The sequence below is a fragment of the Rhopalosiphum padi genome, chromosome 1 (genome assembly GCF_020882245.1).
Source record: "Rhopalosiphum padi isolate XX-2018 chromosome 1, ASM2088224v1, whole genome shotgun sequence".
In the NCBI taxonomy this organism is placed as follows: domain Eukaryota; kingdom Metazoa; phylum Arthropoda; class Insecta; order Hemiptera; family Aphididae; genus Rhopalosiphum; species Rhopalosiphum padi.
This window is the reverse complement of record NC_083597.1, coordinates 824,743-968,921: the sequence shown is the minus strand read 5'-3', so window position 1 is coordinate 968,921 and position 144,179 is coordinate 824,743. Positions and strand designations below refer to the sequence as shown.

The 144,179-nt window shown below is 29.7% G+C and overlaps 2 protein-coding genes across 2 annotated transcripts; both read right to left on the bottom strand.

Moving 5' to 3' along the window:
- Positions 1 to 2,231: 2,231 nt before the first annotated feature.
- LOC132918610 (uncharacterized) lies at positions 2,232 to 3,929 on the bottom strand. The gene is made up of 6 exons (XM_060979958.1): positions 3,791 to 3,929; positions 3,103 to 3,565; positions 2,976 to 3,032; positions 2,770 to 2,910; positions 2,370 to 2,521; positions 2,232 to 2,296 (listed from the first exon to the last, which is right to left on the bottom strand). The coding sequence occupies exons 1-6, from the start codon at positions 3,927 to 3,929 to the stop codon at positions 2,232 to 2,234; spliced, it is 1,017 nt and encodes a 338-aa protein (XP_060835941.1).
- Positions 3,930 to 29,024: 25,095 nt separating this feature from the next.
- Positions 29,025 to 127,855, bottom strand: LOC132929421 (mucin-2). The gene is given in 6 exon segments (XM_060994797.1): positions 29,025 to 32,109; positions 32,759 to 34,177; positions 34,179 to 34,483; positions 34,564 to 34,776; positions 43,548 to 43,822; positions 127,569 to 127,855. Coding segments are annotated over 5 exon segments (3,315 nt in total). The 5' UTR covers positions 43,606 to 43,822; positions 127,569 to 127,855; the 3' UTR covers positions 29,025 to 30,789.
- Between the last annotated feature and the right edge of the window lie 16,324 nt (positions 127,856 to 144,179).

Sequence of the window (144,179 nt, the reverse complement as noted above, 5' to 3'; positions counted from 1 at the left end):
ATAATTGTTAAGAGTTTAGATACAATTAATATACTACACATAAATACATTCGTTTAGTTTGCACTTTTGATGCACTCTTTGATTAAATTATGTAAAATTGGTTAGATTAAAAAGTATATTTATATTAATGCTAAATAAATCTGTTCTTTGACGTATTAAACTGATTCATTAATAAAAAAAAAAAAACTTTATTAAAATAAATTTATTTAGCTTAAAATGTTTAATAACACTGATAGTAGATAATTGTATTCACTATTTATGTATGATAGCATTGAATCACTGTGGCTCGATGTGAATTCGAACTGTGCATTCATATACTCAACTGCGTTAAGCAACTCGTCTGTGACTTAACTGGCTCAGTGTCTATATGCCTCTTCAATGAATACCCGCCAGTCGTCATCGAATAGCTGCAAGATGAATGTATGGTAAACGTCAAGAAAAATGTATACAAAAGCAACCCATCTTGCCTACCAATCGTGTTAAACCCATCGGCCGTGACCGCTGTGTCGGTTAATAGGCATCAGTTCACGGCTTATCAGAGAATACTGAAGCACAGTTTCAGTGTTATTAGTCTGAATAGTTTTTCAAACACGACTCGTTATCAGTTTTGTCCGATAATGCTGTTCAAGCCATTCCTTTGTACCCCCCACCCCACAAGATAGCTTACAAGTATGTTTGGCAGGCCTATAAATAAAAAAAAAACGAATAATGTATTAAATGATAATAAATATTTATATTATTTCATAAATAATTATTTTGGATTTTAAGTGGAGCGTTAAATTTATTTATTTTATAATGGTGTGTGTGTGTATGTGTACACGATAAGTAGGTAATCGATAAAATACTTTGATTTTAAACTTGGAGGATGGTTTTAGATAGAAAATTGGTTCTAATTTATACTTAAAATAGGCTAAATTCTTAATACTTTTTTTATAATCGGGAAAAACCAATAAATTCTTACGCAAATCAAATTTGAAAAACAAAATATGTTTTGTTGTCTTGGTGTAATTCAACAAAAAATATACGTACATACTTAAAAATTTCACTAAATATTAAATGTGTAGGTATTATTTTTTTCTATTTATGATTAAATATTTAAAATATTTCGAATCTTTTTAAAATATTTATAGGCATTAAGAAATTGTCTATTTTTTTTTTTTCTATTTAAAACGAAAAATTATTCACTGGGTAAAATTAATACTTGAAAATTGAATACAAAGCTCCTCATTAGTTTTTCTTAACTAAAAACTATTGAATATCTGTAGTTACAGTATTTTTTTTTTAAAGTGTTAAAATTAATAATTTTGACAAAATTCATAAAAATCTCAAAAATTAGTAAAGTATTGTTAGATATTCATAAAAATGTTCTTATATATATATTATATATATATATATATATATATATATATATATATATATATATATACATTTTTAGAATTTAATATAAGATTCCTAATACGTATTTCATATTAAAACTATAAAATCTAAAAAAATTATAAAGATACTTATTTACATTTTAAGTTAAAATTTAGACGATATTATACTTGTTTGAATAATAAATAACAATTTTAATTATTTTGTTATAATTTAAAAAAACATATTATTATTTGAGGGAACTTTGAACTTTTATGTATATTATAATATATTATTATGAATTTTACGATAAGCAATACAATTTTTCATTTATTTTAAGATATTATAAATGTATACTATTTATCTATTTTTACTGGTCAGTGGTATTAACGAAACATTTTATTACTAATGTACTAATGTTATGTTATATTGAGGCGATGTTGCTGTGATAAAGTCCTCGACGAGCAATCGACTAACACGATAATAGCCTCTAGTGAAGCACTATACATTCTAATATACGAAGAATTCTGCTCCTAAATATATGGCTCCCAGCGATGGCGAATGGAAATGTTTTGTTCATAGTAGCCTATTATTCTAATGCCTAGTAAGACATTTCAATAATAATAGTCATACATTATAATATACGCCTTCAGTAAATGTTTTTTAAAAGTCAATAAAACTTAATTTTGCAATAAAATACATATTACATAATATTATTTTATTCATTTTTTCAAATAGAAAATACCTCTCAATAACAATAGCGGACAAACTGTTTGTTGTTGGGTTTACTTTCTATAATAACGATGTTTAACAATCAGATATAAAATATCAAAGACATTAATTAGTTTGGGTCTATCTACTATTATAATATTATAGAACTATCTTACTCGGTTTTTGCAATCCTCTTCTTCAACTTTTGCACATTCTGCATCCATACATTTAGCTGCAAGAATAAATCATATTTTTAAGACAAATGTTTTTAACTTAATATAAAATAATAAGTTTAGAATTCATACCATTTTCTTCAGCACAGTCCATTTTTCTAACAATTCCTTCTAGTAGTACAGGATTTACTAACAAACGGAAATTATGTGGATACAGTTTATCGAACGACCTAATCATTTCCTCGTCTATGTCCAATTGTGTTCTTTCATGTTCGTGAATAAACCTGCAGAAATAAAAAATCAAATTTATAACATTACACACGATGTACAACTATACGTCAGTCTCATTGCTAGACTAATAAAACGGTATTTCTAATTTACGTATTTTTTATTCCATAACACACAGTACACATTATAATATATGAATTAATCCTATTCAATTTTCGTTTAATTTATGCTTAAAAATTAAGATAAAATATTATTCAGGAACACACTACGTCACTGCGATCAATGAATGGTAAATTATATTTACCAATCGATACACAAATCGGAACCAGGTATAGTGTCGCCTGTTAATAAACTGTTTTCGTTCCACTTGAAGTTCGTCGTTATATTGAACATTTCTTGATATGTGTCAAGTATTTTGCAAAAGTCTCTTTTTTCTTCGAGTTTACTATGGGTCAATATATTTTATAAATATTTATGTAATTGCTTTTTTTATGTTTGCCGTTTACTTACCTCCCTACAATGCTCAACGATGACAGTTTTTTAATTAGCGACGAGCTTGTCTTTCTTCTGTGAATTAAAAAATAGCAAATAATTATTATTGATTATTAATATCAATATTTATGGTTATATTATATACTTAGAAGTAATTTTGGGAGGTGCCACATGAATTCCAGCTAAAGACCTTTCCCAGTCCAATGGTATTGCTTGGACAGCATTATCGGGCGGAATTGATAATGATTTGTGTTTGAAAAACCACTCATATAGTGGTTCGTCGGACTGAGCGTAATAACATTGAAGTCCTGCGTTTGGTATTTCCTGATAGGCCGCAAACTGACGCTTATCGTCCGACACGGCGGTTACGATTGGCGGGTTTAAGACGGTCGGCCGACAAGACGGATCGCCGTTGTAGAAAATGTTCCTGGCGTTTGCGATCCATTCGCCTTCCAGCGGTTCGATGACGGCTGGTGGGTATTCGTTGAAAGGGCAAACCGGAACTGGATGATTAAGTCCCATGACAAGTAACTTGACGTAGTCGTATTTAACCGTGGCGTTTGAATGTTTCCTCAGCGCTTTCAGCCAACTCGAATATTTTGACTTAGCTGTCATTGAAACGAGTGCCAAAGTATTAAAAAAATAAGGATCATAATATTACATGTCTAGTATAAAAAATAATAATAGTAATAACTTTTAAAAATTATCATTTGTATTAAGCAATTACGTTTTATTAGACTAATAAAATAAATATATTATTTTAAAACTCTTACACTTTAACAAAGTTAAACTATTTTGGTTGAAAATAATTATTTATTCTTCGTTTTACTTACCATCCATGTCATCTTTCCTAAGTATTACTAACTTAACTATTCGAGCATAAAATTCAAACATGTCAGCTAAATTGGGGGTTGCCTTTGATGTCGAACTGACGTTTTTTATGGAATTACTTTTTTTAATGATTTTTGACATTTTTATGAGTTGATTGTATGTATGATCAAATTATTATGTTATAAATTTTTATAAATTTCAGAATAAAATAAAATTTGATAACGGTTTGTAAATAATTTAAATCATTAACAACACCTGTTACCTTGGTGATTCATCATAGGCAATTAAATATTATTTTAAAAATGGATTATTTACCGCAATGTTTTTTTTTAGCTTACATTTTAGTTATGTTAAAAAACTTAGCATAATTTTTAATTATGAATAAATTTGATTGAATGTCGGAGATACATAGTTGGTTGAATAGTAAATAAATTATGTTTGTTTTTCATCTGGTTATGTACACTCTGTCATTCAGGAAAATTGAAATGTCGCTAAAAATAAATATCAAACCTCACCGAACTTGCTGCGTTCATTTAGCATAAATCTTTTTCAAATTTATATTATATAGAATTATTTAAATCATTTTAAATGTATACGTGAAACGCATGAAATTAAAAATAAACAAACATCCAATGACAGTCCAATTTTACTGTTTTAAATGTTTACTTTTGTATTTTGGCGGGTATATCAAACCAAATAAATGTAAATGAACCTCTTCTCGTATTTGAATGGTTACGTGACGTTAAATATATAGACATAATATTTTATTTTATAGCCATATATTCATATAATTTTCAAATTCAAAACTATTCGTTGTCTAAAACATAAAGAAATCTTTTTAATTTATTTTTAATAATCCATACGCCATGATTCATGAATCTAAGTCGTAAGTAAAAAGTTTGTTTTTTCTGTTCACTGAACTATAAATGTCTCTTTCATGTCCAAAATCAAATTTTTAATTAAAATCCATAAGTATAATTATTTTATCCAAGGCTCCTAAGTGTTCGTAAACATCATTCCAATTCAAATAAAACAAAATGAAACGTTTTATTCCGTAATATATTTTATTATTTTGTACGTCGTAATTTTTTAAAATATGTACCCTTAAAAGTTTATATATATATATATATATATTAAATACTTATCGTACTCAAATAAAGTAAGAAAAAAAATTTCAATGTTTTAAAAAATGTTTAATTGTTGGGATTAATGAATACTTAAAAATGCAGTTAGTGCATAAATGTATTTTTAATATAATCTAAAAACATTAAATAATATGCAATATGGATTATTGTATATTATGTAACCAGCAATACGTGTATGTGTACTATATACATTACATTTTTGAAATAATGTTGAATTAACTTAATAATTGCGGTATTACTTAGCACTTCTATTTTATTTATATCTTATGAAAATACTTCAATCTATTTACTAAATCATAAAAATATGGATAATGAATACAAAATATTAAAGATTTAAGAAATATTAATATTTTTAGATTTAAAATGTGAAAGCAATATAAAATAATATTCCAATAAAAATGTAACTTACCTAATTCATATAGTTAATAACTAGCATTGTAATAATTTAATTGTAAAAGTGTGATTTATGGAATGTATACCTACACAAAACAAACAAATTTAATTATAATAAATTATCAATTAATATGTATGTAACCAAAAAATAATAATTTACACGACAAAAAATATTATTTTATATATTTGTACACGTCATGAGTCATAGACTCATGGATAATATTATCGTTTCTCACATTCGTATATATTTATATAGGATGCAAATTACAATCATTAAATGTAAAAAAAATAAAAATAAAAAGGATCATTTAAACATAATATCAATCACAGTAAAAACGAATTAATTAGTATAATACTTTATAAATTCATAAAATTATTCTTAGAAAACTATTTATGGATATAATAAATTTAATTAAATATCATACAATTAGTACTCTTTGTAAACGTATATAATATTATTATATTAATTATAAAAAAAAGTTAAATAAATCAAAATAATTATTAAATTGTAAGTATAAATTAATATTTGAAATATAAATAAAACCGTACCGTATTTATCATACCACTCAAAAGTCTGGGGATCAAGTTAGCTAGTGATTAGTTTTTTTTAGAAATATTTAATGTGGTCTATGCTTAGAATGATATTATAGTTATGAATAATAATGATAAAGATACGACAAATAACATGCAACACACGAGACACGAAGAAAACAATTCATAAAGATTGCTGTTTCAAAACTTGACCTACGATTTCAGATCGAGTTCAGTTAATTATTATTGCCTGGCAGTAAATTGCGGTTGGGCTAAGTACCTATGCGGCCAGATGATAAAGTATGTATACGGATTCGAAAGGCGAGAAATAATTGGATTACAACTGCAAGACGATTATACAATCTAAATCAACCGATAGAAATATGAGTCTCCTCGCATGTAATGTCGTCTTGTCGTCAAGATTTGAGTGAAAATTAAATAGTTATAATTTCAATAATAAGACGATCGACTTTAGACTATATGATTTAAACGATAATAATTTATTTGAATAATAACGCGTATTGTTATAATTTGCTTTGTTTTTTTTTTTTTTTGAATTAATATTATAAACGAGAAAGTTTTCCCCCTTTAGGTTATTTAATCAAATTGTATGCGAAATACCATAGAACGAATCGTATTGTCGGTTTCAATTTTATCCCTAACTCGGATTATGTCATGAATTATTTATAATACAACTCTTAAACAAAAACTAAATCATACCTATTAAAAATACAATTGGAATTTGTGCAGTTTCATAAAATATATAGGTAACTTAACTGAAAACTTTGTAATAATTTTAAGCAAAAGAATTTAAAAATATACATTTCCCTTCAATTATGTAAAAAATGAGAAATGAGTAGGAATAAGAATTTAAAATTTACATTCTGAGAAAATCTATAAAATAAAAATTGATTTTATTATCCGAATCAAAAGGTTTTTGAAATACCTAATATATTAATATATTATTTTGTGTAATGAATCTATAAAATATTTTTTTTATAAATAATAAATATACATTAATTGTGTAAATTATACAATTTAATATAAGAAATTTACTAAGCAATTACAAATACTCTTAAACAGCTATATCATATTAAAATTCAATTATATAAACGAAATTTTTTAGTATGATTGTAAACATTTTTTTTTAAATTTAATGTAACTTTGTCTAAATTGATAGAATAACTAATTCTTAAAATAAATTTTTATCAAAGTCGAATAAACCTTAACTGCACATGAAATGAGTTTTTAACTAAAAATAAATATTTGGCCCAACATTTGGCCTTATAAAAATAACTTTAAGCGGCTGTAAAAAAATATACAAAGTACATGTGAGTTAGAACAGTAGTACTTTAATACTTATATATAGGTATATACATTTAAAGTAAAACTAAACTTTTGTTACAAAATCTACTTTCGTTTAAAAAAAAACACTCAGATTTAGTTGTGAATGGTTTAAAAAAACTATTTTCTTTAGCGAAATTGTAGAACGATTGTAATATTTAATTAAATTGAAAATCGAACTTTTTAACAGAATCGTTGAACTTTGCCTTAGTCAGTATTTGAATAAAAATTACTCGATTGAATTACCAAAAATAATGAAAACAAACAAAATCAATACGATTACTGGCATTTCAATTGTAAAAACGCATCAGTGCATTTAAAAATGTATCAAACTTCACTTTAAGTGTTTGCTTTATTATTGTCATCGATATTATTAGAACCTACAATACTTATGATATTTTTCAATACCTATTTAAATACAATCACATCGACAGATGCTGAATTCGAATAAAAGAGGTATTAGTATTGTAAATCCAGAAATTCGAATACTTCAATGTTCTTGTTGGCATAAAGAAATTATTCTAATAAAATATTTAAATATTATACATAATGATATAGAATATGTGTGAAAATTAACTATAATTACGTATGTTTTTTTATAGTTTTGTATTATAAAAATGTAAGTGTATTAAAATATGTAGCTTATATTTTAATATTTTTAAGGCTTACACGTGTTTAACAATTTATTCCATTGGCGTACACGAAATCATGAACTGCTACACGCATAACATTGCATTTACTCTAATACTTCATATATATTATTAATATTGGTTCAATTATAGAATCTTTGAACAATATTTGATAATGTTTATCTTACAGACTAAATTATATAATCAAATCAAAAATAAGATTGTTATTTATTAAATTGTTAAAGCATTTATAAAAAAAAGCAGTATGGTAAATAGATTAAATATCTGATTAATGTGTTGTTTTAATTGGTACTTTTACTGTGACGTATGCCTCGTGATAACTGTACATTTAATAAAATATAAATACGTTTTTATTTGTATGAAGTATGTATTTATGTTTTCATAAAATAAATTTACCTTGTTTTATAACAAGTTTTAGTTGTTATTACTTTGAGACCCGAATAGATAATCATTTAAGAAATTCGTCTGTGCGTGATTATGACACACATACATACATGTGATACTGCAAAAATCATTTTTAAGTTCAAGCACGAACAAACGATGATATCGTCTTTCCTTATATCAACGAATATCTAGCGTCGTCTTTTGTAAGTGTCCGACAACAGACTGTTTTTCGCGTGACAAGCGACTCTTATTGCATCACTTAAAAATCATAGCATGGAAAATCTCAACAAATTCGAATTTGCGTTTTATATATCAAAGTGGATTCGTATTTTAAGACGTGGAGGTGTTAGGGTAGTGGCATAAATGTCGGGGCGGAGACAAGGAACTTGTCCCCTATTTTACTATTTTAGTAAGGTAAAATTTATAATTTTTCCCCTCCAAATATGACAATAGTAGACATCTTTAAATCTTCTAAAATAGAAATAATACAATTAATTTAACATATATTTTATATGATAAAAATATTTGTTTTCTCGAACTATTGCTTTCAGTTACCTAAACCTGAGTACCTTTATTCACGCGTCTCTTACTGTATAATATTTAGATATATTGGTTACCACATTATTTCTGCTACAATACAATAATCTAATAATATATTTCACGAATAATATGATTGCATAATATCATCATTATCATATTATTATTTTAAAACAAGTATTATAATATAACACCTTTTTTATGAACTCTTATTTATCTAGATAATATTATTTAATGATTACTAAATATTAATATTAATTTTTTTTTTTTATACTTACAATTTGCTTCTAAGTCATGAAATACGTTTTAAGAGATGTATAAAAATTAAAAACATACAATTAGGTTATGGTTTCAATTTTGGTAAATAAATTATAACGCCCTCACCTTATATTTTTATCCAATTACGCCCACATGTGTGACTGTGTTATTAGTATTAAGTTAGAATGACATATTCAACGTGAAAAATCAAATTACCGTATTGGCCCGTCTGAGATAATTGTTTACCAAAGCCAATCTCGCTGTGATAATATATCCTATAAATAACAAATATTACAGTAGCAAAATCCATTTAATAAACCTTTAGCAAAAATTCATAATTGGTAAAAATTGTTTAAAAATAAAATATGAAACTACTGTTCAGAAACATTTAATGCTAACTTTTTTTAAAGTTAGCAACGATATAGTTTTTTCTACCTCTGAAAAAGTTCATAAAACTAAGGTTAGCCTTGATGATTTGTCCAAAACGACAATAAATTTTAATAACGTCTACTCTAGAGTAACAGAACTGTAATTATAATCATGTCGAAGAACATTTTTCGCTCGACTTCCGACTGGTAGCTAATGGTAGGATGGGGTAAAATTCGAGAAAAAAAATTTTTCCATCACCCCGGGAAGCGGAGAAATAAAAGGAAAACCAAAAGAAACGGGCATTTTACAGTACGTTAAACGCGGCGTTTGCAGTTCGAGCGTGTGCGCACCAAATTTTTTTTCTCTCGGCCTTTGCGCTAGTTGCCAGGTCGTCTTCTCTGTGGTTTTTTTTCCATATCGCCCCCTCTTCCACACACATCCAAAATGGCTCGTACTCACCGTCCCATTGTCATCTCGTACAATTCACTCCCATAAACGACTTCGGCCGACCGGAAAACTATCGTGTTCGTGGGCACGCACACATACAACACACGCATATAACACCGACACGCGAAACCGGCCTGTGACATATGTGATCGGCGGTGTCGTGCAACCGTGCATGAGGTATATTTTTCCCTTATTTTTTTTCTGTTGCATGTGGTAATAATATATCACACAGTCATACGACTTAAACATATAATATACATAGTGATCCAACAAGCATTCTTAACCATTTTCTTCCAACAATATTGTAGTTATAAAATATTTTATAATACGAATATTATATTTTTTTATGATTGTATTTTAAATAGATTCTACTTAAGGAGTTTTATATTGAACCAACATACTTAAGCATTTAAATAAAATTATCCGCATTTTTAACATAACGTATTAAGTGAATATTTTTTTGAAAATGTAAACGCATCAAAATCAAAATTTCAAAGAGGTTTTCGAATTAACTAACTTTACTTGATGAACATGATAAGGTCTTGGTTGACAAGGTTGGTTGACTTTGCTTGATAAATTTCATGGTTTAAGAATATTTTGTGGCCATCGTGGCGGTTTGAAAATATTAATAATTAATATTGAATATCAAAATTTATAATTTTTGAAAATGATCCATTTATAAAAAATGCTAAATTTGATGTTGTGTATATTTTAAATTTTTGTTAAAACGTAATTAAGGAGTAAGGACTATGATTCTTTGTATAAACATTTTGAAATCTAAGAAACTAAGCTGTTAAACTAAGTTTGTATCACCATTTAACATTCATTAAATAATACAAAAAATGTTAAGAATTGTAAAACATTGCCTTAAAGTATATTTAAAATTCAAAAAATTAGAATTAAAATAAATTAATAGAAGAAATGGGTGTGAGTGATACTTGATATATCACCCTGTTATATAATATTAATCCACACACACACACCTATATATATATATTTAGTCTCGTGAACGACCGTACACGTTCTTCTATAATGGCCAAACGTTCTTTACATTATTATATAATAATATAATACGAGTATACGCGTGGTTTTATCGGCACGGTAAAAAAAGCAAATAAAATAATGAAAAAACTAAAATCCCTCGCGCCAAAAGCAATATTCTGGTAACACGTTTTCCGAAAAACATATTTTATTTTTTATTTTTGTGATATTTGTTTTGTTTTTTTTCCAAATCATAAACGCCGTCCATTGGTTTTTACGCGATCATCTAGCGTGCTTTTATTTTACGTCGCGAGGGCGTTCCCGAAGTATCTGAACTTGTGCGTGTGTATTATTATTATTATTATTACTATTATTATTATATGACGTAAAAGAAAAATACTGTTCCGCTCAACTGTACGACATTATTGTGTAGGGTGAATGTTTTCGAAACGCACCCGGGGACACGTCTCGGGAAACTTTTGTTTCGTTCTTTTTTTTTCAAGATTAACGTGTCCATTGCGTCATTCTAAAAATATATTTTTTTAGGATATTTTGATCATACCAATACATCTTGATTACAACCTACACTACACTCGGACTTATTAATAAAGTACCTATAACAATGTTTCTTCATTTGAAATTTTAATTTTTTATTATATTTTCATGAAGAAGTGTAACTACGTATTTTTTAAAGAACAAATTAGAAGAATTGAAATAATATAAAATTGTCCTCATTCGTAAATATTTTGTATTTAATTGCAATGCTGTATTATGCTAATAAATACAAATTATGGAAACTGGATGTATAGTTAGTATTATTATGAAATGTTATTATAAGAAAAATTAATATTGTGATGACAATTATTGTATAAAATATTTTTTTCTAGAGATATAATATTAAAATAACCGCATACAAACAGAAACAATTTAGTTTTATAAATGAATTAAGATCTTTGAACTTATAAATACATATTTTGGTAAGACTATTACAATAATACAATTTTGATCAATATCTAGATAAGTAACAACTTAACATAAACATTATAGTTTACATTAGACGGGTAAAAATAACTGTCAGAGTCATAATGTATCAAGTGTTATAATAGTGGTGATAATATTATATTATCAACTATTATATGTGTAAGCTAAACATAAATTCAAGCATATCATTAAATTCTAAAAATAATTACGATACAATACAAGGAGAATCTTTAATAAAACTACATCATTTAAAAATGTATTAACGATTTTGAAAATATCTTACATAATTTCCTGTCAAAATAAAACAATAATTAATTTTTACGACTAATGATATATTAACAGAAATACATACAGAAAAAACCGACTGGGATAAATTAAGAAAAAAATGTAATTCAATCAAGTTTCAAAGCAACACCTAATTATTATTACATTTTTCGATACAGTGTTCTTAAAATATATCTAAATATTTTATACACAGAAAATAATAATAATAATAATCATTTTTGTGATCGAGCAACTTGCAAAACGATAAAAATTCGACCGAGAAGAAATTCAAATCGTCAATATCGTCGGAAATTTTTTATTTTGGAATAATGTAATCATTTCCTGTGGAATTAAACCTATTTATAAATTCTGGAGATAGAAAACGGCTACCCAGTTCCCGGAGAAAAGTTTAATCACGAGTGACTGAAAATTACATGATAATACCACGGTGGCGGTTGCTTCTCTGGCTCTATGTATTCTTTATTCGCCGGGTTTATGTTGTAAAGCCCTGCCACGAATTACCGTGCGTGTCCGGTCGTGGTCGGCGATAATGCCGCTACGTGCGTTCGGCAAATCGCACGTACACCGCGTAAAATCATAAATGGTTGGGACTCACGAAAAACGGGCTGGTAGGTGAAACACGAAAATTACAAAAACAAATAAAAAAAACAGGGGCGAAAAAAATACACAGGTTATGAAACCCAGGACTGTGGGTCCGTAGTTTCCGGATTTGTTTAGTGCAAATGGACCGTCGAGAGAGCAACCAGCCTGCAGGACCGTCTAAGCCTTTGGGGCTGAAAGTAATGAATTCCCCAGATGATATGACCTCGTGTGTCTCGTGTGTGTGTATTATATATATAAACACCACGGTATAATGGAACTCTTCGTCCGTCTATCCTCGTATCTGCTCCGCTGATCCCTCATTCACGTTTCCGTTTGTTTTTTTGAGGTCAGCAGGACGGCGGAAAGGATAAAACGTCACTCGGCTCGTTTCTGGGTTTCTCAACTTTTATGACAGCGAAAACGTGACAGGCCGTCGGGAAAACCAGATCTGCTTCTTATATTCAACTATTTCCTTCTACCGTCATCATATTCATTTTTTCCTATACTTTTAACTTTTGTTCCATAGTTAAACACTTATGTAAATTAACCGAAACTCGTCGTCAAAAAATGTTTGGTGTCAGTTATTATTATGAGGATGAATAATAATAATTCAAAACCGAAATCTGCAACCAATTATCTCTAGAACCAATTTTTTTATAATTTTATAGCAATCATTTAGTGCGTACTTAAGTTATAACGTATTATGTTTAAAGAGATTAAAAGTCATATACGAATATGATATAATAATATAAGTATATGCTTTGTTATGCTTGGTCCTCGTTTTGAATTTTGAGTAAATTGATAGATTAATTAGTTTTAAAATTATGAATATTTTTTTTTTATGCAAACAATCTTTATTAATTTTATAATTAATATATATACGGACGATATAGGTAATAATAATATGTAATATATGTAATAACCATATAATATCTAAATGCATTGACCCATATCAAACATCTAGTCTTATAATGTGTTTAAGAAAACGAATTTTAGTAATTTTACCCTGTGATTAAAATTTGAATTAATCATCTCTTTAATTAGTTGCTTATGTCGTCTAAATGCGTTAATTGAAAACGTAAGGCGTTCTCGAGCATATATAAGCGTAGTAAGCTTTAATTTTACGACTGACATAACTGGCGCCCTACATTCAACGTAGTTAGTGTATTACTGAGGAGGACAGTGACAGCAAAAGAAAAGTTGTCTCTGGAATATGTATACGTAAAAACATCATATATTATATTTATTTAAGTATTATAATTTACTAGATCGACGTACACAAAATACAAGAAACAGCCTCGATATAAGTAAACATATTTTTTTTTTTTATTAATGGAAAATAGAAGTGTAGGTATTTAAATAGTGCTGATATTCAGATATATTAAAATATTATTAAATATAGTCGATTACCCTCAACTATTATAATCAATTATTATTTTAAAGAATCTTTATACATGATATAATATTATATAGATCATGATTTATAAAGGTGCTTATATAAATATTTAAGATAGTTATTTGTACAACACGTTAATTGAAAAAAAAAAATTGATAATCAAAAATATAGTTTTTATATTTTGTATTTTTAGTGCTAATATATTTATCACAAATATGCTATGCTATGTGCATTCAGCTAAACTAAATATATAATAATATTACTGTGGCCACAATCTCTTGAATAACACCTGCAGGATAGTCATTGTAACGGAGTTATTCAATAATTCTAATGGCGCTAATCCACTCGATTCGTTCATTCGTCATCCCGTACACTGGAATAATTATGGCATCAAGTTAAATTAACAATTCTGTCTCGCGTAAGGCGTCACCGTGAGATAAGCGACAATTAATTATACCATTTATTTGCAGGGGAAACCATGTAATTATGTATTCATTCAAAAACGAGGGGTCCTAACAAGACTGCCAAGGAGATGCGGCGGGGGAAGGGGTAGAGACATTTTATCGGAGCTTAAAAGTTCAACTCGGCCGCCACGCCCATGACCTGTTTGATTTATTAAGGGAAATTGCCGTATCGCCTTTACCTTTGTCATTATTATTATTGTTGCTATTATTATTGTGCGTGTGAATATCAGAATACAAACTTTGCGTACACCTATGGTTTACTGCTGAACAAACGTTTGAATTTACGACATGCTGGAACAACGTTTAGTGGGTAATTGCTGAATTTAGTAGCTTTAGGTAACTATATATTTAATTAAAGTAAATTTGGTTGAATTCCGATAATAAGTACAAAACATGTTGAGTCACTAATTGCACTCAAAGGCTACTAAAATATTATAGATATTAAATTTTTTTATTTAGTAGAATAAACGATGTATATAAATGCAGCAAGATCTTAATGTAACACGATGTTTAGAAAAATCGAGTTTGTACTATAAATTCTTAGTCAAAAAATTCAAAAATACTTCTTTAATAGTAAGGAGAATTTTGTGACATCTTATTATATAAACTATATGATATTTCAATTTATTATTTGCTTAATGTACGAGTATACTATTTAAATTATTAATTTTATTTTGTTGTTGTACTAATTATGTGTGTTATCTAGTACTCACCTAACACTACAGTGAAAAGTGAAAAATATATTATATACTTTGTTTTTGGCCGATAATATTAGTAAAGTACTTATTTTCTGTAAATAGTCAAATAAGCAAACTCAGTTTAATAGATTGAAAATGTATTATTTACATACAAATATAAATGTTTAAAATAAAATCAAAAGTCAATACGAGAGAAATACTTAAAAAAATTTTTTTTAATAAATATATTAATACGTGTTTACATTCGACACTACGGTCGAAATATAATGGGTAGTTAAAATGACCGTGAAATTAATAGAAACTGGGCTAAATATTCATGAATTATTTGAACTATTCAACGAAGAAATTAAATTATAAAAAAAGTAATAACGAACTACTATGAAAATGGGTAGAGTCGTATGACCCAAACAAAAGAAAGTGGAATAATATGTCATATCATATTGACACTCTAATTTGAACGAAAACGTATACCGAACATAATATTGTACATCATACATACATATATATAGTATATATCACAAAATGATTGAACGAAAATAAATTAAAATATACGTACCCTTATGTTATACTTGATAAACAACAAAATATGGTTCTCGATGAAATATTAGCAATAATATTTGGATAAAAATTAATATATACATAATATCAAATAAATGTACACATTCAAACATAGTTGATTGAAGTGTTATCGTAGCTTTGAATATAATATGATTCAAACAGTGGGAAAACAATTCTTGAAATTGTTCATTGGAATTAAAAAAGTTCCAATAGTATTATAATATTATACTATATTTATAATTAAAAGAAAATTGATTTTACATCATCTATTTAATTTTTTAAATCACAAATAATCTCTTTGTTTTTTTTTTCGTAATCATCAATGTAACTGTAAAAAAATAATAACATATTATATTTTTGTTTTGAATTTAATCCAATGAAAATAATCAAACGTTTTACTTGATTTAAAAATTTAAAAATTGTACAATCCGATATTCAACCAAATATATTATATATATTATTGTCTTATTTTTTTGAAGGTTAAGATTTGAAAGGCTTATCTAGATGCTAAGACAATCTCGTCTTTTAACCTATTTACCTACTATCTCTATAAAATGCAAAATCTTCCAATTCGGTTAATATGCTTGCGTAATAAAATTTTTTAAAAAAAATGGAGTTAATTAAAATTAGAGAAACGTTGATTAAGTATAATTTTAAAGAACATATAATGATGAGATTATCATAAACGGTTATATTTCCATTCAAATTGTACAATATTATTATTGAATAGCATAGGTTCGTTCAAGATAATATCAGAGTTATCGGAATGAAAGACGAATACTTTTTTAATAATGCTATAGTTTACTAAAAATACTACTAAAATGTTTTAGTATTACTGTATTATAATAAACAACAAAAATTGACCTTCAATCAAATAGTAAGCGTTGTTAAGAAAAATAATTGAAATTGCGTGGTAACGCTTATTATTCATTATTATGTTATTATAAATACGGCTTAAAAGCTTTAACCCGTAGACAACGTGTGCGTATACGTACCATCAGAAACGGTCGATTCCTATATTAAGGGTTAAGTAGTGGTGACACATGTGTGTGAAATTAGGATAATATTAGATTACCTTAACCATAGTACCCGGCTAATGGTTTCACTATAGTTCGAAAAGTATTGTAAACAGACAAAATTGTAGAATAACAAAATACAATAAAGCTTACCCTCAGGATCAATTTCAAAATCAATATGCCAATACCAATGAAATGTTTGATTTTAAAATTACGGGTATATTAAAAATATTAAAAATATTATAATAATTATTATAAGCGTATAGGAAATCCACTGGTTTGAATATTAACTGGAAGTGGATTCAAAAAGTTAACTTTGTACACCACTGATTTTGTTTTTAAGTTAAGGATCAAAATATTAATATTAATTTTTTGCTGAATCGTATCAAGAATTCTATTTGATGATATTATGCTAATTATTTAGGCACAAGTTGAGAATAAAGACGTGTGCATTTGTTTAAAAATTAATATTTTAAACCAAAAACATCCAAGTTTGAACCATACACTACTAAATATAGCTTTTACAAGGGATTTACATTGAGTAAATGTATTCTGTTTTTCCTAAAAATAATAAGGAGAAAAGCCTTTATAGATAGCGTAGAGCCCACCAGGGAAGTGTCCGCGTTCCCGACAGACTGGTACCCTCTTGAATAAATAATAATTTCGTCTTGTAAACAAGTTGATAATAAACATAATATATTGAGTAATAAAATTCTGATTGTAATAGAAAGTGTCGTGAATTCATTAGGTTATATTATTATTTAAAAACATGCAATACTTAAACTAAAATATATTTTTAAATATTTTTTTATGCATTTTTACTTTTTAAACTTATATCCTATTTAATAATATTTTAAATTATTGGAACTTATAATATTTATTTTTTAAGACATTTAAATTTACACATTAATCATTGTGGTCATCGATATTAATATTACAATAATTCAAAACGGTTAACATAATTATTTATAATAGTTTGTAATTAAATTTAAATTTAAATTTAAAGTTTATTTTAATATTAAATCTAATTCGATTTTGAACTTATAGTTAAAATGTATAATTATTTAATTATTTATTTACAAAAAATGTAATCAGTCGAAGCCTAATATATACAAGAACAATAAAAGACCGTGTTGATTTACAAAGTATAATTACATATGTTGTAGGTACTTCTTATAGTATGTAATACAATACAAACTGATAATATATACAGAATTAAAGTTACATAAATACAATAATAACCAAATAATATTTACATTATTTTTAAGGTATACATTAAAAAACAACAAAACAATATTTTAACAAAAGAACAAATTTACATTATACCTGTTTACATGGCTCATTAATCTAGTAATGGAAGAATTTTGAGCATAATTTGTACGATGGAATGGCGCATAGAATGTATTAGATTTCCTAGTACGAGAAGTAGGTACTAGAAAATAAAATTTAGTAAGTGGCTCTGAACAATTTATGATACCATTTAATAATTTAAAAGTAAAACAAATATCGAGTCTAATTATCTTTATATGTAAAGTTTCTAAATCGGTTAATGATAGTAATGACGAATAAGATATTTGTCGCTGGCGTCGGACACCGCATTTAAACGCAAAAAACCTTAAGAAACGGTTCTAAATCGATTCAATAGCTTTGGTTGGACCACACATGTAAGGAGACCAAACGACATAATTAAAATCGAATACCGAACGAACGAATGAGCAATACAGTGACTTTAGAGCTATTGGAATATTGGATTATTAAATTCAAAACAAATTCTACTTAAGAAATCTAACATTGAAGATTGATGATTTGTTTATGTATATTATACATAATTATCCTGCATGATAAGGAAGAGTCAAAGAAAATACCAAGGTCCTTAATAATATGAGAAACTCTTGCCAATTCAATGTCAATTAAGTAATACTTATAAATTTGAGTTGCGCGCTTTATTAGTTTGTCATAACTTTACATTTATTAACATTTAAATACAGTTTAATTAGAACGCGCCAATTATTAATTAGATTAAGGTCATTTTGGAGCAAACCATCGTTAGGAGATTTAATTATTAGGAATATTATTAAATCATCAGCAAAAATTAGTAAGCAGGAATTTGTAATTTTTATATCATTTACATATATATTGAATAAAAAGGGAGCTAAGTGACAACCCTGCAGAATCCCTCAGCTGGCATCGTACCTATAATGGCGACTCAAAATTGAGTACTTCAATAAATTGTTTCCTAACAGAAATAAAAGAGACTAACCGAGAATAAAAAGGATTACGAAAACCTAAATTAGCTAAATTATGTAATTTGGCCACGAGAATGTTGTGGTCTATTTTATCTAATGCCTTAAAGAAATCAGTGTAAATTACATATACCTGGCAATTCGTATTCAAGACGTCTAATACGTAATTTTTGAATACTAATAAATTTGTAGTAGTAGATAATAATGCCGGAAATAAAGCCATTTTGTTCATCAAAAATTATATTTTTAAACGAAGTAGATAATATTTTAGTAAGAATTTTCTCAAATATTTTTGGGATGATTGATATAATGGATATAGGACGGTAGTTTTTTATTAGACAGTTATCGCCACCTTTAAAGATTGGAGTAGCATAACTCAATTTCCAATAAGTTAGAAAAATACCTGGTTTAAGTGACAAATTAAATGTATATAATAGTGGAACTGGTAGAACACATTTTTATTCTTTAAAAAATATTTTAGAAATATTTTGAGGACCAGGAATGGTATTATTACTAAGGTGGTCTAGTCCAGACAAAATATCTGTTAAAGATAAAGTTCATGAACTAAAGTTAACAAAGCACAAATCGTTAGTAATAATTGCTAATTGCAGTATACGACGCAGTGATACATGGATTAAAGACACTAGAAAAGTATTGAGAAAAACAGTTTGAAATTTCATCACTACCTGTAAATTTAACATTATTATAAAACAATATGATGGGTGGAGTGGATGTATTTGACTGATTAACTTGTTAACAAACTTCGAGCAATATTTTGGGTTATTAGAGACGGAATTTTGTGCTTTTGGAATATAGACCTATTTTATTTTTTATCTTACATCGAGCACGTAAATTATAAAATGTATTATAGTAATCTTATCATTCTTATGTATTGGGGAGCCGCTTAAAAAATATTTTATGAGCTATCTTTTTTTGAAAATATTAATAACTAAATACCTTAATATCTTAAAGTATATTTGAAACTTAAATTTAAATAAGTTTATTATTAAATAAAAAAAAATTGAGGAGATTATGTTTGATTAGTAACTTAGTGTATATTTATAACACATCTATAAATAGTGCATCGGATACTAGTGGTGATGTGCCCTTTCTGAATAATTTATTTATTATTGTAATATTATAGTGCAGCATTAATATATAGTAGTGTGGCTCATCGTTGCCATATGTGCAGTAAGTTTTTTTATTTCATTTTATTTTTTTGGACTTTGTGGTCTACTGTTTTTACCATAAAATCTAACTTCGATCATGCTATTCTATTTGCTAATATTAGTTATATCTTTCTTGAATATCGTATTCCATAGCTAGTTAACATGCTGTATAATATCCATATTTTCCGCGTTCTTCTTCTTACAGATCTCTTGATTATCTCTGTATAATAATACTTAATATTTAACTAATATTACTATCCTTCTTATTGTCACAACTCACTGACACATTATATTTGTGGGTAAGCACGATCGTGCGTGTCGGCGTCGGTTATGGGAGTTATGGGGTTTTTAATTGGCGCCGGCTGGAAACTTTCGACCACGAGTTTTTCGTCGCCGGAAACTTTTGTCGGGCTGTACATATTTTATTCCGATCGATCGCGACGACGGAGGTGGTAGTAGTGCATAATAAATTGCTATGCTAGGTAACGTGTACACTGACCGACATAATATATTATATTATATATTATACTGCATGGCTGTTGCCATTTTATCAACTCTGATTCAATCCAAACGTTACGGTATGGTTAAATTAAATTTCAAACCTTTACCGCTCAACTCTAACACGTAACAGGCATATAGCTAAGTAAAAGGTATAATTTGATAGGATTAGACAACCAAACAGAAATACATGATACAGGTGTTGTCCGTATTGGCATTATCCTAAATAATATCCCAGGTTACTCTAAATTGGATTACTATTCATGTGCTTTATATTACATTAATATATTATGTACTGAATTTAATATAATAATATATTTTTTTAATATAATTTAAATTAGTCGTCCGTTCCTTCATCAAAAATACGATCAAATAAAATTTGATATTTTTTTATTATCGTATAGATAAACTGTTGTGAATAGTTTGAATTTGCATAAAAACATTTATTGGAAAAAAAATATTTTTAATTTTTCTATAGTTATTTTATAGTTGAACTTTGAGGTATGAACAATGATGTTTGACGGACACTTATATAGAACTTCTCTGTATTAGTTAAATAACGATTGGTAAAATATAGTGAACAATTTCTTTTCCAACGACATAGAATACTCAAATGAGTTCAAATGCATTTTGAGCAGCGATTCACGATTCCACATATTATGCCTTTTCATTCATACGATTCTGAACAAAATGGATTTATGATATTGTTCAGAAATGTTATTTTCAAAATAATTTTAGATATTGCAGTGATTTATATCAGTTATTACCTATATAATGACATATTATTAAGCAGTCAAAGGAGCTTAAATTACTTCGGACTGACTCATAAGTTATCTGTTTGACCACTAATACTAACATATAAATTGAAATTATATTTATTTTATTTTATAAATTTAGTTTAAGAGAACCGTAAATGAACTCAAATGATAAATTTGACAAATAGTTGTAACTATTTTAGTTGTACCTTCTCTTATAGGTATCTAATGAAGTAAAGAATGAATTCAAACTAACATTTGATGATTACACTTCAAACTTAACAGGTTCGTCTCCCTCGTTTGATTGGATATTAATAATCGCATCAATACGTACATATAATACTATGTAATAAAAATATATTGCATATATTTGATCAAGCTATAAGGTATTATTATTATAAGTTCGGGGTAAGATAATTGAAAATATCAAGTTGATCTTGCTTACTTTCCAATAAAACTACATAGATTATAGTACATTTAATTAAAAAATACTGATATATATTTGTATATTATGTAATTCATAATATCATTTTTGCGCTAATAATTTATAATTAATGATTTCGAGATAATAATATGATTTATATTAATATCAACTGACTAGCAACTAAAGTTCAGTTACGTGTAATTATTTTTAACTCAATTTATTTTCATTTTATAATTTTATACTTTATAAATGATTTACTGTGTAATGCAATGTAGTATCACTTTAATAAAGAACTTTTATTTTTACACAATATATAGCATATACAGCGAATAAGTATAATATAATATAACTATTGACGTATATTCTATTTGAAATTAAATGTAAATCAATATTAAAAACTATTTTTAATTTCACTTAAGGAATCGTAGAAATCTGCATAAACATATAATAATCAACGCTGCTGAATATGATTTTTGTCTTTGATATTTTTTCGTATTTAAAAAAAATGAATATCATGTTTGTTCAACACACACTTAAAGTATGACCTTAAACAATTTACAATGAGATATATTCTATTTTATTTAATTATATAAATATCACATATAGATATAGGTATAGTTCTTTTGTTACGTTTTTTCTAGAGCCATCAAATAATTATCATTCGTTTGCTTCTAAAGTGGATGAACATTAAAATTAACTATTGAAATTAATCGTTCATAAAATATAAAGTAGTATACTTGCTAATAATTTGCAGTTTAGTTGATGAACTAAAGAGCAGCGGTGGCCTAAGGGCACCGTGACTTATAAAAATTATTTATAATTTATTTTAATTTTTTATTTTTTAATTTTAGTTGATTCCAAATTTCATCTTATAAAAAAAAATATTTATGTATCCGATTCGTACCCAATAATAACCATGTAAATTCAGATAATGATATACGCACAACTTCTTGAAATTGGCGATAACCAGTATAAGTAATATCAATAGATACAACCATATGACTAAAGTGATATTTACAGATTGTACCTTTACTATCTAATCATGTCAATCATATGTATTAAATTTGATAGTTATATAGAACTAGTTGAGCTTTTATTTTTAGTCACTTTTACTTTCTTTGTACTTATACAGTTATACACTAACACTTGTACTCGCAATATGTTTAAAACAAAAAAATGTTAGTTATTAAAATGTACCAACTCAAACAAAATAAAAGTATCTTGTCGTTTACTTAATTTTAAAATAATGTTGTCATCTTTAAGATCAGCAAACGCAGTTATTACATACAATTTGTAAAGTTATATGTACACAATACGTGCTCGATTATTTGTTGAGATAGTTTTAACGAGGAAAAATTTTCACGCCTGAAAAAATTAAAATTTAAAAATTTAATTTTTGTATTGTATCACTGTGTCGTAAAGCACTCAGTTAAGTACGGCAACTCTTATTGTCTACCCACCTCACATAAAACCGTTTTATCAGTCAAAGAACATGAAACAAACAAATTTGATGTAGACGCTTCAAAAAATATAATAAAGATGTATCTGCTGTACGTATGTGTAAAATGTGTAAATATAAAAAATATTGTAATATACTCGTCATTTCAGTGCTTAGCTTATTAAAAAAAAAACTCTATTGTATTAATCGTGTTTCTTTTTTTATTCATATTTCTCTTTTCTACTGTAAAATACATACGAAACTTAAGTTAAGTTCAGGATAACTCTCAATATATTTCCACCCTAACATACATCATATATATATATATATTAATATATTATGTTTACCACACACACACACAAGTTCACATGAACGTAATGCCAATTTTTTCAAACCCTAAGTGATTTGTAGTTTAGAATTCGATGCTATACGACATACGTGGTGCATCGTCTATATTACATGCCTCCGTGGCTGAGAAAACCACATACACAGGTACAGAGTTCAACAAGTTTAAAATTGAACTCGGAAGAAAAATCAAAGTGATTTAGAATTCAATTAAACGTTTTCGCCGTGATAAAAAAAATAAATGCTTAATTCGATCAATACTACTACGTTGTAGCGGACTTCACCGCTGTACCTATATATCATATTAATACGTACAGGTACGTATATGTATGTTAGCAACTACACCTAAATAGTTTAATCCTTTTGAAACCTTGAAACATAGAATGCTGTAATAAAAATAAGAAAATATTCAAATAGAATACTATACTATAATATACAGGGTGATTGACCGAGTATACTACCATTTTTTAATTTAATAATACATTTATTCAAATTTTTCTTATGGATAATTTTAAATAAATTTAAACACCGTATTCTCTAATTTTAATTTTTTTTTGTGTTACTTATGAAGTGTCTATTTTTTACTGAAAATTATTTAATAAATAAGTTTATTGAAAATGTGTATGCACCTAATTCAAAATTCAAACACATATTTTTCTAGTTATAAAAATGGGTATACTAAGAATAAAAGGCTAATAAAAGTGTAGTTGTGCATTTGAAGCTTTCTTACAAATTCTAAATGTTGATATATTTATACAATTGAATGTTATAATATAAAATGAACATCTCATAGTTTTATGATTTAAATTCGTTACAAAAAATGATTTTATCTTTTATATTTATGTCTTTATATTACTCACGTATCGTATTTAAATAATGTATTTCATGACCTAAGGATTAGACTAAGTATCTTATTGAAACAATATAGGCTCATAAGCTATTGTGCACATAATACGTGAGGTAGGCTATTGGCTATTCTACAACGAATTTTATTTACAAGTATAATGCACGTTTTAAAGAGTAACTGCTAATAAGTATTATGTTTTGATACGTACAATAATAATAATATAAATGTTATATGATTAAAGTATGTTGTATACTATAATATTATATTATGTTGTTAAAAATTTAATAAATTATAATTTATGGTTAATATCTTCGTTATTACAATATAAAATTTAATAGTTGTGTGACTGGTGATATTTAAATTTAATAGAAATTGTAAATTGTTGTTATTTTAATTGAGATATTAAGTGCGTTCGATGTTGAGAGTACCTAAGTAGAAATGGTTAAACAAAATTTAACCCGAAAGCAGAAAAACATTTAGGTACTTTAAATTTGAATATAATATTGTCTATGCGTACCTGCTCTTTTGACAATATTTTATATATATGTGAGTGTATAAAGTCTATAAATATAAAATATTCTTTACCATACTTACAGAGAAATATTTCACAAAAACGTGAAAAATTGAATTATTCTTAGTAAACACAAATATTGATATTGTGTGTCCTGGTTAATAAATATAACATTAAAATAATATTTAAATCATATTTTCGACTATCTATTTAAGCGAAACTTAATTATCTTCCCCCGAGGAAAAGGCTTGTCGACAACTCAACGAGCATGTAATGATGGTAAAATTATAAATTTTAATTAAATTAACTTAATATTATAATACTTTGTTATTGATGATATACAGTTAAAACAGAGATTTTAATTTTGTACTTTGATAAAATAATTTTTGTTTTGTTTATAATAGATTTAATTACTATTATGGTGTGCAAAAAAGTTTATGTGTATTAAACTACAAACAGTCATAGTCTCAATTTTAATCAATTTCATCAAAAATAGTTAAACGTTATTCATAAAATCAAAATTTTCTTAATTATATTACAAATTTAAAGTAATATTTTTTTATACTTAAGAACATGGACTTGATATTTTTACTGAAACATAACTTAAATTTTGTTTATAAATTTGTCTTTAAATTTAAATTACTGCAAGTATAAGTTATTTATCAACGTCTCTATCAAATATGATAATTTATTTATTTTTCCATCATCTATATTGGTCAATCATAGTAAGTGTATATAAATATTAAAATGTATTATTGTATAATACTGATATATTCTAATTCAATTGGTGTACCTATTGCTCTATAAATTATTATACTAATTGTTTATATATGAAAACATGTAAATGTTAATTCAATTCTTATTCAATATGCGGTGGCATTTTATAATGTATTACAAGTATTCTGTGTTATATTTTATTATACTATACATCTAAACATTTTTATACATTTACTGTTTACATAAAACATTTTAAATACTAAAATAAAAATAAATCAATTATGATAAAAGCTCGTTAAAATAGTTTTATAGAAATAAAACAAATTTACCTAAGATATTAAAATATTTCACAATTTTATGCATAGCAATTTAAAAATTACTTGAAATATAAATATTGAAGTATTAAAATACAAAGTATATTATATTTATTTTTTTATAAATATTCCAATAAAATTTTAGATCTGAGTATCCCAGATGTACCGATATTGACTATACACTACGCCGGGTTACAAGTTATAATAGAAAAACAATTTGTTGAAAAATGCATGTCTTGTAAATCGATATTTTAATTTTCTTCTTTTAATCTAAAATATTGCAATTTAAAATGTTATGGTAATTTAAAATATACCTATGTCATTCACCCTAATGAACTTACAATATAATTTTTCATGAATCGCTTACCTTGCATCATATAAGTATAATATTATATAAAATTTATTATTTTAAAATATAATATAATAAAATAATGAAATTTTAAATGTCTTGTTTTATATATTATTTTATTCAAAACATTTTTCCAATTAAATCGATAAAATTGTCACATAAAAAAAGTAAACATATTATTATAGTGAAATAATTAATTAAAATATAAAATACAAGTACAACATTTTAATGCATTAATACACTAATTTAAAGAAGAAAAACAAACTGTTTGTATTATGTTTCATTTTATTTTAGATTTCCATTTTTACTTCCAAAAAAATAAATATAATTGTACGTTGAAAAAATAAATTTAAAGTTGATTTAATAAGAACTCTAAATTGATTTATTACTAAATACTGAATTTTAGATTTTAGAACGATTACAAATAAAGATAAACTAAATACTTAACCTAACCTAAGAAAAGTTTCATGAACAAAATATTTCTATAAAAATTAAATAGAAGTTTTTTCTTATGTTTGAAGATAAACATACAAGGATACTGAAATATTATCTATAAATATTTTAAATTGTATTTACATGAAATAAAAAAAGAAACAAGTCGTCCAATATAAAATAATATATTTCATTTAATTTTTCTAAATGTACATTTTTAGTTCCACAGCAATTTAATAAAATATAACACGCACGTTGCAGCAGTATGTAGTCATTAAATTATGTACACACCACCCTCCCTTCTATATTATTCAAAAAACGTAGAACATGAATTTAACGAATCATTTTTTTTAGGTCATAACGAATATTATATAATCATTTACGAGTTGATTTTAACATTCAACAAAAATATTAGGACGTTTATTAACTGAACAAGAAAAGTGTTTTAAACAGTTTTAGTCATTTTCTTTTTTTTTACAATGAGTAGATATGATATGATTTATTTAAGACTTATTCATTGTTTTTTTTCTAATATTATACAGTTATATCTGTTATACATTTTTATGTATTATAAATAATGTATTTTGATTTAAGCTTTTTTAATTGATAACATAATTTATCACAATTAATAATTGGAAATAAGTTATAGGTTATTTTTATTACACTAATCATACTTTTAAATTATTTTGATAGCATTAGCTTTAGATAATACAATGAATAAAGAAAGAAACATAGAGTGAACATATATTAATATCACAGATAATTCTGAAAGTATGAAATAAGGACTTTTACATACTATTTATTCATTTAAGTTTTTATTACAACTATTGTTGTAAATAATTATTTTTATATTCAAAGATAATATTTTATTTTAAATATAAAATTAAATTTTTAATCTAAATTCAATCATTTTTAAACTGTTCCGCAGCTAAAAAAATGTTGAATAGTTTAATTCAGGTTTGAAAAATAAACTTTTTTTATAACATTATTTTCTAATAATTTAAATATACAACGAAATACATAAAAAATAAATGAATTAGTTTTTAAATCATATTTGTTGTCGAAAGAAACTTTACTGAAACGAATAGATTTCCTTAACTTTTGGTGTAATTCTATGTATTAAAAATGATAATAATTTTCTTAAATAACACACTTATTTTATAAGGTCACGTAAAATATTATGTTTAACTTATTGAGTATATAAGAGACGAACCTCACAGACTACACATCGTAGGAAGGTATTCATAATTATACGCGCCCAGACTTATTGTATATTATTGTAATTCACTAGTCACTATAATATAGTATTACGTCTCAAAGGTATATATCAGTTTGCGGCCAGCTGTATACATGATACGCCACGTGAGACGTCCGCCCAGTAGTTTCGTGGTGGCTTGATATATGAGTTGTGCGGGCGCCAATATATTTTATTTATACACCAACACACATACGCGAATCAACAAAGTTCAAGGTTTTCCGGAAATCGGCATCGGTGGAAGACGTAAGAAAATTATAGTGATTACTCGCCGCGAAATGATTCGATTAGCGCGTAACGATGACTCCACAGGGCGGCCACAGGAAATCAACTCACCCGTTTCTTTATAACAATATTACATTGGCCCTGCACCTAACCACGGGCGATCACGAACAGAGTTTAAGATATTCATCGCACCGGTTGTGCGTCGGGTGCGTAGATCTCGATACAACAACCGACCGTTTTATGATATATTCCTGATCGACGTCGATCGTAATGGGTAGGCATGTATATTACATTATGTTATTATCCTATTGCAATGATATAATAGCTACCGGTATTGCGCGAGTAACCGAGATCAAGGTCGCGGTGGTTTCACCGACGATCACGACGTGCCCGAGGAATAAGTACGCGTTCGTGTGTTGACTCCGTTCAAGGATTTATTTTGCTGAGAAGAAATCAAAATCGAAAGCGAATCGAACTGGGTTATTCGTGCTATCTGGGTTAGTGAATATAAATCATATTGCAAACTATACGTAAGAAACGATTACGTTAAAATTAGATATAAAATGTTCTAAACGAATAATTGTTTGATATTTATATCGTGTTTTTCGTTGATTTGTCCGATAAAATTATTTCAGGTACACACTTCGTAGTAAGCAACAAAGTAAAATAATATAATTTTCATAATAACACTTCAATTAAACTGTACAAATATTTTATTACTAAATAATATTTAACTCTTACAAAAAAAAAAAAAAAATAGTTACATAGTATAAAAATAAACATATTAATACAATATATATATATATTATAAAACATAATTACACTTAAATATTATTTATGATTTAAACAGAATTCACTAAGCGCTATAATAATAATAGTCTAATGCTACTCAAAATTGTTTTTTGACCTCTTCGTATTTGGCACCATCCTCTATTTTGGGAATTATTTCCTATTGGGAAAAAGCAATTAATCATGACCGGCATCCAGATTTGTTATTTAACACCGAAAAAACGGCGAGGGCCAGGAGCAAAGTGAATGAAGCAGAGGAGAAAAGATACACCGTAAACTTTTGGCTGACTTTCAAAGTTTGATTCCGGTCGGATGATAAATGAACAAGTGAGCGTATAGATAATGCACGAAAGACAGTGTGTTACAATAGAAAATCGTTTATGACGTGCTGTAATAAAAATAGTTGTAGTTGTTTATTTTTATATATAAATAAGTAGTAATGTGTAATAATATGTAGGAAATTATATGAAATGCGCGAAAAATAACTAGAATGAACATCGAAATGACTTGGACCGTGATAATTTAATAAGTAAACGACGGTATAAGAAATTCGGGAGATGGTCGTCAACGTACAAAAAGTCAAGAGTCTTCCTCAAGTCTTTATCACTTTAGTGTCCGTCGCGCAAATGGTATGGAAATGAACAACCCGACGATAAGTAAAAGAGGTAAAAGATAAAAGAAAAAAAACAATTGTAACAAAACGACAGACGAAACTAAACACCTCATAAACATACTACAGTATGATGTGTATTAAGAGTCGGTCGCGTTTCCCTACAGTTACAATAATCATACAATTTATAAGAGCTAAAAGTATATAATAATATTATTTACAACGCAATACGCATAATAATAATAATAATAATAATAATACAAATAATAATAATAAAAAATAATAATAATAATAATAATGAGTGTCCCTGATTGCGGCCCAAAGTAACTTTTTTCCTTTTTCAAATCTTAATTGCGAGCCCATAGATTTTAGTTATGAAATTCTGTTTTCAGTAATTATTAATTAAAACTAAATAAACTTCGTGATTATGGTTTAAGGTATTATAAATTATGATAATATAAAATATAAAACACAGCGCATTCACATGAATTAACAATATTCGGTGCAAAATTCTAACAAAAGGAATTCAATTCATTATTTTATATTTCACTGAGTATATCTCAATTAAAAAAAAATGTGAAATATGTCTAACCTTCATATAATAATATTTTTTTTATAAAAAATTCAGTTGTAAATTTTCGAAAATTATATTATTATGAGTGTAAAGTATGATTATTTCTTAAGGCTTACTGACATTTATAATTGTATATTTATGTAATGATGTGTAAAAATACTTAATAACGTTATATTTGTATTATGCCTGATGTATTAGTTATACACTAATGCATTATTTTATGAACCAATGTGTGTTTGGAATATTAGGATGCAATTGGGATATTGATATTTTCGGGCCGCAATCGAGTATCTCCGATAATAATAATTATTTGCTCTCACCGGACGATTTCACGAGAATTGAGCGATTGTTGGAAATGAAAAAAATAATAATAATGTAGTTATATACAAGTAACGACGATGGGTCATCCGGATTTCCGGTCGCTGTTTTCCGGATAATAATATACAATGGCACGCGGACGACGGCGGCGAGCACCGGTGTAGGTGGTCTAACCCAGGAACGGGTAGCCGCCGTACGGTATGAAGTTGGGGAACTGTGCGACGGTCGGCTGAACTGCCACAGACTGCGTGACGTACGACGTGACCTGGGTAGGCACCACCGAGCTGGAATATATGGTGGTGTACGCGGTCTTGGCGCCGAACGTGAGCTTCAGCACCTTGCTGTCGGTTTGCGTGACCATTGATTGGGTGACGACGGGTGTAGACGTGACCGCAAACGATGGCTGAGGCGGGAACAGCGTCGGTTGCACCGGGAACAGAGACTGCTGCTGCTGGGGTTGTTGCTGTGGGAATAGGGGTGTTTGTGGGAACTGGAACAGTGGTGTGGGTTGGAGCTGCGGGGGTTGTTGTGGGAATGGTAGTGACTGCGGTTGAGGTATAGCCAACGTGGTTGTGACCAGCTCATAATCGGTTCTAGTAACTGTGCCTACGGGTCGTGACAGAGTGGTGTAGTACGTTGCACCACCGTTAACCACGGGTAAGGCATGCGTTTCGAAAACGGTCTCGTACCGCAAAACCGGTCGGGAGGTGGTGATGACTGGCGCTGGTATGGGCGCGTTCGGGTTCAACAGCCTGTACAGGGCCAATTGCTGGAGTTGTTCGGGGCTCATAGTGGGCGCTTGTAGTTGCTGTTGGTACTGATGTGACGGGTGTTCGACCGACGACGAGTTGCCCGACGCCGAAGCCATCCGGTGTGCCTTCTTTGACCGTGGTCCATTCGCCTTGTCCATCTGCGACAGGTCGAATGCCGAACCCACGTTGGACAGGTCTAAACTGTCCAAGAATGCCTTAGCTGCACTTGGATGTGACGAATCGTCGTCGTGGTTTCCGCTGTCGCCATACTCGAGTTCTAGATGTAGTTCTGATCCGGCCTCGTCAAGTCGTGTATTGAATTCGTTAAGCGTTTTGCTGGGCACGAACTGATACACTTCCATCGGTGGCAGAGTCTTGACTGCGGTAACCAACCTGGTCACTTTGTATGACTGGACCAGCGTCACACTGCTGGTATCCGTACCCCGAACGACTGGCAGAATATGCGTCTTGAGCATCAGTTCGGTGGTGCTAAAGCTTTCAGTCATAGTTTCTAGTGGTGGTGTGGCTTGGTCCGGGGATAAGGAGATCGGGGGCAGCGTAGCAAGGCTCGAATCGATTGGCTGCTCGCGGCCGTAGAGGTTTGGCGCCTGGCTGGCCAATATGTTCTCAGACAGTGGTTCTACTCTGGCTGGTACCGGACTGTCAGTCTGTTCTACCAAGCTCTTTTGGATCGTCGACGTTACCGTTATGAACCTGGTGTTTTTTACAGAACCCACCTGCGAGACACGAAAACATCGTAAAAATTATTAAAACGACTCTACCTGTTGATATAATTTATAAGAGAAATGTGTTATGGGAAATAATGTTCCTTTTGATTTGATAACCTAAATCACATATTAGTAGTACAATATAACTTATCAACTTTTACAGATATTATAGCATTAAATTCAATTTAATTTTACTTACATATTATTATAAAAATACTAAAGACATTTTCAAATTTTTTTTGAATTAAAACCAATTTTCAAACTCAAACTTAAAACAATAAATAAAAAATTGTATAAATTTAAAAAAAAATGTTTTGTGTATTTTAAGTATTCGGACCATTTATATACAATAATTTATTATTGTTTTGTGAAATAAATATATTTGTAAGTTATTAATATCTGGGCCCTTTCAAGTACCTAGATTGTATATTTTATAACGTAATTTTGGTGCGAATTCTATGGAATTATTATTAATAATTATATTATCATAGAAATTTGACCAATAACCGTTGGCTATATATTTTTTAAGTAAGGCTATTTTTTATACCACGATGTTTTAAATTATTTCTAGATATTCATATTTACGTTAGTAATTATAAGTACATCTATAATCTATATGTTAAGAAAATATAAAAATAGAATTATTGAAATATTTTACTTGGAATGAGTACGGCGATTTGATTGTGGCAATTTCGTAATATATGTCTTTGAATTCAGCTGGAGTAGAGATTTCCACTCGGATGGTCTCAGCATTTGCAGTCGGGCTCACGTCTTGAACTAAAACGTCGTTATCATCATCGTGTTGTAAAGCTGGTAATAAACCTGAACCGGCCAACGCTTGATCTCCGTTGTCAATTTGTACATCAGGAAAATGTGGTGTTAATGGTGTTGTAGCATTTTCCTGTCCATGACGGTTTTCATCAATACGGCGAATGGTAACACGAGGTTTGGGCGAAGTTTTATATTCCCAGCGTCCAGTTGGGCGTATGAGTTTTGATTTGAATGTCAATGGAGCTGTCGGAATGGGTTGTGGGCTAGATTGGGGAGATTGTTCTTGTTGTTGGAAATGTTTTTTGAAAGCTCGGCGGTTAGCTGGTGTGACTACCGCTGCACTATTGTTATTTTCGTAACGCTTAGCACTAGGCTGGAACCTTCTTTGATTACCGGATGCTTCAGTCGATTCTACTTCTGGCTCAGAGGTGGTTGGTCTGTTAAACCGGTTTTGTTTAAAGCTGGGAACTCTTTGTGTTGTAGTAGTAATTTTTGAAGTGAATTTAGATCCTTTCCTGTAACTTGGAGTAGTAGGTTCATTTTGAGCTGATGTAAATTCATTTTGTTCCTCATCAGTAGTCGAATAATCTTCAAATTCTTTTGATTTACTTTTTGGTGTAGGTGTGTATTTGTTTTTATTGAAACCTCCACCAATAGCTGGCCTCCTAGATTGTCGAACTAAGTTTGAACCTGGTTGTGAACCTACTAATGACTCTAGAGATTCGTCATCTAATCCAGAGCTGGCTGGAGTAGGTTCAACGTTTGGTGATCTAGTAGAAGGCTTTGGTGCAGCTGTTTTCAAGATTCGGGCACCAGATGCAGATGGTGATATTTTTACAGCTACTTTTTTCGGTGCCTTGTTGGTTACAGGTTCTTCTTCTGCATTAAAGTTTGCTACTGAGTTAAACGCACGGAGTTTTCCATCGGGACCACGACTTTTTTGAACAAGAACGTGTCTAGATACGCTAGGTTTTAAATCAATTACTTTAAATGTTTCGTCCACAACTTCTGAAGGTTGACGGGAAAGGAAATCATATTCTGGAGTTGGTTGTAAATGATTTACAGCTACCTCTTCAACCGGTTCACCAGAAATCACTTCAACTTTACTGTAAATTGCCTTTTCCACTACTTTAGATGGCTCTGGTGTACTTCCCTCGATTACTTCTACTTTAGTTACAATATTTTCTATGACTTTAGAACCCGCTAAAACTACAACCTTTGAGCTTACCGCTGGTTCTTTATTTGCGATACCAGCTGGTTTTGGTTTTTGAGGTGATGGTGTAGTTGATTTTGCAATCGTTTTTTTTTGTTGTTACTGGAACTCCTGTTGATTTTTTTTCTTGTTCAGATTTTTTTACTGTGTTTTTTGTTGTTGGTGGTTCTTTTGTAGTTGTGGTAATTGGTTCGGCAGTAGTTGTTTCCTTTGTGGTCATTATAGGTTCATTCGAAGTCACAACTATTTCTTCATTTTTTGAATCGATTGGTAAATTTACTGGTTTACTAGGAATAATTCCAATAGATTCTGTTTCCAGCTGTTCTTTTGTAATAGGCTTTTCTTCAATAGTAGTAGTGGTTGTAGCTTCTGTGGTTGATGGTGTTTCAACTGTAGTATCTAATAAACATAATTTATTTAATTTATACATAATAATATTTTATAAACGTTCTTTTTTTATATTGTGGGTTAGTACTTACCTGATGAAATAGATGCACTTTGTGGCATAAAAACCATTACAGTGTTACCAATCGTTGTAGTAAAGTCCAAAAATCCATATACCGTTTGTGTGATTTGAGAATCTGATGAAACTACCTGCGAAGCGATAAGTTCAGGTTTTTCATAAACTAAATCTGGATTGACATATACGGGGCCTGGTGGTGAATCAGCTTTGACTAATCCAAACGCTGAAACTAAAACATAAGATATTATAAATATCGATCGATTTAAATTACTGTAAAAATATTTAATGAAAATGGTTTTGTAAAAATATTCATACTCAAATGCTCAATAATAAGTCTAATAATTATTTTATCTATAAATAATATGGCTATTTTGTTTTCAGCAAACTAGAAAATTCAAACTCATAAATTTATACAATTTAAGTTGGAAATAAATATAATATTTATATGTATAAACGTACTTATAGATTTAATCGTTTATTATTTCAGAGAAATATTATAGTTTCAAATGGGACTATCCATTACAAAAAGGGGGACGGTTTGAATAGGGGACGATGTGAGAAATTGATAGTAGCTGAGGCCGGAGAGGTCGTAAAATTATTACTGATGACAGATAAACGCTTGGCGGATAAACAAAATACCGTTTATTTGTGGATTCCAATAACATAGGACACTATGCACTATTGCGTTAGAACAATAGATGGTCATTAACTCTATATATACATAATATTATACATATATATATATATACTTTGTGTTGATGTGCATATATATACGCATATGTCAGCGTATGGTACACGGCCATTGAAATTTATTATTGCTACACGTTGACAGGGGTGATAATAATATAATGTAATCATGAAATTTACGGTTTGTTTGCCGAACGGAAGAATCTGTTCTTTCCATACGCACCAACATGCTTCTCCACTAAATAGATGTAGTTATCACTATACTTGGGACGTTGATATATATATATATATATATTGATTATAAAAATTACATATTAAATACCGAACATATTATCGACAGATGGTTTGTTTCGCTTTGTCAGAAAAAAATACATGTAGGATAAAAATCAATCCTAAGGAAAACTAAAAAAATATGGTAATATTTTTTTTTTCAGGCCGTTATTACTATATGTAAAATTAAATCATCAATTTTAAAATATACTTACATAATCGTTATTTGAGTATTTTGACGTAAAATTAAATAAGAGTATTAGCATATAGTAATTAATAAAATCATACAATCAACTTAAGCATGGTTTCTTGCACCAGTTGATAATTAAAATAGAAGATAAACTTAAATAAGTGAAAAATATCTGCTTATCGTTTCTAAAATAAGTGGAATAAATTGATTTTCATATTTAATCATTTAATTCCCAGTACAATACTATAATTGTTTTTTTTTATTTATTAACATAATATTATACACGGATTTTATATTAATGAAAATGAAAATGAAAGTTAATGAACCTATGTATATAGTTTCTAAGACATTATATACAAATTGTAATAAATTATAAAAGATACCTAGGTACACTTATTAGCAACAAAATTTAATATTATATTGTAATTTAACACATTTAGTATCTATACAAATTTAAAGTTAGAGAAGATCAGCACCTAGGGACTGGATAATAAAATGTACACTTATTTCAGATCAATAAAACAAAAAAGGTTTGTCTATTTAAAAATAAAACCTATAATGGAAACAACTATTTTTTTTTTTATCATTTTTTGTTGAGTTATTTTAAATGGGTAATATACATAAATGCCTTAGGAATATTTAATTTTAATTTTTCCTAATATTTTAAATTAATAAGCAACTAAAAACATTTCCCTCTAAATTTATTAACATTTTCAGTTAATTATCAGCCATCAGAATGTTTTAAATTGTATTGACATGAAGTTTGCAGTTAGAAAAATAAAATTCCACTAACTTATCAGCTGTCATAGATATTGATAATGATATGTTGTTTTTTGTAAATTCGTTTCGAGATCACTAGACCGTACAGACTTCCAAATGGACCTCAGAAGTGCACTTTGAGATCAAGATCTCGCTCGTGGTTCATGGTCCCGTGAGATAACATGCTCCGAACTGTGTCAATGCTCAATAACATGCATTTTGTATGCTCGGGCGGATTAGGCAGTTCGTGAATTTAACCACACGTCAACACTAGATTCGATTAATGTTGAATATACATCAATGATAATATAGATAACAACGACATAATTTGTATTTCTAGCCCATGTGATTCTTATTTTATACGTGATAATTATTTTAAAATTGAAATTGTGCGTATAAGAGAGCAATGATTTAAACATATTTTACGGCGTATTACGTATTTAGTAACAATTTAGTCAATAATATTATATTTTCTTACCCTCAAGTACACTAGTACAGCTGGACATATTATTATGATGAGCGACTATATAGGACATGAGATACTATTATCGTAAATAAACAATTACGATAAATTATGGTGCTTACAACCCCCCTATTAAAAGTTTTTCTATTCGACGTATGATGTATAGAACATATTTGAACATATAATATACATCCGGTGGGTATAGAAAATAAGATAAGTTAACGTTGAAATGTATATTTCAGGATAATATAGAAAACCAGAAACTATTTTCAGCCGTGAAGCTTTGTGTGCAGATAAACAAATTGTTCAAATTAAAAAGTTTGTTTTGACCTTTTCGAACGTCGAATAACATGATACTATTATGTGAAATTCGTTATGTGAAAAAACCAGAAAACCCTTTCCTTGAATTAATATATCTAGACCAATAATGTATTTAATAATTAACAATTAGTTTATAAAATAAAAATGATTGAATATTTACTAATATCATTTTTGATTTTAAAAAATAAATTTGATATGTAAAACGAGATCGTTAAAAGTTTTGTCAGATTTAGTTCAGGTTTTCTAATATAATTTAATCTGTTCAACGGCTGCTGATTGAATATTTATAATTGTTTTTAACGTGCATGTTAAAATTGAAAAAAGTTTAATAACACCAAATACTGAGAACGATAAATGGAGGAAGACTGCTGTTAACAGTACCACAACTTGTCCACGTGTTACAAAACGTGTTTCTGCACAACAGCATGTGAACAATCTAATTGTTATGCAGGAAAAAAAATTTAACAATTGATGACAACATTTTGTTCGTTTCAAAACTTTTTGAACTCACTGTAATAAACTTTCCGTAGAAAATGTGCCCACAAGTTTTCCAATAGTCCAACAGAATCAATGTAAATGACGAGCACAACATTATAATTTTATAATTTTTATCTATTATTTATTCTGTTTTTATAACCTGACAGAAATAAAGGTTACTGATTACAAAGTATTTCACGGTTAACGTTAACCGAAACCAAGAGGCGATACAATCGTAACCAAGTACTATATAATTTAATTTGTTATTTAATTAGTTCAACAAATTCAAAGTAAGAAAGTTTGGAGCTATAACTGACAATGGACAGAAGGATATATGTCAAGTTGTCTTGAAAGACATTGAATCTTCTAAACTATCAACTCGAGTTAATTTGTTTTTTAATAACTCACAGCTGTGTTTCCAGACGGCGAAAATGATTATGAAAATTATTTCAATAACTAATATTACAATACCATTAAAGTTGTCTTAACAGATGGTACAAAATTACATCGAGCTAAAATAAATATCAACAAGAAATAACATAATTTTTATTGGAAAACAAATAAATAAAATACTTATTATGAATAGGAATATATTTTACCAAAAAACTGACAACTTTTTGAGATTTTATTTTTCTCTAAACCAATTTTAATTTTGATTAATAATTTCTCTTAATAATTAAGCATTATATTACATTTTATCGAAAAATAGGTATTAAAAATAAAATGTAATATTATTGCGTTACTGTGTTCAAGAAAACAATAGTAAAGAAAATTCAAAAATGTACCTAAATTATACATCTTTGAAAGAAAAAAGAATTTAATTTTCGTCCTGCATAAGAAATATATGCATGCTTTCAGATTAATGGAAAAAGTTCTCAAACCACTTTGATATCAGAATAGTTTGCACTTAAAAAAATAAAAATAAACCTGCTGTACCTAGGACACAAAGGACTGAATAAATATGAAATAACGATTTTTGTTTCTGAGTACATAAAATTAATTTAGCATCAGGTGGGCGTTGCAATTAACTTTACTGAAAACATGTAAAACACATTAAAAGTTCATCAACTTTGGTAGTATAAAATGAACTTCTAATAATTTAATCAGTAGGAGTATAATATTAGGTAGATTATAATATGCCAAAAATACATCAATAAAATATAAAGTATACTTTATATCACATTATGTCAACCACAACACTATTTTGTAACAATAGTTATTTCAACCGAATGATGGTTTGATCCATATAAACTACTGCGATTGTAAAAGAAAAGGAAAAATATCGCGGTGAAATAAAACTCCCGCGTAGCTGCGTATAGTGGTTGGTCGAACGAGGTGGCTGGACGTGAAGAAATAAATACATAATATATTTTATTTTCATAATATCGTGATAGACTGTAATTGTTTTGACATCTAAGTGTATTTAGGGTATATATGATGGAACATTAAATAGAAATGTAGACTTATTATAGAAACAGTGTAAATGACTATAATAATATTGATAATCATAAGACATTGGTACCTACGCTTTTCGCGACCGTGAACCGGAATTGTTTTCCCTGACCTGAATTATATTATTATAATTTTTTAACACCGAACAGAATAATATTACAACCATGCACACATTATGTGAGCTAGGATACGCTGTTCAAGGGTGTGTATCACAGATGCATTATTTGCCAAATGCGCGTGAGAAACCTAAATGTCATCTCTCCGAGTAGTTCACATCTCACGCCTGTAATAATTTCGTTATATTTTTTAAATCTCATAATCGTGGTTTTTAGTGGTATTTATCGTTTAAATGAAATTCGTATTGAACCAGGCGTACAATGGCCAAGGCGGACCCGTTGATGAGATTTACGAGTGCGTCGCGGATTTGAGAGAAAAAAAAGATCGCACGAACCCGACCTCCGACCTAGATCCGCCAATGACATCGGTGTATAATTAGACCAGAGAGACTCGACTACGACGACTACTACGACTACTACGACGACGACGACGACGATGAAGACGATGATGAAGAGGATGATGATGATAATGATTATCGTGTGTGCGAGAACGTATTCTCACGCACAGATGACGATATACCATTGTTGTGACTAACCCATTATACAAAACGTTAAACGATCGAAATCTGTGGTAACGACGAAATGTAATACGCCGATCATAACGACGACGATGATGATGATAATAATAATAATAACACTAAAATATAAGTATAATGGGTAGGTGGTAATGTTAGTACGAAAATCGATCGTTCTGGTGGGCTTATTGACCGGTGCGTAAGTCGTTATTGTTGTGCACGTCAAACGGTCTGTAACCAACTGAATCTTGATTATTTTCTATCTACTTTTCAGTGCCATATAAACCGCGACCGAAATTGCTATGGTCGAACTGTGAGTCATTAGATTATTCGTTATGAATTCAAAATTACTACTGATGATTATTCAAAGTTTGTCGAACCAAGGAACCCCCATTATATGCATACAATTTTCACGGATTGAACCGCAATCTGTGTTTATATTGTACAGAAGTGCAGTAAAATATGTCAATGAACTAAACATATTCTCGTCCTTTATTATTATTTAAAACACTGTCCCACGAGACCTAAATCCCAAACAGTATATTACGCTTCATTTATAAAGTACGAAAAACCGGTCTGCTATAATGTTCTGATAAAATATTGTAAGATGTATCTCATCTAAGCTGAACAAAATCAAAACGTTAATTATTAAAAAAAAAACTTTAAAATTATTTTTAATCTGTTTAAATAGAACAGTTTAACGATCATAAAAATATATAGTTATTATAATTATTATAACGTTGTGTGTACGAATATAATATATTATATAGGTAGGTATACTTATATATATATATATATTTTACATACTCTCGATTAAAATAATTCTTTTTATCACAATAATCATTTTCATTACTTATTTATTTATGTGATCTGAGCCTGATTACTTTTACATTTATCGTTTCATATTTAGACAACGTAATTTAATTAACACTTACCAAAGCACTTATTTTACAAAATATAATGTACGAATACTAAGAGCTACAATAATTTAAACAAACAATTTTAATTACTAGTTTATAAATTTTCATAAATCTTATTTAAGAGTAATTTACACTTCAGTTATTAGATCTGCAAGAACATAAAAAAAACAACAGTAAATCAAATATTCGTATTACAAATTTAAAAATACATAATTATTTCCTATTGTAAACCATGCCTAACTGATGTAAAACAAAACTTATTTTTGATTCAGTGGTGTATACAAAGCTGTACTACTACATTGATGTATAATGCTGTTTTCGGTTCTTGTAAAAAAAGCTTGAATGTCACATGACATATAATTTAAGAATGAATATTTTCATGATACTACGTAAAAGAGGTAGTTTTTATTTTTTTTTAGAATCTTAGAATACAATTCTGAAAAACTATATCTTTAGTCAAACCAGCAGGAAATTTTTTAGTTAACATTTCACTAGGTATCATCATAATATTACACTTTAAAGGTAATAGTGACAGTATTTAGAGAGTTTATTATTTTTTAATAAGAGGTTATCTAAACATTTACAATCTTAAATCGGCATCATTCTGAATTGCAACGTTCTGACAATGGGTCGTACCTACACCCAACGACGGCATTCCTTCATATGGGCCTAGTCTAAGAGTTAGCTGTCATCATAGTTATCGTCATTATTCTATCTCGTTTATTGTATTTTGTGTAGGTACATTATTGTGCAACAGCATAATATATATATATATATATAAATAAAAACCTTAAGTGCACTCACCAAGCTATATTGAACAAGAGACGCGAGGACGTCTTATCGACGAAGTAATCAATCTTACTAACTATTAGTATTTATTAAGCGTAACATTTTAATGAAATCGTCACACATAATGATGTGTGAGTGAACGTTTCAGCGTAATTTCTATCGCAAATGATGTCGTCGTGTTGATCAACAACAAAGACAGGCGCGGATTCAAATTCAAAGAAGACATTCGTGTCAGATATTGGGTTTTGTACATTATACTTATACAATAATCAGACACACTGTCGTCAACATAAACTGTTGATAGTTTCATTAAGATCTATAAATCCTACTATAGAAATCACTTAAAAGTTTAACATGTAATGTAACGGTGTGTGGTTTTCATATCAATCACTATGTCATTAGGTATAGTAATACGTATTTTATAACTTATAAGACATGCCCGTTAAACCCACTTATATAACGCATCAAACGTTGAATTATAACTGAAAAATGTCTAGTTTCAAACTACTATAGTAGTGTGAGATGTTATACTAAACTATAGGTAAGAAAAATATGCTAATTATATTACTATACATTTAAAAATGACACACTATAATGTTGTGTTAATATTCATTTAGAAACTATTGTAAAATCTTAATTCTGTTGATTCAGCATTTATGATGTACAACGATTAGTAAAAGAGATTAATCAATCTTATAGAGAGAAAAATGATACATTAATTATTGGGCGTGTAAATAAATGAAACTGAGTGATTAGTCATCGACATTATCAAATTAAAATATTTTAATATGAAAAGTATCAGGTTATATAATATACGCGAACAAATACCTAATACTTAAGTAATAATAAATAAATAAAATTATGTTTATATAAATCTGTGCTTATAAAATAAATAGCAGTCAAATAATAAATAATTTAATAATATTTGTAAATATAAAAATGTAAGTGTGCTTAGCTTATTAACAAAATTAATTATTTTTTACAATTTAATGTCAGTGTATATGATTTTGGTTCAAAACATATAATATAAATATTAAATTATTTAATAGCCATTTCATTATAATTAATAGCTCTACAATTTTTTTATAATGATTAAGATGTAAATAATCAAATAATAAGTATTATCTCTCTGTAGAATGTTTTAAATAAAACACTGATACATACATTTTAACAACAGTGTTTGATGTAAAACATTAACTTTACAATTATAATTTTTCTAAATGTACCTACACGTTTAAAAATTTTAAATTTAATATCAACATTTATGAGTTTTCTTTTTAAAGAACACCCCATTATATAAAATTAATAATAATAATAATAATAATAATGCATTTTAATATTAAAAATTATATAGGTATCATCATGAATACAGAATAATAAATGGTTATTAATTTTCACAGCTTCTTGTAAATAATTTGTGTATACAGTTATTTTTAGTAGTATATCTTTGCTTTATGCAATGAAAATCATGATAACTATTATTAAATTATTTTACTGTTGTTCACGCAATCAAAGAGAAAAATACCAATTAAAATATTTTTTATTATTTTTAATTTTTATAAACGTCACATTATAATATATTATGTAACTTTAAGGTATTTCTATTTTATAATATGCAAATACACACAAAAAAAAATATTTTTATCTTGTTTCCATCACCATTGATACTTCGTGGGTAATATTCTCCGAAGGACTATTATTACAATCAAGTACCCTCAACCTGATTTTAACTACCATTACTATAGTCGAGTTTTTGAAAGCCTGAATTGCCCTATAATTCCTATAAAATACTTATCTTCCTATTTTTACATAGTTATAAGCTATAAAACTGTCACATAGTTAAAAATGGAACTAAAATATAAATTAATTTCCAATAATTAATTTGTATGCATTATATTATAGTAAAATATCACAAAGACTAGTTGATAAACTAAATATTGTGTCACAATAATATAACCTCAAACATTCGTATTAAACCATATGAAACAATTATTTTGAAATTGGGTTGGAGAAGCTTTGAATATATTAAATGTTCACTCACTTTTCACTAGTAGTAATACAAAGCACAGCGAAAACGTTTTCATCTCGGCGAATATCATTTTGACGGGCACGGACGACTGAATTTCACGTGTCTATATGTTTATTTTTTTGTTTATCAACTCTTGTCAACAGTGAAACGGAGTGTATGATAATATATACAACTAGGTGTTGGTTGGGTCTATATAAGTGTGTTTCGGATGCTTTTCAGTGTTGCAGTCTTCGCCTGCAAGAAGTCATTTCAACAAGCCAACTGGCAGTGGATATATGCACGAAAATCTGAAACAAAAAACAATAAAATATGAATTTATAATAATACGTGAATTACTACTGGTATAATATGTTATATAATATTACGAATCACAGAAATACTACGGATTTTTACTTTTTGGCATCAAGAAACCCACGTAATAGATGTACACCAACCACAATATTGTTTCAAATTATTCATTTTGTATTTATATATATTTTATATTTAGTTTATGTCAGAATATTATTCAATGCAATATAGTATAATATAAATTATAAATAGGTACTACGAATTTTTAATTCTTAAATTATTCTAGCCTATAATTTAAACTTTATAGTTTGAAGCATTTTTCTAATCTTGTGGATCTACGAAATATAATATCGATGATATCGAACTTAATTTTTATTATTATTTGTAAACATTTAAAGTATATATGAGCATGTGTTATGCAATCAATTTATCTCTGTGCCTATAATATAAGCACCCTTAACATTTATAGACGATTGGCACGAGTATATAATAAACTATATTTTATACGCTACAGAGTATAGAACGGCTATATAAAATGAGACAATATAATGATATATTCAACATTTTCATATAAACGAGTTTTTCGAGCGAAAATCTAATAGGGTGTCGCTCTCCGGCCAGAGGCGTATATGTAGTGTGTGTATATATATATATATGTATAAAGAGAGAAAAAGAGAGACAATGTATATATATGTATAGTCTGAATAGCTGGGAGGAATGAAGAAGATATTTCCTGGGAAATTTAAAAAAAAATGTATATAGGTACCTACATATAATAATATCGCTTCGGTATTTTTTCCACTCTTCCGAGTAAAGTAAAGCGCTTTTTTTTTATGTATCGCATGTAATACCACTACCACTGCCACTATAATACCACTTCTCTACCACTACTAACACTACCATACGTGTTCTACGTGCACGCGCTTAGATGTACGTGTGTGTGCGTACATATATATATATATATATATTCAGTGAAAATTATCGACGTCAGACCCGAAACGGACCTATCGAAAAACGGAACGACGGCGGGCACGCGAAACCCTCGTGGCTGATGTACCGTGAACGCGTGCATACGTTTAACACCGTCGGATTTGATCCCCCCCCTTACACCCCACTCCGTCCATACCAAACTACCCCACTCCCACACGCGAGTACACCGATCTGGCGTATACGAATACATGTACACGCGAAAGTAGATCCTAACAAAGGCACTTTATTAGTTTCCGGGTGCGCGGGTTTTGCGGGTGTGTGCGAACAAGCGAGCGTTTCTATATATTGTGCGCTGATCGTATTTTCCCTAAAGACATATAAGCGGGTCGGCAGCGAACGCGGGTGGACCGTGGAAATACGACGTAGGGTCGATGGCGAAATTGGCATTTTTGTTGTTTTTTTCACCACCCCCTCAAACCCACCACCGTCATGAACATTTCTTCCCCAGACGCGATTTTTTTTTTGTACGAAGTACACGTTCGCTCGCTTTCAATTTGCAGTAAATCCGAGTGCGACGGACGTTATTTACACACGCGCGCGATGCTTAAAACGGCCACGGGATAACAACGCATACGACCGTAGCCCTCTTGAACGGACGCTTTAATCCTCGAAGCCGGAACGTTTATATATTATTATAATGACGTCATACGCGCGCATCATTCCGGTTCGGCGCATTTAAAAGTTTTAATAATTCACACGATATTATACATTGTATTATACGCACGAGTGTGTTATGTGCATTAACGTTTAACTATATTAATAAAATATATAATGTGTGTGTGTGTGTGTGTGTGCGTAGGTGTATGTAAGCGATTCACGGCCTAATCTATTGCACTCAGTGTTCTAAAATTTGGTAAATAGATAGGTCATCTTGTACATGAATATATACTCCTCGGAACCATTATTTTGAAAAGGGTCTCGCACAGGGATTTATTGGCTCACGAAGAAAATAAAAATGGTTATTATAATTAGATATAATTTTAAGTGTTGGGTTAGGTTATGTCTAATTTATATTTAGCGAAAACCACCCAAATAAATAATATTTTAAAAACATGCATAATAGTTTTGTATAGTTTAAGATACAGCAAATCTACGGACATATGTCACGAGCTACGCTGTAATATACATGTATACATTATTTCTCATCGAATAAGTAAACCACGGGAAGTGAGTGGCTAGCGATTGAAATATTCCAAATTAGTAATGACCATGCTTAGTCATGTTTTCTATCGAGCTAAAGTTTATGCGCATGACTGTTGACGGGTTTGGAAGGTATGATACAATAACTACTGCCCAAACATATTTTTTATAAATTATTGCACTTACTCTACCATTAACTGTGTAATGACAGTCATAAAATAAACAATTTCGATTTTGAATTGATACTCTCATAAAATAAAGTAAATATTTTCCGTTTGACTATTACAGTTACCGTCTATAATATATATTCTGTGAGATACAAGTTTTCCACGAAGCCCTCATGTAACTCAGCCGAGGTCTAATAGTCGTTCGATTGAAAAACTTATAACAAGCATTGTAACGAACGAAACAAAAATAATTTGGTCGAGGTTGCAGAATATCGATGAAGTTTTTACCAATATTGTGTAACTAAGTTTTAATAAAATAATTGTTTTACACGATTATCAGGACGTCTTATTAGGTATATATGATTAGAAAACAGTTTCTGCAAAAGATTATTTTACACTTTACGCAATAAATTAATGGCATTGATGTTCACAATAATATAAAACGAATACGGGATTCATAGATTGTACTTGTACCTCTGTATACAGGTTGATTGTATACAAAATAAATAGTTTTTCCGCTTTCCCACAAACACAATATTTCAAAGTCGATAGCTTTAAACTTTGAAATATCCAATGCGCAACGAATTTTAACCGTAGGTTTATGTGATTAAACCTAAACGAAAAATGATAAAGTTTAATTTTAAATTAATAACTAATTTATATTTTGAAATGACAGGAGTTTCGGAATGAGTGACGTAATAGGTAAGTGTGGAAACCTCCTTATTATAATGTATTGCCTTTCGTGATGTAGGTAGAAAGTGCGATATTCTAAGACACACTGCTAATTATTAGTACAGTTTAAACAGTTGTATAAACACTATAAACTTCCGTTATAAACGAAATCAAATAGTATAAACTTGATAGTTACTAGTTTTTTTTATTTAACGAGTAAATATTGTTTTTTTTTTTTTTTTTATCACATATAAGTCTGACTCAACCACTTTCTGCTAATATTAACGACAAAATAATATAGGATTTCTAAAACATTTCAATGGACTAACATTATATAATGTTACTTGTATAATAGTAATATATTATATTTTATATGTATTCGATCATCTTGATTTGTTCAAACAACAACATTAACTCTACGATTGCAATACACTTGTATTGCACTGTACACAAACGGCCGTTTTAATATATGTTGATATCGATCCGCAATATTGCTGATAGTTTACGTTTACCGAGATGTTCTATATAAATAATATGTTAGTGTAATATTCGTGTTGGAATGTTATTCGACAAAGATAAAATAAAAAATAAACATAAACCAAATCGATCTCTGCGTTTCAATTCGAATTAAATCGATCTCTGCGTTTCAATTCGAATTCTATTGTTTACAAAAGCTTTTATTAAAAGGTACAACGATGAAAAATGTATCCAATTGATGTCTCCAGGAAAAAAAAAACATTGTGACTGTTGCAAAAAACCTATCCTCTGTTTACGGTTCCATTGTGAAAAATCCACAACACGTCGGCAAAAGAATGATTTCGACGAACGTTGATTTGTGAAGCTCGTCACGAAAATGTTAATAAAATTGAAATAAAAAAGTATCCTCACTTAATTGATAATGAATATTGATGAAAATGTTTTCTCGGAATCCGTCACCACCGTGACGTCTCTGGCCGGGATACCTATTCGTACATATTATATTTATAACGTAATAGTAAGCACGCTCTGCACACTTTAATTTAGAAACGTTCCGGGAGCCATTTTAACATTTGCAGTATTGCCATTATTATGTCGAGGTTTATTATTTATTAATATTATTATTTAGTAAAATATAAATGTGTCTATTTTAGTCAATCATTGTATATATAGCCATAATACGCGCATAACATATTATTACAATTATTAAAGTCTATAGTAGCTTGTGGATTGGTCTGTATAAATGTTGAGCAATAATCAATTAACGATTATTTTAACTCGGTTTTGCGTTCCAAAAAAAAATAAAATCACCGAAGACCAAATACTAGGTACCGGCAGATGAAATTTATCACCCATCGGCCAACATTATTAGTACATAATATTAATATACTGGTCCCGTACGTTCAGAAGAAAGAACACACACACGGTCGATTACTTACGTCACGTCAGGCCTAAAAATCCTAAATAATTGGTCAACGACAATAATAACGACAGCGACGACGAGTCGACTGGAAATCGGTAATAATATATAATAGTAAAATTCATGTTAACACTGACGATAAAATCGATTTACGGTCGTAAATTATACGCGGATTACGCGTAACAGGTGGTCCCGGTCGCGGCGTCCAGTAATAGTTTCGATAAAATTTCCGATTTTATTAGTTTTTAAATTACACACACACACACACCCAATGTAGACATGTCACATATATATTATATTATATTATATATATGTACAACTGCGTTTTTCTGTCGTTTTCTCGTCCCTTAAAAGCGGCCTACTGTTGTTGTTTTTAACAACTTACTTTCACCGACCATCATGCAACCACACGTGTAGTAAAATTCGAAAACTAATATATAAAAATAATGAAATTGCGCTTAACATAATAATATTATAAACGATAATAAAATGATAATAATTTATGGATTTTATTTTCGTTATTTCTTAGTTGTTTGGCTGTGCCAGTTTTTGGTGGGGAAACACCACTGCATACAATTTATTAATTTATAATTCACTCACGAGGTCATATACCTATCTGTAATTAACGAGACGAGAAAACGTATACAACAAATAAATAAATAACAATAATCACCACTATATATTTTGTATTTTATGCTATTTAATCACGTATCAACAATTTCACAAATGTATATAAAAATGCAGTACTGCGTACTTAGACCTAAAAAAGAGGCTTATAAGTTATCACAAACCATGATAAAACACTTCAACATATAATTTTTTTACGATATTATCTGATTATCATAAAGTTCATTTTTTTTACGGTAACAATTAATTTTGCTCTTTAAAACTATAGCCTTTCCAATTCTTCAAATATAATTTTTTCTAAGATCTTAATTGAAATTGCCTATATAAAACCCCTTTAAAATCGATCTTTTCCTTATCAACAGTATTAGTGTATTACAGTATTATCATTACATAATAGTATATTTTACAATATTTTATCATAGGGAATTTTTTAGATTTTTAATTTTCCTATTCAAAATCAGTAAAAGACAGAAGCTCTTCAAACAATTCTGATATTTATGTATCGAGCGTAAAACAAATGCGTTTTTCTATTAATCACATTTTTTTATAAAATCATAGTTTGTATGAGCGTAGCAAAATATACAATTGAAAGTATAGCTATGTAGTATAACATACTATAGAATATATGTACCCTGCGAAAGTTGTGGTCCATTTCTCCACTCACCACGTATACTATATAATATTAAACACAATATGACATTATTCAGAATAAATTATTGAATCGTTAAACTACAATCGTAATAATAACAACGATATATTATCGTGTTGAACAATAATTCGCGTGGATCCGCATCGCTGCAAATAAATTAAACCGTCGTGACGCAGAAGCAAATATTATATTATATATCCCCAACGACCGTTATTGTCACATGCGCCAGCAAAGATGACGAATAATTATTGTACATTTTATAATAATATCGTTACTATGATAATGTTTACAACGGAATTCTTTGGCTAAAACTGTGCCATCACGAGTTTATTGGTAGAATTATATTGGTATACTAGTATCATGTTTCTACTGCTGTTTTCCATTGCGACATGCATTTGTACATGTCGTTATATTAATGTATTATACTATTTTATACTATATGCCTATTATAACACATACGGATTTGAAGTATATTGAATCCTTGATCTATGATCCAAACACCTCACGCTTATATTAAAGTCATCAAGTATTATATTATGTACATAGAAACTCTTTAATCGAGTTAAACGTGTCGATTACTAAATGGCCTCTTTTATAGTATGGTAACTGGTAAGTAGGTAATTTATTATTTATATAAAATATTAGATTGTCGACGCCAGTCGGGACTGCTCGTCATTTTATCGACATTTTATTATGTATATTTCAAACCTCTGAAATCAAATTTTAAAATCATTTATTACTTATAATATTAAATCGTTATTATTGGAATCACGCGTGATCACTACGTATATAAGTATGACGTGTTCAAGATTGGCCATAACTTAAATACAAATTAAATTCTTATCCTAGTGGATATACAATTTGATTCTTTCATTTTGTACATGACCAATACGAACAGTAATCGTACGGTATAATTGACTGAAACCAAAAACACACAAACAAATTATGTACTTACTGGTATATATACACGTAAAACTAATCAAATGATAATATTATTGTGACTTGGTGGTTTGACAATATCAATATCAAAGCGGAGGTCGACCGAAGTCACCACCAATCAACACGGTTCGATGACAACTCAGGACTCAGGAAAGAAGAGTACTACAATAATAATCATAGTTACTACTCCGTATAGCATAATATAACAATATAATGCTGCGATATTATAAATTCGTTAGTCGTACCCGAAATACGAAGCCTATAGTGTGCACAATACGTCACTATACACAATATTATATATATAGATATATATTGTACTATATTGCGTCTTTGTGCTGCACAATGGGACCCGTTGCACAATTGAATGATAATAATAATATTATTATTATTATTGTTACTTGAGAGAATACCCACGTCAGTCTACGGCGCCGACTTCAGTGTTTATCCGTTTGAATTGAGATAACATATTTTTGGAAGATTCCCGCTACCGCGCGTAGTCCGGCTCGTCGTCGTCCAGACGCGATATCGTTACGCAATATAATATTATTATACAATACGGAGATCGGGAGATCGGGAGATGCATGGTTACCATGGTTGCTCGCTACGATAGTAACACATTATTATTGCCGCCTCAGGATCGAATATACCTACTAAGACGCTGCTCAAAGTCCGTCATTTGTCGGTTTCCGCCGAATCTACTATGTCTATGTATAGATACTGCGGTCGAATCATTACAACGTGCAAATATTATGATTATTATACATACTACTATATATATACAAGTATACGTTTCAATTCCTTCGAATGCGATGGTCATGCATAAAACGGCTAATATTGCAATACTATACTCTTTAGCTCCGCCGTTAGTGCTGTTTCAGCAACCATCGTTCATGTTGATATTAATTCAGTCTAATTTACGCTAACATTAAATATATAACTATTATAATAGGGCCAGGATTTAAATGTAAATCGCATTATTTTTTGCTTGATCCAGGACACTGCATTCCAAATAGGTACATAATACGTTCCATATATAACTTCAAAGAAAAAACCTTTTTTTAAATTTTTTTAATTTCAGTTAATTTTATTTGGTTTTAATGTATATTAATTTTATGAACCTTCAGTAAATAAATAAATAAAGTAAAAATAAATATTTTATCTAGAAATATTATTTTCGCAATATTTGCTTCAATAGTTTTTATTTTTTTGATATTTGCATCCACATAAAATGTTCTCTATTTATGAATATGATAACGCCCTCATATAATACCTATATCGATTATCATATTTTATACCTTACTAGGACTCAAGCAAATAACAACAAATGTGTCAGTTGAAGTTACATCGCGATTGCGTTTATTTCGAGTTTACTGTAATTTATTGTGTGTGTTTAAATTCGTTATTGTATCATTGTATTATCGGTGATTTAGTCTTTAAAGATCGAAGTGTTAAAAGTTCCAAAAGTTATTTAACAGTCGTTTTCTTCTAATTTGTATGCCTGTCAAAACAATTTGAATTATTTTTAAGGTCATTATAAAGGCATTTTTAGTTATTTTTTTGAGAATTTGTCGTTACTTAATAAGGCATTTAAATCAGGCCATTAAATATATATTATATTAATTATTATTTCTATTGCTGCACTTATAGGACCCTGGAGTTCGTTTATTTCGTCGGATTAAATCTAATGCTTTGCCACCAAGTGAACAACGACTATTATGCCTACGATGCGATAAACACACTCACGTGCGTCTTGATACCCGCGAGACAAAGACGGTAAACCAGCTACAAGCAATAGGTAATTTATTTATACGGCTAATAATAATAATAATTAATAGAGGCATCTACCTATAAGAGAGTGTATGATATAACGATAAAGTCTAAACGTGATACCATGATTTTGCTTTTTTTAATTTTTACCCACGTGATCGTAGTCACATGAAAAATAATATGCAAAAATTATTAAACAATTTATTGCACATTCGGTTGAATATCCGCAAAACTTACGAGGTGAAAATAATTATAATTACACTGCCGACCACGGGATGGTTAAATTCACATGATATCATATATTAAAATATTATTATTGTTATATTGTGTTCGCATCGGTCATTTCCGTTTTGCACACGTAATTTGACTGTGATCCAAAAAATGCCTGCCAAAGACCCAACCCAACGTGCGAACGACATCTTATAATAAGTAATAACATTAGGTACCTACTATAGAATTATCGAATCAAATCGTACATATATAATATATTATATATTATTATTGTTGTGTCCATTTATTTTATCCTGAAATCGACGGCGACGAGATTTTAATATAGTCACGGTCCCGCACGCGTCTCGAATCCGTAATCTGAAGAGTTCAATAATATCACAATATAGGTATAATAACATTATATTATTATTATTTCGCGATAGCGTCGTCGTCGTCGTCGTTGACATTCGCATGCAATACGCGGACACTGACCTCCGGGTCGTTACGATCGGTTGACGGTCACACACTCACATTCTTATGAAATGTATATTATTATTGTACGCCCAATCCACGTAGGTTACGATACGATTTTAGTAAAATAATCATGTGTTGTCAATGACCGTCACGAAATGCTGTTGCAGTCGATCAAAACTATGACTGCTGCAGCTACATTGCAGACAAAAAGACAAAATCCCGAGTTTTCGTCGGTGGTTGTTGAGAGGGTGGGGTAGAGAGAATTGTTTTTTTGCGATTTTTCTTAGCACGATAATAATTTATTTTACACGGTGTATAATATAATAAGATAATCTTTACTACGCATTTTAGAATTACTACGGGAGCGACGCCGCCGCATTATATCAGCGCGTTTATACGCGACCGAAATAATCGCAGCAAATTAAGCACGGAAATATTTATCGCTGCCGATACGGAGAAAGTTCGCAGTCGAGTTTTCAGATAATATTTCACTTGGGAGTAAGAAGTATAATAACAATAATAATATATTTGGCCGAGTGTTTCGGCGACGGTTATTTATACACTTTTTTTCATCTAAATCGCGTATAAGACTATTGGTATGCGCACAGTTTGTGCACCACGCAGTTTTCCAAAACTTCCATTTAATTAATAAAGTTGCGAATATCTTGTTATTTATATACTTATTATAATAGGTGATACATTCCGTGAATGTCATAAAATATTTAATTAAAATCAACTGAAATGCACAAAAAACACCATATAAAAAAATCATTGATTAGTGGATAATAATATCATCGTAATTTGTGTTATTTATTGTTTAAACAATTATAAAAAAAAATACATTATTTCAAGCATAATTATTTTAATTAATCATCAACGTATTTGTATAGAACTTATTTAGACGTAAACCCACAATAAAAAATATAATTATATACATAACATTATCTCAAACCAAATGACGCAAACATTACAAATTGTGCTTAATTTTCTAATATTTTATACAAATATACAGGCTGTGATAGCGTACTTGAGTATTGACTTTGGTGTATTGTATTAGGTAAGTATATACAATATAAATTGTTGGTTAAATTGACAACCAAAAATGTATTGAAGAATAATACGCTAATTACAAAAACAAACATCCTTAGAATAAAATATCAAAATGTAAATAATATATAAAAATATATTTCGTAGGTATTTATGTTTAAAGTTGATATTGTCCAGAAAAATGGGTTAAATTTTTCGCTTTATTTCTGCGGGATTGAAAAAAAAAACAACGAACGAGTGACGTTTAATAACGAGGGAGGTTGAAAAACCCACGTATATATAGAGGTTTCTAAGAAGGGTTTTCTCGGTGATCAAAATATAAAAAGCTCGAATTGAAATATATATACTATCAAGCGTTTCCCATAACACCTGTCACAGTTCACGAGTGAGGGGATATTTTGTGTTCTGTGATCGCGCGTGGCTGAATGTGAATGGTTTCAAAAGACGATGTGATATGACCAGCGAATTGAACACCGGCAAATGCAAACACAAAAAGCGTAAGGAAATGTCTCGGTGGAAAATTCTCCAGAAACGAGTGGTACTTATAAACGACTGTGCCAATACACTTTTTGTTTGATTGGTTTTATTTGATAGCTGTCAAATGTAGCATTCGACTGAATTTCGCATCAGTAAACTGAAAAATATTACTGTAAAAAATATATTTTAATATAGGAAAAAAATAAGAAATATTGAATAGAACGTGATTGCTATAATATTTTATAGTTTTTCCTAATAAGTACTGTTATTATTAACACTAGTAACATAATAAGTGCATTTCTATTCAGTGTAATCTACATGATTACATTAATTATTTTAGTTGTTTCCAAATTTTCAATAATTTGTTAAACAAAAAGGGTTAGGATTTTTTAATACCCACTGTATAATATTATATACCTACACTTAAACACAAACCGGATAATAATTAGACAAAATATACCTGAATAATTTTAAGACGTATACACGAATGCGTAACTCATTATAATATTAGACAAGTATCTGCAATGATGATTTCCCGGAAATGCAAGAGAGGCAATGCTTTATTTAAAAATACCTATGTGGTTTAATTATTTTAGGTACAAAATATTATTAGAATATATTTTAAAATTGAAAATTAGTGAAAAAAGTAAAATACGAAAATTATGAATAAGCTATAAATATACAAATTATAGTTATAAATAAGTGTACTCTATATATGGGTTTAAGAGTTCAATCCACATCTCTGTAAATTTGTTCTGAGTACAGCCTTGGAGATTGAGTACCCTTATCCGGCATTTTCACATTAGGACTTTGCCTCCTATCTCATCTTCACATTCCTCACACCAGTTACTATCATGTCAAAGTATTATCAGAGCGTATAATATCATATTACAATAAATTATGTATATATTTATGAATATTCCTAAGTAATTATGTCATCGCTCTTCCACCAAAATTGTACTGTGAATGGGAAGGACAATTTACTTTCTTTCACATAACAAGCTGAAATCGAGGGACACGCGTTGATAAAAACAAAATAATAACACAACAATAATATATGACATATATAAAATATTCATTCTCTTGTAATGGAAAATAAACCGTTATCGGCAGCAGCCATGCTGTTTCGTAACACTTGAAGCTCATCCTCATTCAACAGTAATAAATATAATATTAATAGTAATAATTATCGTTATAATATTATAAAACGGTAACTAGTTGACAGGCATTCACAATTCACACACGCGCGCGCGCGCGTGCATCGATCGGCGGTGAAACGTGTTTGGTCTGTTTGCGTCTTCTCGGTCGGCTTTGGCACGCGTTCGAATAATACAGAGTGGTGCAAAAAGATATAAACATTTGAAGAAAGTGGAGAATATTTTTATAAAATGTATTTAGGGTGCAAAATACACACTACAACATTGGACATTGAATAAAACTTCCAAGTTTTGAAAATAACATCACGAATATTATGCCCTCTTGACGGGTACATTCAGAAATTTTAAAAATTTCTCATGAAATTGCATACAATTTCAGATGGTATTATACTAAATAATAATTAGACTTTGGTCTGCGATATTCTCAGTTATTTTTGTTTGGAGTGTGGTTACGATTCTGGGACGTATGTTGTTGACCCCATTGTAATTTTCATAATCGTCTTGCCAAATGATGGAAAATGTTGGACATTATCTTTGTGATGTTATCTTCAAAACTTGAATTTGTCTTGAATTCATATTGCATGATTCATAAATACACAATATTTTTAAACAGGTGCCCGACCATAAAATATTCGTCGTATTTGTTTGTTAAGTACTATCGCAAGTGTGTTTGTCCATTGATGGTATTTTTATAAATAATTGTCGACACTTACACATGCTTATATATAATATACTTGAATAATAATATATGTAAGTAGACAATAAGAAGACAAAAAGTTTTAACCGTCGTAACCTAACTTGAATTGACACCTAATATTCGGTTAGAAAAAAACGGGTTTAAAAACATGAATATAATAATAATAGGTATACATAGGTTGACCAGATGACGGGAGGGATGCAATAATTAACGGTACACGTCGAGAAGTTCGACCGTCTAATGAATTTATGTAAGTCTGCCACTGTGCGCGTATTAATGTTTTCGGTTCGGGAATTTATGGTTTTCCGCGGCGGATAATAACAATTATTATTCCTCGTTTTTGTTGTGTTTTAAGCTTTGAATTGATGGCGTCCATTAAAACGACGACCAGGGCTATAGAATGTTTGAGAGAGTGAAAGAGAAAATAGCATTGCAGTAGTTCGCGTGGGACGAGACAAGGGAAAAAAACAATCGGAAGAAAAGCGAAACCACCTCGACAATTAAAAATGACTGAGACTAATAAATTCAAAGGGGCCGAAAACAAACGTCTCTTTGGAGTGAGTTGTTGCTGGTTGTATAAGAATCGGCGAATATCTCTTTCGTTTTGCGTACACTCCCGGCCCATTTCCCGTCATCCCACCATCTGACACCCATTTCATTTTTATTTTCGTTCGCCTTTGCCTAATGAAATGAAACGTAATCGAAAAAAAAATGATAATAATAATAATAAAAGTAATAATAATTCAGAAGCATTTTATCGACCATTCCGCGGGTGAACAGATGCCTCCAGTCTCTTCGTCCATGTTTTTAAATATTTTACCTACCCCCGCAGTGAAGAAACCACTGTGTACAAATATATATATATATTGGTCGCGGGGATCTATTTGAATTTACGTTTCGTTTAATGTGTTTTTTAAGTACGACATTATTTTGAGGGAAGATTTAATAACCGTTTAAATTACTTTATATAAAAAAAAAAAACATTAATCCGCATTCACGGTTTTTGCCCAACAAAATTATTCTCCATGCTATCGCACGCCAAGTACAAAATATAAATGGCGTAATCGCTTCTCACGGTACTCCGGTATAACAACATTTCGTCTAGATTATAATATTATACTTCATTCAAATACTCGCATATAAATTATAAACCCCGAACGATATGACAATAATAACTGTATCATTATATTCACAATAATTACAATTTAGTCGCAACGACTATGATAATATGTGTTTGTATAATAATTCAAATTTACATAATAGTATCCAAACATACAGCGAAAACGTTCAATTGTTTGTAAATATTATCATGTCCTACAGTACGCTGTCTGTAATACAACACGCGCTAAAATAGTAAATCATTTAGATATTTCAATATTACGTCGATAAATCACCGAAAAGACCTGTCCGGAGTTTTCAATTGTCTGAAATATATAGATATAATAATATTATGTAGGTTTATGCAAAATATAATAAATTTCCTGCAGTATAGAAGTGAGGTTTTTGTAGTTGTTTCATCGACTCGTGTTGACTAGAATATTCGTACCTACGCAATTTTATATTTTCGAGTAGGCATCGTCAGCACTCGGTGTATTATAATATTATACCTATACACAGATGCGTCAGGTAAATTCGAACGACGTTTAAAAAATGTGTTTGTATTAAAATCCGTTTTGATTTATGGGTTCTATGAGTAAACGAAATATGTTAGTGAAATGTTACAACCGGCAAATTATTTGAAAACAACGGTCTACAGTACTTATATAACTATAGGTTTTTTTTTATAGTCTAATTTGGCGTTTTTATACGGCCGTAAACTATATAAGCAATAAAAATATGGGTGTTTGTTTTTAGCATGTTAATTACCCATATACCGTTGAATATTATTTATTTATCGTCATCGCTATGTATGGTGTGGATAATAATAATTTGATATAATAACATAATAATATAATGCTAAACCGACGTGAAAACCCGATTATAGAACATCAAATACTTGTAGATTTCTCATTTGTGTGTCTTTAATAAATTACATTGCGTTAATAACTTGTGTATACATAAAATATTTGCAATAAATAAAATATCAACACACTAATAAAAGTCTAATTTTATAGTTAAATATTCACTTCTACACGACAACGTCAAAGCGGACGGATTATGGATATTAAAAACATAATGTCAACGTTTATGATGTCATGGGAACGCCTTTACACTATGAAATAACTGTGACATAACGAGAGAATAATATCTATTATGCCATTTAAAAATCGTGTACAACAACTGTAATCAAACAACGTAGTTTTATTTGTATTAGTTTTACGCGTCATATCTCAACAGTGTGTGTTTGTAATGCGCACGTCTTACAAAAACACGCGCGCGTTCATACAGTATGTATATTAGACATTAGTTATTACACATAATAAAATACTGTTATTAATCAACAGACAGAAAATATACAAAATAAAATCACACGGCATATCTATAATTCTCCGACTGCTAAAAGTTTTCCGGACGATAAATTCAAAAGACGCGATAAAGGCGTTCTCGGCCGTTATTGTTTATAGTAAAATAAAACGACCCGAAGGGTCAACCCTTTTGGATGACTGGACACGGTTTTTTTTACATTAGGAACGATCCGACTAAAATGTCGTGTATTTTATTTAAATTAATAACTATCACAATTCGCTTGGGTCATCGGTGTTAATATAAAAAATTTACCATAAGAAACTAAATTATTTTCAGCCAGTGTAATTATACTCGCCGACGATCAATCTGAGAATAGATCATATAGTATAGTCTATATTTATAAAGTATAACAAACGTCAAAAAAACATTCGTCATCTACAAGATGATTCGCTATTCATGCTCAACCCGATATTTTCATTTATAATTTAATATTTTAATCATATTACCTTTGATCTATTATCCTTATTATTTTTATTACACAAAGCTAAATATTTCAAAAACTATACGTTCAAATATAGATTTTTATCGTATTTGTTTCTATTTAAATATAAAATAATCTCAAGAATTTGAAAATGTGATCTTTAAATTCCAAAAATCAGTTTTTTAATTAGTATATTAATGAAGAAGAAACATGGGGTGAGCGTGCTTGGTGAATCAACCTGTATACTACAATAGATGAATATCATAAGTTTCTTAGTTGTATAATATGTTCGAAAATATAATCGTTTTAGACCAAACAAAACGTTATTACAATACCTACGCAAATTGTCAAATGAAATAGGATGTCGTGTGCGTTATATTGTTTATTGTTATTGTGTCGGTCGTGTTCTTATTGTTCGAATCTAGACGGCGACCCTCTTCGCAAAATGTCCGTCGTGCGAGCGTTGTCAGTTGTCACGGTAAATAATATCCGTTTACCAATCCGAATCGACAACGCAAATAGAAGAACGATTTCTGCGAAAATTTCAAGAGACACGAAAATCATAGTAAAAATGAATAGACGTATCTGGGGCTCTTGCAGTTTTAAGTGCAGGCATACACACATCTTTTAAACGTGAGGTTCCGGGTCTTTATATTGTGTCGGTGCCCACATTACGGCTTACCCGGTTAAAACGTGTATCGGTAATGTCTGTATTCAATTCCGCGTACGTGTGCCAAATCTAAAAACGCTTCTAGACAAGTTTTAGCAACAACGCCCGTACATACACGTGGGAATATAATATGCAGCTACGTTGTGATTATTTGAATAGAATTTAGGGTCGGTGATGAGACCGTGTGCGGCGGATGAGAGACATCCCCTTTATTTTGATTTCGCTGAAATAACGTTCGCCTCCTCCAACAACATTATTTATATATACATGTATGTATTCCTATAGGTACTATTGACTGTATACGCGTGCGCGCGTTATCCAATTAGCAATTACCGGGCGGAAGGATGTAGCGGCGGGTGTGAGAACGCGTCAGAAAATATTTGAAACCTACCCGCCCCGACCTGGTCAGACGGCGGTTCGATATTAAACATTAACTTTTCCACTCGGTACGTTTTTGGGTACAGTCGCTTTGTACTCCTCTTTACGTTGTGTACTGCAGGCTGCTTCGACTACCACCATACCGTATATATATATATAATATACTATACTGGTATTAATGGTTGCAAATAAACCTTAACTCGGTCGAGACTAATGAAGACAAATTACAGCGGACCGGTACATTGCTATGTATATATGTGTAGAACGTATAGTAACAGACGGCGGGAAAAGCAATACAGTCGTGTGTGTGTATTTGTTTTGGGTGGGGGTGGGTGAGAGGAAACGGTAGAAAAAATATACAACAAAACGACAAATGGTGTTTCGAAAACAAACTCGCCGGTAGATAAGCAACCGATTTGTCAGACGGAAAGAAATTCGTTTCGTTGGTGATTTTTCGTAAGTAGCTATAGTCACAGGTATACGCACATAATATTCTATTACATGGGCACCTTGCTCGTAACGTTGTTAATAATATAAGCCCGACAGTAGGACGGCGGCAGAAAACAGAAGAGCGGCGTGAAACACGCGCATATGACACGCTGCTATAATTTACTATACCGGATAATGATTGATTATAAAGTACGTGGATAAACCGGTCTAGTGTAATACTCATACATATTATTATAGTAATCATTTTGTTATTACGATCTATTCGAAATGTGATAAATATATAATGCTATTAAAGGTTATGTATTGCAGCTGAGTGTGAGTGTCATAACACCAATATTCATTAGTTTAACTATAATGTGACAGGGTGATATCGCACACATAGATTTACCCTTTCTACTTATAGTTACTGTTATAACAACTTGTGAGAAAAATGTTTCACATAAAATAGTCGAAAACTTTGCTTTGTTAGAATATAGCTAAATACGTTCAACTAACTATGACGTGTATGTCAGTATGTTACAACCTACAAAAAAGCTTTGACATTTTTAAATCATATATTATAATATATTGAGAGAGATACACCAAAGCAGTGAGGTCATTCTAAATAAATTTGCGACAGCAGAGCAATTATTTTATCATTATTTATGTACACTGTCAATGCGCAACTCGTTCTTGCCGACATCAAATGTAGTATGATAACAATAATCCTAGTAGATTGTTACTTGCTATTGTGCACCTCGTATACAGATATTATAAAATCGATTTTTCCCCTCATTTTTAATCAAACTGTAATTGCGGCGGCGTAGTCAGATTATCGAAGAAATTCCTTCAGGTCACAGTTCGCGTGGTCGACGCCAACGTCGTTGGTTATGCCTACGGAAAATTGCGACAGACCGTCACGACGGATGTGCGTACAATACCATCGTATCTACGAATACAACGCACGAGGTCTCGGTGAACACGCGCTCGTGCTTGTACGCTACCGACACGGTTTAACCCGAAAAATTCTTATACGTTTCGCATATAAAAGCGTTATATTATTATCATTGTCTGTACGCCGCGATATCATAATAATACATATATATATATATATTATGCACAGTACACACGCAATAATATACACAACGATCGTGGGCGTTTCAAAAAAATCGTGTTTTCTTTTACCGACGCGAAATAACGATATATATATATATGTATAGTTAACACACATATATACATTATAATATTATATAGTTTCTTAGCGATCGAAAAACATCCCCAATGAGCGGAGTGTGCGTAAATCTTCGGAATGGCCAACTGCTATACCATAAATTGTTGTCGTTATTATTATTGCGCCCAACGCACGGACGGCCGATCGCCCGCGCAAACGGGCATGATACGCGCATATACATTACATTATACACTTACGATTTTGTAAATTCCAAACCTCCCACGGAATACCTATACATATATATTATATTATCGTGTACACCGTCTCGTAAATTCGATTCCGTCCGCCGGATATTCCGTTTGTTTCGGTATACTTCACCGACTGTACCGTATACGAAGTCGTTGTCGCTAGGAATTGATATTCCTTTCGGGTCTCCGGCCCGTAGATAGGGTGCGAATTTTCGCAGCGCGTTAGCTCGCCGAATACAAACGACTTCATTAATCGCGCGAAGCCGTGGCGGTTATCGCCCTTGGTCGGATGATGGCCGGCCGGAGCTGGGTTCACTCCACTGGTGCGGGTGTTGGATCGACGGGTGTGGAGAAGAAACACTGGGCCCGGGGATACGATGTTTCTCCACTTCCCGCTAACAGAACCGCGCACGCCCACGGCGCTGACCCACAAAACCCCCAGAGTTTGTCGGATACGACTGAAAATTCGACCGGAACACTATAATATTATGTCGCTATATAATATATTGTCCAACGTGATCTGTTTTTGTATCCACCTATAACTGCCATCTGCTATATGTGCAGGATCATCGTATCTGATCGCATACGACGTGGTGTCAGCAACTTTCAATCGTCTGGTGTTCATAAGAAATGTTTTTTACTGCTAACGAGGAGACGGCAATCCTCTCTAGAAAACCATCAAATTACCGTATACTCGTCGTATATAATACCGTAGTAAGTATCTAAATTATGCTAATAATCCATATATATCTGTCTGACGACAAACTGTTGATGGTGAATGTATAGTGGGTATATGTTAAAATTCGGTCTCCTGATGATAACCATTGATATAATATTATAATATTAATATTATGTTATCAAAGTTTCTGATAGTAATGACTACGGCTGATATAGCTGTTTTCGTTGTCCGGTTTTCGACCTCATACACACACATATATAAATATATATGTTATATAACGTGTATACCTATTAGACTCGCCGCCGCCGTAGTTCCAAAACAGAATTGCAATTGCGCACACAACAATAACCAAACTAATATATAATTCCGCGATTGTTCGATGTACCAGTCATTGAATACACATCACGATCGTATTATAAGTTTGAACGTCCTAATCGAGATGTGTTCGAAATCACTACAACTACCTACGATCCCGGAGTAGGAGTGTCTGTAACAATATATGAATCGGCGTGCTGCAACGGGACACGACGTCGTAATCAGCCTTATTATAACGACAGCGATGTAATTATATATGTTATGACGATTTAATGTATGTTCGAATCTTTAAAAGAAAGCGGCCGCCTCACGCGTTACTCGATTGATTGTTAAGTTGTACATCATCAGTATACCCACAAGTATATATTAATTAACGCACGTCTGTTACGTAACTTAAAGTCCGATATCGTGTAGGACACTTACGAGTATTATATTTAATCATTTGATTTTCTTTACCTACGTAAATCCATAGTTATTTATCAATTATTAGCAATAAATTATTCACATATAAATTATTTGAGTTCTTGTTAGTTCATATGCTATTTTTAACGCTAAAACTTTATCCCTGAATGTTGGTTCACGTATCTATATATTTTATTTTGACTCACGGAAATCGAATATTTTTTATATAAAGGGTTGTTATTGGATACAGAAAATAAAATATTTAATATTATTTCCATATTATAACCTAAGCTAGCTATTAGTCTCAAAATCTACTCGGTAGATTTTGAAGACAATACCAGAGATATCAGATAAGTTTATGAAATAACTTTAAATAAATTTAAGAATGTACCAAGTATTATATTCAATTCAACACAAATGAATTTTCCATATCAATCGAGTTAATTCACAAAGCGAGATATACCGATGTAGTGACATATTTCTTATTATTTCGTTCAGTTTCTAGACAAAGTTGGATTATACTTCTATTATTATAATATAATTGTATGCTTATACTGAAGATGTTTAGTGGCGCCTAGTTGCATGTAACTCTGTTTAGTCCATAGTTACACGTGGAACTTTTTCAAGCAGGCAACTTGATGATATGTATTGCAGTTGATGTTTCGCATCACTTTCAACAACGTTAATTTTATAGTCGGATGATTATTATTCGACCGTAAAAGCGATATGAATATTATGATTATCTTGTAAGTATATCATAAGTGTTACCATATTGCGTGACAATTGGATTTCCGTTAATAATTTATTCGATGAAACTCACCCCCGGAGTACAATATTTTTGAAACAGTCGTTTATAATAATATAATGTCTGTTTCATTAAATTTCCCAAGTGACTGAATAAAACGGCAAAACTCGGGTCCATTTCTCGTTAATAATATATAATCGAGACGCATTATTATTGTTGGACCTGTGCATATTTTACCGTATTGCAGCGTTGCATTATGCTCACTCGTAATCGATTATATTTTAAACAATACCATCACCGATTCAAACGTTTTGTTAAATATAATTTAATCGATTTTATTTATATCATTACTATTTTATGCACCCGATATAACAATATCTATTGTGCAATGTATAGGCTAAAACGCATCCAAGACATCGACTCCTGCTAGTGTCTTCCTGTCGTATTAAATAACTCCATGTCTGACGTCTAACTTCTCTATAGTTTGTATATGATATAACGAAAATCAAAATGTATGTTTCACTTTAAAACCTAACTTTTGGCTCGTATTATATGCTAAAATTTACTTTATTTTAATATAGTGATTTTGATACACAAGTTCAACAAAAATTATATTAATCAAAACATAATATTTCAATTATTATTCTATTTTGAAAAAAATTAATTTTCAACATATCCAGAAAATTCTCCGTAGATTGTTTTTACAAAGTTTGATTGGGTAATCGTGTATTTTTAAAAACTAATTATCACGCGCATATGAAAAAAAAATCCATTAATTGTTCAAATGACAGGCTAAACGTTAAATAAGAATAACAATATAAAACGAGTTAGGTGCTCTGTTAATTAAAAACACGTTTTTTTCCTACTAAATGTAAATGCATTTTATTGTTTTTGCTTTTCTTACTGTTTAAAATTCTTAACGACCGTAGTATAATATTATATATAATACATTATTATGTAGTTCTTCAAACCTTTGTGCCTGAGGGACTCGCGTGGGGAAAGCATACGTCATCTACGATAGACCCAACAAGGAAATCGATTTGCGCAATCGTATAATATTCATAGCTATACATTAATACATTATATAATAATATAATTGCATGGCCCAAATCGAATTACAGTATTGTTATCGAAACACAAACCTAACGAGCTATATATTGTATGCCAACCGATCCAAAGAAATCCGTTGCAGCAACTCGACCGAACGCAATGAATATACGATTTTTAAATCATTTGTTTGTCTGTTAGTTTGATTGATGCAACGTCGTTGGAGAACGAGTGACAGTATAATTACTCATTTCGAGTTTAATCAGCATAAAAAAAAAATAAATAATAATAAATATAAATATTATTCCACTAATGTATTTATTTTTGTTGTTTGGACGGTAGATAACCGATTTACCCATCGTAGAAATATCATAGAATACAGAACATACAGCTTAATAAAATATGTGTAGAAAAACAATACCTAGTAAGTTAATCGAAAAGTATCTATAATATGACATCTTTTGATCCAACTCCGGAGAATCGTGTGATTGATGCATGTCGTCCTGATGTTTTACTGTCGCTTTGCTAATATGTTCCCATTCGGTTTCACGGGAGTTTGAACTTCAAAAACAAAAACTATCAATGACGTAAGTAGATTTCTCGAATCGTTTGTCAATTATAAGTTCTAACGTACGATGATCCAGTAAAATGTCCATTTATTTGGTATATTATTATCACCTATGTGCAGTTAGACTTACAAATTATAATCTTATGGGCAGCATTAACTGGCAGCAATGTAATAAGATTTCTAAGAGAGGGCTTACTGCCAAAATGTTTTGTGCCTATAGTAAATATGTTCAAAAATAAATTTCATAAATATGATCACTTTATAGCCGAAATTACAATGTGTTAATTTAATAATTTATATTACATATACAAAACAATATTAGTTAATATATTTAATATTATGTATATGAAAATTAATAGTTGATATTATAATAATAATGTATATTGTAGACACATATTCATGTACATAAATCACACCACTATTATTATTTATAAATATATAATTATAAATCATAGTCTATTTATAATCAACGTTACCTCATAATCATAATTTCGATAGTTTGAGACTTAGGTATAGAAAATATAAATTATATATATTACGTATAATCTGTATTGAATATAGACATGCAGTAGAATAAGAATATTATAGCAGAGTAATATATACGGATGTTATAAAGTATTTTAGAGATATTTGATTTTACAAAATATGTATTTTGGGTATTTGAAGGATTTTCAAGAAAAATTATTCAAAATAAATTTAACTATTATATTAATTACTTTTCAACATAGCTCACAGTATATATAAAAGGATAAATAACCATCGAATACTTTAGGGAGGTTAAACCAACATTTTAAAACTTTTGTACGGCCCTTACCCTCTCAAATTTCTAATTTTGATATAATAAATACTTTTATTCGTATATATAATATCACGGATAAAAGCACACTGCGAAACGCTGTATAACGGAATGTCGTGTGTGGGAAGTTGAATAATTTGAATAGACAGAAAAGGTATGGTCAATTATTATTATTAATAACTATAGAAATTTTTAATTTATTTTTATTTCCTTGTTATATTCTTCAGCAAGTACTTTATGATTATAAACGCAGTAGTAGTCGGTGATTTGCGCCACATGATGCAGAATGCAGATGCGATGCAAAACCTCTACAACCACATATATAATAAAATATTATTTTAATTTCCGAAAGTACCACGATTGATAATTGTTTCGTCATAAACGCGTATTATTATATCATATTAATTAAACTCTCTATAGGCTATAATTTAAAAATATTTCGCATAAAACACGATGTGGCTTGGATAAGCCCAGGTTTTCACGCAGTACTTCGTATGAGTTTATAAATAATTATATTTAAATATTGTATCATCAAATATTAACCAGATGAAATAGGGTATAAAATGTTATATGGCCATCAGAAATTTTTTATGGTTATACGTCTTATATAATAACGGTTAAGAATAGTAAATTTGTTTTACGGAGGTATTCTTAGGTGCGTAATTGTGTCACACAAAGGTCTTAAAACGCTATCTGTCTACTAATATATACAATACAAATGCAATAAAAAAAAGAAATTTGTTAAAATGTACTTTAAACGATCGACCGATTACAATATATTGTAAAATTACAACATAATTTTGTCGTGTAAATGTACCTAAAAACTTGTGATCTGTAAATTAACTGTCAACGAAAAATGTATAAAATAGATATTTAAATTTTAAATCGTTAACTCGGTTATTTTATGTTCAGGATAGATTCATCGTAGATGTTTTTTTCGTGTACATATCATTAGTTGAAATGTACACGAACATTTAAACAGACAAGATTCCACCTATGCAATCATAAAAAAATGTAATTATCATTTAATGTGAAAACGAATACAAATAAGTAACCACTTTGCGCACGTCGTTTACACAAAATGAGTATAAAATATGAAATTATACATATTCGTTACGGAGTACAAACTGCATCAACTGCCGATGCTTTACGCGATAATAATCGTTGATAGCGCGTACGTCCATGTTATAATAATAATAAAGTATACCTTAAGCGTGTATACGTGTATAATTTAAAGCCGATTTATTTGTTTTATTTCGTTTACATCGGATGTATGTTTACAGTTGAACAAGCACCATAAAAACTCGAGACTCGTGTGTACGCGAGCGCACGCGCGTGTATGTCAAGGATCGAGAAACAAAACTTAGAATCGTTAAAATTTATAAACACGGAGGAATCTACATAGACAACAAAAAAAAAAAAAAACAACATGTCCAGTAGTATTATAAGTCACGAGATTTTAATCGACATCGTTCGATGCATATGTGTGTGCTGTGTTCGCATGATGACGTCGTGTCGATAGACCATTCACTATAATATTATGTGTTATGAGGTATGCACCACACGGCAGATGCCTCGGCGTTGTGCAAGACGAATGTATAAAAAAAAGTATTTTCCATACGACATTAACGACCTTTTCTAGTAACATCACGAAATAATTAACTGACAAAGCTAGGGATGCCGTGGTCAGAACTTACAGTTCTCGGCAATTATCGAAAAACTTATATTTCTGTGATGAAGTGGAAGATCATGTAAATTAACATGCAAACATAATGAAAACAATATGAACAATATTATTCCATAAGAAAAATGTACTCCGGATTACTAGTGGCTAATGCAAATGTTATCATATTTGATATTATTCGTTGCAACAAACATTAATTTCCACGAAGACTTATTTAATATTATAATCTATACATATGCACAATAACGATTATTACAAAACAAATTGTAATATAGCATAATAATATTATTTTGAATGTTTAATCGCATTTTATATTTTGTTAATTAGTGCACAGTCATAAAATACATTTAAATTTTTATATTATTGGGATGTTATAACGATTAAACAATGAAATCTATATTTTATATGAATATATTTTTACAATTTCTCCATTTTTAATTTTAATTTTATTTTTGTCCGTGCAACAAATAAAATTAATCAGAAGCACGCGCTGTCAAACGAATTATACATTATTCTATTCGAAACGACCCTTATTTTTCATCAATCATCACATACAATCAACGCAGTACTAATAACTGTTGTTTTTGTATTTTTGTATCACCATAGGTCATAACTACAATAAGAAAGATTTCCGTCAGTGGATGGAATTTATTCGGAATACCGGCGATCAAATAACAACGCGCAGATTTATACTACACGTGAATTTCGTTTCCAGAAGAAATCGATCGTACTCGACACCACGGGATAAATGGTGAAAAAAGAAAACTTATTTATTTTATTAATGACGACGTTAAGTGCGATGATATTATATTGACTATTGTATTTATTTATTATTTTTTTTACGCTACAAGACCGTGAGTTTGGGCACCCTCCAAAAAGTGTTGGTATAATAATAAATACGTAGTTGATAGCATATTATTATTACTTTTGAGTACATGTGAAGACTTTTTGAAATAAATTATGAAAAAAACGGCTGATATATTTTTATTTCCGGGAGATAATTTAAAAATACGAAACGAAAACCTTCACGCGTGGTCGCCGATGCGCATTTGTTGTGACTTGAAAGTACAAAAATAAAACGCCCAAAAATAAAATAACAACTGATAAAAAAAAAAATAAGATAGAAAACAATCACAAAAAGTTTTTGGAAGTAAAGACCGAGACTTTGTAAAGTTTTTAGACTTGTTCTTTTTTGTTTCTTATTATTGTTGTACTTAATATTCCTTCCAAATGAGATCTGTATTTCTCTTCTTTTTAGCATATAGTGTACGTGTATTATATGTAATATACTATATTATATTGTATATTATATTTCTTTAAATTATTTGGAATAGAATTTCAGATTATTTTGATAATGAAAAATAACCTGAAAAATGTCGTGGTATACGGTATACTAATAACTATATAATCGTTTGAAAATTTTCAAAAAAAATAATTATGAAAGAATATTTTTTTAGATTTAAGTATACCATTTCATATATTTTCAAAGTTAAATCAATTATATAAAATAAATAATGATTCATTTTTTTTATATATAGCTTTGAACTTGTTAAATTAATACCATAATGTTAAGTATCAAATAATTTTCCGTTCAGTGAAATGTATTAAATAAAAGTATTAGTGAACATAAATATAAAATATATTGATAAACAATTTTTGAAAAACATTTGTGTAAATTAAAGAAAAAAATAAGAATATTTCTCAAGTCATAGTGATATTCTTTTGTCTTGGCATGGCTTCTTAACAAATAAGTACTGTGTTAAGTTATAGAGACCTAACTTTTTAAAGTGTTTAAAAATATATATTATATTATTATCAATATACTTTAAAATGGTGAAAAAATTAATAAATCAATGAAGAATAATCTAATAATTAGGAAAATAATATTCTATAAATTGCAATTGCAAAAAAATATTATATATGTTCCATCCATAATCTCTACAATATTGTGTAATAATGTTACTAAACGTATAGTTTACAATTAAATAAAAATGGAAAAATTACTTAAGTACAGATATATTTACTGAACAAATTAAATGGAAGTTTTTATTTAATTATCCATATTTTTCCCAACAGACGGTCGGTCGTTGGCCACGAATTATACACTAAGTAAATTCCGCCCGTCACGCAAACTTGTAGTAAGTTGTGCTCCCCTCTCAAGGGTTTACGGATTTTGTTTTGTTTTATTTATTTTTTTTTTTGTATAATGTTATGTAAATTTTTGCAAGTAAGGCAATCTAATATTTTATGTACCACTTGCAGGTTTTGGGCGTGTTTTCCCGATAAAAGTCCAATGGTGAATATAATACGAAAAACTATGTTCGCTCCTTATTTATTATTATTATTATTATTATTATTACTATCATTATTTTTTTTTTAGTTATAATTTTTTTTTATGTCGGAGACTATATTTTTTGTTAGAAACAAAATTTCCGTGTTATTTTCCAATTTTTGTTATTATGGTCGTCGATAACGTTGTTGTTATATTATTTATTCGTTCTTTATTTTATGTTAGTTGTCAAATATATTATTATATCGTGTTCCACATCAGCTATATAATATACAAGTCAAATGCAACATTATCATAATCGTTTTACGTAAAAACATGGAAGTGAAAGAATATGTCAAGCGTGTCAAGGTTTCCTTAGTTAATCTCACTGAATTAAATCGTTTATCTGATTTAGCCTAACAAACGCGTTATCTTTTTGTATCTCAAACCATTTAATTACATTTCGCATATTCACGTATAATACAAGTAGATGCGCGCCATAATCTCATATTATCATAAATGGACATTTTATTAATGAAAAGCAATTACGAATTGTTTGTGCTTAGGTAAATAAAAAGTACGATTGTTATTTTCAAATATACATAATAAATAATAATACTATTCAATAAATCTATGGTGTATTCTAATGATATCGTTTGAATTTTTAAGTACAATAGTACTCCTGTTAATACAATTATTTATGATTTATGATTCGATATCGAATCTTTTGCTTTGATTAAAATAATAAAGTAAAAGTATAACCAAAAACAATATAATATAGTTATGAAATTTTAACAGGTCATAGGTTTGCTTTGATCAAAATGTATAATTGTTTGAAATCCATCACTTGTTTCAATAAATTGCTATGGGATAGATGATGTCCCATCTGGGAACTCGTATATACCTACCTAATTTTGTATAGTTGTGGTGCACAACTCTATTACAGAAGAAGATTATTATTATTAAATAGTACGTTGCTTAGTCCCTTTGGGATCATAGTCTAGATTACGGGAAGCCGCGTGTGTGTCTGTCGAGTCTTGAGTTTGATGATTAAAATCTACATTATGCGAACACACTTTACAACGCATCGCGGCGGTAATTCAACGATAAATCGGGACAAATTCTCTTCAACCCCTTCAAACTATGTAGTTAGATTACATACACTCATATCAAATCTATAGATGTGTGTAAACGGTTAATATTATTTTGTACTATAGTTAAAGAAATAGTTAAGTATGGTGTCGGTGAAGAAAATTATAATTTTTAAGAGGGATGTTCCGCCTGCAAAATATTATCATTTTTTTTTTTATTTATATAATCTATTTATTATTTATAACACAGAAATGTAATGTATAGCAATATAATAATTAATAGTTTTTTAGAACATAAATGATTTTTATATTAACACGAGTAGAGGTAATAATATGTGATCAAATTAATTTAATTAATATGTATATTTAATATATTATTAGTTAATACTATACTTGATCGCTTGAAAAGTTTCGAATTATTTGACATTGTCAACAAAAAGCATTATCATTAACTCGACCAGTGGTATTTTTAAAACTAAATCGTTGTTAGTTCTAAGAATTTAAGTTAAAAGGGAAGATGTACGATTAAACAGAAAAGTTTAAAAGTGATTAACAACTAATTAATTTGTACTTTTTTCCAGCTATTAAAAATGTTAACTTTTCACCAAATGATTTGTGTGAGTGCAATGTTGAAATATTAAAATTTTGGACTTGCGCGTGGTTATTTGACTTAAAATAAAATGCAGTATATTCTTAGCCAGTTGCGATTTTGACGTGATTTAGAACTTTGGGAAACAGACGCATGCCGCTGCACTATAATTATTATATTATTTTATAACTACTAGTTGTAGGTAGTATGGTAGTATGGTAAATTTATAAACGAATACCCGATGGGGATCGCGGGAACCGACCACTGCTGCGGCGGCCGACGATGCTTATCGTCATGAATAATACAGAGTTTTAGTGTTTTGCACGCCACGTAATATTTAGTATTTACACGATTAAAATCCTACAGAGTCGTTTTATGTTGTTGTTGTTGTTATTATTATTTTGGTCACAAATGATGAACAAAACGATTCATAGACGTAAAAAAATGATCCTTATATAGTTATATCGGTATGTGTTCAAACAATTCATTTAAATCGTCACGGAAGTCGAGTTAAAATATACTTAATATATTTTGTATATTATGTGTAAGTAAAAATAATATTATCTCAGTACGAGTTTTCGATAATAGTGCTTGGCACGCGATTTTGACATTATATTTAATACCTATAATAATATGTGAACATTATCCACCTATTTTAATGATTTTGTACGGTTAAACACACATTTTTAATATACAATATATTATTATAAATGGGTGCACAAGACAGCAGTGTAATCAGATGTATAATTTCACTGATATGGTGCGTATACTATTATATTATAATAGTACATAAATAAAGCAATTATTGAAAAAATCGAACAGAATGATAAGCTGATTACACGTGGAGCTGTTTAGCTAGTTTAGGTATACGCTATAAACCGTTCATTCATAAAAAATAGTTAACCAACATACTATTTATTATAGTTATGATAAAATTTCATATTTTTTAAATTTAATCAATCTTACCGCTATGGTAATTTATTTACTTTAATCGCGAAAAACCGTGAATTATTTGATTTGTTTCTGAATATTGACGATTCTTTAAGGACTGATCAAAAAAAAAAAAATAATAATTGATTCACTTAGGTAATACACAATACATAATAAGCTTCATGATTTTTTAAAAAATGTAATTTTTCATGTTTTTTGTATTTAATTGGTTCGTAGGATAAACATATGATGTAGGAGGTAAATTATTATATCTATGATGTTGTAATATCATGAAAAATTTCAATTGTAGAATTTTATAAATAAAAATAAATTGAAAACGAGGGTGGCGAACAATATCTGAGCTCAACTGGCGATCTGGTACCTAGACGGCCGCACGCAGTGTCAACTGATAATAATATGTAACTATTGTGGCCTTGAACTTCACTGGCCCAAGGAGCGTAGCTGGTCTTGGCAACCGGTCGCGTCGGGGAATGCAAGCTGCTGCGGCTACATATACGATTATTTATTGACTATTTGTATTCTGCATTTTTTTTTCTTTTTGTTTGTCCCTACCCTGGTCGAGTGATTCCGCGACCGCTCAGCACACAGTATTGTATGTGACGTGCTAGCGAGAAAAAAAAATCTAAAGAGAAAAGTAAACACAAAAAACATTTCAATTTCACTCAGTCTTATGGTATCAGCCATCGCATTCCGTTGCGTTTGCCGACGACCACGTCGTCCGCCCACCGACTTGCGGACAACCAGACTCGTATAATTCTAATATATATTATACGTGTAAGCGTTCAACGACCGTATATCGTAATACTTATTACGTGCCGTGTAACATGTTATATTATATTATTCTGGTCGCTTAAGTTACAAACGACACGATACTTTGTTACTTATTATGGATGCCGCTAGTATAGGTAGTATACGCAGTGCCGTTTTTCGTACGTAAAAAAATAATATTCACAAGCAATGCAGAGGATTTGATCATATCTTTATCGTTGTGTACGTTCGCTTAAACAACAAAATTCTTGCCAGGGTCGTCTTCATGTCAATCTCGTGTGGATTAGACCGCGGGAGGGGGTATTAATAATGGAATTTTCTAAAAAAGCTCTAAGTGGAAATGTTGACTTATATTGATAGAATATAGAATATAGACACTGAGCGTAAACAATACTTTAAATATTTTAACATGTCGAAGCTTTTTTTATTGTTCAATGTTGTGTGTAGTAATGACATTTTAACAAACCTTCAATGGAGAAAACTTGCTCAAATTGCGTCGTCATTTACTACTCGATATACGATAAATCATAATTATCTGTGAACACGAGGAAGTTATTAATAATTTTATTTTTTAGATCGCATTTAACGAATCTTTATAATATAATGGTGTTTATAGTGGTATATTTTCTGAACAAATATAAAACAAATTATTCATTAAACATTTTATAAGGTAAACAATTAAAATTGATTTTAGTACTTTTTAGCACATATTTATTAATATAGTTCTATAAAATTATATTTTTTAATCAAACAGGTAATTCAATTTACTTTTTACGTTTATTTTTAAGTACTTGTGCGCTTTAAATTATACTCTCTATACCAATGAAATAACAGAAGGTACCTACAATATTCATCAAAAATCAAAAATATTTAAATTCAAGTAGTTGTTGAGTAAGTAATGTTTTATAAGTATTAATACTATTGACGCGAATACAAATCGTGCACAGATGCAAGCAATTTAAAAGTTTTTATACTTTTTAAGTACTTGCCAATACAATTTATTAATGTAAAAATTACGGAGTTAGACTTCTTAAACTTAATATAAGCATTTTTTCAAAAAAACTATTAATTATTTATAACATATAAATAACTAATATTGCGTATGTTGTGTGTACCTAATATTATGACCCGGGGCAGTCACAATAATAAACAATTCGATATAATAGTATGTGTTATTAAAACATTATTGAAATAATATAAGCATCGTACTTACTAAAGAATATTAAAATGTGTGTTTACATAATATAGTCAATATTAGTTATATGATATGAAATGTACATAGTAATATACATTATATAATACATATGACTTCAACGAATTACGCATCAATAAATGTACACAGACGTGTGAGTATACCTAGTACGGTTATACGTATATAATATAATTCGGAAATAATAACGAGGAAAAAGAAAAAAAAAGTAAATATACTATTATAACGAATCGATACGAGTTCGGAAGACCGGAAGAAAAGCAAAGCTTTTCGTTTACTGTAGTTATAGTGCGTAAATACTAAATAATGATATAACGCAGTTATCCAACGGGGCCGGTTTTCCATGAGGAAATTCGACGTCAAAGTAATAATATAATTATTATTGCACTATAAGTCGTTAAATATATATATATATATACATATAATATATACGTTCCGAGTGCTTAGTATTAAACAAACATTAATTGTCTCGAGAGTCGTTGGTTCGACTGTGTGCATATTATCTGACGCTACTGCCGAGGTGGCCTACCCCGTAGCTCACCCCACTAAAATACGAGGAAACGTTAAAAAAACGAAATTTACTGCTACGCACCTACACATATACACATATATACACACACAATAACCCTATAATATCGTCTACGGGGATGAAAAATACCATTTATATATCTCGTCGTCGCCGGAAATTGCGTTGCATCGTTTTCGATTACGAAGCGTCGCACGAGTTATTCGACATTATGATGTCACGCGTTCGCACAATATTATATTATATTGTTAACGATTTTAACGCGTCACAGACGACGTCCTAACGATGATTTTGCGATTTAAATCCATTACCAGCTCTTCCGGGTCGACGAGGTATGATTGTGCGATGAGAGGGTATGAGGGTTTCAATATTCTTCGATGAAAATATTTTTCGTAGCCGCACGGGTTTCATCGTCGCCATTGCCATGAACTCAGTGGGTATAAATATTATAACGTCATGAACAACCGGTTAGGTCAACCGCACACGAATGTTTCGGAAAAAACTAAGATATAAAATACGAATAACTAACAGAAAAACGCATTACTCATATCTATGCAAATAAATTATTTTTCCCTATTTCATTTCGTGGGCGTTGGAGTATAGGTAAGTATATAATACCGGTCAGACTTACGCATATTATGGAACACCATCTACAGTATCGGACCGAACCAAGAGAATCCCACACACCTCTAATTGTCGTAGTTCACCGAGCGCTATTTCGTGTAGACCACATCATCTACATAATATTATAGCACTATAGCACCGTTGGATATCGTTGCAATTTATTATAGTGTTAAAATATGTAATTTATAATAGATACCAGCGAAGACTGCGGGTTTTCCCTCGGCTTTTGTTTCGTATTTGTTCGCCTACCAAATACCGATATTATTATGCTGCAGTTGCGATACACCTACTGTTTTGATGGAGAATTAATATATTGAACAACTTAAAATGCAAAATTTGAAGGAAAAAATAAAGATTTGAAACTTTTTGAATAGTGCCATATGTGTTTGCATCTTCATCATCGGTTCAACGACACTGAGAAAACTTTTTGCGATGACGCACTTTAACGTGAGGTTTCCAGACACGATGATTTTGCTGAATAAATAGAGCAATCGAAATTTAAAACCCTATTGCTTTATTAAAATGCTCACGATATCAATTTGATTTTGTTATGCATTATATAAATATATAATATTATTAATCATAATGTGGTATATAAACATATACTACCCATCCGTTATGGTTTAATGACTAATGGTTTGTATGCGCTATACCGTTTTCTTTGACATTGGAAGAATTTACAAACAATTTGCACCATTTGGAACGATATACATTAGTAATATGAACTTTGAAAATAAATCAGTCGTGCGAGTTTATAAGCACCTACTTACTTACGATAAATTTGGTTTTAATGTATACGATATACGATATACTATATAGTTACTATATGATATTCGCATTGCATATAGTGCGTTTAATGGTCGACAATAAAACAATAATAAAATGCCCAAACTAGAAGTGTATATTTTCCATTCTGCGAACAATATCGTTACAAGTATTGTAAACAATAATTTATAGTATTTTTATTAGAAAAATAATCATACGTTTCCATTAAATAAGTCGTAAAAACGGCCAGCGTAACCGAAAGTACCCTAATGGAAACATTGTATGATATTATTGTATTACTGTTTTCACTGTATACATGCATATAAACATACATAGATAATACATACATACATATAAATATATAATAGCGGGTGCTCGTTGTTTACTGTTATTTGGTAAAATGTAATTTTGGTTAATTGTATTATCAAACAATACAGAGGACATATATTCGCGAATAAAAGTGGCAGTCAAGTATATGGCATTAATAAAAAAAAAACTCCGCTTATGATAATAAATTCGAATTGGAAGAAGACGATAATAGTCGATGGTATTAATAAAGCTATTAGATTTTAAAACGTCTATACAGAGTTGAAAAATAAATAATCTGAAAAATATGTGCTTTGGGATATCCGCGATATACGTATATTATAATAAAAAGTATTAATATACAATTGATAATATCTGAATATATAACACTACATTATGTTACACCAATACACCATCAACGTGATATTATAGTATCGGTGTCATTAAAGTTTTTGAAAAAACGAAAGTGTATCAAGTAAACATAATATTATACACTGTCGCACCAAAGATAATATATTATTTTAGTGAGGTATACACCCCCACATTGCTTATGACCACGACAATTAACCTACATTATTATTTCAAACGTTATACATGATATACTTTGATAAATTACATATACTATAGTTTACTTACATAAATTATTATATTATTGTATAATGTTTTTTTAATGACACGAGTCAGCCGTAAACTTACCAAAAATTTCCAACGCAAAGCTATAAATACAAAGTCAACCCGAAAAAAATATTAACTAAAGTTAGTAGCGAATTCACGGGTCACTGCCAAAAACAAACAAACCGCGTAATATTATAATATTTATTTCCAAAACAACGGAACATAAAAATATATTTTGATCTGTTTTCATGATTCTGATATCTTACTCCCCCCTCGCCGTTCAGTCAGAGCGGACGTCGCTCATTATCGTTATATTATTTAGAAAAAACGTTTTCGTTTTGCGCTGGTAAAAGAGAATACCATTAACGTAAAACGCCAAACAACAACGAAACTGTTGAATGGTTGTTGAAGGAGAAGGGGCTGAGGAAGTGGACACGTTTGTATTCGGAATTGGTCGCACGCGATTATCGTTTACACACGACTACCGATCGAGCGGTTTGTTTTGGAGCGTTTCCAAGTTTCAATTTCTCGCCGCAAAGCGAAGGAGTGTACGCGCAAAACTTTCCCGACTGCGCGTTTCTGCACAATATATCAAATATATAATAATATTACCTTTAAACAATATCGCAATAAAAATATACTACGATAGCAATTTTCAACATCCATGTGGGATGATCTAAGGTTTTCGTTTGTCACCCTCCCCCCCCAATTTCATATAATTACAATTCAACCGTTGTCTTCGTTTCGATAGAAAACCAAATGTGTAGGTACATGACGATAATTATTTTGTATCGTGACTATCTATATATTATTTATAACATTATAATCACATGGTGTATACTTATAGCACCCGCACAACGAAAGCTATTAACTAGGTATAATGTATGTGTATATAACGCCATATTATGTAGATCTCGTGATTATGTTCTTTTTTTGTTGTTGTTGTTGGTTGTTTCAATACGATCGTGAACATTATTATTTTATTATTATCGGACCGGCCGACTGAGTGCTATAATAGCACGTTATTATTGCGTTATGTGTAAACGCATATGAGCTTCCGATTAATTATTTTGTTATTGCAGCAGATCGTCCCCTAAGGGAAACTCGTGATATTCCCTACGATTATTATCGTATTCTTTGTACACAATTTTAAGCAATTTTTATTACATTGTGTACTTACAGGATGTTTCGAATTACTTAGGAAATATCCTGTTGAAACACAAAATTCAATTTTAAAAATAAATTCTTCTTTCTTAATGTAGGTAAATGATTTAGAGAATATTTTTTCTGAAAATTGACGTAATATCGAAATTCGAAAGTGTAGTTTTTAATTTAATTAACTAATATTACGTACAATATTTTATCTATTTTATTTATATTTTTTAAATTATTATTGAGGACTATTAATATTATATTATTATACTTAGTATTACCTACTATTTTAATAATCGATAAATTTCTAGTTTACAATTTTAATTAAAATTAAATAATACACAAAATATTTTACAGTAAAATCTTCATAGAAAACTTCCTTTACCTATAAGAAAATATAATCTTTAAGTATATTTAAACATTTTAATAATCATAATTTAAATAAATGTATTATATTTAAAGAAAAAATGGGAAAGTTCATATTTTTGTAAATCACCCTGTGTGTGATATGAATATAAATACGAAATTATTTACAGAATCGAGAATAATATGCACTTTAATACTGTGCATTGTGTACCGAATGAGTTGCATATTTTTTTTCATTTATGAAATTCTTGATTAATTACACAAACATTTCAAAATGTTGACATCATTTAAATTTTTGCACGTGTTACATTAAAAATGAGAAGGGTCACCAAATGAGCGACCGGTCAGCCCAAACATAATAATAATATACAAAGTACCTTCCTATTTCTAACAAAATTATTTTAACAATAATATTATATCCTTTTAAAATGTAAACACGTTTCACATTTGATTGGCTGAATATTCGACAGAAAATAAAAGGCTTAAGAGTCGACACAAACCATATGATACGTACGTATGTATGTGATAAAATAAACGTCGGCCAGCTGCAACGTACACTTACCTGTAACACAAAACGAAAAAGAAAATTATTAGTTTATTTATTATATATATTATTTTTGCCTATATTTTATATATAGTTTTTGTGTATATGTAGGGAAATAACACTTTCGCTAGGCTCGCAGCTGTATAATATAATATAAAAATATAGGTAATATATTTTGCGAGCGCTATATAGTTATTATATACCCGTCACGGGCGTATATAGTAATATTAAACTATTACTATTATTAGGTACGTTTTACTGCCGTCAGAGCGCTCAATCAAATAAGTGCGATACGCGTTTTGTTTTTACGGCGTGGCAGCCCGGTAAACCCGGAAAAAATTCGCACCCGCGGCGCGTCCAATTCCCCATGGCGCCACATTATAATAATAATACAGCTGTACGTAATATATAGGTAGATAGCTCGCATTCACGTCTTATTCGTCCGCTGTCGTCCTCCGACCTGCCAAACGAGAGAAACGTGAATGAAATGGGTCGATTATTTTCGATACATATAATACCTATACAATATACATCATAGACGAAACGATTCACTAAACAGTAATTGTCTTCGGAAATGTACAACTTTAAAACATATTTTCACTAAATAATGATTGAGGTGGTCACGGCACAATATTTTTAGAAAAAAAATCTTATTTTTTCAAAAGCACGTACTTTTATTAAGAAAATGATTGTTTGGTCCAACTGCTTAACTGATAATAAATAAGACACCTTTTAAACTATAATATATAATATATCTTGTACTCGAATTTATAGTATGAACACCGAGTAATATTATTGAATAAAAGATCAGAGCAGAGATGTACCATCACTAACTTTTAGCTACAATTCTCTACGTATATTAATATAAATGCATCAAGAAACAAAAATTATTATTTATTTTACATGATAAAAACCTTAATTTTCGAGAGTACTTAGAAATCATATTATCCTTTGAACAAAACCAAATGATCGTTTTAAGTTTTAAAATATCAATCATGAAACTTACAAGGCACATAATCTAAAATAAAAGAATATAAGTGTTAATCAATCAAATTATTGTCAACATATTGTTTATGAAATAATTGTTTTAACTTTTAGTTATAATAGAAAATAATAAGAACAAAACGATTAACATAACTTTTTTTTGTATTAGTGACATAATATTTGTTACCGAATCTTTTCAGTTATTTTATTCGAACACAAATATAATATTAACATAATATGAATACTTTTTAAAATACATTTTATAATATTATAATTTAACATTATAGGCATGTTATGTGAAGAGTAGTGATAAGAACTCCCGAACTCACAAAACAATATAATGCGAAAATTATACTCGAATTATCCACTACCGTAATTTTCACGATCAACAATAGATCTAAAATGTCCGAAAAAATTTGGACGATGGACGAGTTTTTATGTAGGAAATAGTACTGTCTAGATAGGAATGTCGTATTGATATATTATATAATATATGTAACCTACAGCTGCAGTACACTACTATTGTGCTATATAATATTTACGCGTCATTTATTTGAGCATATAGTCGAGCATTCAAGTCCAAAATACGCGTGTGCATGTACGTGCTATTATACGTAATTATACATATATTTACACTGTAATTGCGATAAATTTACCGTCGAGAGCTGTACACGACACGAACGGACTTCAATGGAGTACGGTCTGCTCGGCATTTGCATAATACCGATTACTACTATATTCGTTACAAGGATATATTATATATATTTATTATACACGTGGATATTGTATATAATATATATATAATGGAAGACGCACCGTAAACAATGACTACGCGCTGGGATAAATAAGCGGTTATACACGAAGGATAAGCAATAATATCACCATATTATTGTAACGTAAGAATATTATATGCGATTCACATAAGCTAAAAATATACAATTGTGGCCAAGGCTCGCACGGCATATAATAAATTAATATTGCGAACGTCTGTAATATAAGGACGCAGCGAACGGCGGCTATGGGTATATGGATAATACTTCGAATAAAAAAAAAAAAAAGGAATACTCGTGCGCGGTATACCTATACAAAGTATATAATTTATATTATACAGTATTTAATGGCAAGCTCTATCCGTTTAATAATCAGCCCGCAGCAAAGGAAAAAGAAACGACGCGGACTGAGTTTCGTTCCATTCTGAAAATCAAAAGGGAAACCGTTGTTTGATGTGTATATACATTTAGTATAATATACGCGTATACAGACGATTATTCGTTCAGCCCACGATCCTGTGGTGAGAAATATCTATTCAATTTTAGATTTTCTTTTTTAGTGTACCAACTAAAATTAATTAGTTTGATGTATTTTTCTGTTTTGGAGCACATCGTTATAAATATATTTATAATATGCAAGTGGCTCCCACGAGTACGCATAAAGTTATGCGTGTATTCGTTTGAGTAATTAATTTTACGCGGTTTTGAAGTTAAAACAAAACAAAAAAATATTTTCTGTTCTTGACCTCGGCTATAATTCAATAGTTTTGAGATTTATTATAGCCCTCTGTGGGTAACTATATATAATAATATTATACTAGTTAGTTAACTTGTGTAACATACAAGTCCAGTGCGCTATAACATGTTGTCTCTTTATATCCACTACGGTATCAACTCTCGTCAGCCGCCGTTGTTAACCACCTGCAGTGTCGGGCCAGATCGGAATTTTAATTAAGCTTCTCGTTTCTCTCAAAAGCATCCAATCAACGAAACGCGCGTGTACGGGACGGCTAAGTCGATTCGTGTTCGTTTTCTAGTCCGGGACGGGCTTAAGTTCAATTTCAGCTATATGTGAGGCACGTGCCTATACGGTATATTCAAGACTGGCAAATCCCGATCGTAGACGACGGTGTCACTTCCACCTCCTACGCCGTTACCCCATACATATAATGTATATACGTATATTAAACGCGCTCTCTCTCGTGTCGCCATTCGATAAGCTTCGAGTATAGTAACGCTATAACCCACGACGAGGGACAAAATCGGATTTCGGATCATTAGACTTCCCGGAGTGTGTGTGCACGAAGGCGATTGCGTACCCGATTTGAGAAAACAAAGCTCGTGCGTGTGGGTGTTTCAACAGAACACTCATATACTAACTTCTTAAAAAGAACATAATACTTATATATATATATATATATATATAAATATATATACACATACACTCACCGTTACCCTTCGACATAGCTTTGGTATTCCGGCAGTGTATAGCGACGAGTAGAAAAAAAGGTCGCTGCACACACAATAATAATATATAGATCGAATTGGTTGAAGGCGAGCGGGAAGAAGTGGAAAAAACGACGTGTATATATAATAAAAAAAAAAACAAATTGTATTGTGTGTACTAAAAAAAAAAATAAAGGGGAAAAAACACTTTTGGACCGACAATTGGCCGGCGGTCGATTTTACGGTTGTTAGACAACCGTATTAGCCGCCTTGGTAATCTGGAAAACGCGCGCTCACATATTTTCACAAAAAGTACCACACAAGAAACATTATTTAGACAAACTGAAGAAAAGAAATTCTCATTTAACGACACTATATATATGGACATTGCTATATGACATGAGGTTGTTATCACTCGCCTGCAAGTTCGTACATTGCACAATACAGTGCCTGTCTATCAGAGATGATATAGCAACTAGCTGGTTGTAAAATATTAGTTATATTATTTTCATCGTAACAACAAACGTCTTTTCCTTTGATTTTGTTGACGAAACCACTATAGGTCTGTAATTATTACGCACTTCTACATTTCTACACAGGTGAGCTGGAAAATAATTTGAAATATTTTAAAGGAAATCTTTATTCTATAATACCACGATTGCTTATTTATTATAATAATTATATGAATACTACTACTTTGAAATTCGATGAATATTCGAAAATTTATCATCCGTCGATGGTAGGAGAGTAAAATCTATATAAAATGGAAATTTTTCTTGAAAATTCTAAACAAACAGTATGAAAAAAATAAATAACGAGATATGCCGAAAACACGCACAAGACGTATTTAATTTGCTCAATTGTAGTGATAAGTAAGCATAAAAATACAAAAATATAATACATATTATTTTGTGGCAGTGTGTGTATATACTCGAGTCTTTTGAAGTAATTGTATAATAGTATAATACCCACCTACTAGTACCTGTAGGACCAGTGTAGGTATACGCAAAGACCACTCAATTACCCGGCGCAATTTCCATAATCTGTGGATTTTGCGTACACGGGCATTGTTCATTTAATGTTGTATTACATTATAATAATGTTATGGGGTCGCGTACGAGACGGCGGGATCGAGTCTTACCCGTGATTTTAATGACCAAACGTGCGGCAGACCGATATTATAATTTGTTAATAATTGCGAGCTACATCGCGCATACAACTATGATGACGCACGTGTTTCGCTAAATTTATTTATGATCTGTAAATACAGAAATGTAATAATAATTTTAAAAATCGTGACCTAAAGACTGCAAGTATGATTCGATAAGGTGCATGCATAGTATTGCGGGTCAAGTGCTCACGCGTTTAATCGACAAATAAATATTAATTTCAAAAAACAACTCGCTCAACAACATATATATTGGTATGAATGTGACGATATTAATATACCTACACTTTATTCGTTTGAAATAACATCAGTGAACTGCGTGCAAATGTTTAGTAATTGAGCTGGAACATTTTTTTGTTCTCAATCGCCTAAATATAATAATAATTGTTTTACAGACTCAGTGCACGCGGCTCATCGACCAAACCTTGCCGGTTTTCGAGTGGCCTTTGATTGATAAAACATTTTTTTTCTCACGAAATAGATACTTATTACAGAAATAATTATACCACAGCAGCTGTAATAAAATATCATAGTCAGTCATCAAGACTTCGTGTCAAAAACTTCCATTGATATACAAGTATAAAACCCATTGAAAATATTGAATATAATAGTAGTACATATGCAGTGTAACATACAAGTGATTAAATCAACAACTTTGTTCTCTTCATACTACACGTCATATTATTATAACGGAATATAAAAATGTCGACAAGCATAATACGATCTAATTGTTAAACGCTAAGTTTGCATTAACACGCGCTTTGACCACAAGATAAAACGTAAAATATAATACAATATATGGGTATCTACACGTCGTTTTAGTTAAAACGTAACCGAAAAGAAAAACTCTGAAAATCAACCGATCCGTTATTAACGTCTTAATTTGTACAGTACAATGTATTCATATACATTGTATTCGGTTAAGATATAGTTTTATGTAATATCATTATTAATACGCTACATATATACATTTAATATAAAACAAAACTCTGATGGGGAGCAAGTTGCCGCCTCCTACCTTGCCCTTAAATACGTTATACTGACTTAAAATGTACGTGTATAAGTAATGTGCGCATGCGTATGTTAACCACGGTGTTAATAATATTTTTTGTGCAATTTTTCGAAGACAATGACAAATAGGTAGGCAGTTTGGATTTAACCCGAACGCGACAAAACAAACGTAACAGATGGATTTTAGCGGACGTCTATTATTCATTTTATTTATTTATTTATATTTATATATACACATTTTTTTCGGTCATATATAGCATATCATATTATATTACATTATACCTATACATGCGTATGTAATATATAGAAAGAAAACATGTATATACGAGTCATATATTCGTCGGGTGGCCCAAGCTCCGCCGTCGCCGTTTTTAACATGGCGAAAAACCCATTTTCTTTTCTCTGTATGATTTATTATTGTTTCTTATTCGGTCGTCCGGTATCGTCGGATGACCATTGCGGACTCTCGAGAAAACACCTTTTTATAATAAAAATAATAATAACGACGCGCAACGACGATAATATATTATATCGGAGTCTGCAGCGGGATAGCACAGAGCATTGTGGCCGTTTTAAAACGGTTTTAAAAACGGCACGGCGACCTTTCAGTTGCGCGTCGATCGGATCATACAATATATTATTTCTGTGTTTTTATTTGTATTTCATATTTTATCAAAAAACGAGACAGTACACGTTTCCATTAGCATATGCCTATCGGCAATCGTGTTATACACGGACCGTATCCCATACAATTGAATCCAACGTTTCCATTAATATTTTTTTTCTCACAAAACAACATAATATTATATTATTATATACATAATATTGCAACAGACTCGCACGCGCAGTTATCAAACGAGTCCGGACATTTAAGCATACATATTACATTATTGCGTGAACTCATAATCTATATCACTATTATTATAATATAACAATATAATAACCGACGGTGTAAATAGCAATAATACCAATAATTTGTATGTCTGTGCCAACGAAATATTTATATGAGTTTATCACGCTCGCGAATAACCGAGTGTTTGTAAACAATTATATGACGAAGTATAAAAATACCTTTCCGAATAGAATTCGGAAATGCCTGTGACAAATTCGACATTGTACCTAACCGTAAATATTTTGTTTGGTTGGTTTTAGTACATGACTAATAACTAAAGGGTTAAGATTAATATGTATATTAATTGAATTAACATGTATAAGAAATTCCACTGTATTTAATAAAAAATAAAAATAAATGTATTTACTTGTGTTTGCGTAATACATAAACTGTTTCGATAAAAATTCAAAATGATAAATTCAACAATCTAGGAATATACATAAATAATAAACAATTTATAAATTGGAAAATTCCATATTTTTTAAAGTAATTTAAATGTATTCTTAGTCTTCATATTGTTTGCACCTAAGTATTATATTGTATATCTTCAAATTGTCCAAGTTAAATGATTATCCACGATATGGTTTTATAATTTTACTGAATGAAAAAAAGTTTGACGTCTTCAACCGTTATAATTGGTACATATTATTGAATTTTTTTATACTTGTTATCCACTAATAATAAAAATTAATACACTAAAAACAAAATTATATTATACGAGAGCAATAGTTAATTGTCAAATTAGTTTATTTTTTATTTCGTTTTTACATTCACAAAATTATACATATTTCCGACTTATTCGCAGAGTTCTTAAAGAAATAATGCATAGGTACGTATTTATAGATTCGTCTATAGATAAAAAAAAAGAAATCGAAACTCAAAACATATTTGTTACTAAAAATCCATCGAATATTTGCGTATCAATCAATAACTAACGATCTAAAAACAATGTAACAATCACTATTCGTGACAAACCATCTTCACGTATTTATCACAAAATATTTTCTAAATACCTATCTATAAGCTTAACTTTTACCCACGATAAGGCTGTGTTGTTTTCACATATACAATAATCGGAAGACCGTCAAAAACGGTTTATCGCTATTTTTTAAAACCATAAATAACGTAACCACGCGTACAATATAATATAGGTATATGGTTGTTGGTTTTTTTCTCCAAACCTGCGTGTATACCTATAACGGGAATATATTATTGTCGATTGTCCGCATACCGACGACATAATGTATGTGTTTTTTATTCAAATTCTTATTGTTGATGTATTATTTTTTTTAATTCAACGACGTTTTCTCTGCACGAACTTTACCATCGCCGACGATGTTATACTGATAACGACTGCAGCAACCTTTGATCCCACACACCGTGTAACATACATAATATTATACTGAATTCATGAAGGTCACCGTAAGAATAAATATAATCAGCGAAGTGGCCAAAAAACTAAATTATCAAAATCAAATTGAACTACTCACATTGTAGTTTTATCACAGTACTGTCTATTATACATGTCAACGGATAAATTATGTTTATAATCGAAAAAACCTACATATAACTAAATAACTAACTAAATGAGTGTCAGCAAATTTTCGTATTCATCGTAGTTGTATGAAAATATTTTTTTCTATTAAGGCACTAATTATTATGGTATAAAATATATCATGTGACATAATTTAATATTTAGTATGCAGCATTTGTAAGGAATGTTTGTCTTTTTGGGATGGAAATTTTTTTTTTTTTTAATAACTTTACTAGTATATTTATGATAATAGTGTTATTCGTTGTAAAACATTCTATGTTATTTCATACTGAACCATCCCATAACAGTTATTCGCTTGATTAAATAGTGCTATAATAAAATCACGAACCGTTGCAATCCTTTGACACGTTTTGCGGTTTCAAACCCTTTTCTGTCTGTAAAACTGCCGTTGACTATTGACGTAATATAACATTTTTATTTTTTTGAAAATAAATATTCAATTATACAAAGATACACAAGTAAGGGTAATAAAAAAATAACGAAACAAAACAATGAAAAACATGATGTAGGGGGGAAGAGGGGTACCTAGTGAAACTACCTTCTTTGATTAACGAGAAAAAGGGTGGACGAGTTTGAGAAAATTAGAGGATGTTCCTACAACAGTTTATTTTTAGCCTTCTTGGTGGGTTTCAAGGATATGGTTTGAAGAGAGGTGTTTTATGTTGGGTATAAAATGTATAATATATTCAGTGGTGTGCCGGGTGTTGCGCTGATATATATTTTATGCAATAAAAGTATAATATACGCGCAAGCCAGCGACCTAACCTTCAAAAATATTGACAAAAACGGAATTTACGTGTTATTATGTACAATATTATTTTTTTATATTATGAATCTTCTAACAGTATCCTAGTAAGCATGATGAATTTACAATTTTCATTTTAGAAAGGACACTACGTTAACCACTTAAAATTATTGTATGTTTTTGAATGTCAAAAACAATAATGGTTTAAAAATACCTTTCATTGGTTATTTTCTAAGATATTTCCAGCTCGTTAATGATATAAATTATCACTCTATACCCTCTTGGCACTACAATGTAATAATATAAATATACGTACATCGTTTATAGTTCGTTTTTGTCCGGCATGTTTGTCTTAACTGTTTCGCGAAAAACGATTTTGAGCGGAAACGGTCTGTCAGCCTTTATCACTAAGTATATTTCATAATGTTTTTGGCATAGATATTAAAGTCATATAATTTATTTTACTTTTTGTATTACAGTAGGTTGATAACGTTTTTCCTGGAAATATTGCATTTATTATATTATTAGTACCTATTTAATTATTACAATAATATATATTTACACCAAATTATATTAACTGGTACAACTCCAAATTTAATGATATATTTCTATAAATACATTAATCAGTAAAAACAGAGTTATAGTGTAAAATAAATATTAAATAATTAATAATAATATCTTAAAAGAAATCAAAAATATCATTGCGTATAGACGTATAATAGTATACTTATTCATAATAATATAATAAATGTACACATTTTAAGTTCCCACAAATAATGTTTTTTTAAACTGTAACAAAATAATTAAAATTATTATTTCACTTACGCCTGTAAAAACATTTAAAATTAAGAGAAGCCATTTGATTTTATCAATAATAAAAAATATCTTGGTAAAATGTATCGAGCTCACTTCTCTGTTTGCATACAAATAATATATGTATAATGTATATATTTATATATACCAGATACTTGTAACATTCAAAATAGTTAAAATGTAATTAATTATTATATGAGCACATTAATTGTTCGATTATATGAATACTTATTATATATCTAACCATAAATTTGTATTAAATAATTAAATTTATTGTCGATATAATTTTGAAAAATGATAAAAAATCATTACTTAGTTATTAATAATAAATTATTGTACCTGTTGTAACTAAAATGTTAATATAGTTAGTTGTTTTAATTTTTTTTTATGATTGAAGACTTATATTTTCTTTTCCGTTGCAATTTTGTTACGAAATTACAAAAAAAATTATATAATATGCTCCAGACTTCCAGATATCTCGTTTTTAAAATCCAATACAAATTTTGTTTGTCGAAGACAATTTTATGGTTAACTCAACAGATTTATTTTTGTTAACATTTAACAAAAGTATTTTGTTAATTTTACCTTGGTTTTTTTCTTTCTCTATATACTGAGATACGGGCACCAGGAACAATATCCAAGTTAGGTTCAAATAAAACTTTGTTATTGACTTTCAAGCAGTTTACGCACCAAATAAACATTTAATGCACGTCCAAAATAATAGCCGTCACCGCTACGATCTTGATTAACCGTGTATACAATATATATGCGTTATTCTTGTATATTTGGTCATTTTTATTGTACGTTTGTCCCATCAAGGTACAATATACAAAAAATGCGCTAAAAACATAATTAAATGTAACAGTAAAAAGCTTAATTTCCGAAAATTTACGAAAAACAATTCTTGTTTACGGCAACTTCAATGGACGACGGTATTGCTGCGAATATAATATAATTTATATTTACGCATAACTTCGATGGACAACGAGAGAGAATAGTGTATTAAAGAAAGAATATAATAAAGTACCAAACGTGCAGGACGGTCGATTTATCGCGCACATCTCCTGCATTGCCCAACCCACTACGCTTCGAAGATATACGAAAATTTTGTGCACTCAATGCTATATATATTATATTATATATAAGTATCGTGATCGTAAAAGTTTTTAAGAAACGAATATGTACCCGGAGGAGTTAATATTGCGGGCGCCAGATGTGTCCTAAACCCTCATCCTTACCCACCACAGACCCAACCCCTCATAACAACCCGAGACCCTCTCGGTGCGATTTTAAACGCCAAAGTCCACCGCTGTTCTCAAACCCTGCATACCTCGCCATAGCTCTTTGGTTCTTGGTGGCGCCGCTGCCATTTGAAATGACGACGCGTCTTGTCCGTGTGACAAAAACAGCTAATACTTAACACTTTATTATTAGAAACATATTATACATTAAATTAATACGCGATTCTCACTAAGCAGGTTCGTGTAAGAGTCTATAGAATTTTACACATCTAATATAACTGTAATATGTATGTATTAAATACAGCTAATTACTGAATGAAAATAGACTAAATAAATATACATATGTACCATTTCTAACAAAACAAAATACAATATAATTTGAAATAATTTACATTAAAAGAAATCAATTAAAATAATTAAAGTTATTCAACATAGCAAGATTATCTAGAACTATCATAGATTTCTAGGACAATATTATATGCGTGAAATAAACAGCTTGTTAAAGTACCCATATTGATAAATGTATATATATATATATAATATATATCAATATTAATTATCCTGCTATGACTAAAAAGTAAATTATCTTGTTTTTTTTTACAAAAAATGTTGAGTATACTTTAAGAATAAATAATAATTCATTGGTTTCTTGATATTCAGTATATTATGTAGCAATAGTTTATTACTATTTAAGTTTTGTTGAATCCAATTTTATAAATCTCAAAAAAACCTTTGGAAATAACTTTATTTAATATATTATAATATTAAAATAACTCAATAAAATATTTTTTTATTTAATATTTTTGATAATTGAATACGCCTCATTTTTATGCTCGTTCGATAACCACAACCGAATTAATCAACTTTCTGCGTTCTCTTTTACGAATTTTTTTTAAAACCTATTGCATCAACTAATCTTAAACTTAAGAGATGGGAAAAACTGTTTAATATACACTGACTATCTAATATAACACAAAAGTATGTTCTAAAAATGATTACACAATAATAATTGATAATATTATTATATAGTCTAATGGTTAGGAATAGTTTCATATCGTAATTTTGTGATCAAGTCATAATGATGTGTGTGGTCAATGTCGATGTATATTTTGTAACGAGAACAAATCGAAAGGAAATCAGATTATTGTTATACACACAACCACTACGACAGTTAAATTAATGTTATACACTGCTGTTGATGTCAGTCATAGGATAGTATTGTTATGGTTCGTTAGAAGTCAAGTCCCGTCAAGTGTAGGTAGATACTTACTCTTGACCCGTAAATGTTACACGTAAAATATTATGCCAAATTGTCAAGGTCTGGTGTCAGTTATATGTACGTGTGTCAGCGGGTATCGCGTATTAATCAACAAGTGGCGATTGCATTTGTATGCGAAGAATTTGATTTAGTGTTAAGCCAAAATAACGTTCTTTAATCAATCATAAAACGGGTATAAATTAATAATAAAAAAACCGTTTAAGCAGTAAGTTGTCGTCTTATGCAAAATAATTCTTACTAAGGACGCGTCTGAAATAAATGTTTAATAGCTATTCTCATATTTCAATAACATTACGAGTTAAAAAAATATATATATTCAAAAACTCACGCATACGAAATATTCTTTTACCAGCAGTTTGATTGATTAATATATTATTATAATATATATTTTCGACGAATCGTCGCACTCGGGTCTTATGTCACCCGAGAACAGGTCGCGGGATATTTATTACTCATAATAGTATGCCATTTCTATATTCTATGTCTTATTCGAGTTAAACTTAGTTTCACTACAATATGCATATTAAACAGGAGTGGTTTTATTAAAATGGTTTAAAGTCATTTCACGTATTTATTTATTCATACGCAGCCAACAAGACAACAACAACTATGAATCTATGAATAATTAGAAAAGTTGGGTTGTGAAACACTTTTACAACAATACTATAAGACTGCTATATAATACATAAATGTATATGCATAGTACTTGCATAATAAAATATTATATAGTAAAAAATAATATATATTATAGTCTCGTAAAAAGAATAAAATGATCAACGAAAGATAAAAAAAATTGACTAAGGTGGATTTTATAATACATATGTTGTATAACTGATCTTTTTGTGCGAATCGTTTTTCAGTCTAGTAAAAAGTGTACATTATTTTTCTTTAACCAATGTGATGATTCGTTGTTAATTAGACAACTGATGGTCATATATTTTACCACGACTACTGCAAGTTGCGATTAACATTGTTACTTTTATAGTACAAAACATTACTTACAAATCGTTTCGTAAGCTTTATATTATTTATTGTTAAAATAATTATACTGTGGGAAAATAAAAAAAAAATGTATTTTTTTTAATAATAAAATTCAAGGATTTTTATTAATTAAATTAAATTAAAATATGGATCGAAATATACTAAACAAGAAATATAAGTATATGTTATTTGATTTTAAATTCAAACAAACGTTTATTTACTTGGACGTTTTGAAAACTCAATGATACGTATATTAACATATTATGAATAAAAAAACTGTGCTTACTAAGAAATGTAATGAGTTTTAACGTCAAGAAATTAATTTTAAATTTATTATTTACGCTATTATTATAACTCTCTCTCTCTCTCTATATATATATATATATAATATAATCAATACGCTCTAATAATTAATATATTTTTTTTAATATTAAAATTTCATTTAAGAACAAATATTTTTTTTTAAGTCATAAATTTAATAAAATTTTTTTAAAAAAAAACGAACCTTTAGAGATATTAAACAAATATTTTGACGTATATAGAATAATTGTTTCGCAAAAATATTATAAATATATTTTTGTACGCAGAAATGCTAAAGTTGTTATGTAGTTAAATAAGCTAAAAACAAAAATTAAAACACTTCAGTAATTTACATAATTATTTATCAAAGAATATTTACCATTTTACTTAAAAATTATTATTTACATTAAATAACATAATTTCTGGTATTAAAAAATGAACGTGGTCAACAATAATTTCCATGCTATCTTATCAAGTAAACATTTAAGAAGCTGTATAACAATGATTAAAATGTGTGTTTTATTTTAATAGAACTAAAACTATGAGCAAATAAACAACTTATAATAAAATTATGATATATTTTAGAACTGATATAAATCACATTTTATAAGTTTTTAGTTTAGTTATGCCGTCATTAGTTGTATGATTATACAACTATATACATATAATAATACTTAGCTAAAAACAAAACTATAATTAATTACAATATAATATCCTCCTGGCACCTAATTTGTTTTTATGTTTTGTAATTATAACTACCTGGTGTCCATTAAAATGATCAAATCTTTATACCCCAATAATGCCTCAGCCTATAACATAACATTTATAATTATAATCGTATCTATACGATGTCCATTACAATGGACTTCTATTTTTAGTTTATGGTTTTGTGGTATTTTTATTATTATTACAGCTCAACTTTTTTTGTAATTAACTTGTATCAGTAAATAGCTTATAATATTTTGTTCGATAATAAATTCTATATTAATTATTAAATGTATTATGTATTTATTTAGCTCATATAATGCATACATAAACAATATCTCCACATTAAATAACCATAATTTTTATACTTTATTATCAGTATTTAAAAACCTACGGGTAACGACAGAAACTGCGTATTTTAATAAACTACAAATTTAACGGAAACACAAATACACAAATGAAAAAGAATAGGAAAGTAATCGCAACGCATATTAGTAAGATAAAGTGATATTTCAATCAAAAAGGTTATAGACTAATGGTTTTTTGAAATTGTCAATGTTGGTATTTTGATTACATTTATAATAATGATCATTCCATATATATACATAATAATAATAATTTAATGTTAAAACGGTAATATTAGTAGAATTAATACTAATAACAATAATAATCATAATCATAATCATAATAATAATGAGTCGGGACCAGACTTTAATTACGCAGGCCGTGGAGTTTTCCGGTTGGGCAGTGAACTTAATTGACTATCCGGAAAAAGGTTCCGGTGACGATGAAATGACGACCACAGTGGCACTCGGTGAATAATGCAATTTATCCTACTTTAATGGACAACTTAACCAAAAGGAACCTTCAAAAACCTCATTCGACCATCGCCGTATTTGCATACTTACATATAATAATATCTACATGTATTATATTAAGCGCTTGTATAAATAACGCAAACCTCGTTACACGCACAGTGATTTCTAGTTAACTTATACCTATATGTAACTATATAATGTCGACCTAAATATTACTATATAACGTAGTATGTTTACTATATAATGTATTAAATCTAAGCATCAGGGAAACTGTAAAAAATAACATTCTATCGAATAATAATAAAAACTATAGCAGACAGATATTGATAATCGGACGTGAAAAGCTTTATTTTTTTCTAGAGAAACTAATTTTGTTGACGGGAACAACACGATGCTGGCTAAACAATTTGTTACAACTACGTGCGAACAATTGAATTTTATAAGTGGGAAGGCAACACCTGAAAACGACGTTTGCAGAAATACACGACGGACTTAATGCGGGGGAAGGGGGCAGAAAATTGTCGTTATTAGGTACTTGCTACTTTCAACTTTCAAACGGTCATCCATCGCGCGAGTTTATGTATGAGTGCGCGCGTGCGGATAAAATGTTTCTCAGAACTCGGTCAAGAGGAATGGGTATAGATAAGGCAATAGCTAATGTACGGACGTCGAGAAACGTTTTGTTCCGATCGTAAAAATGCTCGTCTTAAGGGACGTACTTTTCTGGGTCGATTAAATTAATATATACTATTTTAAATCGACGTTGTTTGTTCAAACCCCATTGAACCGAAAACGACAATAAAGTATCGTCGAAAAGCATTCTTATTTGGTGGACGGAAGCACGCTGTTGCAGGCAACTCAATAATATTTCATTTTTCGACTATTCTATCGTGAATATAGTGGTATAATATAAATTATATTATATTTTTATAATCACAATTATTCCACTTTCTATAACAAAATCTAAAATTTAAAGATATACCGGAACAATAAGTTTTATTACCGTGTATTAAAACATTGAAATAAATATACGTATTAGGTACTTGTTTAAGTCATAAATGTTTAAATGAATTGAACGATTTTAAAATATAAGAATGGTATGGTAAAGTTTCACGAATGTATGGATACATGTTAATTTTTTCGGTGATTACCTCGTTGTAAACTCGAACTATCAATAACAGATCATCATGAAAACGTTGAACTAATTCTCTCTAATAGGTATCTGTCCTGACAATTTTACCAAGTCCTCTATACTAATTAACTTTTACACAAAAAAAATCTATTTTAAAAGAATTATAAAAAATGTAAATTTAAAGCTACATTAAAATAATAGTCTTATGAACCATATAATAATATTACAATTCAAAAACAAAAAACAAAATTAGAAACCAGGCACCCAAAAAATGATATAATAATAAAGAATTTAATATACCTAATAATTACATATACTATTTTATTTTTAAGTAATAATTAATTTTATAATTAAATGTTATGAATAGATCATTATTGTAAATATAATTACAAAATATTGCTATTTTATACACATATAAACACATTTTTTTAAAATTATTTAATTAATGTTTTCATATTATTTTCAAAATAAAATTAAAAAAAAATAATTTATAATATCTGTACATTTTAGGGCTATATACAATTGAACTTTTTACTACCTTTCATCACCGAGCTGAGTTTTAGCCTATCGAGTCTAAACAATATAAGATCGATGAGACGATGAAATGTGTTTACAAACTGGACTGATGTTTTCGGAAATGTCAACATTATAAAATGTAATCTTACTATACATAACACTCGGATGCGTTTGTGAAATGAAAACTCACAGACACTGAATGTGGGTAACAATGTTCTCTTAATCACTCGCAGATAATAATAATTGAAGTAAGTATAATAATGCTGAAGAACTCGTTCAAATAATATGTAATGCACACGCTCGTTGTATAAGAAAAAAAGATTATTACTGTATAGATGATTCAGATTTAATCAAAAATGCACATTATAAGACATCGGCTTGAACTGTTTACGAATTCACGACTTATGATCGTAATAATATTGAGATATCGCATAAATTATTCGTAACATATCATTGTGTCACGTACACGCAAAATATGCTGTACGTATATTATGTATTCGCGCATACCACCGTACAATGGCCCTACAACGCATCAGTGCATTAATATTGCATACACAGTGCGCCGTGCATTAGTTAGACCGTGGCAGCGGCCGACGAAGAAAATCAAAGTTTGCACAAAGAATATGTAACAACCGAACTCGACATTTTTTCAAACTTTTCTTTTTTGTACACACATACAGTTTGATGAGCGGCTTCCGTTCAGCACGTCCCTAACTTCATTTCCGACGAGACATATTATTATACTTGTACAGTAGTGCTGAGCAACTTTCCACCGTTATTATTTTTGTTGTTGTTATTTGTTGTTGTTGTCGTGGTAAGCCTCGTTATGGTCGATTAGTTTTTCATATCCATAATATGATGCGTGTTTTTCAAAAAACTACAATGTCATCCTCGAGAATATCGACAAGCATTGAACATCGTTTGAAAATAATGTGCCATAGGGTAACCGATGTCATAACACTCATAAAACATAAATAAATTAAATGTTCGATTTTTTTTTTATGTTTTAATTTTTAGCTAGTGTTTGAAACTGAGACCAAGATCTTTAATTACTTCATCATAAGATTTTTGACACACTATCAATAATGTGCTACCACAATCGGAGCTGCAAAGTAATTGTATTACATACACAAGTTATGTTAGGCACCTAACTTTACGATAGAAGGCAGCTGAAAATGTGACATATTATAGAGTTACAACTATTGTCCTGTAAAAACATTTGTACGGATCGAGAGAAAGAAAAATTATTTTTATCCGAACGTAATATTACTGCACTTTACCCGTTGACTGACTGATGGTGCACAGCTATTATTATATAATAATAATAGTATCACTGGGTTGTTGAAAAGCGCGTATCTTATTATATATTATGCATACGATATCAAATGGTACAGAGGACTACTAGCCGACGTGCATCGGACTTGATCTATTTCGACCGGCGGCAGTGACGCGAATGTTGCCGTCGCTGTTGGTTTAGCGCATATTTATATGATAGTGTGGTCGACTGAGTAAATACGGCGTGATGAGGGGTTAAAGTGCTGTGAATAACTACCACCACTCCATCCACCACATCGAGCGTCACATCCGCCATCGGCAGACTTCCCGGTCAGAGAAACTCCTACTATCGATCACCGTGCGGTCACGCGAGAGAAACGCCGTCGTCTGTCCATTATTACCATTTAGAAAATACGCGTACATAAATAAAGGTTTAATAGTAATATAATAAGTATCGTTATATTATTATGTCGACGCATGCGCGGAAAACCAAGATAATAATATTGCCATGAATTCGACTAAAAGGGGTTGAGCAGTCGTAGCACGGTCGCAATAAGGACGTGCATGCATTATTCTAATATAGATTATATATTATCATATCGTATCATTATATTATTATCTGCTTCATCGCCTTAGTCAGTCGCGTGACGTTCGTGTAGCCTGATGAGAGGCTCTATGTAGACAACACGACATCCCTCCCCCTTTTTATGCTGACCACCTAAATCGCCTTGACGGCAGTCGTTAAATTATACCAAAGGACTCATTTGTCGGTAAATGAATATTATGATAATATTGTAACACATAACATTCTCACATCGCCGTTATCTGGTGTTTTTATTAATGCTAGTTACTGCAATAGTTGTTGCGTTATTTAATTATGTTCAGTTTTAAGTGGGGCATCAAAGTCCATTATGAGTCATATTTTTTGAAACGATTAGTTTAGTAGTAGTTGAAACGAACTGCAATTCTGCTGCAATAGTCACATTACAATCATTGCATTGCTCACATTACGCGCGTCGAGTTTTTAACGAAAATAATTGTTTTGCATGCGTTTTATTTGGGTTATAACAAACGATCTGAAAATAATAGCTCGCGAGGGATAAAAACATAAAAAAAGAAATACGTAGACACATTGTGCAGGTATATTAAAACACCGGTTAATTTAAACGTTACAGCTCTTCGTTAATTACTATATACGTTTTCAGTAACGAAGTTGTATGTGTTATGTGTATACGTATCTATATAATGCCATTACCATCGCATCAATAAATTATAAACGAGCGTACTACGATAGTATTTACTGTCGAGGTGGTTCGAATCAAGAACCGTTACGATTAACCTAAATTTGCCACAGCTGAACGGAAAAAAATATGAGAGCATGAGATAGTGATAGTAAAATGCACTGTTCTTTTATTGTATTACCGTGATAATAATATAATATATAGCTATACATCAGTTAACTCCACAAGGGTGAAACAGTCGAGGTGAAGAGAATTTTGACGACAACACCATTGAAAGAAATAATTGTTGTTATAATCGCAGTTTAAATTATATTATTATACGTAGCTACAGTATATTATAACATTGTAATATATTATATTATTATTATTATTATGTTGGCGCCCATGCGTGACGTATTTAATGTGAAATTAATTCTCACGTGTTAACGCGCAGATACTCTATTTATATTATGTATATACTTTATATATATATACTTCGCAATGTGGTGAGAATGTATTGAAAATTTACATACACGCAAAATTTTAACGTTTGACGAAAAATGTTCGGTGTAAGGTTTGCAGTAAAGCCAACGATGGTGTGCGCAGAAATCGCTCAACGCTAATATTATTACAATATAATATAACGCATAGATGGTGTATAATTATGATGAAAAATGATAAGATTGATTGGGATCAATGTGATTACCAAATAAGAACATTGCACGGTACACTTGAGATCGGAAAATCTACATGCATATAACACGTATTATTATCATAAGCATTATCTCATCATGATCGACGTCGTCGTTATAATAATTATCCTCCGTACGTGGTGACACAGCTGTCACGTGCGCATGTGCAAAATTTGACGAGAATAAAAACCAATACGGACGACCGCATAAAAATCTATTAGGTCGACGAACTTTGTGGTCGTAATCTCAATCGTAATGTATTTTTTTTCACCCGTTCCAATTGCACGGATTCGTGGTATATGTATATTATGTAAGTGACGCAACAACGTTTGCGGTTACTTCACTAACAAAAACCTAAACCATGCCAAGTGAAATGACGTCTGTTTGTAAAATATTAATATTTGGTTTCAATTTTATTTATCAAGAACAAAAAAAAAAATCAAATGTGCATATATTGTAATATAATTTATAAACCTTTAATGTATAGATTTTATGGTTTATCCACGGTACTTACGTACCTACTACCTACCCAAATCGTATGTTAGATAAAACGCTGTTTCTAAAAAAAAACTATAAATTATGTATTGTTCTAGTTTTTTTAAAAATGAAAAACCTATACTGAACAGAGTATACACAAAATATTTAGTTTAATGACTAAAATATTTAATATTTTGTTTGTGATTTAAAAAAAATAAATAAATAATAAATTCTCAAGTGTTTATAAAATAATATTAGAAATAGTAATATAATAATAACACTTAAGGTGCATTATAGACTTTTGATTATAATAAAACTATAAAGCGAATAACAACATTTATGATCAATCAAGTATTATAGAAAGGAAACGAAATTTCGTAAATAATAATTAATATTAAACACAGATATTTTAAACCATCGGCCGTCACCATACTTTTAGAACACACATACCTATCATGTGAGTTTGTTATGACCTTTAACAGACTTTATGTGTGCGTGCAGTGACTAAACACGAACGATTTTCTCTGACGTTTGTGCGATCAATTATTTTTTTTTTTTAATAACCAAACTTCGACCTCATCGTGTCATCGCCGTATCGTCATTTGGCTGCGGTTCAATAACGGCGACGACAACGCACAGATGACGTCAACCACAGTTAGGGTATGACCAATCTTTGAAGACTCGACGCGTTACAATATTAATAATCAAAATTTTAAATGGCGTCCGTGTGGGTATATATACAAGGGAGGTCGTCACATGCTGACCGACAATATAACGCAGTAATGATATTAATAATAATAATAATAATAAATATACACACAAACACATGATCGATGGCCTGGAAAAAATGAAATGTATAATACATGATCACCGATTAATATTGTTTCGCAAACGCAACATTTAGTTGTTACTCTTAACTCACAACAATTTCGTAATTGTAATAATATTATTTAATATAGATGACAGTCGAAATTCGAGTTATAACGATATTGTACAAAAACGTATACGATGTCCATCTGCCGGGTTTTTCTCGATTATCAGTCGACGGGAAAAACAACTATAGTATTATATTATTAATAATACTCGTTCTTTGGAAGGAAACTCGTGCAGTGACTCCAAAATGAGATGATATTATTTCTCAAACAATAGTATACAATATCATATAGATGGTTATAACAAATATTATACGTTTATATATATATACATATATATACTATATACTACCCAAAACGACAGCGGAGTGATACATATTTAAATTAAAATCCGTCCTCTCCGAATAAACTTTAACAGTGCTTGTTTTTGTTTTGTTTTTTTTTTTTTTTAGGAAAGTGTGCCGGAATCGTTTTTAATGCGTGGGACAAAATGCAAATTTTACCGTTTTTAAAGTTCAACTTTTCACAGAATACCAGATGCTCTTTTGTACCGAAACTCGACTTGAGTGAATATATTTTATATTATATTATACGCATATATTATAGGTGCAATTCCGTCGCCGCCGAATGTCACTATCCGACCGTACGTTACGGGCCCTCTGCCACCGCAAGTACCATAAACATTATAATATTACAATATTATTATAATTATTATAATGATGATAATAATAAAATACATTTTTTCTACACAGTTCTTGTTCGATTTCTTTCTCCGCGCATTGACAATCAAGATACTCTTTCACAATAACTCTTCGCGACTGCGTAAAATTATACGATGAAAATTAAACTATATAATATTTATCAGCAGTTGCAGAAATGTTATCATAATAATTAGTTAAATTGACAACAATGATAAAGTATGATTATTACGACGACGACGACGACTAAATCGATATCATAACATGTTCATAATTTTGTATGTACCTATATATTATGCAGTATTAAACTCGGGCAAAGTTTATACGAACAATTCATTTTTCAGGTATAACTTTAACTTTGCTACCGCACCACGTACGGCACTGTATTGTACTTCTATAATAGTAATTTATTAATATGAACTAAGAGTATGGAATAAATTATAATGGACTTGGTTTCCGAACTAAGGACGCTAAGCACACCCGAACACCCCACGCCCTCTTTCGCCACAAAAAAAGCACTTATGTTCTCGGAACGGTCCAGCATGAGGGCTGCTCCTTGAGGCCACTGCAGAGAACGTTTCTATACATTTACCATCATTAATGTCGTATAAGAGAAAAGGTTACTTTTATTTTCTCCTCGAAACACCCTCAACAACCTCAACAGTTAGGCACGTGAAAAAGGATTTCACGCGAATATTATAAACGATGGTTGCCAATTAAGCAGCTATTTTCACATTTACAGGATCCTCGAGGTACGTAGTCGTGTATACAGTATACTGTCTACGTTAATATAATAATATAAAAAGTCCTTATTATTATTATATTGCGGGCGTTCGTCGTTTTTCCCTTATATTGCTTTCGTATTCCGAGTAAAAGGGGATGCTGGTAAATAATAAAATATCATGCATATCATTAAATAGGTATTATATAGTGTTTCGGCAGGTAAATATCTATTTCGCGTATATTATATCCGTCGGCGGTATTATTATTTTTGAATAAAACTTTTTTTCTTTCTTTTTCAAGTATTTACACATGACGATCACATTGATGTTACGAAGAAACCATTCAAGGTCGGTGCATTATAATAATATGATGTTATTCTTTTCGGTCGTCTGTCGGAAAAATGTATAATAATGTATGTAATATATTATTGTATTTTATAATATTATTCGCAGCAAGATATTTTTGCTCGTCTTGCCATTTTTGTTCAATTCGAGACAATTATTCGAAATATACCACGGACAATAAAACCCAATTTCATAACGATATTGTTACGTTATATTATATAGTAAGTATAGTATATACTATAGTATAGTATAGTGTATCATTATGACGTATCAATTTTAAAATAAACGTGTTTCTTGTGGATTCTGGTTGAAATAATAATTAAAAGCAGAACGATCGAAAGTCATATAATAAAATAATAATTATTATCGTCGTGTTTATTGGTTCGGGTCGGATTGGTTTTGACACAACTCGTCTGCGACCGTATAATAATAGGTAAGATACCCACTATGAGAGATGCACTTTTATACTATTATTATAATATTATATTATGAATTGCGCAACGGCAATAATACGCGTATTGCTACACGTCGTGCGATTGTTACGGATGTTGTAAACTCATTTCGCGCTGAGCTTGGAAACGCGCGCGCATGATTCGATTGTTGTTCGTGATCAATAATAATGTATACAATAAGCCATAAACAATTAATTTAATAATAATATATTATATATACGTATATGATACTGTGGTCCATGGTAATGAGTCGGCTGTCGCTCAATTTTTAATATTTTCACTTTATTAAGTAATAACAAAATATTATGTTACATTGTGCTCTGCGGTTAGGTACATATTATTATACATAATACGTCAAAGGTAACAATGCAGTCTATGATAATACGAAAACAATGATAATATTCCCTCATAATTAAACGACATGCGAATGTAAATATTACTTTAACTTTTATGGTACATACGTACTCCACAATTATATTACAATATATTCAATATTGTACTATAAATTATTATTATTTTAAACACGAGTGGAGTTGATCGATTCCCTTTTTTTCAAGCAACAATTATGTTTTTTGATAACAAATGATTGTATAAATTGGCTTAACCAGAAAACATTAAACGTTTTTAAACATCATTAAAAAGGTTTCTTTTACTCTATAAATTAAATTATTTTGATAACATGCTTAGCCACCTTAACCGTTACTAGTTAATTTTACTGTACTTATATTTTAACTCCAATAATATTATTACGTTTTCGCATGCTACCAATTATCATACCCATAGTATAATGTATTTTATAAACTTTCATGAAAATATTCTTAATATTATTATTTTCAGTTTAATAATTTTGAATTATGTATTCTCTCGTCTCTAAATTTTCCATTTTTTATTAAACTATTTTTGTTTACTCGTGTACAATATTAACTTGTTCTATTAATATTTTTAGTTTTTCTTCTATTTTTTAACGCCGGCCTGTATTTTGTAATTATTGTATGTAGTTATTGTATAAATATTTTATAATTTATATCTATTAGTTAATAGTTTAATAAATTAATAAATCATTCATTGTATATACATCATTAGGAACAAAAGACAATTATTATTACTTAATAACTGCAAAATTGCAAATACCACATATGTATCTAACGTTTGTAAACTCACGAATGCGGTCGCCTAACCCAAAAACACACAAATTTAAACTAATCCTATTATTGTCGTGATGTGTTTAATAGTTACTTAATATGGTATAAAAGTTTAGAATCCAATTAAGAAGCGGTTGTTTCCAAATTTCCCAAATTAAACGTTGTTTTGAATTCATCATAATCATGATTTATTACAATGCTGTAACGATGAAACTAAAGTTATTATATTTTTTAAATAAATTGGTGATTTATTCATGTTGTTCGTTTTGGAAAGTTATCTTTTTACACAAAATGGCTTACGACCATTTATTCATTGTCTACTATAGCTGATAAAATAATATTACGGTCAATGTTATGTTTATAATATGATGATAAATATACGACGATTGGACAATAATACTCACTTAAATTTAAATTTATGTATTAAAAACCTTATTTTTGGAATTTTTAAATTTACTTAAAACTTTTTTTTTAAATTCTTGAAATTTTTTTGTTCTACTTAAAAAAAATCTCTTGTGGCGGTTCAAAATTCTGTTTTTCAAATATGTTTCTCATTTTTTAGTGCAAATAAATAAATGGATAAAAATAAATTTTGAATGAAAATGTTGATGCCAAGTTTCAACTAATTTACACCAAATTCAAAATTCGTACGAATAGTATCACAATTCACAGTTATAATTATGTGTTTACTATATTATGGATTATAAATCTTATAAACATCGTATTATAAAAATATAAAATATATTTAATATTTGAATATAGTATTTACTATACTTGCACCATTTTTAAAAATGATAAATATTGACAGACTTTTTCTTCTTCTATGAGATTATTTATTTGTTGCTAATACTTTCAAATTATCCATTATATACCCCATATTATGCAAACCAATTATATAATGAATCAATCCTTAGAGCACAAAGTTAAATAACAGAGAAATGAACTATTTTAATTTTGATTTTTATTTGATTTTTCTACCCACGACATAAGGCATTACTTAAGTATTATAAAAATGTATAAGAATTTTAAAATATGATCTTTAAATTTATTTAAAGGTTAGGTTATAACCAGATGGCACGTCTGGTACTCGTGCACTGTAGCCCCCGTGAAGTAGTAAATATTCTAAAACTAGTACATTTTTTTAACCACGACGTGCGGCGCCGTGGTTCTTATATATTATACGTGCACACTCTTTTCGCCGCCTTCGCTGGATAATGTAATAACGTCTCATTGCTTTTTTTCTTTCTTTATTTTTATTCCGTTTTGTCTACGCAAACAAAACAAATCATCCGGAGCGAAGGAAATTACCGCGCGTAAACGGTTTGTGCACCATGAATATTATCTAACGTCGTTCGGCGTACAACTATATAAATAAGCACACAATTACGTTTTTCTCCTTTTTTATTATATTATTATTACTATTATCATTTGTATCCCTACGAATACGTGTCAATCTGACCACTCGCACAAACGGTTTCTACTATTTTGCAACGTATCATTATACCACTGCGTATTTCCATTTACCGCGTTCAAATCACACACACGCGCGCGTTAACCCAAGTCTATTATAATGACGTATATTTAGAGTTATAATACTTCTGGTATTGCAGCAGCTGCGGCAGGACTTGGCTTAAAACACGCTCGTTTATCCGATGACAGCAATGAGCGGTGCTCTGTATGTATTATCGTACTCGACCTCCGACATATTATCAACATAATATTATAAAGTTCCTGAACTAGATCACGCGTACTACGTAAAATATATTATACACGTCAAATTGTTTAGCCATAGAGTATATGTTATTATATAAAATGCGGTCCGCATATGTAAAACATTATAGTAAACGTGTCGACGCGCGACGTGCGCGTTTGCATATGAGATTTCATGGTCTATAAGCCGATAGATTGTAAAAAAAAATAATAATTACATCTTATGAAAACAATATTACAGACATCAAGTAACTACCGAGACCCTGGAGAAAATACAACTTTACGGAAACTCTATGTCAGAAAGAGAGAGAGATATGGACAGAAGTTCTTAAGATCCATCGTTTCAATGCCAACGAGTTTGTATATAACTTGTGTCGTGAACAACTCATCTCGCGCGTTCCAAAAGAAAATCGGATGACGTGTTCAAGGTTTCGATCGATGTCACGCAAAATTTAAATTAAGTACTCGTGCGGATTTTGCTTGGGGCTTTTTGCTTGTGAAGATCTATGTACTTGTATGCATGAATATGTTTCATTAGAGTTGTTACTTAACCTAACAGCAACTTATGCAAAATACTCAAAGTATATCACAAACTACCCATAATACCGAAGTATTAAATTATTATTAACACAGTTGTGTGTTTCTAAAGAAATGTGTGGTTTTTTTTTTTACAGGCTGTATTATTCGGCTAATAGTATAAAATAAACGCTCGGTGACCGAACGGGCAAAACGAATTTTTAATGACAATATATCATTACTATTATCATTATTCTGATGTGCGTGTCGTTTATCACGACAAATGAGTTACATAATTACGACGAAACAACCGTAAAATCGTTTATGAGTTCGGTATCACCGTACATACGTTTTGCGATATAAGTACGTATAATGTTTACCAGACATATCGTGTACGTGATCGGTATATATATCACTATATCAGCCATAATATAAGTATATTATATATGTATCACGGTAAACAAGAAAAAAAATGGTAGGCATAAAGAACGATGATCTATATTTATACAGTATACATAGTATGCAATGTAACTAGTACAAAATATTTGGCGAGCGACCGATTACCGCAACGACTGCAAGAATATTGTGTAAGATATGCGAAACGTTGCTGATTTGGCGAGCGCATAATATATAATACTATATTATACACGTATACCTATACATAATCTATATATATATATATATGTATATATAGTTGTTTATCAAATAAATTTCTATGGATTCTCCTCGATTGTTCAAAAATATAAAAATAAAATAATTATAATTATAATAGGTATATAAATAATAATTCACTAATATAATAAACCAAAAAGTACATTTTTTATTAAAATTAGAAAACCAGCATAACTATTTAAATTAGGCATCTCTCCTATGTATTTATATTTTACAAATTATAAATAAATTATACATACATATATAAATCATATAATAACTCATATATCATATATACTTATATTATTAAATACATTTATAAATTATATATGCGTAGGTATAATATGATAGGTGTAGACAATATAACTTGCCATGTCGTTTCTATAATCGGCAACTCAGTTTACGGTTCAGCCAAGCCACTCCTGGCCGAGGTTTTGATGGAAATATGGAGAGGGGTTTGAAAAGGATGTTGGGAATGAATATTATTCGTTAGCAGTTTTCATCGGCGAGTATATTATTATAATATGCAAAGGGAATTTCCCGGACGCTAATTGCTCGCTAACCCCTCACTGCGGCGGTCCAATTCGTCGGGCGGTGAAAGCACAACGGATTTTCGGTGCACTGGTCTCGTGGCCGCTAATGATACCGACTTTTAGCCGGTCCATAAGGGTAATCGCGTGTATAACTCGCCACAACAGCGTATTAAAGGCTTACACAATATATGTCTATAAATATAAAATTATACATTATTATATAAGCCAACATCGTTATTGGTATCGAAGAGCAATAGCTTTAAAAGTTACTTGAGCATATGCATATATAGAGCACTTTTACTTCATTACATAATATAATATGTATCTTACAGTGAAACTTCTTAATATCGGACACTCTCAGTCACCGAAATTGTGTCCGCTATTTAGACATATCCGCTTTTTAGTGGGGGTGGAGATAAAAATGAAAAATGAACAATATCAAATTATCAAAATACATATTTAAAACATGATACACATATTTATATATATTTATATTATTTGTGTGTAAGAATATATTTATATGTATTATTATTTAAATTAAAATAATTTACCGAAAGAGCCATTCATTTCCTACGACGGATAAGATTAATAGATATAATAGATAAATTTAATAGTATAATGTGTAAAAATTTAGATTGTATACTTCGTTAATATTTATGATAAAAATTATCAACATTTAGCCATAAATGAGTCCGTTATTTAGAGTTTCCGTATTTAGAGGTTTTTTTTTAAAGAAAAGTAGTACAATTTTCAAGTTCCCGATAAATGTCTGCCACTTAGAGGTGTCCGTTAAGGATGCTTCCATTAAATATACTTTATAAATAGTTTAGTTATACATGGCAATAAACCAATGTTTACGAATATTTGACTATATTTTCTTAAGAAAATGTTGTCATAATATGTTAAATTATATAATATTTGTTGTATGGTATATTACTATACAGCACAATTAATTGGATAAAATGTTATCTCCACATGGTAAATCATCGTGAGACTAAAACGCCGTCACCACCATCATTAAAACTGTATTGTTCTCGAACGTTATACAGGAAGTCGAGACAAAAGTCGTACCGTTTTTTTTCTACATCATACCCCTTATGTTCACGACCCATTGTTCGTCGACACGATGTTAGAATCATCATCGTTTAATTATCGCCGCACTTTTTTTTATAAACTTTTGCTAATAGTTGCTTGACAAATTATAAGCCACAGGAATACAAATTTTCCATAAACGACAAGTTATTGTTATTTTTTAACGATATTTTAATCGACCTGAGGCATATTAAATCCACTTTCGAGATTTCTCGCTTTATACTTTATATGCAGCTATTTAAGGACTATATTACTCGTACACAAAAAATGCATTTTGTTTGGTTATGAGTAGAGAAACATGAATTAGATAAGGTACATTTTAGCGGGTAAGTTTTTATCAACTACCATTACATACTAACATACTGTATTTATCCATTTGTTAGAACAAGGTTTTTCGTGAACAAATTTAAGAGTATAAAAAATGAAGAAAAAACATATTTGGATACAAATTTTAAAAACGTGAAAAAATCGAATTTATATTGTGCTTTATTTGAAAATTTGAAAAAATATAAGCCTGATTGTATCAATTGTACGCAAAATTACGGTATATTCCACGTCTCAAATCAGTGGCTAAATAAATTAATATCTAATATATAAAAATATTAAAACCAAATTACTGTACCATAAAATATAATATTTTTAACTATCGGAAACGAGTATAAATAATTTTAAACGTCTAAATAGTATTGAATTCATTCACTGTACACTTTTTTTTAACATGTTTGATCTTAAATATGTATAACATAATATTGTCATAAAACATTTATAATAATATAAAATTAACTGAGAAAATTAAATAATTTAAGAATCATGAAACCTACAGATAAACTACCGGAACTACTATAGAGTAAGATTATAATATATTTGTAAACTATATACTAATACGTCATAATATTTAGTTTTCAAAACCCGCATGGCATATAACTATTGACCAACTTCTTTTTGGAAAACTTTGGAATGACGATGAGTATGTTGTTAGAGATAGATAATGTAGTATTTTACCGATGACCCTTAACCTGATTTGAAAATTGGTGCTGGAAAATACCCAAAGATAAAGATAAGATATACCATTTTAGTAATGGATAGGAAGTTTTAGTGAGTAATGGCCCTCAAAAAGAAACTTTGTACGGATAGAAGACAGATGTACAATAGGATTCTACCGAAAAACCAGTCGGCTAACTATAAGACGAGAACTTACCGAACTAAAGTACTTTAAATAAATCAACTAGGTAGGTAACATAGTTTCTTCTTTCTTAGAAAACATTTCTTAGCAGATTAAAATCAGTTATCTTTAAATTAAGGTATCCGGTTGGTCGCAAATTCCGATACCGATAAGAATTTGATTTTAAATAGCCTCATTTCTGAAGAACACATCATAAATAGGTATCGTACAAACTACAAGTACCCTATGCCATAACACTCGTAATAAATAATTAACATTATATTCTATAAAAATACTTTTCCAAAGAGTTCATAGAATTTCAGAATTCGTTTTATGTAAGCGAAATATATTATTTACCTGACTTCAATGTAATTTGCACAAGCCAATATGTTTTTGCTTTATTAAGTTACGTGCATTGTACAAAATTACTAAGAATTATAAATTTGTGTTTACGCTAGGAATATATATATATATATATTTAGGAGCAAGATGTGTTTTAACCATATTTAATTAAACATCAACTGCATTAATATAATGCTATATACTAGACCAATCAAAATAAACCGATTCACTAGACATAATTAAATAATATGCTTTGTTAGAATAGAAATACCAGTAATTTATACAGTCATGTTCGAAGAATGTTTATCATGCAGCATCATTACTATCTTTTGATCTTTTGGTTTGAATACTGTTACAGTGAATACAATATTATATTATGCTGGCATATAGCCGAATAGGTATTATATTATACAGTGAATATACGGCAAATAGCGTATTCGACATCAAAACACTGCCATAGATTTGAAAAATAGTAAAACACTACCATATTATAATCGTTACCTATAAAGAAATATATAACATAATACACAAAACAAATAAAATTATTATTAATATTAATAATATAATTATTATTATACAAATAAAATGTCAGTTTAGAATATTTGCGTGTATATTATTAGGCAGTTAAAAATTAGCCAACAAATACTACAACGATGGTAAAAAACAAAACAGACACTCTTGGGCCTTGGTCATATACATAGAGTCATAGTACCTATGTATAATTGTTTTATTCTTTCTTAATCAGCTTTAAAGGAAATATTGAAGTACGTCGCTGCAAAAGAAACTTCCTACCGTTTCTATAATAGTAGGTAGATACATCGTATTATTATAATATATTATGTACATATTATAAATGATTTTGGTTCTGATCGTTCTTTCGTCGCTCGGCAGTAAAACACAGGCGCAAACAACTAGAGTGGGTCACTACCCTGTCAACACCCCATCGTCTATAATACCACCAACATCGGCGACGATTCTCGTTTCATGGTTTTGACTAATGGTCCGCGTGTACAAACAATCGGAAGCTCGGTTGCCAGTGGGCCAAACCGCACATCCGTCAGCCGAAACTATGTAAGTCCAACGCCAAAAATATAGCAGAGACGGTGGTGCGCAGATGTTCACCGACAGTGGGCATGGGGAGGCGCATAAAAACAACTCCAAACTGGGTAGTCCCATAAGAACCACACCATTGTTTGCGGGTTCGCTATGTATAAACGCTTTCACGGTTTAATAATATATATTATAACATCACACAATATATCGTGCACTTTCACCTTCTCTACGATGGGTTGTTCCAATGAAATTATAACGGAATTAAACATCAAACTTCCGCAGGTGTCATATAAATGTATGTGTGTGTGTGTGTTTGTGTGTAAACAGGAAGTCACACGCCGCGGCTTGTGAACCAGACGGACGTATATTATTATTACGCGTAACGATGGCACGTGGTCGGTAGTAATATCAGTCATACTTGTATATATATATATATATATATCTCACTTCATTATATTCCCGAAATGGCAGAAAAAATAAAACGATCAATCGCGGAATTTTCCAATTATCGAAATCGATCGATCGGATAACGCGCAAAACAGGATTTGAAATCCGGATCGTATTTCAATCGTACAGCCACGTGCGTAGGTCGATAACAGAGTAGCGTCGGGTGAAAGCGAAATGCATTATTATACTATGTGTTTCGGCGGTAGGTACGTCAACCGCGCGAGTTTTTGATCGCAACTATATACTGTCGATTACTACAATACGGAGCGCCAAATGTGTATTAAAAAAGAGAAAAATAAGTTTCTGAAACTGATCAAAAATTTAAGTACCTATGATATATTATATCGTATATATCCTTATTCCTGGCATATCACATAGAAAAATGGTCACTAAACTCGCAATATATGCAACTCGTAGTCCTGGTTATTTTACGACTGGCACACCATAGATGTACCTGCAAGATTGTGTTGCTCATTTCGTGTTTCACCACATATTATTATATTATTATATATGCTCACGTGGTATTAACGCTCACTTGGTATGTGGTTAATGAGGCTGTGCGCGTTGCTTTCCGCTTATCCGAATCAGAGCGCATATTATTGTTGCTTCCTGATTACATTTTCACTCGAGATTGAATAACTTTTATTTTTTCTCTTCGTCGACCAACGAAAGGTTATTACAAGTCTTATTTATTTGCTTTTATTTTTTTGATCCGTTGTAAATTTGTCGTTGTATTATGCATGTTTTTATGTCGGTATCACGGCGGAAGTCAACATCCTCGGTCCGGTCGATGAATCGTAAAAGGCCGTGTCGAGTTTATCTTCTTATCCATCTTCAGTACATGACACGTCGTAGTAATATGATATTATTACGTGCCAATATTATTATTCCACTCAGAAGAAGGAAAAGGACAATTAATTAAAAACTACTTTTGCACCTCAGTCCAATGACAATATAATAAATAACAATCCTAAGAAAAAAAAAACACAGTTGCTTGTAACCGGACTATCCGCTTTGAGGTGATTGCGACGCGGGTCGTATCTCATATACCGATTAATAATTAATCCCGTAAAAATAATAAAATACATATCATACACATATTGATTACTCAAAACAAAAATAAATATCAACTTCAATATTTTATAGATAACAACTTATTAATATGACATAATCATAGAAACTCGTCTAACATAGGAAGTAAATAGATAAATTAATAATAATTAAATTGAAGTGCGGAAATGGTTTTCCCTCTTCAGTGTTCAATATAATTTATTTGTTTATGTTTTTAAATAATTTACTTTTTACGCACTTTTTGTATATATTGTAAATATAATTAATTATACCTAAATATAAAACCATATAATATAGTTTTTGAGAAGTTTTCAATATCATAAAGTTTCAACGTAACGAAATTATGAACGTAATTTGGGCCGTTGGCGACTAGCTACCAGAAACAGACAAACCACGTTTGGACCAGTTTGAAAAAAAATACATAATAATATTTGATTATTTGATTAATTACTATCCCTTAATAAACCTGATATCAAACTTTATCCAATTAGTTTATAATTTTTTAATTGATTGGTCAGTCATAAATATGTATGCAATGCATATAATGTTAATACAACTTAGATATTAGGGCCTAACGAGTAAAATACGAATATTATCGTGAGAATGTACGATAAAAGTTTAACAGAAACGATCAATTTGGGATTAAAATCTTATATTGACTAAGGCACACGTATATAATTAAAATATTATACATTTTATAGAGTCTTCAATTAAGTTTTATAATATCAGGTGTGAGGTGTAATCTTAATTAAGACAACGCATGTGATAATAATATAAATAAATGCGTATACAAACCTACAATATTGCAGCTGCTGTAATGAAATCTTAAATTGCTAGAATCACATAAACGCTATTAATATCACGACGGTGGATATGCATACGAATTAATTATTTTATTTGTACCCACGGATTCACGAGCGCAGATGGAAATATACATTTTCGAAATGCCTCCGTATAATTATTATTTATGTGAAATTTATACCAACCGTTTATTATATATTTATATAGTATGCGTATTAGAAACGTTTTGAAATATAAATCACCGAACTATATGAATATAATATCCATTGTATTGTTCATCAAAGTGGTAATATTTTTTTTCTTTTATGTATACAATTCTTTATACGCGAGTTTTATAGTTCATGTGGATACAAGACGTTGATGCAGTTCAACTTTGTAATCTTTGTAACTATTTGATAGCCATTATAGTGCAGACAATCGGAGAGAAAAGTATAAGCCGAATCACCAAAAACTCGTATTATATGTTTTGAAAGTTTGAACATCACTCTACAGTTGTAGAGTCTCTACTGATCATCGAACGAAATAAAAAGAGAAACAGTTGCTTTATTATTATTCATATATAGATAGATTACCGCTATAATATACCATGTATGAGCATGTGGTCATGTTGACTCAAATAGACTTACGCTATACAATGCAATTTATGATGTGAGTAGTATTATATTATTATCATTAACGATCGGCGTGTGATATGTAAATTAAGGGTCATTACGTGTGTTATTGAGTATTGTTCGCGTAACGTCATATAGGTAGGTACATATAATATTGTTATATCTCTACACGGCTTATGCGCTCACACTCGTGTCCGAAAAGAGAATAGTGAAATTCTGTAGTCGTTATTGGACTCGGCTCGTTTAATAATTTCGATTTATAATTAACACAACAATGAGATCGTTAAAAACATTCAACTGTGGACGGTATCGGAACGATGATGTTTTTATAACCAAATTCGTAATAATATAATAACAACTGTGTTGGCATAATAATATTATAGTCGTGTTTTTCGAACCGTCGAATTGCACAATAGGACCGCCGTCCAACCATCGGGTTTTTGCTATACTACTGTGTGTTTTGTCATCGTCGCCGTAGGCTGTTTTTGACGAATACTCATCGTGAGGCGTGGATCATCTATATTCTAGTATAGATCGATTTACGACGTCTTGACATTTTCAGACAGTCTTTTTCCGTCACTAGGTACCACGTGAGTTATGCCGTCCTTAACTCTGGGACTTTCTAGTTTCTATATGCGAGAAGTAAACAGAATGGTAAACAGAATAATAATTATTATTATATTATGAACCGCGGAAATTACGGGACGAGACGTCCTAGTTATGGAAATGTGCCCGAACAATTCTATAAATAGACATACTCATAATAAATATACTTGGGTATGTATATGCATATAAACAATAATGAAAACTGGCGTAGGCGTTATGCAACTATGTGGTGGTCAAGTGTGTTTTTTCTGTAATCGGCGAGGAAGTATGACATATTGTCAAATAGAAATACGTACACGTACGTATAAACATATACTATTATACATATATACATCAACCAACGACCGAAATCGTATTTGTTTATTGTACATTTGAATAACTGCGCCTTCTAATACAGAAATGACGGCGACGCATCATCGCTTTCACTTTATTGCAATAAGGAAAAAATAAGCTTCTCGACAATTTCGTAATCCGCGAAAAAAATTTCGTTTCCTGCCGCGGACGCACGCGTCTTGTTTTCCCCCGTTCGACGTTTGTCGTATATACTGTGCTGCTAATCATAACGTCGTCGGTGATTTTTTTTTTTTCCTCAAAGGTTTTTTTCTTTTACACGTCTTTCAGTCCTCCTCTCGTGGTAAACACGAAAATAATAGCTCGAACGAGTGGGGCGTGGTCGTTACACAGCCGTCGCTAATGACTACACGGCTCCGGAGAGGCGTCTGAGTTATTTACGGCCGCGACGGCGATTAAAAACGAATTACGGCGACGATATCCATCGAAGCACGATCCGTCTCGCACCTGCCCGTCTACCCGCTACCCCCGGACGCCAGAGAAACGGAGAGGGTTGATCGGTGAGTCACTCGTACGATCCACGCACGCACATTGCACCCACTACCGGCGTCATATTTTTGCGTCTTATCTGCAGTACACAAAACGAAACGTTTATGAAATTCGTGATTCCGATAGTGTATATGTATATATATTATTTATATACGTGCCGTATATGACGACGTGAAGACGATCAGCGGCGGCGTTTCGACGTTGATGGATTGTGTTTAAATTTCTTGTGCGAGAACCCGCACCGCACTTGAAACGCCGCCACGACTACTGCTGGCTTCGCTCCCGTTTTTACCGAGTTTTCAATACCACCACCGTCATCCTTCTCCACCCGATGTGGTAACAGTCGCGGTAGGAGGGTTAACACACACACACACACACACACACACACACACACACGTATAGAGCGCATATTACACCGTCCCGATGATTTATGATTTTCCGGCAACTTTTGTATACGAAACGTTTACGCCGCTGAGTATGTGTGTGTGTGTGTGTGTGTGTGTGTGTGTGTGTGTGTGGTATAGGGCCGTTATACATATTTAACAGCCATTTGTCTGCGTGTCCCCGCACCACCGTCGTCCAAATATTTTTGACGATTACGCGGCGTTTAGCCTCTCCACCCAAGCCGAAGGTGATTGACGACGACGTATTTATATATAGAATACACCAGTCAGCCAGCACCAGCCAAGCTCGACGAACCCGATCGATACGTTTTCCGTCGATCGATTATTGCAGTTTTCGATAGAAAATCGTCCTCCGATTGTCGCACTACAACAATAATATTAAATGTATATGTACGCTGCACATATACAACGACTATTAGGTATATTGTAATAATGTACACTGTCGGACGAAGTGGCCGATATTCCTGTCCGACAAGCGCGATTATTCGCAATTTAACGGGCCATTCACGCGAGTCGTCTCCGAGTCCGTCCGCTGTAGGAAAATAATAATTATTCGGTCACACATTTCTACCCATTGAAAATGGATACACAATAGCCGGCTTGATTGGACTTGGCGTTTGCGTGTTGCGTGCGTAGCCTGTCTGTAGCTGTGTAGTGCAAATCCGCGCCCGACAGTCGTTTTTCGATTTTTGCGACCGTAAATTACATATACGTATATGATTTTCCAACAACTATACACTTTAATTGCCGCGGTCTGTGACCACTTTAATATTTTTAGAGAAGATTTTATACTTTTTTCTGGTTCCAAAAGCAGGGAACGAAACGAAAATAAATATGTTTTGGTTTAAATAATGTCTATGTGATCAAGGTTTCCGCGACGTTAAAAAACATTTTCACGATATCGATTTCCAACTTATCTTATATACTCTCATGTTTCTTAACGAAATTTGCTTTTGTTTAATGTCTAAGCCACGGTTTCTAGAAGGCGACGTTTAATTTTATTATCCAGTTCTAGATAACAAATAAATACACATTTTTGTCGTAATGCTCTACGAGAATTTATTTTTATATCATTAATGACTGCATGATATATAAAATAATGAAATAGTTTCCTTTTTAATATTCAATTAATTTATGTTTTTATTTAAGAATTCGAATTTAAAAACTAAGTATTTTTTTCAATTTATTCAAACCATATTATACTGAGCCGTTAAATAATGTATTTATTATTTATACTTGCAGATACCTCCTATGTACCTATGTATTAAATCACGAACAACTTATTCATTAATTAAATATATCCTACCGCACTTTCATCTTAATAACTTAACCTTGACTATATTATTTATTGCTCTCGTTTATCGCCTTCAGTCTAACAATAAGATATATTCAAAACATGATGATAGTCTCCACACAACTGGTTTGTACTTTCTTCTCATTTCTTTATTGCATATTTTATATACTGGTATAACTAACCGATAGTTGTTTGATTCCCTTTCCTTTGCCCATAATATATTCGGTCCATTAATAGTAATAAAATTTTAGTATCGTATACAATAATTACAAAAAAATAAAAAACAAAAAAATCGTTGGGGTATTTTAAAAAATTGTTATAATTTATCAAAAATAAAGAAAGTAAATGATCTGACATGCTGTATACATTTATTCTATTATTAGGTATATCGTTATCGATTGTCGAAACCGTGAATATTTAAAAATAATTAGTCTTAAGAAAAAAATGTGTTGGTAATAATTTAAAATTATATATGTATACGTATATTGAGTGAAAAATAATTAGTTTGGCTAATGAGAATGTACGAAGCGCCGAACGATTTATTGTTTTTACTGTTTGTAGAATACCTATACATAATACGTATATTGTATATTATGAAGTATAATATACATAGAACCACGAGGTTCTATCACAGCTGACAATAATAATAATAATTAATTACCAAACGTAATATTCTTTGACATTTGCTCATTCGTCTCATCTTCGCCGTATTATATAACCATGTATATATAGGTATGATGTTTTCGACTAGGCCACTATACTCACAGTATAAATTTATGTGAAATCCAGGGAATAACGAAAGTTACCGGATTATTGTATATTGCAGTATAGCTTTATATAATTCCACATATACATAAGCAACATAATATTAAAAATATAATATATATGACATTATGTTGTATACTGCAGTACGCGCAGTACTACGCGTCGTGTGTTTCTTTTCAATCTTAAACATTTTGCGTTCGAAAACGACTCGTACAACAGATAGAGCGTAAACGCGTGAGGTGTGAAAAGATTAAAGGCCGGGACAGCCGCTGCAAACACGCTCCGAAGAGTTACAACAGACAATTTGGTTTATCATTATATTTCTCCGCCAATAGCGTTCGCACATTTCACATTAATAGATATTTTCCAACACTCCGAGTGACGGCGGCGTTTGTCGTGTATAGCCGAGCGGGAAGTGGACGCGGGAAACGTTCGTGACGGCTGGACGAATATTGCTTGCCGTTTTCAGTTTACAGAGGACAATTTTCACCTATGTATAGGTGCTCGGGACACGTCGTGTTGTTGTAAAGCTCGTCACATTTTGCGTGTGGCATTTCCATTTCCTGCCGAGGCCCCAGTCGTGTCGACACGAAATCCGTTTTATATTTTACGTCTACGAATATCGCCGCCGTTTTAAACAAACGTTTAATACCACACTAGTATTCGTCATGCGAGTAAAATTTTCCGTTTCCCATAATTTCACTTAACTCGGGGCACCCCGTTCTATACAATATAAATATAATAATAATAATAATATTTAGCGTTTACGTATTATAAGTTATATTGTGCAACGAGTACTACGCGTGACAGTTACAAAAGTAAAAAAATGTTTCAATTAATTTTTGAATATTGTAATTCATGTGTCTCAATATTATTGTAGTGTATATTCGGACAAAAAAATGGCTAATAATAATTATTAAAACATCTCTCGCGTGACGCGAAAAGTGGAATAGTAGTGTGTAAATGGATAGTTTAATAACGATAACTGCACTAGACGATACATACATAGTATGGTTTCTTATTCTGATTTTCCGTATATAAATCAAAATAATTTAATAATGGCGCAATAATTTTCTGTTGATCCGCTCTTCCGTCAGTTCAGTACATTTATTATAGTTTCGTTGCAGGTATAGAAGATGCGGGACGTAGATGGCATATTATTTTAATATTATGTATTATGTTATAAAGAGAGCCGTTTAATATCGCTGGGCGACGGGAATGTTGTACGCGTTTTATAATGCACAAATAAAATTCCTCGGGGCCGTTTATAACTTTAATTTAAATGGCAAAAAGCAGATAAAAACCCGGTGCCTGGGATTTATGATGACATTATTTGCTTGCTACTCTACCGCACGGCGCGCTGAAATGCCCACGTCTGGCTATTATTATTATTATGCATATTTTGGAAAACAGCCTGCCCCTTGTTGTCTGAATTATTATTATTTTTTTTTCCATTATAAATTGGGCAACATGGTAGCGTTCATACTTCCTACCGCCACCGAACGTGTACAAACACACACACAAACACACGCACACAATCAACGACAACAAACGACGTATAAATCTTATTAGGACGAGTCTTTTGTTCCGGTGAAAATAAAAAAAGCAATTTTATTGCTTCCATTCCACCTTTCTGTGCACATTCAGAGTATAGGTATATAATAAATATACACAGTACACACACACAGAATCACTATGGGTACACAGATTTTGACCTCTCTTCAGCACATACGCAGGCGTCTTCATATTGAATACCGGAAATCCTTACAGATGACAATTTTTTCTTCCAACCAAAATACCTTTCCAAACCAATTAGTTTATCCTCGGAAAAAGGATTTGGAAATCGACTGATTTTTTTTTTAACAACGTCGACACTGTATAGGTAACGAATCATTGTATTTCGAAAAAATGCTACGATTGACCGCAGGCGCGAAGCCCGTTACATAACTATCCAAAAGGGTACATTGTTTTCTTTTTTTTCAACATTTGACTGAAACGGTTTCAATGATGATTTTGTTAAAAATTCTTAGGTCATTCAACTATATTGAATATAATAGCCTCGCTATGTGATACCAAATGATTTTTCGTATGTAAATATCGATATTCTTTTGACGACAGTCAACATTTATTAACTACGAGTATATGAGACAGATAACTGATCGATTTTTCGTACAAGGTTGTATGGTGTATATGTTATATCATACAAATTATATAGATTTATTATTTTCATTATAATAGATAACTATACGTAATCGGAATTCATTCACAAACATTCAGGGTTAACGCCTCGGAGCCTAGAATTAATTGCAGAAATTACACATTTTACGAGTAACATATTTCCTAGCGTTGTTGTTTTTTTTATTTATTTACAGAATCCTAATTAATAATTAATAATAATAAACATCTAAAAATTTTTACGAGGTGTGCTATTACGCGCTGATATAATACACTAATTATGCATTATACTGCCTACAAACTATATATAAATTAAGAGTATTACAAACTTGGACATAATTTTGCATTGTCATAATGGCTATCGTATTATTGTTACACAATTTTTTATTATAGTGGTAAATGGTAATGCACTTTACAGTATCATATTACGTATGTAATACGTTTCTAAATTAACATTTAAAAACTTTGGCTTTCTCGGAGTCATATATCTGGAAATATTATGCGCGTAATTGTTTTTTATTTAAAATACAAATTGAGGTCAGTTTCTCATTGTTATAATATATTATTTTCATCGAAATAAATTATTATTCCGTGTTTGGATCCCGCTTCACACGCGCAGTACCTACGTAAAATATATATACGGAGTGATCTATTTTACGTCAAAAACTCATTATTTCAAAAAACAAAAGGATTTTTGAAAATATTTCTTTAAAATAAATTTTCGGAAAAAAAAATTATCAATATGATTTTTAAATTGTTTATTCTTTTAATAATAACATACATTTTTTATTTCATATGTCAAAGGAATATTATTTGAAGTATTTTGATATATAAAAATCAAATTTCAGTTAAGTAGTTTAATAGTTGAAGTATTTTAAGTGTTTATGACTAGAATTAGTAGTAGACTGACATTTAGTGAATACTACCTCAGCTGTACCATACCACTTCATTCGTCATTACTCTAAATACTTGTAACTCTTTAACTACTCTACAAAAGTTTGATTTTTATATTTCAAAGTACTTTGAAATAAAGAACTAAAAGTGTATGTTGTTACAAAAAAAAATTAAAACTAAAATAATTAAAAATTATAACAATAAGTAAAAAAAATATTTTTAAAAACATTAATATTTTTTTTTTTGATACAATTAATGTTTTACGTTAAATGAATCATCCGGTATATATTATATACTACACAGCATGCGTGGCATGAACACTGCAACAGCGAAAAGAAACGCTTTCATTTTCCGCGCAATCTAAATTTGCATTTCTCTCGTGCCTTTGTGACGGCCGTCTTTTAACGTGTCGATCGACAGAAAAATAGCCATTACATTACGCTATGACATTTTTACATGCAGCCGAAGCTTTACGTATAATACGCGTAAATTGCGTATAATAATATAATGTATCGCCGTAGTACTCTCATCTCGTGGAATTCGCCGGGTCGAAATGGAAAGTGCACGCGGCCAACCGGTCCGGCCCCCATCGGGTTATCGACATTGACATTGCCCGGGCGAGAGTGCAATCCGCCGCCGAAACGACCTGCGCTCGCACAAAACGGCCGCCCCGGGGGCTCATAGCGGTGAAACCTGTTCAATGATAGAACGTCCGCGCCGAACGACGTTTTGCCGCCAATCGATTGCCAACGATCGGTTTACCGTTCATCGATATTATATTATTATCTAGCAATTTTAAATATTATAACATACCTATACGTCTCGCAGTAAATTTGTTTTCCATATAGTTTTAGGTTTTTCGTAATTTTGTCGCGTAATAAGTTACACGTCAACGTTATAATAGGTTTTCCGGTGATGATACTTCGAGCGGAATATGAAAAAGAAAATTGTACCGTATTAATGGAGTTTTTTTTTCTCATTTGACTTTTCGATTTTCCATTCGATATCTACATAATATAGCAACACTACGGTGGCGCCGTTCTAATCTCGTGTGGGTACACAACGAAACAAACTATACGCTACTGTAGACAAAACAAATTACCGTTTATGTAGGCATATATATAAGAGTTCACCGTGATTGCGTTGTTTTCCCTATTTCATTCCCATCGTTTTCTATACTGATAAATTTGTATAGAATAATATGACATTTCGCATTTCCTGGACGATACCCTCACAGTGAAACGTCACGTCGAGACGGCGACGAACTTCGAAGAAGATTACTGCCGCCAGTGAGAATGGAAACGGCGTGCAACGGGATGCGGGTATCGTACTGTATTTCCTGCTTCCGTTTTTGGCAGGATAAATCTATATGCGTTGTAATGTACAGAGTGATCCACAAATTATGCTCACTACAATAATTATTTTTTAATTTATTTATTTAAATTCGGATTTTTTGGCATTTTTAAGCTTACTTAAGAACTGACAATATTATTTCAATTGTTCAGATTTTTTATTCTATTTTAAAATTTATAACATTTAAGGAGTGTTTTGTGACGATACCAACTTCTCTTTTCTTTAAATAATAATTAACCCATTTTACTGTAATCTGTAAATTATTGAGCAGAACATTTTTTTTTTTTATAATTGTGACGTATCTAAATCAAAATTTTAGCAATTAATTTATAAGTTATAATATTATGTATGTATATTGTACGTATTAAGAATAATAAATAATAGTTCTTAATAACCCAAAAACTACTTAAAAATTTATCTGATTAACAATCTACAGGAAAAAAGTCGATTCTCGATAAATAAAAATTAAAATAAAGTTGTTTTTGCTACAAATCATTCCTTAAAAATAGTATACAAAGTTTTTGAAAAAATAGCCCTTAAGTATATAATTTAAAACTTCGATAACGAGAATTAGAAAAATATCATTGTTAAAGAAAAAAATGGGACTACTTAAGTGTGCTTGATGAATCATTCAGTATAATACTTATTCAAAACATATTATGATAAGTGTAGGTTAACAGTGATTGTTGCTGGCGTAATGCTTTTGAGGCCTCGTCACAATATTGTTTTAGGACTATAAATTGGAATCCACGCGAAAACAGATTACATACCGGTGGTCTGATGGTCTGACTTGACGTCGTTGCCCGATACCGTGTCTAAATTCGAACGATTATTTATTTTTTCGTTTCTTCAGTTTTTTTTCCAAACGCAACACGTGACAATTATTATTGTTAATGTGAAGACGTCGACAGTCGTGCGAGTGGCACACGTCGGGTTTTAATGATATTATACACCAACTACTGCATACTATAATAATATCATTTTGACCTTGGACATTAAACACTATATTATAATATACTTGTGAACAACGAATTCAAATTTTGTAATAGAGTTTTTAGTTTGAAAAAAAAATCCATTACAAATGGGTCGGAGATGAAAAAAACATTAAAACGACGCCTGCAACTCCTACATCATGGACGATTATTTATAATTGTGTTACTCCATGAAACGTAGGAATATAATATATATATATATATAACGTATATATAGAAGACTCGGCACAAATACAATGAAAACTAAAAACCATCGTATATATAATATATATATATATATATATATATATAGTAAATAACGCCAACGTTGTTTCGAATACGTCTATATACAATATACATATTATACAATCCAAAATGATTTAACGTTTTCATTCGACGTTTTGAAAACAGGCTTATTACTTTTATCATATAATATCCATGTTAATAATATTATACCCTATGGCCAATAGGAATACGCATTTTAATAATACCTATACTTAAAACACACGGCTTCAAAACGGAAACGGATATTATAATGACGGACGATACCTCCGCCATGGTGTAACACAGGGGGGTTTGATGACCTTGAAACATTCAGGTGTTTGATAAAACGTTAAATTTTTTCGGGAAAACAAGGTCAGATTTAGAGTTACCAGCCCGTTTACATGTTTACGACGGAAAGTGAATTTCTAATAGTCGTACCGAGAGAGCAAGTACTTTTTATTAACGTACATATATATATATAGGCGCCGTATATTATTAAGTATAAACATGATATACATTGTACCATATAGGTACAGCTGCGGGATGCCGCGTGTAACAGGCAAGCTTATATTATAATATATTATAGTCTATGTTATGACAATCGTTCAAATTTCGTGATGCGATCTTAAAAATAATTCCAAGCGAAAGTCAATATAATTGGTCGTATAATCATAACGCGGGGAAATGATAAAAAAAAGTAATAATAATATATTCAAAACAATGTAAACGGCAACGACGACGACGAGTTGTGCACAAAACGTATTATTTGATAACACAATGTTTTACTTTCTTTTTCCTCTCCTCGGCCCAATTTACACTTCTCCTTGTCGCCCAGCACTCACACACACATACGCGCTTGTGTATAATACTACACGCGCGTGATCTCTGTTTACTCCGATGTTTTTTGCCGAACGCAAATGTTCGCCGTTGCCGTAGAATGCGATTGAAACCCGCAAATTTGTTATCAGAATACGTACGTGAAAAATATTGACGTTATTTTATATATTATGATACTGTACGACTCATCTTAACATCGCCGGCAATTTTAATAAAATATTTAGTATATTATAATATAATCGCACAACACAATAACCACGGTTGTACGTCGTGGGTAAACAATGCACGCGTTGACCGTCGAATAGAATATTATTCTTATTTAGAAAAGGGGAAAATATAGTAACGCTACATGTATAGGAAACGAATCAACTACGTTATACATATTATTGTCAACACAGAATGTGCGTGCGCCTACTGTACATAATATGCATGTACAATATTTGTATAAAACAGTGACAATCAATCAGTCATGGTTTCGACAAAACATCAAGAGGGCAGCAATTTTAGTACTATAATGCAAAAAATTTATGTTTATACTCTTGCCAAAGATTGTTTTAACGTATTTATGTTTTATTCTTGATATGTCAATTTTAAAACTTCTATAATATGTGTATATTGCCATAGCATATTAATTTTTGTATTTATATATTAAAATAAAAAATTTAATTCCATTCTTGGTGATGATCACCCTTCCTCCACCTATTAAATCGTCGGTGCTATCAATTAAACCAAAGAACATAATATTTTATCAAATAAAACAATGTTACAATATAAATTATAATACGCACGCGCGTTATGTAAAAATAACGTTAAACGTCTAAAAATGCAGAAGTCATTAAATTTAAATTAATTCTCATAAGAAGTTTTATAATTGCGTTAAATATTAATGTTGTTGACTAGTTGCATCAATGAATAAATTCGACGAAAATAAACCAACAAATTTAATCAACCATGAATTTATATTCAAAAACGAATTTGTTACTTCTTGTTTTTAAAATGTAAAAAAAACCTAAGTATTTACATTTGACTTAATTTATTAATTACTTAATTATGTACGAAAAACATAGAATATATATATTATATTATAAAAATATATCCTAGTTAATAAAAAAAACTACTAATATTAATAATCACATCACCCATAATTAATTACCATACAATTGGTAGAAAAATGTGATTAATTTTTTATTCCTTTAATTAACTAGCTATTATATCATTAAATACTTGTAATAACTTGATGAAACTATTCATAGTAATCAATATTATTATTTTAATTTTAATATTATCCAAAGAAATAGCCTTTGATAGGTAGCTTGGTCATTGAGAATGGTTACTTTGTTAATATTTTATCGCAATATTTCTATGGGCAGTAAAAACTTTGATATACATTAGATGATAACATTTACATTACATGCAAGAAAGAAGTTGTAAAAGTATTAAACTTAATAACAATAAACGAAGTTTTTAAGTGTTAGAAAATAATCACAATAATAAGAGTTGAAATTAAATAAATATGAATATAAACATTATAAAAAGTATTCGTATATACTCGTATTGTATTATTGTCTTTAAAATTGTTTAATATTTTTCTTATTTTTCAAACGCATATTTTTATTTAAAGAGCATAATCCTAACAAAAGTGTAGCAAATGTAAAAAAAATAAATTAAATATTTTAGAAGATCATTTTTATTTAAAAATTAAAAATTATTCATGTAATACTGAATTTACAAATATAATTACTCAATAATAGATTATAGAATAAACATATTTTAAATTGTTTACAATAATTTAATAAAAAAGCATAAGTATCAACTTAGTATAAACGTGTAAATTAATAATTAAAAATGTACATAATTACATAAAAGGAATTTCAGGGAAAAAAATATAAAATAAAAATTCAAATCATTTTAATATTTTAAACACGGAAACATTAACACTAACTACGTATTTATGTATTTATAATGTCATCTATAGAAATTATAATATTCCTGATAATTTATAGTACATTTTAAAGAAATATAATTATTTAATAACTATTAATATTACACGTAAATTCCGTTATTTACATTAAAATAGTACAAGTAATTTTGAAATAATTGTAAAATAAATATATTTTTATTGTTTTGGGTATTATCATAAAACATGCTCACAAAAAGTGTCCAAAAATATTGCCGAGTTTTTATAGATATTCAAAATAAATAATTAATCTATAGTAATCAAACTTCATCTGTAATATTACCATACTATTATATTATACTGACCCTCAATAATATACATAAGTAATAAATTGGTACTTTTTTCGTCATGAGTAATATGATATCGTTAAGAGTATTTACAACAATATTTTTTTTTTCTATCAAGTAACATCAGGCCTAACAAATTATAATTTTTCGTATATTAGTTTGTACATTAATATTTCACTTATTTAATATTAATTATTCCAATTTATATGCGTTTGCATATAAATTATATAATAAAATATTATAAAAATAAAGAAAAAAATCATCATTACTTTAAATAATATACATATATTTTATATCTATTTTATGTTATATCTAAACTGAATTTTTACATTTTATTGTTGTTTAATAGCGTAATTATAAATAATAATATAAATATATTTTTTATACATAATATTATAATAATATTATATAAAACACCTTCATGACGTTTCAACAACAAAAACCATCACAAACTTTGTAGCCCAGCGTTTAGGTCTCGAGCATACCGTAATATTATAAATGCTATTATTATCAATAAATACGCGGATCTCAAATCGTATAATTATTAAAATTAACTCAAACAAAAATAATAAATAAAAGGATGAAGGGTAAAAAAAAATTTGAAAATCTAAAGCTCATGCTTATAATGATGAAAAAAAATTCCCAATTCTTTACCTGTATATTTGGCGGCTGGTGGCCGCACTTGAGCCCTGCAGCAGCGGTTCGTGGTCGTCCTTCTTCAGAAGAAAAATCGGTTCGGATCCGATGGCGTGTATATAATATATTATTATTATACTCTATGAATTATGATGAATGCGATTTCATGTGTGTTTATGTGGCGAAAAAAAGTACGTACGTAGGAGACTCAGACCGTCGGCGGGCTTGTGTCTGTGCGAGTGTGTGTGTGGCGAGTGTACACGCGCGGGTAATGTCTAAATGGTGACTGCACAAGAAATTAAACCTCCGACGTCGACGTCGTCGCGGTCCGTTCATTTCGCCGGGCGAACGTGTGCTCTCGCCGCCGCCGTCCTTACCACCGACCGGTCGTTCTCGCGATAATAACAACAGTGTTTTACGTACATCGCTAGAAAAACGAACGGTTTTTGCCATTTACTCGGTAAATAATCGGTTTAGGCGCGAATTCTGTAGTTCCCAATTTTTTTTTTCATTTTTAAGCATTTTCCACGTGTTAAAAACGCACCTCGTATATTTCCGTTACGTTTCGTTTCGCATAATAAACTACGATTACGTTATAGATCGATTTTACGAAATTATTCGCACGGGAGCACAATTTCGAGGTTGGTGATTAAACATATCAAACAACTGACTATGGAAAATATGTCCGATAATTTGTCGCTATTCCAATAATGATAGTTAATTATAAATGTAAAAACAACTTATCTATAAAATAATCATAGATCCTATAATATTTGAATATTTCTATACATATTATACTGAACAAATTTAAATAAACTATTCGGATGAAATCTTTAATAATAATGATGTATTAGTATGTATACTAAATGATGTATTACAGGTTCTAACGCTCTAACCTAGCTATACGGTTTAATATTTTTTTTTGTACAAAACCCAATAGACAACCTTTTCACAGTATAATACATGTAAAAAGGAAATCCAAGAATTATAAAATTTGTATAATTTAAAATGTATTAAAACACTATAATTTATAATATCATAATATTTTTATAACGTATGTTTTAATAAAGAATATATTTTTTTAAATTAAACAAACAAAACATGTTTTCTAGAAACACAGCACGTACAAATAGAAATTAATCAATTTAAGTAAAGACAGTCTATGTGACAAATTGAAATATACATAAATCATAAATACATTAAAATATTATTTAATTGTATGTTTTATTTTTGGCAATGGTAATAGTTAGACTTTTTTATAAACAATATAAACCTACTTAAATATTCTAAATACTATAGTTAGTAAAAGTCTCTATACGAAAATATAATCTTGGTAGTTAGTTATAATAGTTATAAGAGTTTTAAAACAATTATTTACAAATCTAATAAAGTTTTAAAAAAATTAGAACATTTAAGTTACCTAAAAAATTGTCAATAATTAACGAACAAAATGTATAAATAAACGTATTTAAATAATAAAAAAAAAACTAAATTATATTTAAAAAAAAAATATTTACAAATATGAAATAATTTATTTTGGACATTTTCAATTACAATTTTTGAATTTGAATACAACGATTTGTTTATGCCTTTACGAAAAAATATATTGTTTATGAACGTCGTCAAACATGTCAAACGTAGGTATAATATATGCGACAGTCATTAGTTAGGTACATATTAGATGTCTGCTAAGATTCAATAAATTATAATTAATATCTTGACTTATTGTACTTGACCAGGAAATTTGTTTTTAATAATGCTACACTTGAATTTTCAAGGTCTATAATACAAGTTAAATAACTCACTGCGATCAAAATCATAATTTTGGTATTAAATGTATAGAGATTTTAACAATAGAAAAATAAGTAAAATAATATTTATATGTATTTTAAAATGACATATTAGCAATAAATAAACAGTTTGGTAAGAAAACATTTCATGGCTTCGCAATACATAAGGTTGTATATTTAAAAAAAAAATTATACGCCTGCATTTTTTTTATAACTGTTTTTATGTATGTATTACTATAATTTTTAATTTAATTTTACGAACGTGAATGAGTTAACGGTTGAGTGAAGATGATTACAATTTTGATTGTGTTAAATGTTTCGAAATTAAGTTAAACGTGTGGTTTTTAACATTTATCAAATGCACATGAGACGTGCAAAATTGTCAAAGACGATGAGTTTTACTTTTATATGATTATTAGACAAACTGACAAATGACAACTATAGCCTTTATAATATAATATTGCATTTTAAATAATTGTGTAAAAATAAAAATATGTTAATATAAATATACGCATTTATTTATGTCAAGAGGTATATAATATACAATAAAATTCTTCGGTTTATTTGGTTTTTACATTAAGAAAATTTACCAAATGTTGAAAATGCAGAGAATTAAAATCATTCTGAAATTGTCATGTAAATAACACATATTATTAAACGTGTTTAAATATATTACCTCAGTTGAATTGCGTCAAAGTGGGAAACATAAATGTAAATATTATTAAATGTTTCGAAATATACGTTAAACGTGACGGTCATTATTCATATCAGGTAAGCGTGAATCGTGTAAAAACGTCTGGTAGATAATCAAAAAACGTATAATATTTTAATTATTATTTCACATGATACATGTAATTAAAATGTCGCATAACGTATTCAGTTTTAGCAAGACAGTGTATCAAAAAATATAAAGTAGACATTTGAGATCAGAATAAAATAAATTATTACCCAATAAATAAATTAATGTTCTAAAACTTTTTATTTTTATTCCAAATTAATAAATATTAGAAAAATTATTATTTTTACAATTAAAAATATAAAAAATGACATTACAGTCACGTGTAAATGGATCAAGCAATAAACCTTTTTTTTATTAAAAGTTAAATTAAAACGATCAATAAAATAAAATGTATAACATTTTAAATTCTAAATTATACGATGTAAAATATTTATAATTTTAGTAAACATTTTAAATCTAAATCATTGAAAAATATTATTAAAATTTTAATAATTATGCTTATTTTAGTGCTCATGAAATATTATGACATCGGACTCACTTTTAACATAATCGTTTTATTCATATCATAGATAAATTATTTATTTAGGTGATATTAATTTTGTTCAATAAAAATTAATTAATTTTCTGATACCTACTAGTATTGTTTAATAATTTAATACATTTATCTTGAAATGGATGTTGGTTATTAATTGGTTTAGCATTATATTTTTACATACGTTATGCTAGTTTTGTTTTATAAGGTGTTAAAATAAAATTTTGTTTTATGATTTTGATTTCCCTAATACAACAATAAAATTGTTCATTTTTCACTGTTCACTGTAATGCAATAGACAGCAAAAACAAGTTTATGCATTTTTTATGGCCAAATTAAGACAACAGAGTACAAACATAAAATTATGTTAATATAATAATATAGATATTTTTCTCTTCTACATAAGTGTAATGATTAAAATAAACAGCCAAGTAATAGTATAAACAAAAAACATAGCTAGTGATTCTTTTAGAATGTGTAACTATCTATATATATATATATATATATATATATATATATATATATATATATATAGGTACATACAAATAATATAGGACGCTTGTAGTTAATATTACTAATAATATAATGATTGCAAGTCATACACGTCAATCGGAGTAAATATTAAATTACTTGTTTATTATTAACGGTGTAAACGCTATTAAGTAATAAATTGTGCTATCACAAATCATTGTCTTATTGAGTTCAGTGAGTATATAATATATTATACCTGTGTACTAATATCGACTTAAATATATATTTATATAGATAGATAGAAATATGAGATAGGTAGTTAATATTGAATAGTGAACGATTTCTGTCATGCAAGTTAATAAAAAAATATTATACGAATTAATCAATACCGTACCAACCGTTTAATATTGAATCGTTTACTCGTATTATGGTGTTTCAGTATAAAAGTAAAAACAGCACTATATAAAATGTCAAGTATATAATAACAAATGCAAGGAGGCTGAAAATAGATTATAATTACTAGTGACTGGCGTACAGATAATATAATGATAATTTATACACATGTTTGAATTATGTATCACCTATTGTCACGAACAAAGAAAGAATACTCCTAGTCTCCGAATACACTATAAAAACGGTTTACACATTCCTAAACGTAATTATAAAATAACAACAGAATATTATAATAATATTCTATATGCCATTTATAATATATTATAATTTAATCGGTTAATTTTTCCAAGTATCTAATTAAACTTTATGAATACTAATTTAAAGTAGATATGAGTATTTTTATAAAATTAAAACAAACTAGGTACTATTTTACAATATTTTGTAAAAATAAGTTAAAGAAAAATCATTAAATTGTTTTTAACTTTATTTTTAATAATCAGTTTTAACTTATAATGAATAGGTATCTTGAAACGATAATAGTTTATACATCACGATTCGACGACTAATATTACAACATAATCGGACATTATGCTTCGGCGGTAAATAAGTAACGAATAATGGGAATCCGAAATAATAGGATACTATATTATTATTTACCTAATACAATATTAAAAATCGCATTATTAATCAATTGTGATCAATCAAATGTAAAACACTTTTTCGTTGAAGTACAAAGGTAGGCGATGGTGCTTGTTCCTAGGTAGTTTATAATAATACAGAAAACATAAAATTACCCATATTACTTATAGACATTTGCGTCAGATTATGGATTTCGGTATACTAATATTTTAAATTTAAATAATAATAAATAACAGGCACCTAAATTATTGTATATAATATACAGCAGTAACGGTGTAGTCACATTTATAGAAAATAATAATAATATATCTTTGATATCACTACGTATATGGAATTGTGTAGATTGGACTGGCATCTATAATAGTCGTTATTTGTATAATATTTTGTCGCTATATTTTAAATAATCTCCACGATATTGAAATATTTATGCTCAGCATTATAGAATATGTTATTTAGCCATATCACAAGTTATGACTAAATGATCAAAATAATGAATGTATTATAATATAATGTGATCGAACGATAAGCCGTAGTAATAAAATAATATCATTTTATCAAACATAATATTATTATATGTAGGTACTTGATGGCTAAATCTTCTGAACTGATCAACGTTTGTTCATGAGGCAGAATCGTTGTACAATCGAAAAGTGTCCATTATTAAATGGACAGGAAAAAGATGAAATAACGGGTTTGGCCTACGAAACTCGCTGGCAGTTATGACTGTTATAATATAAGTAACTACTGTTGGGCTCTATCCAAATCGCTTAATATTTGTATGAATATAAAACGCGTAAAATACCGGTGCTCGCCACCTAGTGCAACGACGCGGCGGAGAAAAATAGACGCCACAGCGAAATAAAATCGAAAACCAAAATGTACGATCGCAGTAAGTAGAATCATTTAAGTGACGATATCATATTGTTATGCTGACGGTTTGCTAGATTTACAGGCGAGTTGAAAGTCACGTACTACTATACTATTATTAGTATATTACATAATATAACACAGTATACATATTGCACTTATGAAAGCATTCTAAGGTTTATTACTATTAAAATAAAAATAAAATGGCTGCTAAAATGAAGGGAAAAAGAAACCAAACTAAAAAAAATAGAATATCGTAAAGAATAACGTTTAATAATATGGCATACTAGATACCTACACACACTTTTATGTTATGGTTAGGACGAGCAAAACGTAAAGAACATCAAACAAAATGCTCAATCTACAGAATCTGAATAACAGACAAATGTCTTTTCATCAAATATAGATAAACAGAAGTTTACTTAAGTCAAATACAATATTCTTAAGTTCCGCTAATCTATAAAACAAAACGAGATTGTCAAAAAAACAAGTGCTAAAATTAAAAATTGATATATTAGATAATACCTATTTTATTGTAACACAAATATATAATATATAAGTACAACTATAACAATCTAAAAATAATATTTTCAGCCAAATTAACAAGTTGTCGAGGCTTATTTTTAATGAAGAAAAAAAAGTTTTACGTCCGAAATGGAATTGAGGCTGTTAAGGCCATACGTAATTCACACCAAATGCTTAAAAAGAAAGGCCTTAAGCCTTTTAAACCCTTTTAAAAATATAATTACGTATATTTATTTACATTTGATATGTCCTATAACTCTCATATTATACATAAAACTTTTAAGCGTTAAAATGTATAACTTGTAGAGAATAAAATTAAATATTCATGAATATTTTGAAAATATTAATTACCTACACTATTTGTGTTATTTGATTAGTATTTACCATTTACATATTGTGATTAGCATTTTTGATTTTTGATAATAATATGAAATAACTTTTGCGTGGAAAATATATACTAATTATAAAAAATAAAATATTAATTGCATTATACTGGGAAAATAAAACAATAACATTTTTGTTAATTAAAAACGAAATATGAATTAATCTTTAGCAATATAATTTACTTTGCCACTGATTAATCTTAAACGCTGTTTAATAAGTTTGTTGGTTTCCATATTATTATAGTATATTATAGCTATCCTGGAAAACTTTTGAAATTGTATGTATTTAAACGATGTGTGATCATAAAATTTGAGTGCACGTGTAGTTGCATTTTTTTTTTATTTAGCTTTCAACCTAAAAGTTATTGCTTGGAAAGTATTTAGATTGTAATACATACCATTATTATTAATCATATTACATAAAATAAAATATTAATAAACACACATTCTCAGAATAATATAAATATAATATCAACAACAAATTAATAATGAAATTATATAATAATAAGGCTAGATGATCGTACGGCACTATGAATAATTTATAACTAAACGACTTAAAATACAAAATATTACAATATACTACGGTATATTAATTTTACTTAATGCTGTAAAAATACTTAAGACTGTAAGAAGGAAGAGAAGAGGGTAATCGATGCAGTTAGTTCTTACAGACAATTAGATAGTGATGATCTTTAATTGACTTGTAATTACGAATTTTGGATTAACACAACTTCTGAAAATGTTTTCATTTTAGGATAGATATAAGCATATGGGACATTAAACGAGTAATTGATGGGATCTTAGAAGTTTTTTTTATGAATTGAAGTATTTGAACTCTTAGAAAAAAAAAGATTGTTTCTTACCATGAATAAAATTTAACTTTTTACACGATGGGCAGCTTTATAAGTTATCGGGTTGCATGTCGGAACCCAGTGCATCTGACTGGAAACTCACACCACTTAGTACAGTTTTCGGTAAGTCTGCATATAATACAATACAATGGGTGGTAATAATACATTGTGGACGATATGTAGGTAATACATGCACCATATACTCGATAACCCACGAGTACGTAGATTACACCCCACCCCTTTTCATACCATCACAACTTTCAATATACACGTATGTGATACAAAATATATATATTTCGCGTAGGTAGGATAATGTGCGTTTATAAATCTCTATAATATTAATAATATTATTAATACCTATACACTCGACGAATAAAATACCGTACCTATCTGTATATACGCGTATAACTGCACACAAGCGCGCGCGAGTGCAGTCTTCCCGGACGAGTTTCCTCCACTGGGAATTGCAAAATTAATACGAAAAACACAATGGGCATTGTCTCTGAGACTGCGTTATCGCCCGGACGACGATGAAGAATCGCGTGCCCGCCGTGTAAATCCGACGGAAATAACGTTCGTACAATTGTTATTTTCGGTTTTATATATATATATTATATTGTTACTATGTATTATATAGGTTTAAGTATACATACGTATATATTATAATAGCGTGGCTTCATGTCGGCATTAGTAAAATACGCCATCGCCGTGTATTATGTACTATATACTTTATACCTACGTACACGTCGGAGCAATACGTGCACATATATAATATTAAATTCCACGACACCGATGAAGAGCGGGGCGGGATGGTAATCGCAGATTTTATGATTTCCGATGTGCCCTATGTATAACGATATATTATAACAATATGTACAATACGCGTCGTATGGTTTATATTGTGATATATTATATATTTATTTTTGTATTTATATTTATATTATTTTAGCGTTAGATGTTTTTTTCCAGCCGTATATAATATACAGTGCAATTCACCAAGCATGTTCATCTCCTTTTTTTACTTTAATGATGCATTTATTCAATATTTAGTACATTAAAACATCATATTTTCAATTACTTAGATTTTTATACTATTTAAGCAGTGTCTTGTTGGGCTTTATAGTGATACGTATTCCGAAATTTGGAATTTGAACAAATATATTTTTAAAAGAGTATTTTAATCGGCAAATCGATAATAGAAATATTGGTTTTAACTGTATATGCTATTTGAAATAAACAAATTGATAACATTAATAAAAATATTTTTCACACAGATAAACGAGTGCGCATTATTACTCATCATCACTAAATATATATTTATAAATATAAAACAGTGAATTTCAAAACATTCAATAGAAAAAAATCACACTGTAATATTTTATATTTTCTTAAAAGTTACAAAACTAGGTACATTCATTTTTAATAACTCGGAGGCACGGATTTAATTACGTTTTTCTTACACACGTGCTTGTACTTCTATTATACATACAGCATTCAGGACGCAGTTCTTACAAGATATGTTAAAAAAAAAACATATACATAATATTATTATACGTTTCAATAATAGATTCATAAAACAAAAACAATAATAACATTGTACACCTTATTATCATTAACTAACGAAGAAAAAAAGTTTTAAACCCAAGGTCTTACCACCTATGTATATTATAATACTTTAATTTCAAATACCATATCAGTGGGTAGAATCTAATTTTTGATTAATTATTCACACTAACTTAGAATTATCATAATATATATGATATGTTTACACTATTTATTATTTATTATATACACCGTCTCTAATATTTTAGACGATATATTTTTCAAACAGAAAGTTGGAAACCTCAATGAACATCTGAAAAATCGAAAAATTAATACAAGAACCGATTACCAGTACGTCACAAAATTAGTGTATTATAATAATATGCATACTGATTAGTTATTACTATAACTCAAGTATACGACACACGTTTAACATATTCAAGAGACGAGCATGATGAATCGATTTACCAACGAAAATAATATAAAATGTCACTGCCGCGTTGTGAGGGTTGTAATAATAATACAAATAATAAAATAATATTGATATTATACTATAAAAAATACAAGTTCGTTTCTATCACTGGAGATTAATAAAAACTAAACGAATCTTCTTCGGCAACATCTTTCATCTCCCCGTAGAAGGTGTCTGCAACCGATCGTCGTATAGTTCCTACACACATTAACATAATATTATGCTATTGTCTATTAATTTCATAGTGAAAAACTATATTATTTATAAATATACCTATGAAACGAGTATAAAAATACAAAAAAAGATATTATACTTTATGTGACTGTTGACGATGACGCTACGAAGCTGACTCGTCTATTAAACACAGCACGAACTGTCTGGGATTCCCCATACCCGTAACTATTACGCATAACCTGTGACAAATGTCTTTTTTTCGTCCACCTCTCATCGGTTGTGATTCACATTTTTACCATCCAGTTCAAATCCAATGTGTCGGGGCAAATATCATAATAAAATTATTATCTTCGATAAGTTCAAGACAGCTGAGACACGAAAATCGTACAACGATCTGACTGTAGAGTGTATATTATGTGTAAATGTTTTCATAGCAGAACCTCCGTTTATCGGTAACAGAAGTACATTTTCTGTTGGTATAAGTACGCGTTAAGTGAAAAATGAATACTGGTTTGCTTCGATTACTTGGCTGCAAGCCAGAAACGCATTTTAGTTTTTAATTTAAAACCAATAATACGAATATGCGATAATATATTATTGTCATGCATGATGCATCTAAATCGTTGATCTCTTAAAACAATATTACGCTTTAAAACGGAGTTTATGTTAAATTTGGTTGACAACGGTCAAGGTCTTGTTAAAAACAGGTATGTCGCAAATGTGAGCGCTTTTTTTAAACCATTTTCTCGATACATTACACGTGCTAAATGTATTGGTAAAATAAAAATAACCACTTTAAAGTACAATCTGTGTTCAATTTCCAATTCCTGAACATTTTGTCAGAGAGAAAAGAAAATAAATAATTGTAAAACCAATAGGTCCACGACTCGAATCTAAAAGTAAAGATACGCAGTATTTTTAAAGAGAGTGAGTTGGGAAAAAGAGAGAGTAAAGGACATCAAACGAATTTTTTAAAGTCCTTTTTCAATCTCCGATTACAAGTATAATATTATGCTCTTTACTTTTATCTATATAAAATCCCCCTCCACCAAAAATGTACATGTTTTTTTTTTTATTTTACTAAAAATTTCAGTTTAAAAATATGTAATTAAGTATCTAAATAATCGTTTACGAGTCTGTCATAGTCGTGTAGACAACACCAATAAAAAAAATAATAGTATTGTATAGGTTTATGGTACGATGAGAATAAATATATAAAACCTGCAGAGTACACATTTTGTTCAATATAAAAATTATAAATTACAGATAAAACTTTAAATAATTAGAAATGATTGAGTGTAAAAATGATACTAATATAGTAAATATAGGTAAAATTTGATAGTAAGTATGATATAATTTAATTATCGCTTATTTATAGATAGCAAGTTATTTTAATTTTACAATGCGTAATTTCATTCGTCTGTAGATTATATCAATGACTAGTCAAAAGACAAAAACAGTATATCCAACAATGCAGTTATCATTCACGCTAACTTATAATATAAGCCAATATACTTCAATTAAACCCTTTGGATGCTAATTTAACTTAATTACCATTTAGAGCATTATTTTAAAGTATAATTAGCTTCTTCTGAAAACTTGAGCTTTCTAACTTGAGACTTTAATACCCACGAATTAATATCCTACACGCATAAAAAAAAATGAGACGACATGCCAGAGTAGACTCCGGCACTTTTAACGCTTGAATAGTGATCATTAAAATAGAAAAATTGAAGAAAAAATTAAGATAAATATTGGCAAGATAAAAAAAAACTAAAAATTAAGTTCAATTATTAAATATTATAAAAAGGGGAAAAATGTAAAATATGAAAAAAAAATAAGATAGTATTTTCGTAAGAATCACTTAATCGATTTATGTAATATTATTATAGCAAGTATAGCAACAAAATTCATATGATAATAGAACGTTATAAAATCATTGTTAAATTTAAAACAGTTGTGAATTCTACGGAATGGCCTATAAGAAAATATTAAACGGACCATAAAATCGATTACTATACAAACGACGATTTTCAAAAATGTATATTTATATGCAAAATTCATAAAAACGGTAAAGATGACATTTCTTGCTATCATTTTATGCCGTTAAATATAAAAAAAGATTATTGTTTAATACTCGACACATAAATTACTTGAATACTTGAAAAACGGTTATGTGTTATCGATAAAATTATTTGAATCATTTCCATTAATCATCTCGAGCCGTTACGAATAAAATATAATAATGATATTATTATATGCCATTAATATGACATTGGTTATTTAAATAAATTCTTTATACTTCTAGAAATTGTTTAAGTGCAGGTTTATGGTTATTTTGTATATAAATATGATGAATCTAGTAGTTTATAAAATCATATTTATTATTAACGACAGATTTAAATATCATATAAGGTAAATTAAAAAAAGTTATCTTATTAAACGTACTTAATGTAATTGATATATATGTAGATTGTAGGTATATAATTAATTAAAAACTTTTATTGAATTAAACATAAATAATTGTTGTTTTTAGAAAGGTTAAACTAATAATTTTTAATCACTTAAATCTATATTTTGTTAAATGTATAATAGTAAAATCATTCAATTATCTCGATGTGACTGTTATTCATTTATTTTATACCAGTTATACCTAATTGTTCGGGTATATATTATAAAATAGGTATTAATATACCCATGTTAATTGGAACGATTATAGAATCTGATGCACATGCCATTGATGTTGATTTTTTAAAATTGACGATAAATAAAATAAATATTTTTATTTTTATTTAGTGTTAAAACTTAAAACTATAAAAAATAATACATTGCAAAAGCAATATATTATTGTTGATTATATAAAACTTAATCTAAATCATCTATGTATTATTAACGAAATGTATTGGGGAATTGTAAGTTCCTACACGAGAGTAATAAGTAAAGAATTACACACGTTAACTCCTACATAATATGTGATGTGTAAGTTTCACACGATAAAAAAAGGTACGTATGTTAGTTTCTAAATGGCGGAAGACAGATACATATATAAAAAAATATACTATATTATTTTATATAATATTATAAGTTATCAGCCTTAAAAAAATAAAAATATCATTATACATTTTAAATAAAAATAGATTAACTACATTTTTTATAATATTATAACTATAACTTATTAAACTGATTATATGAAAATAATATCATTTAGAAGAAAATAATATTACCACATAATAAATGAATTGTTATTATATTAAAATGTCTTATTATATGATATAACTGATATTTGAGTGATAACTTATAAAATATCAATAATAATATACGTAGTGTAGGAACTTACATACGTACCATTTTTACTGTTTAGGTACTTACATATTATGTACCTTATTCTATTGTTTGGGAACTAACATATTTATTTTTTACCTCCAATGTATTTATTGCCCCAGAGACGTATTTAGGGGGTAGCGAATAGGAGAAATCGCCCCGGGCACCAAATTGGAAGTCTCTTAAAGGGGCGCGCTAGAAGTTAAATTTTTAGGGTTTAAGTTATTTTTAAGGGGAAAAAAGGATGCCAATATATTTTTGCACTAAGGGCACTAAAATCGTTTATACACCTCTGTATTACCTATAAGTATCTACCAGTATTTTTTAAACATCTATTATAAGTAATAATGATTGATAAGACTACTAAATAATATTACGAGTATGTGAGTTTTAAGAATTAATAAATCATTGCTATGATGAAATACTATAAAATATCTCATATAATATACAATTAGGAAAAAATTTAATATTATTTTAACTATATTTTAGCATTTATAATTTCTCAGTAGATATATTAAAGTGTATTCGGTGTGATCGGTGTGATCGGTCAATTGTCGAACATATTATGGAGAAATAGTATAGTTTGTAGAAAAAAAACTAAATGAAACAAGTATATAATATTAATACACCAAAATTGTTGGTGACACGACACCGGTGCCGACACAACGATTGATTCGGAACGATTTCGAAACGTATAGGTAATAATATACTATAGTCTATAGGTAGTATACTAACATAGATACCAATTAACGCATGCTCGCCCATCAATTGCACTTATACTACAAAGAGTATCTACCCGATGGAATACTACATCGACATAATAATATTGTAATAAAGACGCACTCCATCGGTCTGTGCATTTATAAACAATTTTCAGTACCGAAATGGGTAATCGTGATTTCGAACGAAATATCAACAGTTCAACCAAAAGGTACACGTGCTCCAGGGACACGGTGTACGTCGTAATAGTAATAAATTATTACTAATAATAATACGTAATATATAATATAATAATACAATAATACACACATATTATTTTACATAATACTAAAATTAATACACGATAATTCATCAAGCACGCTCATCCCCATTTTATCCTTTAATACTATTATGTTTCATGCCCGAAAGGCAAAAGTACCTATAATGATTTGTAAATTATACTATTATACTAATCAATATTAATGTATTAGTAAATTAGTATTCTATAGTATTTTTAAAACATTGTCCAAGTCACTAAATAATTAGCATATTTTAGGTTTTTAACTAAAAAAGTTTAATAATTCAGAAATCGTTTGAACTTTGATTTGAAATTTAAATTGAAAATGTATCATCTGTTTGACAATTTAAAGTAAAAAGGTAAAGTTCTCATATAATAAAAAGTTTGTAACACCAAATTGAATATTTCAAAATTTAAATAAATCCATGATCAACAAATGAGAGCGATGATGTTCGGTGAATCATACTGTGTAGATCAGCACGTGCCGTTGAGCAGCATATTTTGTCCAGTGTTTTGGGTGGATTTTGTGTGGAGAGAGACATCGGAGGCAGCGGACAGTAATTAATATCTATATAATACAATATATAATAGCAGCGCATATATACAGCTCAAAGACAAAACATGATTAATGTAAGACTGCAGTGCCGCGCCACGACGGCGGCGAGAAGAGCACTGTTATAGTAATAATAATAGAAAAAAAAGAAACAAAGAAATACCGAGAGAGAAAGAGAGAGAGTGAGAGAGAGAGAAAGGACTATATATAGTACAACATAATATTATTATATTATATCCACGCGAGACGTGCGGTCTTAACGATATTATTATTATGTTATATATGAATGATGAAGCTATATTATATATTATTATGACAACCGGAAATGTTATTATCTGCGACTTTATTAAAAGTTAAACCCGTCTAGGAGTTTTAGGAGTCGTGTCGTGTTTTTATGCGTTTACAGCCTTTTTGACTCAAGTCCGATAAATTTACGACCATGCACAGATACAAACTATATTATACATATTATAGCAAACTGTGCCATTGTACGCGAAGTAGGTACAATGATAGTAATAATAGGTAATAATAGTCGTGTGGGGGAAGAAACTATACGGTGACAGTCATACATAGTATATTTTTAAACGACTTTATATGCCCGTCGCCCCCGCATGCGGCGTTTCCCGTTTGGCGTTAACATTAAAATTCGAATAAGTACCTCATTGTATAACACACAGTTACAAATATTTACTAACTTAAAAGATTTTCCCTCCCGGTGGTCTATATCAACTATCTTCCCAATTGTTACTCCCGTTACTTTTATGGATGGCAAATAAAGCTGTGCGTTGAAAATAGTAATATGAAAATAAAATATGTAAATAATACTACATATAAGTACAATATTTGTAAAAACTCACTTGACCTAATCGGGCATTTCAATCTAGAATATTTTTTTCAACAAAGGTACTACGAGTATATTATATAGAGTGATTTACTAAATATTCTCATCCCTATTTTTTTCATTTAATAATGAATTTATTTAAATTCTAATTTTTGAAAATTTTAAATAAACTGTCTATAGACTATACTTAAAATTCTCGAGAGAGTTTTTTTACTAATTAGAAATGTCATCTTGTAGATATAAAAACTCTGCTTTTCAAATAAACCCCTCTTTCACTTTAAACTGCAAATTGAGAATAATTTTTTTAAAAATTTTGATTTATCAAACTCAAAATTCGAGTATTGTTTTATTTATTAAAATGTTAATATCAAGGATAATATCACAGTTCTTAGAAATAGTTTTAAAAAAATAGAAAATAGAAATATCGATAGGATAGTAGTATCTAGTACTTATTATGCTTAGGCAATTTTTATGAATTATAAAATATATTGATAGATGAATATAAATTACTACAATTTTCAAATTACTTAAGCCCTATACCTTTAAAACTATTTTCATCGGTCTATTATCTATACTACAGAAAATGAAAAAATGAAAAAACTATTTGTTCGAATTTTGGTGTTTATATGTCAAAATGTTTAGAAATATTACTTGCTGTTAAAAGGGCAGTTCTTGATGAAAGAAGATGGATGAGGATATTTCGTGAATCGCCCTTTGTACATGGTACAATAAATGTTAAAGGTTACCGTTTACAATTACTTAGCATACTACGTTAACTGCCTAAAAGGTCACTATTTAAAATTATCAAACACCATTATCAATAACGTTAACAAATAATACGCGGATTTAAAATTGTATCATACACTGACAAACCTATAAATATACATATTTTTTAACAAAATATGAACCCATTTTATTTAGAAACAATTCATAACGTTTTAAATTCATTAAATAAATAAAATTTATAATAATAATTATAATAATTCGACAACAAATATTTTTAAATTTAGTTTATTGCATAATTAAGCAAGAAACTATTATTATAATTATATTATTATGTTATGTATATCAAAAACAATTTACTTATACCAGTTATACCAAGATATTTTTTACATTCTTACATACTTATGAAAAGTGTATATCATTTATATATTAAGTAATTAAATGTAATTTAATTTTCAACAAATTACTCATATTATATTTAATAATAATTGCGAACATAAAAATATTATACTTAATTTTTTATAGCTCAGCTCATATTTTGTAATAGTAAGAACACAGATATTTAAAAATAGATACTTAATAATTATTGTAGGTAATAGTTATTGTATTAGAATAATATATTATTGATATCGACATTATGTAATGTTAACTATAATTATGGTCAATCATAATAAGTCAACAAATATAATATTAAAAATAAAACATAATAGTATTGAATAATAATAGTAATACGTGAAGTATGTGTTTTGTGAGCAGGATGTAAAATTAAACAATTAAAACATTTTAGTAGGTATTTTAACATATTTCACGCGTCAA

Excerpts from the sequence above, each read along its gene's own strand:
- LOC132918610 (XM_060979958.1), bottom strand. The coding sequence starts at position 3,929 with ATGTCAAAAATCATTAAAAAAAGTAATTCCATAAAAAACGTCAGTTCG. Across the intron at positions 2,522-2,769 it reads TCCGATTTGTGTATCGATTG|GTTTATTCACGAACATGAAA; the intron begins GTAAATATAATT and ends TTATTTCTGCAG. Across the intron at positions 2,297-2,369 it reads GGACTGTGCTGAAGAAAATG|CTAAATGTATGGATGCAGAA; the intron begins GTATGAATTCTA and ends TTATTCTTGCAG.